General features: G+C 42.5%; 1 protein-coding gene across 1 annotated transcript; it reads left to right on the top strand.

The window, feature by feature from the left end:
• Window positions 1–12,267: 12,267 nt before the first annotated feature.
• On the top strand, window positions 12,268–109,171 carry LOC126163174 (UDP-glucosyltransferase 2-like). Its single transcript, XM_049920125.1, has 7 exons — window positions 12,268–12,402; window positions 47,109–47,287; window positions 57,873–58,045; window positions 74,532–74,991; window positions 84,889–85,111; window positions 96,835–97,054; window positions 107,946–109,171. The coding sequence occupies exons 1-7, from the start codon at window positions 12,396–12,398 to the stop codon at window positions 108,229–108,231; spliced, it is 1,548 nt and encodes a 515-aa protein (XP_049776082.1). The 5' UTR covers window positions 12,268–12,395; the 3' UTR covers window positions 108,232–109,171.
• The last annotated feature ends 35,008 nt before the right edge of the window (window positions 109,172–144,179 follow it).

The raw sequence follows: 144,179 nt of genomic DNA on the forward strand, positions 1-144,179 counted from the left end.
CAACGATCGAACAATAAAATGACCGGGAGAGAAGCGCCCTGTTTAGAAAGAGTAAATGGCAAGGGTGCAGCCTTTTTGCGTTCCCGTTCAAGCTGTACGTCGAAGAAAAGAACGTTTCAGAAGTGAGATTAAGATTCCACGTGAAAGAATATCGATGATAAGATTTAGTGGTGATGACACTGCTATTTTGAGTGTAAGCGATATCGAGTAATCTGTTGAATGGAATGAACAGTCTTAGTAACACAGCCAGTCCATTGCCCTTATCTTTAACTTCAAGTTGTACACGTGGGAAAAGGAGGAGTTACGTTTCACATTCAACATGTTTTCAGAGTGCATGCTGATAAGTATGATTTGCGTGAGTTTGCTTTTCGCCTCAGAACATCTTGAACGATGTAGAAAGTTGAGGGTTCAGACAGAAATAAAGCGTTTGGCAATGTTCGTTGGAGGTTACTCTGTTGACTGTTAGTGATCGTCACATCAGTAAATTTCTCCACTGCATACTGCGCTGAAGGATTCACACTGAACAGATTCCATGGAGAGGAGTTACTGGGAAGTGCTAATAAGTAAAGATGCACATTCTGGTTCAGTGAAATACAGTGCACTAATTTAAATATTTAAAATACTATAATATCTAGGTATAACGATGAATTACATCGTAATCAAATTTATAGTTTTACGAATGTTAGTAAAGTTTTCTTCACTAAAGTAGAAGGTCCTCTGATTCAATCTTAAACGACTGCAATTTTCACAAGACGTTGCACGGCGTCTGTGGACTTATTGAAATGTAGTGTGGCGATATTTTTGTCCATTGTACGTTCAAGATTTTTTTCACATTCTGATAGTAATTAAGATAAACTGCATATGAAACATTGCTCCACACTCAAGAGGTAAGAGTAAGCTAAATACAAAATTGTTAAGGCTTTCGTGGCCACTTGTTGACAAACTGCCTATAGGCTTCTGTCTCGGGTTCTTCGGCCGACGTTCATATAATGATTTTTCTGACGTTTTGCCAGCACGAGTGGCTGACATTGTCAAAGCTTCACCCTCCATTGCCGGTGGTGAACTGGAGGCGAGCTCGCGGGCGCAGACTATATGTACCTGGCACGCCAATGTCCGAGGGCTTCTCCGCGGTCATTTCCGGTGCGGTTCTCCTCTTGCTACCTGCGACGGTCGTTCGCTGCAGTACGGGAAGCCAGGATCCGTTTACCTTAAGGCTTTCCTCTTTCTTGTTCAAACTGTTCGCGTGTTTTTGTATTTCTACAGCTTCTCTGAACAAGCGCGGGTGATAGTGCTTCTCTACAGCCAGAACTTCCGTGTCGGCGAATTTTATTACGTGGTCAGTCTCATTCAGTGCGTGCTCTGCCACGGCCGATTTCTCCACCTGCCCCAACCTGCAATGCCGCTTATGCTCTTTGATCCTGGTGTTGATGGATCGTCCAGTCATTCCGACATAAACTTTTCCGCATGTGCATGGTATACCGTATATTCCCGACATTGCAAGTGGGTCTCTTTTATCCTTCGCCGATCTAAGACACTCTTTGATCTTCCTTGTCGGTTTGAAAATCGTCTTTACGCCATGTTTGCGCAATATACGGCCGATTCTGTCCGTCACTCTGGGACTGTATGGCAGAAAGGCCGTACCCGACATTTCTTTTTCTGGTTCCTTACTTCGCCGAGTGTTTGGCTCTGTTACACTTCTAATATAATTTGTGGAGTACCCATTGCTCCTCAGGACAGTTTCCAGGTGTTGCATTTCTCGTTTGAGGTGTTGCGGCTCACATATTCGTCCTGCTCTCGTTACGAGCGTACTAATCATGCCTCTTTTCTGGCTCGGGTGGTGGTTTGACAGTTTGTGCAGGTATCTGTCCGTGGGTGTCGGTTTTCGATACACGCTGTGTCCCAGGTTTTTGCCGTCCCTTGTGACCAGCACATTTAGAAATGGCAGTTTCTTGTCCTTTTCTACTTCCATGGTAAATGTTATGCTGGCATGGAGGGTGTTCAAGTGTCTTAGGAAGTCAGCGAGCTGTTCTTCACCATGTCTCCACACCACGAAAGTATCATCGACGTACCTGTACCACACCTTAGGTTTGCAAGTCGCCGAGTCCAGTGCCTGTGCTTCGAATTGTTCCATGAAGAAGTTGGCCACCACTGGACTGGGAGGACTACCCATGGCGACGCCTTCCAGTTGTTCGTAGAAATCTCCATTCCACGTGAAATAGCTCGTGGTGAGACATGCATGGAAGAGCTTTCTGATGTCCTGCGGGAAAACTGAACCTATGTGCTCCAGAGCGTCACTGAGTGGCACTTTCGTAAATAACGAAACAACATCAAAGCTGACCAAGATGTCGTTCGGTGCAAGTTTCAGTTTCTTCAGCTTCTCAATGAAATGTCCTGAGTCCTTAATGTATGTGTCGGTCTTCCCCACGTGTGGCTGGAGCAGAGAGGCCAAGTGTTTTGCCAGTTTATATGTCGGTGATCCAGGAGCGCTAACGATCGGTCTCAGTGGAACGTTGTTCTTATGGATCTTGGGTAATCCATACAGCCGAGGTGGTAGGGCTTCTGTGTTACGCTGGCAAAACGTCAGAAAAATCATTATATGAACGTCGGCCGAAGAACCCGAGACAGAAGCCAATAGGCAGTTTGTCAGTAAGCTAAATACTGTAAGAGCGACAACAACATGTCTTGGACCAAACAACTAGTAACCCAACGAAATTAAAGTAACTGCACACTACTGTTTGTATGGTCGTGCATAGTACGTGGTATCAAGTGGTTTACAGTAATAACGATTAAAACAGATGATCTGTCACCCTATAAACTAAAGTTTCGCGCGATTTACGCCAGCTACCATAATGAAGTATCAACATTGATTATGACAAAACTAACGAAGAGGAAAGTAACACGTCAATATCACAACGAGATGAATTCATAGTTCTAACTAATGTAAGACTTTCTGCAAATGAAAGTTCATTCTTGTAGAATCTGTCCAGTGTTTTAATTCTTTGAGCAGTTCGTGATACACTGATACATAGAACGAAGATCACTAATGTGTACAGTGTGTAGTCATAGGACACACAAGGAGTTTAGGCTGTACACAGACGAATGTGATGGGGTCGTGAGGCACTGGAAATAAACTGCGTGGCCGAAAAGTTATGGGACGGTAGGGTGACGCAAGGCGGTCGTCAGCTATTGAAGCCTCTGTGGTACCTGCAACGGTTTGACAATAATTTGGAAACAACAGAAACACAAAACGTAACCAAGCCTAATACGGTGGCGTCTTCAAAACAGCTTCCAGTCACCTGGAAATGCATAAAAAGCAGATCTTGTACTGTTTTTAAGGGAATTGCAGAGCATTATTTCTAAAAAAGTAGTTGCAAGTGCAGATAACGATGTGGATAGGTATCGCGCGCTATCCCCTTCACAAGAGAGCAGAAAATATGAGTAACATCTCGAGATTCTGGTGGCCAGGGGATCTGCGATAATTCATCGTCGTGCTCACAAATGCAGTCCTATATATATGGGCCCTATCGTCTTGGAGCATCAGCTTTGGGGAAGGAACGGTGCACCAATGGATGAATCTGATCAGGCAAATTGGTCACATAATCCTTGAAAGGAACCCACGCTAAAATTCACCGAACCTCCCTACCCCCTCCCCAAAGCTCCTAAGTTTCAGTCTTGGCTGTAAGCAGCTTGCACAGTAGTCTTGGGTCGACGTATGCCAGAATTAAACTCGGCTAGAAGATGTAAGCGGTGTGAAATGAGACTCATCGGACCAAATGAATTCCTTCCATTGCTCCATCGTCGAGGTTTTATGGCTTCAGTTACGGGAGTTTGCATCACTGGTTTGTGTTCCTGGAATTCCAGCTCGCCCGGAAAATTCCCAGCTTATGGAACTCCCTTCGTCTTGTTTTGGTGCTGACATCGTTCGCGAGGGCAACATTCGCTTCCGCAGTGACTTGTGCAACTGTCGCCATTTTATTTTTCGTCACAACCCTCTTGAATGACCATCCGTCACGATCACTCAATACACACTTTTGCTTGTGCTCTGAATCAAGGGGCGATGTTTTTGCGCTTCCCCTGCATGCTGCGTAAGATTTCGGTAGAAAGCCTTTTCAAGCAATAAACATTTCAAACGGTTCAAATGGCTCTGAGCAGTATGGGACTTAACTTCTGAGGTCATCAGTCCCCTAGAACTCAGAACTACCTAAACCTAACTAACATAAGGACATCACACACATCCATCCCCGAGGCAGGATTCGAACCTGCGTCCGTAGCGAACATTTTAGCTAGCTTGTATACGAAAGCCTCATCATACGAGATTGAACAAGTAGAGCACGTTCGAATTCGAATTAGCTCCAACATGATGTGCACAAAACTGCAAAAAACACTGTTGACCACGACTGACCCTTGAAACACATTGAGGTCATTGTAACGGCGCCCCTCGAGTTCAAAAGTCACTGTGCTACCAGCAGGCTTCGCTACCGACTGCATTTAAGTTCAAGCGTGCGTTTCTCGCCCCGCATTCAGAAAGGCGGCGATACGGCTCGTAATAGACCACAGATCGCTCCTGATGGCTCTGTGCAGGCGACACGTCTGTTTGTCAAACAATTGTGGTCACACTCTGCGTAGATTTATGCCTCTGGAAACATGTATCTGGGATACAATTTAGTATTGGAGTGCAGCGTGGAGGGTAAAAATCGTAGAGGGAGACCAAGAGATGAATACACTAAGCAGATTCAGAAGGATGTAGGTTGCGGTAGGTACTGGGAGATGGAGAGGCTTGCACAGGATAGAGTAGGATGGAGAGCTGCATCAAACCAGTCTCACGACTGAAGACCACAACAACAACAATGAATATTAAAACATAAAGTTCTTGTATGCAAGCGAGCCTGTGCACCTACGGTGTCGACAAACTCTCTGTTCTTGCTTTATTTCCTTTGCTTGTGTTTTGTGTGGTCCTTGCTACAAAACTGAAATTTTTACTCCAGAATAGGAATGTTTGATAACGTGAAATGGCTGCAAGCAAGAAAGCATTATCCTGATTTCAAAGGTACATCTCAGTTGTATGATAATTAAAAGATTTCATTAATGTGGTTGAGGAAAGATAACAATAATTTGCCTATCCTTTAGTTGTAACACGGTCGGTAAAGACTCACATGTTGTTGTTGTTGTGGTCTTCAGTCCTGAGACTGGTTTGATGCAGTTCTCCATGCTACTCTATCCTGTGCAAGCTTCTTCATCTCCCATTACCTACTGCAACCTACATCCTTCTGAATCTGCTTAGTGTATTCATCTCTTGGTCTCCCCCTATGATTTTTACCCTCCACGCTGCCCTCCAATACTAAATTGGTGATCCCTTGATGCCTCAGAACATGTCCTACCAACCGATCCCTTCTTCTGGTCAAGTTGTGCCACAAACTTCTGTTCTCCCCAATCCTATTCAATACTTCCTCATTAGTTATGTGATCTACCCATCTAATCTTCAGCATTCTTCTGTAGCACCACATTTCAAAAGCTTCTATTCTCTTCTTGTCCGAACTATTTACCGTCCATGTTTCACTTCCATACATGGCTACACTCCATACAAATACTTTCAGAAATGACTTCCTGACACTTAAATCTATACTCGATGTTAACAAATTTCTCTTCTTCAGAAACGCTTTCCTTGCCATTGCCAGTCTACATTTTATATCCTCTCTACTTCGACCATCATCAGTTATTTTGCTCCCCAAATAGCAAAACTCCTTTACTACTTTAAGTGTCTCATTTCCTAATCTAATACCCTCACCATCACCCGACTTAATTCGACTACATTCCATTATCCGCGTTTTGCTTTTGTTGATGTTCATCTTATATCCTTCCTTCAAGACACCATCCATTCCGTTCAACTGCTCTTCCAAGTCCTTTGCTGTCTCTGACAGAATTACAATGTCATCGGCGAACCTCAAAGTTTTTATTTCTTCTCCATGGATTTTAATACATACTCCAAATTTTTCTTTTGTTTCCTTTACTGCTTGCTCAATATAGAGATTGAATAACATCGGGGAGAGGCTACAACCCTGTCTTACTCCCTTCCCAACCACTGCTTCCCTTTCATGTCCCTCGACTCTTATAACTGCCATCTGGTTTCTGTACAAATTATAAATAGCCATTCGCTCCCTGTATTTTACCCCCACCACCTTTAGAATTTGAAAGAGAGTATTCCAGTAAACGTTGTCAAAAGCTTTCTCTAAGTCTACAAATGCTAGAAACGTAGGTTTGCCTTTCCTTAATCTTTCTTCTAAGATAACTCGTAAGGTCAGTATTGCCTCACGTGTTCCAGTATTTCTACGGAATCCAAACTGATCTTCCCCGAGGTCGGCTTCTACTAGTTTTTCCATTCGTCTGTAAAGAATTCGTGTTAGTACTTTGCAGCTGTGGCTTATTAAACTGATTGTTCGGTAATTTTCACATCTGTCAACAACTGCTTTCTTTGGGATTGGAATTATTATATTCTTCTTGAAGTCTGAGGGTATTTCGCCTGTTTCATACATCTTGCTCACCAGATGGTAGAGTTTTGTCAGCACTGGCTCTCCCAAGGCCGTCAGTAGTTCCAATGGAATGTTGTCTACTCCGGGGGCCTTGTTTCGACTCAGGTCTTTCAGTGCTCTGTCAAACTCTTCACGCAGTATCGTATCTCCCATTTCATCTTCATCTACATCCTCTTCCATTTCCATTTCCATAATATTGTCCTCAAGTGCATCGCTCTTGTATAGACCCTCTATATACTCCTTCCACCCTTCTGCTTTCCCTTCTTTGCTTAGAACTGGGTTTCCATCTGAGCTCTTGATGACTCACATAGCCCAAGAATAATTTCATTTTCCTTCCTGTTTAACAATATACCCTCACGACGAAACTGAAATCACTTCGATGAGACATATCTGATGAAGAATACTTGTTACACTACATGCATTGAACATGGCTGGTGCTGTAGGTTTTGTACTGTCATGTATTTTTTATTTAGTTTTAGTGATATTTATCATTTTACCCACGGTTTAAGAGTTGGACTAACATTCAGAGTGAAAGGATATCAGTAGCAAGGTTAGGGGATGATGACATTTCTGTCCCCAGTAAAAGTGAAGAACAATTATTTGACATGTTGAATGATGTGAACATGTTAATGAGAACAGAAAGAAAGATAGATGAATCTAAGGAAGAGTTGCAGCAATGAAAATATCGATAAATTTATCATAACAATTAAAGGGTCGCATGAAAGCGGACGAGAGACTGATGATAAAAAAGGAAATACAGAAAATGCTAATTCATCAGCCGTAATTTGTAGAGAAACCAGACGGCAGTTATATGAGTCGAGGAGCATAAAAGGAAAGCAGTGGTTGAGAAGTGAATGAGTCAGGGTGGCAACTCATCTCTGATGTTACTCAATCTGTAAATTGAGCAAGCAGTAAAGAAACCAAAGAAAAATTTGTAATAGGAACTAAACTTCAGGGAGAATAAATAAAACTTTGAGGTTGGCCGTTGGTACTGTAATTCTGTCAGAGACAGCTAAGGACTTGGCAGAGTAGTTGAACGGAATGGACAGTGTCTTCATAGGAGGATGCAACATGAACATCAGCGAAAACAAAACAAGGATATTGGAATACGGCCGAATTAAATCAGGTGACTCTGAGGGAATTACATTATGAAAACAGACACTTAATGAGGTTTTTCTTTGGGTAGCAAATTAACTGATGATGGCCGAAGCAGAGAGGATATAAAATGAGGGCTGGCAATGACAATAAAGGCATTTCTAATGAAGAGAAATTTGTTAACATGGGATATAGATTTGAGTGTTAGGAAGCCTTTTTGTGGAAGTATTTGTCGTAAAGTAGCCATGTATGGAAGTCAAACATGGAAGATAAACAGTCAGACAAGAAGAGAATATAAGCTTTTGAGACCTGCTGCAACAAAATACTACTGGAGAAACAAAAAAAAAAAAAATGTGGCACAACCTGACTAGAAGAAGGGATAGTTCGGTAGGACACATTTTGAGGCAACAGTGTATCACCTATTAGTATTAGAGGGAAGTATCGGGGGCAAAAATCGCAGAGGGAGACTATAAGAGGTATACAGTACGCAGATTCACTAGGATGTAGGTTTTAGTAGTTACTCGGTAATGAAGAGGCTTCCTCAGAATAGAGTAGCATCAAACCAGTCTCTGGACTGAAGGCCACAACAACAACAACAACAACAATAATTTGGCTATACACTTTTTCTGTGTAACGTGACACATGCAATGTCGAACACAAAGAATACATGAAATAATAATAATAATAATAATAATAATAAGGTAGCACATGAATGAGATGCTAAAGTCTCGGATATTACAGTGTACAATGGCAAATGGAAACCAAAACTTCTAGAATAAATTTTCAAAGAGTAACGATCTGTACGCTGATTTGAAACTTCCTGGCAGATTCAAGCTGTGTACCAGTCTGGGTCTAGAAACCTCAGTCTTTGCTTTTTACAGGTAAATGATCTCCAATTGAGTTACTCTTGCTTCCTGATTTTTTTTTTCTGGTGCCGCTCCGGTCTCTTTTCCTGTATAGATTTGGACTTTCAGTACATATAAAGATTTTCTGTCACAAGAGTTCACATCTTGATCCCATTTTCTGCTGGATTATACACTCCAGGCCGGCCAGAGTGGCCGAGCGGTTCTAGGCGCTACAATCTGGAACCGCGCGACCGCTACGGTCGCAGTTTCGATTCCTGCCTCGGGCATGGATGTGTGTGATGTCCTTAGGTTAGTTAGGTTTAAGTAGTTCTAAGTTCTAGGGGACTGATGACCTCAGAAGGTAAGTCCCATAGTACTCAGACCCTTTTGAACCATATACGCTCCAGAAAGGACTGGAAAGACTTCTAGACACTTCTCCCAGATACTACGAACTGCCGCAAGTTTATCTGTACGACGTCTCTCTTCCCTTGTGAATTTCTTGAATTTCTTATCAAATCGCAACACACACGAATTTTCACAGAATGTTTCAAGGAACATGTTTGCCTGAAGTATGTTCCTTCCAGTATCCTTATCCCGCAAACTTCTTATAGCTTCCCCATATTATAGACATACCCCTGCAAGGAGTAAGTGTTTTAAGCATACGTAAACAATATTAGAAGAGATAGGGGATCCAGTATTAGAATCGGAATTTAAAAGAGCTTTGGAGGACTTACGGTCAAATAAGGCAGAAGGGATAGATAACATTCCATCAGAATTTCTAAAATCTACATCTACATCTACATCTACATCTACATCTACATCCATACTCCGCAAGCCACCTGACGGTGTGTGACGGAAGGTACCTTGAGTACCTCTATCGGTTCTCCCTTCTATTCCAGTCTCGTGTTGTTCGTGGAAAGAAGGATTGTCGGTATGCCTCTGTGTGGGCTCTAATCTCTCTGATTTTATCCTCATGGTCTCTTCGCGAGATATACGTAGGAGGGAGCAATATACTGCTTGACTCTTTGGTGAAGGTATGTTCTCGAAACTTTGACAAAAGCCCGTACCGAGCTACTGAGCGTCTCTCCTGCAGAGTCTTCCACTGGAGTTTATCTATCATCTCCGTAACGCTTTCGCGATTACTAAATGATCCTGTAACGAAGCACGCTGCTCTCCGTTGGATCTTCTCCATATCTTCTATCAACCCTATCTGATACGGATCCCACACTGCTGAGCAGTATACAAGCAGTGGGCGAACAAGCGTACTGTAACCTACTTCCTTTGTTTTCGGATTGCATTTCCTTAGGATTCTTCCAATGAATCTCAGTCTGGCATCTGCTTTACCGACGATCAACTTTATATGATCATTCCATTTTAAATCACTCCTAATGCGTACTCCCAGATAATTTATGGTATTAACTGCTTCCAGTTGCTGACCTGCTATTTTGTAGCTAAATGATAAACGATCTATCTTTCTGTTTATTCTCAGCACATTACACTTGTCTACATTGAAATTCAATTGCCATTCCCTGCACCTCCCCTGCGGCACACCTGAAATCACTCTTACTTCGGAAGACTTCTCTCCATTGAGAATGACATGCTGCGTCATTGGGGGAAGTGGCAACAAAACGACTATTCACGTTGGTGTGTAGAATATATGAGTCTGGCGATATACCATCTGACTTTCGGAAAAGCATCATCCACACAATTCCGAAGACGGCAAGAGCTGACAAGTGCGAGAATTATCGCACAATCAGCTTAACAGCTAATGCATCGAAGCTGCTTACAAGAATAATACACAGAAGAATGGAAAAGAAAACTGAGAATGCGCTAGGTGACGATCAATTTGGCTTTAGGAAAAGTAAAGGGACGAGAGAGGCAATTCTGACGTTACGGCTAATAATGGAAGCAAGGCTAAAGAAAAATCAAGACACTTTCATAGGATTTGTCGACCTGTAAAAAGCGTTCGACAATATAAAATGGTGCAAGCTGTTCGAGATTATGAAAAAAGTAGGGGTAAGCTATAGGGAGAGACGGGTCATATACAATATGTACAACAACCAAGAAAGAATAATAAGAGTGGACGATCAAGAACGAAGTGCTCGTATTAAGACAAGGCTGTAGCCTTTCGCCCCTACTCGTCAATCTGTACATCGAGAAAGCAATGATGAAAATAAAAGAAAGGTTCAGGAGTGGAATTAAAATACAAGGTGAAAGGATATCAATGATACGATTCGCTGATGACATTGCTGTCCTGAGTGAAAGTGAAGAAGAATTAAATGATCTGCTGAACGGAATGAACAGTCTAATGAGTACACAGTATGGTTTGAGAGTAAATCGGAGAAAGACGAAGGTAATGAGAAGTAGTAGAAATGAGAACAGCGAGAAACTTGAAATCAGGATTTATGGTCACGAAGTCAATGAAGTTAAGGAATTCTGCTACCTAGGCAGTAAAATAACCAATGACGGACGGAGCAAGGACATCAAAAGCAGACTCGCTATGGCAAAAAAGGCATTTCTGGCCAAGAGAAGTCTACTAATATCAAATACCGGCCTTAATTTGAGGAAGAAATTTCTGAGGATGTACGTCTGCAGTACAGCATTGTATGGTAGTGAAACATGGACTGTGGGAAAACCGGAACAGAAGAGAATCGAAGCATTTGAGATGTGGTGCTATAGACGAATGTTGAAAATTAGGTGGACTGATAAGGTAAGGAATGAGCAGGTTCTACGCAGAATCGGAGAGGAAAGGAATATGTGGAAAACACTGATAAGGAGACGGGACAGGATGATAGGACATCTGCTAAGACATGAGGGAATGACTTCCACGGTACTAGAGGGAGCTGTAGAGGGCAAAAACTGTAGAGGAAGACAGAGATTGGAATACGTCAAGCAAATAATTGAGGACGTAGGTTGCAAGTGCTACTCTGAGATGAAGAGGTTAGCACAGGAAAGGAATTCGTGGCGGGCCGCATCAAACCAGTCAGTAGACTGATGACATATATATATATATATATATATATATATATATATATATATATATATATATATATATATATAATCAGTGTTTGTCCATTGTTGACCATAAACCCGTCGTCACTCAATATTTGACATCTCTGTTATTTCACTCCGAAGCGATGTACAAAATACCACTTCAGATGAACTTTTTACATCACTCATTTTGCTGCCTGTATACCTGGTAACTCCCGGGGCACTCTTGATAACGTTCGAAGCATGTTGTTGATTTGTTGGATGTTGAGAGTAAATATGACTAATGAGTGTCATTACTGCTAAAATGTATAACAGGCAGTCAGAAAGTGATTGACGTTAGTGTAATTTTATTAATGTCGCGTCACCATGACCCGAATGTTACTTACTTAACTACCGAAGTTTATGACCAAATGGCGTAAAATATTTTAAAACTTTTTTAAACACGCACTGTCCTTGCATTTCCAGACAAAGTCATCAAATTTCGTTAAGTTATACTGATATTTAAATAATAAGTTACGAATTTATAAGCATTTCGGGTAATATATACCCGAACAGAAAATCAGGGTAAAGACTGTACCACACCATCCCCAGCCAGCGAAGCAGAGGGCGCTAAGCTAGTACCTAATAACAGCGCAATGAAGTTGTCTCACTGTTTTGCTGTCACACGCTCAACGGAATGAAATGAAATATCGCCGAGCTTATCAGTCACGTTGCGTCACGCGATAGTGGCAGCCGTATCAGACACGTAGATAACGGAGACGTATAAAATCCTCTGCCGCTCTGCATCTGGCGCAGTCGCTTGCCTCTGTCGTCACCAAGGACGTGCATCTGACGTCACCTGCAGCAGAAATAGCGTAGCAGTAGGCAGAGTGAGTCAGTGTTGCCCCGCAGCTGACGGGAGAGGTTCAGCGCACTGTAACGGCGATCTTCCGCTACGATGGCCGGTAAGTACCACGTTACGGCACTGCAATGTTTTCCATGTGAGAACAGGACATCGCTGTAGTGTAGCTTTATGTTAAGTAGAACGGAGTGTTTCACGGTTGCGTAGCCTACAAACAACCACGTAGTTTATGAGAAACAGGAACGAAATGCCTTCAAGATATCAGTCCGGGTAACTAAAGATTAATAATGCTCTATAATTCTAATTTGTGTCAAAAAAGCGGACCATATTTTGAAGAGTGGTCATCGTCGTTCAGGTAATTTCATCGAGGGAAGGTTCTATTATTAGCTTGATTGCACCGTGTTTCAGTGGGATAATAGATGTGTTCGTTTATGTGAAGTGCACCGCAAAAGATTGGTGCGACCATTGACCATATAGCCGTGAAATATTTGTTGCTTTCCTCCAAAGGGTATCTAAAAACAGGAGTCGTTTCTTTAGAAGATTTGACAACTTTTAGTGGTCATACTGCACTTGCACAACATAATACGAAGGCCGTCTGTGTACTGGTAACATAGATTTTCATATTGTAATTACTGTTAAATATGGATGCAAAAGCAAAGACTAACGTTGCATGTAAATTGTATTCAGTGATTGGGTTCAATGCAAAAAGAGTGTAATATGGGGAAAATGCACAGTCAAATGTTTGGTATCGGTAATGAATTAATAACTGCTACTATCTTCACTGAAAAGTGAAAGGTGATGATATTACTAACAAGGGAACCTCCGAACCTCCCCATCGCACCCCCCTCAGATTTAGCTATAAGTTGGCACAGTGGATAGGCCTTGCACAAATGAACACAGATCAATTGAGAAAAGAGGAAGAAGTTGTGTGACACTATAAAATAAATAAGCAAAATATACAAACTGAGTAGACCATGCAGAACATATGTAACATCAATGACCAGATGAGCACAGCAACGGCGTGGTCTTGCGGTTAGCGTGGACAGCTCCGGAACAAGAGGTCCTTGGTTCAAATCTTCTCTTCAGTGAAAATTTTAATTTTTTATATAATAAATTTCGCTCTCCAAAATTCCAGGACATGTTCAGATTTGCTAGGACATATGCAGGATTTGACGGTCTACACACGGAAAAATTTGAAAACGTGAAAAACACATGTTTTGGCAGAGCACAGGGAAAACGGCGCGACTGTGAAACTGTTGCATTCATTTATTGCAGTTTATGTGACAAACTCTCATGTTTTCATTACTTTTTGGGAGTGATTATCAAATCCACAAGAAAACCAAGCTAGAGGAATCTTTTTACCCATTCGCCAAGTGTACAAGTTCGGTGTGTCGACAACATATTCCTGTCATGTTAGCACATGCCGTCACCAGTGTCGTATAGAATATATCAGACGTGTTTACTTGTGGAGGAATCGGTTGACCTATGACCTTCCGATCAAATGTTTTCGGTTCCCATTGGAGAGGCACGTCCTTTCGTCTACTAATCGCACGATTTTGCGGTGCGGTCGCAAAACACATTAAACTTATTACAGTGTACAGAGACGTCAAAGAACGAAAAAACAGATCATAACTTTGCGAAAATAAAAAAGTAAACTTTTCACTCGAGGGAAGACTTGAACCAAGGACCTCTTGTTCCGCATCTGCTCACGCTAACCATGGGATCACGGCGTTCCTAAGCTTACATTGTCTTTGATGTTGTATATCTTGCACATGGACTACTCAGCTTGTATATTTTGCTTATTTTTTTCATAGTCGTACACAACTTCTTCCTGTTTTCTCGATTGATCTGCGTTCAGTTTTTCAAGGCCTATCCACTGTGCCAACTTATAACTAAATCTGAGAGGGGTGCGATGGGGAGGTTCCCTTGTAAGCACCATTTTCTCGGGTCTTATCGGTGTGCCCCTGTGTTTCGACCTCGGATGTGTAGTGTCACAGGTTTCAACATAGTCAATCAACCTAGTGGAACAGCATCAACATTTTACTGCGGGCTTGCTCCTGTGCCAATACGAGGAGTTGTGTGTGAAAGCTGACACGAGGGAGGAATGAGACACGCTGTAAATATCCGTCTTCGCTAAGTATATTCAATTATGGCGAAGGCCTTCCCAGTTGGGATCACATAAATGCTCACACGTCTGCGGTATTTTCTCCCACTACTACATACCTTTCTCCATTTTGAATACTGTAGATCAGGGCTTAACAACTGGCCGGTTTTGAGGGCGAGTACTCGCGTCTGCTCAGGCACGTGCTCGCGAGCAGGTGCAAGGTCGTGGAGTTGGGGTGGGAGGGGCGGGAGGGAATGCGCGCGCACGTTTGAATCGGGCCGCAGCGTGCCTATTGAATTCGCGCCGAGTGTTGTAATATTATTGGGATTTCCGTAGTATGAAAGCTGTGAGTACCCTTGGAAAGGCATTCTCCTATCTTTATATCAAATGATCAACTTATGAGATGAGACCTATTCTTTGAAAGACATTTGTTTTATATAATTTACGTAACTGTAAAGATGCGCATCTAGCGCGGACGCTAATACATCGATTGCGTAGTCAAAGAAACATTTTAACAGAAGCTGAACTGACGTTCCGCTTCGATCTAAATAAAAGATGACAGTAAAAAACTTTTGTAGATCTTCAGATTTTAATGTACTTCTGCTTGTAATGTGAAATCGTAAAGAAGGTCGACTTTAAGCTAGAAAAGTGAGCGGTCTTGCCAGCGTGCAGACATTATTAATTAATAAAATTCAAGTAATTTATGTTCGAAACTGTAAATCGGCAAGTTATTGTTATGAAGGTATTGAACAGTGCAAGAATTGTCTTTAACGAAGGAGAAAAGTAATGACTGTAATTTGTGACAAAAACGTAAACCAAGGAGACAGCACAGGGCAGGCTGAAATCTGATCGCACCATACAGTTAGAAAAGTACTTATGTAAGTTATATTGTTTATAAATAAGCCCTAATTTGCTAGTGAGAATTGTTTGAATATATTTAGTGTTTACCAGATTTCTTATTCTGTTCTTTTCCTTTATACTTTTTAAACCTCCATGCTATATTATTTTTATAAATGTCAAACAGCCTTTACTACAGCAGAGAATACTGCGGCATCCTGGTCGTGTACAGAAGGCCGCCCCTTGTCTTCTATAAAACTCACAGCTGCCCCATTTATTAAGGATTTCATTTGCAAATGCAATTTTTTTTACTGTTCATTGTTAAAGGTCCCTTAGGTAATTATAAAATTCATACAGATTACGTAAAGAAATCCGGGTTGTTCTTTTCCAAATAATAGAAGTCTTTGCGTAATCAGAAACTAGCCTCCTTCTGACAACGATCAGGAGCCGACCAGAAGACGGACGCCTTCGACCGCTTTCGTGTCTCCTGTGGTAAAGCTGTGCCAAACTCGGAACACGACATTCTAGTATGAAACACATATTTAAATTGAAAGAATTGAAATGTATTTAACCTAATAATTTTTTTATCATACTGGACTGTGTAACGTTTAAAGTACTACGATCAGCTCTAACAGGCACTTCGCTGGTTAAGAATCATCTCAAATCGCCGTTGTGTAACCCCAACCATGCTTTCGCGATTCAACTCCCATTGGGAGGAATTGTATCTGTTTACAGAAAAAGATGGTGTTGCAAAATGTTTAGTATGTCACAAAACGCTGAATTCTTTTAGGAAATCTTTTTTGCAGCGACATTATATGTCGTACACGCGAAAGACTACGGAAGTAGAAAATGTGATGGACCAGATCGTGCACAGGAAGTTCTTAAACTTAAAAGGAAGCTATCAGAAGATCTGGACGACGAAGAAAAATCAACTGAGGCAGCTCTGAGTGAGTTACAAAATTGCTTTGCTTTTAGCAAAATCCCTGCGCCCCTTCACTGATGGCGATTTAATAAAAGAATGTTTGGTAGTTGCAGCGGAACATTTGTGTCCATCTCAAATTGAACAGTTTCGGATTGTGCCATTATCTAACATGACCATTATGCGTCGCATAAAGGACATGGCAGACGATGTCCAGAGCCAGCTTGCAAATATCTGTAAAGATTTTATGGCGTATTCTCTAGCTCTGGGCGAAAGTGTTGACATCACTGGAACAGCGCAGCTTGCCATATTTATTAGAGGTGTTAGTAGAGATCTTAAGGTGAGGGAGGAGCTCCTCGATGTAGTAGCCGTGAAGAACACTACAACCGGAGGTGATATTTTAAGTAGTGTCGAAGAAAGTGTTAAAAATATAAGATTGTCGTGGAATTCTTTAGTTTGTGTCTACAAACGGTGCACCAGCGATGACGGGGAAAAAAATCAGGTTTCGTTGCGCTGTTGAAGGAGAAAATGCAAAAACTGACCGTGTCGAATGAAATAAGGGACGTTCACTGTGTGATCCACCAGGAAAACTTATGTGCAAAGAGTATCACTCTAAAAAATGTCATGAGTTGTTGTTCGTACAGCCAATTATAGCCGGCCGAAGTGGCCGTGCGGTTCTAGGCGCTGCAGTCTGGAACCGCGAGACCGCTACGGTCGCAGGTTCGAATCCTGCATTTGGCATGGATGTGTGTGATGTCCATCGGTTAGTTAGGTTTAGCTAGTTCTAAGTTCAAGGGGACTAATGACCTCAGAAGTTGAGTCCCATAGTGCTCAGAGCCATTTGAACCAACCAATTATATAAGGAAGCAAGGGCTACAACACAGGCAATTTGAAAGCTTTCTTGACGATGTAGAAAGCCAGTATAGTAGCCTGCCTTATTACAGCGAGGTCCGCTGGCTTAGTCGTGGCGAATTATTAAATCGATTTTTTTGCCTATTAGGTGAGATAAATACGCTCCTGGAAATGGAAAAAAGAACACATTGACACCGGTGTGTCAGACCCACCATACTTGCTCCGGACACTGCGAGAGGGCTGTACAAGCAATGATCACACGCACGGCACAGCGGACACACCAGGAACCGCGGTGTTGGCCGTCGAATGGCGCTAGCTGCGCAGCATTTGTGCACCGCCGCCGTCAGTGTCAGCCAGTTTGCCGTGGCATACGGAGCTCCATCGCAGTCTTTAACACTGGTAGCATGCCGCGACAGCGTGGACGTGAACCGTATGTGCAGTTGACGGACTTTGAGCGAGGGCGTATAGTGGGCATGCGGGAGGCCGGGTGGACGTACCGCCGAATTGCTCGACACGTGGGGCGTGAGGTCTCCACAGTACATCGATGTTGTCGCCAGTGGTCGGCGGAAGGTGCACGTGCCCGTCGACCTGGGACCGGACCGCAGCGACGCACGGATGCACGCCAAGACCGTAGGATCCTACGCAGTGCCGTAGGGGACCGCACCGCCACTTCCCAGCACATTAGGGACACTGTTGCTCCTGGGGTATCGGCGAGGACCATTCGCAACAGTCTCCATGAAGCTGGGCTACGGTCCCGCACACCGTTAGGCCGTCTTCTCCTCACGCCCCAACATCGTGCAGCCCGCCTCCAGTGGTGTCGCGACAGGCGTGAATGGAGGGACGAATGGAGACGTGTCGTCTTCAGCGATGAGAGTCGCTTCTGCCTTTGTGCCAATGATGGTCGTATGCGTGTTTGGCGCCGTGCAGGTGAGCGCCACAATCAGGACTGCATACGACCGAGGCACACAGGGCCAACACCCGGTATCATGGTGTGGGGAGCGATCTCCTACACTGGCCGTACACCACTGGTGATCGTCGAGGGGACACTGAATAGTGCACGGTACATCCAAACCGTCAACGAACCCATCGTTCTACCATTCCTAGACCGGCAAGGGAACTTGCTGTTCCAACAGGACAATGCACGTCCGCATGTATCCCGTGCCACCCAACGTGCTCTAGAAGGTGTAAGTAAACTACCCTGGCCAGCAAGATCTCCGGATCTGTCCCCCATTGAGCATGTTTGGGACTGGATGAAGCGTCGTCTCACGCGGTCTGCACGTCCAGCACGAACGCTGGTCCAACTGAGGCGCCAGGTGGAAATGGCATGGCAAGCCGTTCCACAGGACTACATCCAGCATCTCTACGATCGTCTCCATGGGAGAATAGCAGCCTGCATTGCTGCGAAAGGTGGATATACACTGTACTAGTGCCGACATTGTGCATGCTCTGTTGCCTGTGTCTATGTGCCTGTGGTTCTGTCAGTGTGATCATGTGATGTATCGGACCCCAGGAATGTGTCAATAAAGTTTCCCCTTCCTGGGACAATGAATTCACGGTGTTCTTATTTCAATTTCCAGGAGTGTATGTTCATGGAAATAAATAACGTGTGTTCCTGAATTGAAAGAGCCTTTATGGAAATGTGATCTCGCGTTCTTAGCATATTTAACTAGCCATCTGAATGCTGAACGTTTCACTACAAGGTAAAGATCTGCTAATTACTCATTTCATAGATCGAATACGAGCTTTTAAAATGAAATTGACACTTTGGGTGAGTCAGCTGGAAACAGGTAATCTAGCTCATTTTCCTAAATTATCATCCATTCAAGATGTTCACAAAGACTGAACGTTATTCACATAGTTTAGTTGCCTTTAAGGAAGAATTTGATCAACGCTTTCAAGATCTGACAGCTCTAGACAGTGATTTTGATCTGTTCTCTTCTCCATATTTAGCGAATATTGAAGAGATTCGTCCTGAGCTGCAACTAGAAATTATTGACCTGCAGTGTGACAGAATACAGAGACAAATTTCAGAACAAGAAAAACAGACACTTCCCTCAGGATAGATTTCTTCGTTTGCACAAACTGGCGGCTACAATAATATCAATGTTCGGTTCCACATATGTTTGTGAACAACTGTTCTCTGCAATGAAATGTAACAAGACGCGCCTGAGAAACGCATTGTCTGATCGAAATTTAAACTGCACGCTGCTCCTACAATGCACAAGAACAGTTACTCCGAACATAGACGCAATTGTAAAGGGCAAAAAGTAAAAGATAACTGAGAATCCCACACCTCAGTGACACCTTTTATTGTGTAACAGTTCACAAATTAATACGAATGTAGAGGCATACACTAAGCTAATAAAATTGTGGCACGTGTACATTCTCCTTCATTTGTTTCATTTGTCGCAGTAATAATTCGTGAGTGATATCCCTACATGTGGCCGCGGATTTACATTGACTGGCGGCACTTGTGTGCCCCACGTGACTCTCCCCACTCTCCGCTCTGGTCCGGTAGTGGGGGTAGCGTGCTCGCGCTGCTCCGTGCTCGCGCCTTGCTGCTCACAGCTTGCTCCGCGAGCACGTATGTTGTGAAGCTCTGCTGTAGATCTACGAAAGAAATCTCTCATATTTACCTTCGTGTGGGGAGACAGGAGTCATTTAGTTGTTAGAGCCCACTAGCAGATAGAACGTTTGATATGTGACACTGTTGTTGCTTTAAAATGTTAAACAATGACAGCCTAGAAATTAGGCGAATAGTTCGTTTTCAGTAAGCGTTTAAAGAAATGGTGTTCTGAAAAATAAAGAAATATTCCCTTAAATGTTATTTTAAGATTTTTGTAAAGGCATAAGTCGTTTCGTTTAATTTTTGATGATCACCTTCAGAAAACTTTTTAAACTGGTTTGCTTTCGACGACGACTAACCTAGTGAAGGTAAACTAAAGGCGACTGCTCTTCCAAAAATGTCGATATCGCATGTAATAAGACTGAAGAGTATCGGAATCTGACTTAAAGTAAGACAGATGTATCGAAGGTTGCATTACATTGTATTCTGTTGAGGTATGTTATTTTTGCAGCGTATTCTGCGCATCTTGAGCGAAGATGGCAAATAGGCTGATGTTGAATGGTGTAAGGAAACGTAGCCATGTCGATAATACCTGAATATTTTCATACAATTGTTTGTTTATTCTGAGATTAATCGACACCAGCAACGGCATTTCATCCTCGGAGCACTTCCAGGAAAACCATCACTCATTTCTTTTGTTACGCCGGACACGGTGCGACAAATACTTTACGGTGTCGAAAAGCAGTTAATGCTGAATTGCTCAGAATCAGTTTTCACTCTGCATCGTACTGTGTGAACTTGCTGGAACCGTCCTGAACTTTTCCTTTCGGGAGGAAGTGTTCTGCCAAGTACGTGATCTTCATTTCCGATTCTGCTTCTATATTTTTTTTGTACGTGTGTGTGGGAGGGGAGGGCAAGGGAGGGAATGTCTCCTACCTCCCATTTAGCCCGTTCTTACTCATGCCGCCCCCCCTGCGGGTTCGGGGGTTAGAATAGGCCCGCGGTATTCCTGCCTGTCGTAAGAGGCGACTAAAAGGAGTCTCACATGTTTTGGCCTTATGTGATGGTCCCCTCTCGGGTTTGACCTCCATCTTTCTAAATTATTCCGAAGAGCGAGCCAATTGGGGAAAGGCGCCTTACATGGTGCACTGTATCCGTCGTGCAATTAGACCTTTAGCCGGCTTTCACGTCGTTGCCATGGTGTCCCGCTCGTTTTCGATCTTTAGGGCGGGGATACGTCCCTGGGTGCGATTACCACGCTGCCCTCTGCAGTGTTTCTTTTAACTGCGACGACGACCTTGGACAGTTTTGCACCTAAGATCCAGCACGGTAGCCAGTCCGTTGTGGTGGGGCCGCCATGTACCCTCTTGGTTGTAGCCCCCTGACAACACAGGGATCGCTCTACTGATGCCTGCGCCGTTAACTCCCCACGTATGCCAAGGAGTAGATGCCTATCCTCCTGGGGTATCAGGACTCCCGGCAACGGCCATCCTGCCAGGTGGCCTTTGCTGTGGCTGGGTGGCGCCCGTGGGGAGGGCCCTTGGTCGGAGTAGGTGGCATCAGGGCGGATGACCCGCAATGAAGCGTGGTACATCATCTCTCGCTTGCGGCCAGCCGCCAGCAGTCTCTAAGCGTTCTCGGGCTCAATTTAATGCTCAGAAGTACGATCCGAAAACGTTCCCCTCCCTGGCCACGCCGTGGGAAGAGCGTAAGTCCCAGGATGGAGGTAACAGTTATTCGCCCCGATTCTTAGTTTGCACGAGAGCTGATGGGGAGTCTTTTCTCTCCACAAAGCCTCAGTTCTTCGTCGAGCATTTAGAGGACAAGTTTGGGGAGGTGGAGGGCTTGTCTAAAATGCGCTCTGGCTCAGTACTGATACAAACGGCATCCTCCGCCCAGTCACGCAGGTTACTTGCTTGTGACAAGTTGGGGATGTTAACGTTACTATTACTCCACATAAGAGTTTAAATATGGTCCAGGGTGTTATTTTCCATAGGGACCTCCTTTTGCAGTCTGATGACGAGCTGCGCGCCAACTTAGAACGTAGAGGTGTTCATTTCATCCGGCGCGTTCATCGGGGTCCGAGGGACAATCAGGTTGCTACCGGTGCCTTCATCTTGGCCTTCGAGGGTGATACGTTACCGGAAAAGGTCAAGGTGATGGTCTACCGATGTGACGTCAAGCCCTATATCCCTTCCCCGATGCGGTGCTTCAAGTGCTGGAAGTTCGGCCATATGTCTTCCCGCTGCACTTCCAGCCTCACATGTCGAGATTGCGGACGCCCATCTCATCCCGATACTCCATGTGCCCCTGCGTCAACTGCGGGGAGCACCATTCACCTTGCTCGCCAGACTGCAGAATATTCCAGAAAGAGCGCAAAATCATGGAATATAAGACCCTGGACCGACTGACTTATACTGAGGCCAAACGGAAATACGACCGATTACATCCAGTGCGAATGACAACTTCCTACGCCGCTGCTACAACACCTGTGCTAGCCCCATCAGTTTCGCGCCTTCCGGCCGGATCGACGAGTGGTAAAACTCCTCCTGCCCCCTTGCCTGTGGGGGGCTCTACCCACCGGGTTGCTCCTGTGCCACCTACCTCAGGAGCAACACCATCCCCCCCATCGGGGACGTCGGTCCCCGCTTCTAAGCCGGAGAAGTGTCCAACTTCTTCGGCTTCTCACGCTCGCAAGGGGTCCCTTGGGTCCCTCCCTTCGAAGGTTTCCACCGGCGGGAAGGCTGACGATAGACAGTGGCGTAAGTGCCCACAATCTGCAGGTCGAAGGGCTTCCCGATCCTCCTCAGTCCCGGAGACTGAATCGGTGAAGCCCTCCCAGCCAGTTAAACCCAAGGAGCAGCGTGAGAAATCAAAGGAGAGCAGCTCTAAGCCCAAGGAACGCGCGGTGGTAGCCACCCCATCGCTACCTTCTAGCTTTGCGTCTGAGGACGAGGTGGAGATTCTGGCGTCCGCTGAGGACCTCGATCTCGCCGGTCCCTCAGACGCCGTGAATAGCAATAGCACTAGCACGGGTGCTCAATCGGAGGCAGCAGGTGACCCAGCGGCGTAATCTGCCGTCCCAGTCCCGGCACGTCTTTCTCAGCCATGGACAAAACCATCCTCCAGTGGAACTGCAGCGGTTTCTTCCACCATCTAGCTGAGCTCCGCCAACTTATCAGCCTTCACCCTTTCCTCTGCATTGCTCTGCAGGAAACTTGCGCACCCCCGCCCTCCGTGGCTATCGGGGTTATTATAAGAACCGAGCAGCTTATGAAAGGGTGTCTGGTGGCGTCTGCATCTATGTCCTTAACTCTCTTCACAGCGAGTCTGTCCCTCTACAAACAGCTTTAGAGGCTGTCGCTGTTAGGGTGTGGACGCCGCAGGCTCTTACCGTCTGCAGTCTTTACCTTCCACCGGAGGGTGATGTCGCGCAGCATGTCCTGGCTGCGCTGATAGCCCAATTGCCGCCACCTTTCTTATTACTGGGCGACTTTAACGCCCATAACCCTCTGTGGGGTGGGTCAGTGGCAACAGGTCGAGGCGCCACCGTTGAGCATTTATTGTCGCAGCTCGATCTCTCGATTTTGAATGATGGTGCCTCCACACACTTCAGTGTGGCGCATGGCACCTACTCCGCCATTGACCTTTCAATCTGTAGCCCTAGCCTCTTACCATCTGTCCACTGGAGTGTGCATGACGACCTGTGTGGTAGTGACCACTTTCCGATTTTTCTGTCACTACCACAGCGTCACTCTTCTGGGCGCCCTAGCAGATGGGCTATGAATAAGGCTGACTGGGACTTGTTCTCCTCCACTACCGCTATTGAGCCTCTCTCAACTGATGCCATTGATGCGGTGGTTACATCGGTCACCGCCGGCATCGTCACTGCCGCCGAGTCTGCCATTCCCCGTTCTTCTGGGTCCCCTCGGCGGAGGGCTGTGCCTTGGTGGTCGCCTGAGATCGCTGAAGCGATTAAAGATCGCCGGCGGGCGCTCCAGCGTCACAAGCGACATCCCTCCATGGACCACCTTATCGCCTTCAAACGGCTGCGTGCGCGGGCCCGCCTCCTTATCCACCAAGGCAAGAAGGAGTGCTGGGAGCGGTATGTGTCCACCATTGGACTCCATGTCACTCCATCGCAGGTCTGGGCCAAGATTCGACGGGTCTTTGGCTATCGGACCCCTGCCAGCGTCCCTGCGCTCTCACTGAATGGAGCAGTTTGTACTGACTCCGACGTCATTGCAAACCGCTTAGCAGAGCATTTTGCTATGAGTTCCGCTTGTGCGAATTACCCCCAGGCCTTCCGCTCCATTAAAGAGCGGATGGAACGTCGGAGCCTTTCTTTTCGCACCAACGCTTCTGAACCCTACAACGCTCCATTCAGTGAGTGGGAATTTCAGAGTGCCCTTGCCGCTTGCCCTGATACCGCTCCCGGGCCAGATCGCATCCACTGTCAGATGCTGAAACACCTTTCAGTGGACTGCAAGCGACGCCTCCTCGACCTTTACAACCGTCTCTGGGTCGAGGGTGAGTTTCCGTCGCAATGGCGGGAAAGTATTGTCATCCCCATTTTGAAACCTGGAACGAACCCTCTGGAGGTGGACAGCTACCGTCCCATTAGTCTCACCAACGTTCTTTGCAAGTTGCTTGAACGGATGGTGAGCCGGCGCTTAAATTGGGTGCTGGAGTCTCGGGGCCTTCTGGCTCCGTCTCAGGGTGGGTTCCGTAAAGGCCGCTCCGCCACCGACAATCTGGTGAGCCTTGAGTCGGCCATCCGTACAGCCTTTGCCCGCCGTCAGCTCCTGGTCGCTGTCTTTTTCGACATGCGGAAGGCGTACGATACGACATGGCGTCATCACATACTTTCTACGCTTCATGGATGGGGTCTTCGGGGCCCTCTGCCGATCTTTATCAGAAATTTTCTGTCGTATCGTACCTTCCGCGTGCAAGTCGCGGCCTCGTATAGTTCCTCCCTCGTCCAGGAGAACGGGGTACCCCAGGGCTCTGTCCTCAGTGTCTGCCTGTTTTTAATTGCAATAAACGGTCTCGCTGCGGCAGTAGGAAATTCTGTCTCCGCTTCCCTATATGCTGACGACTTCTGTCTTTACTATAGTTCTATTAGCATTGCAGCAGCTGAACGTCAGCTACAGGGCGCAATCCGCAAGGCGCAGTCTTGGGCTGTAGCGCGTGGTTTTCAGTTTTCGGCTGCCAAGACCCGCGTTATGCATTTCTGCCGGCGCCGAACGGTCCATCCTGAGCCGCGGCTTTATCTTGCCGACGAACTTCTTGCTGTGGTGGAGACCCACAGGTTTTTGGGTGTCCTTTTTGATGCCTGGTTGACTTGGCTGCCTCATATCCGGCAGCTTAAACAAGCGTGTTGGCGGCATCTCAACGCCCTGCGTTGTTTGAGCCACACCCGCTGGGGCGCCGACCGATCTACCCTGTTGCGGCTCTACCAGGCGTTAATCCAGTATCGCCTGGATTATGGGTGCCTAGCTTATGACTCAGCATCCCCATCTGCGTTGCGGGTGCTGGACCCAATTCTCCACAGCGGGATACGCCTTGCCACTGGTGCTTTCCGCACCAGCCCTGTGGACAGCGTCCTAGTGGAGGCAGGTGTACCTCCACTGCGGTTCCGACGCCAACGTTTGCTGGCCGCTTATGCTGCCCATGTTTTTAGCTTGCCCGGGCATCCAAATTATCGTGTCCTGTTCCCGCAGTCAGTCGTCCATCTGCCAGACCGTCGGCCCCGGTCGGGTTGTCCGATCGCCGTACGCATCAAGGAGCTTCTTTGCGGGCTTGGGTTTTTCCCAGTTCCACCTCCTTTCCGGGCGCCTCTGCGTACACCCCCGTGGTGTGTTCCTCGCCCTTGCCTTCGGCTCGACTTGGCACAGGGCTCGAAGGACTCGGTCCCTCCAGAGGCCTTCCGCCGCCGCTTTTATTCCATCCTGGCCACGTATCAGGGCTCTGGAATTGTTTACACCGACGGTTCGATGGTTGCTGGTCGTGTCGGGTATGCGCTAACTCTAGGGGACCATTCTGAACAACGGTCCTTGGCGGCTGGCTGCAGCGTTTACACTGCTGAGCTAGTCGCCATCTTTCGTGCCCTAGAGTATATCCGCTCCTGCTCAGGTGAGTCCTTCGTTATCTGTAGCGATTCCCTGAGTGGTTTACGAGTTCTCGACCAGTGTTTTCCTCGTTCTCGTCTGGTGATGGCTATCCATGAGTCCCTGCATACTCTTGCGCGTTGCGGCCGTTCTGTGGTCTTTGTGTGGACCCCCGGTCATGTCGGTATCCCGGGCAATGAACATGTTGACCGCCTGGCGAAAGAGGCCACGAGTAAACAGTCTCTGGACGTTGGCCTCCCAGAGACTGATTTGCGGGCAGTCCTCCGCCGAAAAGCTTTTGCGCTTTGGGACGCTGAATGGCGCAATCGGATCATGCCCAATAAACTCCGTGCCATCAAGGAGACGACGAGTGTGTGGCGGTCATCCCTGCGAGCCAACCGCAGGGATTCTGTCGTCCTTTGTCGGCTCCGCATTGGCCACTCCCATCTGACACACAGTTATTTACTGCGCCGGGAGGACCCTCCTGTATGTCGCTGCGGGGCGGCTTTGACAGTGGCCCACATTTTGTTGGCCTGCCCCCTTTTAGCTGTGGTCAGGCAGACATTTGCGCTGCCTGATACGCTCCCTGCCCTCTTATGTGATGACCCTGGTATGGCTGACTTAGTTTTCCGTTTTATTCGGGCAGGGTTTTTTTATTATTTACTCTGAGTGTTTGTTCTGTTCTTTTGTGTTGATTCTGGCCATTGGCCTACGATTTTACGCTGGGTTTTTAATGTGTTCTCGGTGGTTGGCTTTTCCTTTTTATCTCTATGGTCGGCCAACCACTGTCACACTCTGTGTGATTTTAATTTGTTTCGTCTGATCTCTGTAGGAGTATTTCTTGTCCTGTGTCGTCTGACGTCTTTCCTGTTGTTCGTTTTTTATTCTCTTTGGGTGGTTTTACTTTTTTTTGGAAAAAGGGACCGATGACCGTCGCAGTCTGGTCCCTTTAATCCCCCCCAAACCAACCAACCAACCAACTCATGCCGAAGGTACTTTCTTGGAGTGGCATTCTTCGCCTTTGTACATGTTACGAACGAAGAAATAAGATATCTATAACTTAGGACCAACTGCTCTACAAAAGTAAGATCAGTTCTTCATTTTGTAACTAAAATCAGTTTAATCAACCAAGTTTTGTGAATACATGGGAACCAAAGCAATCTTTGACCGCAGATTCCTTTTATTCAGTTTAGTAAGCGGAATCGTTGTAAGTATCATCATCAGATTGATTTATCTCCTTAAACAGAGCAAAACCAGCAAATAAAATAGACAGCCGTTGTTGGTATCCACACGTAACATAAAAACAGAATACAGCTGCGTTGAACACTCGTGGACCGCGGCGTAGGCCCCCCCGTCGGCACACTACATATAAGAAATCTGCAATCGAAGAATGCTTCGGTTCCCACGTACTCTCTAACTATGTATCACTTCGTCTTCAAGGTGACTACGTCAACCCTCTTGACGCGTTTTGAGTCGCTCAACCTTAGCTAGCAAAAGTGTTGCCTTTCCTTACGACATGGTTCTCATAGCATTCCTCTTCCTATCTGAAATATTCTTTGTTCTAAGTATTCCCCTTTAAGAAATTATTTTTTACACTCAGAGATTTGCAGTGCAGGACCAAGAGACAATCCAGCTATGAACACCCTCTCTCTTGGATATTGTATGGAAAACGCACATTACTACAGATTGTCGCGGATGGGTTCTGTTAATATGGCTCACTACTGCTGTGTACCGTTTGGTAGGTTTTCTTCACTGTTCCAGATGGTGACCTAAATCGTTTGTCTCCACTGGTTTGTTGTCTAGCGAGTTATTTGGCCACATTTTCGATACTCTACTTGAAACGGCTTCGGTTGCTAAATTGTTTTGTGTGCGCTCGCATTTGGTAATTGCTTGATGCAAGTAATGAATGACAACTACAATATCCAGAATCTAGGAAAATACTTAGCTAACTTCTTGTACCAGAAGAGACTAGCCACAAAATCTGGAAGAATAACATACGGAGTGGTAAATCTGAATACATGCATACATGGAGCTGTAAATGAAATCCTCGCAGGAAAACAGTCCCTGAAAGCTATGGGAAAGACACACCATGCTAGAGTGAAGAGATAGAAAAGATTGTAGATGAGAAGACAGCTGCTTATGAGAAACGGTTATCTACACAGAACACTCAGGTTAGACTAAATTACAATGACAAAAGGAGAAGAGCACAGAAACGACAAAGGTTAGGAATAAGCCGAGATATTAAAACATACACCACAAAAGTAAATAAAGCATGGAAAGTCAAAAAATAAATACTAACACAACGTAAAGTTGTAACAGGAATGAGTCTTGTCTTCATGGCCGAAAACCTTGGGGGCGTGCGTTGCTATCGGTGTTTCGCAATTTTGGGCAGGACTAAAACAGAACCAGTTATTTATTATTAGCGTAACATGAGGTTTTATTTAATCACTATCTCTCCCGGCTAATGGTCCTTATTTTGTTAAAGAAGTCTCCACCTGGCAGCGTGTAGCAATGTTGTCTGTTAAGCAGTGTAAACGGCACTAGGTTCATGCACGAAAGTGATGTTACACAATTTACCGCTCTGTTACTCGAGGTGGCAACACTTTTGTTTAGACACAATGAATAGTTTTTACACGCAATACGACATGCGCACAAAACGAATGTATTCTTTCCTGTCAAAAATATTTACTAAAAGTTCTTATGAAATACTCAGGGTTCGTACATTAGCAGAGAACAATTTTTATCACGTAAGATGCTGTTAGCACCCTATTTAAAGATTATTCACAATGTAAGTGAAATTTATTATCTCTGAGTGGGTTCTGGGCCTCGAATACACAATTATCACAATAACTATCAAGGTTTGTGTCTGTTTAAAAATTCAATTAAAAACTGCCGCTGCAATTTTTCACGAAGATGGCGGATAACATTAGACAATTTCTTACCGAATCTGGTTCAGGCAATGTCTTACTATTAGCAAATATATATATATATATATATATATATATATATATATATATATATATATATATATATATATATATATATGTCTAATGTTACCCGCCATCGTCGTGAAAAATTGCAGCGGCAGTTTTTAATTGAATTTTTAAATACATAAACCTTGATAGTTATTGTGATAATTGTGTATTGTGTATTATATATATATAATCTTTTTTGTACCTTTACTATATGCATTTACATTTAAAAGTATTTCTCAATGTTAATCACTTATTATTCAGCATTTTACCAATAAACCGCGCTGTGGATAAATAGCACTAATGGCTGTGTTCCACTGTAGCTGAACAGAAAACTTAATATTTGTATATGACGAGAATCATATCAAAATAAATATTCAAACACACATACTGATTTCAATGACACACAAACTCAATTTTTCAAATATTACTTAACAACATAATACAGTTTTTACAGACTTAAGTGCTGCAAGACATCAATCACATCCGATCAGTACAACAGTTCGAACAAGGATTATTTTAAAAGGATCATAGGTAGCAAAAGTTGGATATTTTCATTATCTTTTTTCGTAGGTGTTGTCTGATATGTTTTTACAGAATATTAAATTATGTCACTGACAATAGTTATTTATTACTTTAGTAAGAAATAAGTTCTTATTTATTAATATCTCGAGAATGTTCAGATTCCACACACAACGACGTAAATATTTTTCTGAATAAAATATATGCGTGAATATTAAAACCTCCAACGGATAACAGATCAGAATTCAAAGACAATTATGAAAACCATTATGTTAATTCAACATAAACCGAACAATAAGTACTAGTAGATTCAGAAGACGTGAGTAAAGCTTTCCAAGAAATGAGGAACGGAAAGAACTACAGGTTGAGAAACGTACCTGTGGATTCGTAACGGCAGCCCCTATCCACCAAGCAGTTTTATAAATTCTGATGGAAATATCTCACAGATGTTAAAGTGGCGAGGAACCATCAAATGAATGGAAAAGAGCAGGTACTCTAGCCATACATAAAATTGGAAACCAACACGACTGTGCAAATTATAAAGGAATTAGTGAAGTGTAAGGTAATAAAATGTAAAATGGAAGCACAAGTAGTGGAGGTGAGGAGCAAAATGTGATTGCAGCCGAACGCTCATATACCGATGGCATTTCTACACTCAAACATCTCACTGAAAAGAGACTGGAAATGGGAATTACGGTTCTCGATGCCATAGATAGCGAAATATTGACCATGGCCATCTCTACATCATACTCCACAAGCCACCTAATTGCGTATGGTGGAGGGTACTTTCGGTACAACTATCTGATCCCTCCAACACTGTTCCACTTCTGAATAGTGCATGGGACGAATGATTGTCGGTAAGCCTATGTATTGGCTCTAATTTCTCGAATTTTCTCCTAGTGGTCAATCCGCGAGATGTATGTGGGGGTAAGTAATACGTTGTCAGACTCCTCGTGGAAAGTGCTGTCTCGAAATTTCAATAGTAAGTCTCTCCGTGATGCACAATGTGTCTTGTAGCGTCTGCCAGCGGAGTTTGTTTAGCATCCCCGCAATACCCTGTCACCGGCTAAACGATCCCGTGACGAAACGCGCCGCTCTTCTTTGGATCTTCTCTATCTCCTCTATCAGTCCTCCAACGAATGGATGATTACAGACAGTCAAAAATAATCTATGAATGAACACCAGTTGAGCGAAGAAAACATGGCAGACCACCCAGAAAAAGGAATGTTAAGTATTAAAAATGCGATGAATTAAAGGAGCCTTCAGGAAGAAGATTGGACAGATAGGAAACTGGAAGTTGAGAAGGGGACAAGGACGACAGTCATAAAAAGCCAGGTATATACAGTCTGGAAAAAATTTGAGGGGGTTGCACGTTAAATTGTGCTGAGTAATAATTGTTAAAAAAAATTCGATACGCTATGCCGTCTCCGATTTAATATTAGCATCGAAGTTAGCCAATTATGTTATCGTGCACCCAAATCCAAGCGGCATGGCAGAGGTTGTGTTGCGAAAGATGTTCTTAGTTTGGTAAGCTGAAACCGCAAAAAGAAATGGGAAACCAATGGACAGCTGCTAGTTCGAGCCTTGCTACCGCCCATTGTCAAATTTTTGTTTCGCTCGCTTGTTTGGTTTTAGGAAACCAAACAAACAAGCTACTTGAATTTGCACGCTCGACGACGTGATTGGCTAACATTAATGCTAACTAAACTGGAGACGGTGCAACGTATCGAATATTTTTCTTCAGTTATTTCCCAGCACACCCTACCCAACAATACTCTAACAACCTTCGCAGACTTCTCTGACCACGCTGCATATAACAGGAGCTTAACTTCCGTTGTTTATCGTTGTTATGCTCTGTGTACTTTTCCACATCTTTTTACGAGCAGAAGTTGCTTTTAAATAATCGTAAGACCCACGCGTCAAGCATGTGGGCCTGTACATTTGGATCGTAAATCACTAATGCATGAAGAATATCATGTTCGACGCAAGTCTATCCTAACGTTCTACCTTGAAATATTGATAATGCAGCCATTTACCTCGTCGGACTAGAATGGGGCTTTTCGTATACTGATTACTTCTCGTGAATATAGTGTATTACCTACACGTACTGCTGTGAGTTCTAATTCGAATCAAGAAATATCTGCGACTATGATTTCACTACTTAATAATATATATTAGTCTCCGGCTGTTTATTTGATTATGTTAGAGATTTTCACTTCTTGTAGCTTCAAACGTAAAGTGCAACTGAAATGAAATCATATTGTAGACCTAGTGCATCGCCGTCTCTCAAACCTGTCGCAACATGTAACCAAATACCCACATCCGCTACTTTGTATCGGGGTTTCAAACGGAAAAGCAAATTCGAAAGTATTCTCAGCCATAATGGCTGTGTTCGTGAACCGTGACTGTGCGGGATAATTATTGATTTCTAATGTCTACCAGCCAGTTTTTTATTTTGTGTTTAAGCTAACGTAATACAACACGTTTCATCTTCAGGCGTTTGTACATACATACATACATACATACATACATACATACAGTGATGTGTTACTTAAAAATAAACATTGTTAAACTAGATTGATCTAGAACTCTTTGTCCATTGTTTGTTGCTGTAGCGGCTGGTGTGGCATTTGGGGGCGAGGAGGGGGCAGTGGAAGGCTAGAAATCGAAATCAGTGATGTCTGCTGCTGGTTTTCTTCCTTTTGGTTGGTTATGTATATCACAGCCTGATGCAAATTTATCTGCATCCTATACAGGCTGTGATATCATACATAGTCAACCAAGGAAGAAAACCAGCAGAAAACATCACTGATTTCGATTTCTAGCCTTCCACTGCCCCCTCCTCGCCCCCAAATGCCACACCAGCCGCTACAGCAACAAACAATGGACAAAGAGTTACAGATCAATCTAGTTTAACAATGTTTATTTTTAAGTAACACTTCACTGTATGTATGTATGTATGTATGTATGTATGTATGTATGTATGTATGTATAAACGCCTGAAGATGAACAGAAAATTTTCGAAACATAAATGACTGGTAGCAGAAATTAGAAATAAATAAGTTCGAAAGTAATTTTTCCCATTGATGCTTCAAGTCAGAATCAACGAATATACACAGTCTTCTGTTTAGCTCAATCAATGGCCTGTGGTGTTGACAGCAACTGAGGCGAGCGCTGCTGGAAATTCCTGGGAGATCACAACTTGTGCCGGACTGGGACTCGAATATGGTACTTACCTCTCACGAACAGTGTTCTGGCTATCTCGGCACGACACACGACCTCCCCTCACAGCTGTTTTTCCGCCAGTATATTAACTTCTACATTCCAAATATCGCAGAAATTCTCCTTCAAAGGTTGCGTTACTATCACTCGTATAAAGAAGGATGGGACAGAGAAATGGCCTGGCCTCAGCACAGCGAATTGTTTACAGAATTAATTTTCATTCTGCAGTGGAACGTATGCTGACCTCCATCTTCCTGGCACATAAAGTATAGATCGGAACGGGAAACTAATCATAAGGCTTCCTGTGCAATTTGGAAGGTAGGAGGGAAGGTACTACTGGAATGCAAGCTCGGAGGGTGAGTCGTGAATCGTGTATGCTTCGCTCAGTCGGCAAAGCACTTGTCCCCGGAGGGCAATATCCCAGTTTAGAGTCAAGGTCCGGAACACGCTTTCAATCTTCCTGAATATTTTAAGGCAGCCAAACTGTTCTCCTCAGGTCGTCGACGAAGTCATGGAAAGCGACTGGAAACGCCCAATCATCTTGCATCATGACAATTCCAAATGTAAAACAACACGCTGAACAGCGGATTATTTTAACGACAAATGCATACAGTTTATGTCAAATAACTGACGATTTCTTTTTCCACTACTTCAGGCAAGAAATGCTCGAACAAGGATTTTCATCTTCATAAAAAGTTGAACCATTATTAAACGATATTTTTCAGTTACCAAAATCAGAGTGGAAAAAATGTTTCTAGAAGTATTTAAAATGAATGAAAGAGTACATAAATTTTAAAGAAGCGTTATTTCATAATCATCATCATCATCATCATCATGATCATTTAAGACTGATCATGCCTTTCAGCGTTCAATCTGGAGCATAGCCCCCCTTACACAGTTCCTCCATGATCCCCTATTCAGTGCTAACATTGGTGCCTCTTCTGACGTTATACCTTGCTTCTCCCATGCGCGTAACATGACTCCACCATCTAAGCCTGTTCGCCTTGACTGCTACATCTATAGAGTTCATTCCCAGTTTTTCTTTGATTTCCTCATTGTGGACACCCTCCTGCCATTGTTCCCATCTACTAGTACCTGCAATCATCCTAGCTACTTTCATATCCGTAACCTCAACCTTATTGATAAGGTAACCTGAATCCACCCAGCTTTCGCTCCCATACAACAAAGTTGGTCGAATGATTGAACGGTGCACACATAACTTAGTCTTGGTACTGACTTCCTTCTTGCAGAAGAGAGTAGATCGTAGCTGAGCGCTCACTGCATTAGCTTTGCTACACCTCGCTTCCAGTTATTTCACTATTTTGCCATCCTGTGAGAAACGATACGCAAAATTTTTATTTCATTATTATAGGTTGCAGTACTGGGAGATGAAGAAGCTTTCACAGGATAGAGTAGCATGGGGAGTTGCATCTAATCAGTCTCAGGGCTGAAGACCACAACAACATTCTAATAGGTTGGAAGGCAGCCTTTGTAATATGCAGGGTGTACCATAAATAATAGTGAAAAGTGACAGGGGTGAAAATACACGAAAATCGAAACTAAAAGGTTCCATTAGACATGGTTCCATCACGATCCGTTTTCGCGGTAGTTGTGAATTTATGGTTATGAGCCGCTGCTGACTTCAGTGTGAAATATTTTCGTAGTTGGTAGAAACTTTATTCGAATGTTCAACTTCTGATTAAGTCCCCATTTGATTGGGTTCGCATCTTACCCACGATCCACAGTTGGGAAATTTGGAGATGCATCATTTTCTCAAAATAATTCTCATTTAGTTTTTACTCTCAGCTGAACATTTCTCGTAACATGAGACATTTAGAACACTCTGGATCATCTTCAGATCAAACCAGTTTCCCCTGAGAAACTCAGAATACTCTGATGATCAAGAGTGTTCCAAACATGTCGTGTGCAACTGAGACTGAAGAATAAATGATTATTTTGAACCGGTTTTGCGGCCGCTGCATCGCTCTAGAAGCACTGTCTTTTTCGGTTGTACTTCTGACCAAAAAGCGAATCTCTTAGCTGGAGGACAAAGTTTTTGTTAATCATGCAGCGTTTTCATGGTGATATTTCAGTACAAATATTCATCCCCTAACACATATTTCTTTACATTCAATTTTCTTATATTTAGCTTTAAATATTTTTCAATACCCTGACGGAAAAAGGCAACACTACAAATAGTTAATGTAAATAATGAAATTTCTGGAACACAATTGTCTGGATAACATGTTTAAATGATTAATATTTCAGATTCAACGGTTATTGTAATTGCGAGATAAGCCGTTGTAAACGTGAAATGCTTGTACATTAGTAATCGGTGTAAGCGTTAGAACTGTTCGTCAGGATAGAGGTCAGGAGCGAAGGGCGTTGTAAGATGAAAATTAATTTAAGTGTAATGGACCCAGTTTATTCTTGTAATGATGGTACAGTGGTGCCTACGTAGGGCCGAGCAGCCCCAAGAGGGGTTGCCGTCTGCTCATCAGAGAGGCAGAGGCTAGAGGAGCGACTACTCGGGGCCGAGGTCAGAAGCTAAGAGAGCGCGGAGCTGTTTCCAAGCCGCCCTCGCCGCTCCCGGCCGCGTCCCCACGTGATCACACGATTAGTCTCTGATTGGAGGACTGATTCCGCCAACGCGCCTTGCTAGTAGCGTACCCCCGTCAGCGCAACCAACCCGTGGGACTTGTCTGACCGAGGAGCACGTGGCAGGAATGTGCCGACCATGGTCTTCCGGCCAGCACCCTCCGGCCAGCCCAAGCCGGCTACGGCCGAACATTATGCATAAAAAATTTATTTAATAAAATTTTGTCGGCAATGTTCCCTCTTGGGGGTCTCCTCCCTGCACAGAATTTTAAATAGAAGCATGTAAATGTGCATGCATTGTGTTGCACAGGTGCGGGATGCCAGTTTGTCGGATGTAGTTCCATGCCTGTTGCGATTGATCGGTCAGTACAGGAATGGTTAATGCAGTTCGTAGATAACGCTGAAGTGATCGTTCGATGATGACCCCTATATGTGCTCGACTGGATACAGATCTGGTAATATAGCAGTCCAAAGCAACGTGTCGACACCGTCAAGAGCATGTTGGGTTACAACAGCGATATTTGAGCGAGTGTTATCCTGTTGGAAAACCCCTGGAATTCTGTTAACGAATGGCAGTTGGACAGGTCGAATCACCAGACAGAAGCACGGATCTGCAATCAGGGTGAGTGGGGTAACCAGAAGAGTGCTCCTGCTGTCACACGAAATCGCACCCAGTAACCATAAATCCAGGTGCAGATATAGTATATCTGGCACACATACAGGTGGAAGTCCTCATTTGGTCTCCTAACCAACACGCGGCCATCACTGGCATCGACGCAGAACCAACCTTCATCAGAAAACACCTCTCCACCCTCTCATCCAATCAACCCCCGCTTGACACAACTGAAATCGCAAATGGTTTGGGATCAATGGAATGGGCGCTGCAGGACGTCTGTCTCGGAGCTGTCCTCGAGCTGACCGATTAGTAACAGTTCATTGTGGTTGTGGTGCAAACTGCTCTTCAAACTGCTGCTGCTCCAGATGCGGTACGATAAGCCGGAGCCTTACGCTGAACAAGACGGTCTTCCCTATCGGTAATGCAACGTGACCGTCCGGAGACCGGTCTGCTTGCTACAGTATATTGAAAGGTGGCTACACTGAGCCACAGCGCCAGAGATCGCGCCAGAGAGTATTGTTCCGCCGCCTCCACTGGCAGTGATTATTGAGAAGTAGCGGCAGGCAGTTCTTGCCGAGAAGTTGTGGTGGGCACTGCTTGTCGTGAAGTCGGAATGGATATGTGGTAGTAGGGAGTGTTTGTTCCATGTTTTATGCAGTTATTTGATGGGAGAGATAGCAGATGTTATTCTAATGAAGATATTGTAATGATCAGAGTGCATTTCGTCAATATATATATGAAGGTAAAAACCACTATGTTCTTTTATTATTTGTGTGTCTCAAATAATGCAACATTACAGGTTCAGTCAACAAAGAATCTGGCTTGTGTTCTTGTATTAGAGTGCAATTCTGATTTTCTTGCCCAATTATAGTATTTCTAATTTTTTAAATTACTTCAATATAAATGGTACTTGAAATTTCTTGTCTTATTGGAGAAGAACCGTGCTAGATGTGTACGTTGAGTCACACTTCCACATACAGAACAGTTATACATGTGCTTTGTTGGCTTCGTAGATTTTATAGTTGCTGGGGACTTAATTAATTAACTGTGGTAACGAAAATTTTGTTTCATTGTTTGTTGTTATTCTATGCAGTCAGATTGCGTAATAATACTAGTCAGGGCCAGCCGTTTACGACACAGCGTAATCGGATATACAACTGCTAAAAATATTTGCATTAATATTTTAATTAAGCCCCCATGCAATATTCTTGTGGCCACCGATGACAGCAGTCTCTAACAGCGACTACATTCCTGCCAAATTAGAACTATATATTAATATCTTCAGCTGCTGACGGGCGTTGATATCTTTCAACGGTGACGGGTAAAAAATGTGCGCCTCGGCCGGGACTCGAACCCGGGATCTCCTGCTTACGTGGCGGCCGCTCTATCCATCTTAGCCACCGGGGGCACAGAGAATAGTGCGACTGCAGGGAGTATCTCGCGCACGCCTGCCGCGAGACGCACCTTCTCACCTGATACGTCCACAAACTACATTCGTAGTGTCCCTACCCAACACACTCATTACTCGTGGAAGACATTCTTACAAGGGAACCTCCCCATCGCACCCCCCTCAGATTTAGTTATAAGTTGGCACAGTGGCTAGGCCTTGAAAAACTGAACGCAGATCAATCGAGAAAACAGGAAGAAGTTGTGTACGACTACGAAAAAAAAAAAGCAAAATATACAAACTGAGTAGTCCATGTGCAAGATAAGCAACACCAAGGATAATTTTAGCTCAGGAGCGCCGTGGTTCCGTGGTTAGCGTGAGCACCTGCGGAACGAGAGGACGTTTGTTCAAGTCTTCCCTCGAGTAAAAATTTTAATTCTTTTATTTTCGCAAAGTTATGGGCTGTCCGTTCGTTCATTGACGTCCCTGTTCATTGTAATAAGTTTAGTGTCTGTGTTTTGCGACCGCACCGCAAAACCGTGCGATTAGTAGACGGGAAGGACGTACCTCTCCAATGGGAACCGAAAACATTTGATCGCAAGGTCATAGGCCAACCGATTCCTCCACAGGAAAACACGTCTGATATATTCTATACGACACTGGTGACGGCATGTGCGTCACACGACAGGAGTATGTTGTCGACCCTCCTAACTTGTACACTTGGCGAATGGGTAAAAAGATTCTTCTACCTTGCCCGATTTAGTTTTCCTTGTGGATGTGATAATCACTGCCGAAAAAGTGATTGAAACATAAGACTTTGTCACATAAACTGCAACAAATGAATGCAACAGTTTCACAGTCGCACAGTTTTCCCTGTGCTCTGTCAAAACATGTGTTTTTAACGTTTTCAAATTTTTCCTTGTGTAGACAGTCAAATCCTGCATATGTCCAAGCAAATCTGAACATCTTCTGGAATTTTGGAGAGCGAAGTTGATTATGTGTGAGTACCTGAACTTTGATAATTGTCTGAAAACAAAAAATTAAACTTTTCACTCGAGGGTAGAAAATCAACCAAGGACCTCTCGTTCCGCAGGTGGTCACGCTGACCACGGGACCACAGCGCTCCTGAGCTCACGTTATCCTTGATGTTGCCTATGTTGCACATGGACTACTCAGTTTGTATATTTTGCTTATTTTTTTCATAGTTCCAAACAACTTCTTCCTGTTTTTTCGACTGATCGGTGTTCAGTTTTTCAAGGCCTATCCACTGTTCCAACTTATAACTAAATCTGAGGGGGGTGCGATGGGGAGGTTCCCTTGTTAGCAAGTCCCGTGAGAATTCGCGTAATATGTGTGCATCCGCACAGAAGAAGGTTATGGCCGGTATTGCCATAACTATATACTTAAATGGTTCAAATGGCTCTGAGCACTATGGGACTTAACATCTGAGGTCATCAGTCGACTAGAACTAAGAACTACTTAAACCTAACTAACCTAAGGACATCACACACACCCATGCCCGAGGCAGGATTCGAACCTGCTACCGTAGCGGACGCGCGTTTCAAGACTGTAGCGCCTAGAACCGCTCGGCTACCCAGGCCGGCTATACTTACATGGATATGGTGTGTATTCATATAAGTAAATACATTCCTGCCAAGTCTTTCAGCAGTATCGCAGAATGAACATCAAACTTCTCGCAACCTTATTAGACGAACTCGTTCAAACCCAATGAGATATTGATGATGGCATCTTAGAGGCATTCTTGGTTAACATCAACTGCTCACGTCCAGTCTCAAAGGTAACTAACGCTCACGGCCATTACAGCTGATGTTTAACAAACCTGATTTATACAAGGAAAAACCAACCAAAGGTGCAAATTTCATCTTTTTTTGCAACTTTGCTTGGTTTTTCGTTGTATTGATTATCAGAAGTTGCTGACCTATAATTATTCCAGCATGCTGGAAGTTCGTAAACTTGATTTGCATCCTCGTAGTGGCACTTATAGCGCTACTGTTACGTGACTGGCAACAAACTGGATTAGACATTACCTTTCAGACCACTCCTTCTTGGTGTTAAGACTTTTTTATGCCAGTGTATAAGGAAATGTTTTGTTAAGAACTTCCTTCCTGTGTTGCACGCCCTTAGTTCAGTTGAAAAAAAGTTTTCAAACCGAGAAGTCAAACACCAATTTTCATAGATATTGCTTTAAAATGGTCTAGTAGTTTTTTAATAATTTAGTTTTTTGAAAATATCGCCACAGTTTTGTTCCCTTCGGAGTTGAATTTCCAAAAAAGATGAAATTCTTGCTTTTTTAATTTCTGACTGAAAATATCAATTTTCGTAGATCTAGCTACAAAATTGCGTTCATAGCAACAGCTTTTCAAAAATCTTTCCATCCTCTGTTTCACCTGTTTAGAAGCGGAATTTCGAGCAATATCTTCTGTTGTTTTCTGCCCACTCTTCTAATATAGGGTGCCTAGGAAACTTGCTTTCTCGGATCACTAGAAAACAATTAAAGCAAATCACATTAATGAAGTTTCTCACCGTAAGGTAAATGACAAAAGTTTTCGTATTCACAGAGGTGTGTCGCAAGCAAATTGCGACTTGGAAATAGCGTCCTACGGTATACACAATTCCAATGCAGACAAAACAATACAGTTCATAGGTCACTGCTGTAGCGTTCGGAGGACGGCTCGTCTTCAACTCGGGCCCCGGCTACGCTCCGCGGCGCCTGTATTCTCTTCATGTAGAGGCGGCTCCTGTCTGGATGTCGTCCTAGATCAGGGGCGGGCAGGAATCCTGCACGTGTGCGGTGCACATGCACGTGTGCAGTTAACAGGTGTTCTGCGTTCACACAGGGGCAAGCTGTCCACCCGCTTCTCACCCCTCCCCACCATACAGTCTCTCGACTTTTTCCTCTGTAATGCGTTTTGTTTCCTGGCCTGCTTTATTAAATGAAGGAATAAGGTTAGTAGGAGTGCTTGAAAGTAATCATGGTTTGAAAGAGTACCTATTACCTACGATACGTTTTATTTAATTATCACAGGTGGAGTTTACAATACGTTTAATGTCTGGAACAAAATTTCTACATACAGACAAACGCAAACAGTTACGTAAATTTTCATTACTGATGTTTGCTCTTAACCGAGACTTATTAATTTTCATAACAGAAAAAAATCTCTCACAAAAGTATGTCGAGCCCAACATTGACTATCTTCATGGCTTCGCGATGGAGACGAGGAAACTCTTGCTGTGGAAAGTCGTGATAAAAAACTATTATACGTGTTGCCAAAAGGAACTTGTCTCTCAGGCGAGAATTACAATGTAGATCTATTAATTCCATTTGCAAACTGAGATGAATATCTTCTACAGAAACCAGATTCTCTCGAGAACTATTTAAAACCTTGGGATAAGTAAGATATATCCCCAAATCGCTTGAGAAAGTCCTCTTTTATTGCACTAAGAACGGCAACATACTGAAATTTATTATAATGGCGTTCAATATTAAACTTCCGCTCACCAGCGAGAATACTGTCACATATTATACATTTCCAATTTTCACGTTTTCCCACAGAGAAAAAACGATTCTCCCATTCCTTTTTAAAAGATAGCAAATCTCCAATTCTCCGTCTCCTTGATTCACTCTGCATTTTCCGGTTATTGAAATACAACGTTCACTACGTAGCGGTCGCTTCGCATCAACGTCCGCGGCTCTTAGCCTGGCACTACACTGCCGCAACCTGCCGGCTGCCGCCACAGCCCCGGTCGACGCCTGCACGCGAGCAGCACACGTGCAGCGCTGTGCGCTCATGAGCCGCGTGCAGCGTTAGCCCGTCCCTGTCCTAGATGGTCCGTCAGCCTACTACAGTCTGACGCCGCCTCACAGCCGTCTCTGCTCTTCCGTTCTGGATCGTCGTACCGGCGCTTGACGTTACGCCAGAAAATCTTAAACGCTGCCCACAGAATAGGATGAACACCCGCTCCAAATTTCAAGTTTCTATCCTTAGCGGTCTGGCCTCTACGATGATGAGTCACTAAATCAGTCTGGACCTATTTGACCCTTTTAGGGGTTCAATTTCCAAAAACAATGAGAAACTATTTGTAACCGAGCTTTAAAAATAGTTTAGTGGTTATTTAATAATTTGTTTTCAAAAATAACTTTCATGTACTACTTATCTCTCGTAGGTCTTAAATTTCCAAAAATACTGAAAGATATATTTCTTTATTTCTGACAGACACCAGGTACCAGTTTTCATAGATCTTCGAAATTCTCTTAACATAAACACATTAAGAAAACACCTTTCATCCCCTGTTTCACCACCTTAGGGGTGGAATCCCCTCTTAAACGTCGCCTACAGTCAGTCCGAACGTTGCCTTATATATATATATATATATATATATATAGGGTGTCGCAGCTATCTTGTCCACCAAAAATATCTCTGGAACAATAACAGCTATCGGAAAAAGACTTTCACCGGTATCAATGTAGGGCTGGGGCCCATGAATGTACATATTTGGAAACATTCTAAAACGAAAGCATATGTGTTTTTTAACACAAACTTATTTTTTTTTTAAATGGACCTCCTATATTTTTTCTTCAGCAATCCATAGCATGACAAAGCACATACAGAATGGCGTTTATTGCATCGGAATATTCCCATTACATCTCGAGATATTGAGACGCGAAGTTGACGCTTGAAACACCCGACATGCGCTGCTAGCGCACGTCCTGCGGCTCAGGCGTGAACCCCATGCTGCCCGTAATCGCAGCAGGATGGCAGCAGACCGTATTATTCGTTTCGGACCTCTTGATAAGTATGGAAGTGTGATTACGCATGTCAATCACATCGCGATTACGGGCAGTATGGGGTTCACGCCTGAGCCTCAGGACGTGCGCTAGCAGCGCATGTCGGGTGTTTCAAGCGTCAACTTCGCATCTTAATATCTCGGGATGTAATGGGAATATTCCGATGCAATCAACGCCATTCTGTATGTGCTTTATCACGCTATGGATTGATGAAGAAAAAATATAGGTCCATTTAGAAAAAAAAATTAGTTTGTTTTAAAAAACACGTATGCTTTCGGTTTAGAATGTGTCCAAATATGTACATTCATGGGCCCCAGCCCTAAATTGATACCGGTGAAAGTCGTTTTCCATTAGCTGTTATTGTTCCAGAGATATTTTGGGTGGACAAGATAGCTGGGACACTATTTTATATATATACAGGGTATTACAAATGATTGAAGCGATTTCATACATTCACTGTAGCTCCATTCATTGACATATGGTCACGACACACTACAGAAACGTAGAAAAACTCAAAATTTTGTTCGGCTGAAGCCGCACTTCAGGTTTCTGCCGCCAGAGCGCTCGAGAGCGCAGTGAACCAAATTGGCGACAGGAGCCGAGAAAGCGTATGTCGTGCTTGAAATGCACTCACATCAGTCAGTCATAACAGTGCAACGACACTTCAGGACGAAGTTCAACAAAGATCCACCAACTAACTCCATTCAGCGATGGTATGCGCAGTTTAAAGCTTCTGGATGCCTCTGTAAGGGGAAATCAACGGGTCGGCCTGCAGTGAGCGAAGAAACGGTTGAACGCGTGCGGGCAAGTTTCACGCGTAGCCCGTGGAAGCCGACGAATATAGCAAGCAGGGAGCTAAACGTACCACAGCCGACGGTTTGGAAAATCTTACGGAAAAGGCTAAAGCAGAAGCCTTACCGTTTACAATTGCCACAAGCCCTGACACCCGATGACAAAGTCAAACGCTTTGAATTTTCGGCGCGGTTGCAACAGCTCATGGAAGAGGATGCGTTCAGTGCGAAACTTGTTTTCAGTGATGAAGCAACATTTTTTCTTAATGGTGAAGTGAACAGACACAATGTGCGAATCTGGGCGGTAGAGAATCTTCACGCATTCGTGCAGCAAATTCGCAATTTGTAACCTCCCCCTCACTTATCGACCTTAATGACAGTGAAACATTAAACCGCGTGTACCTAATGGAAATTTGGGAAAAGCAATCGTCACCGAAGTTAATTTGTCGGTAAAGAGGGAGGAAAGGGTTACATCTAAATGAAAGGAAAAATGCTAATGAAACAGGTGGAAATTAATTTTGAAAAGGGGTAAAGTTAATAAAGGAAATGTGCAGCTGTTACGTTAACAATTAACTAGCGGTAATTAGATATTTGAGATTTGTGGGAAATTACGGTCGCCAGTCCTAAGGACAATTACTATAGTAACTGAAAAAGAAAGGTTATTACACATATAATTAGCACTAGAAGCGTGGCAACTGAAGGTTGACATGTGTAGTGTGAAAACTGAAAGTCTGTCAGAAGTAATAAATTTCGCTACACTCTGACTTAATTTAGCAAAAGAATTAATAAACCGGATAACTGAAAGTTAATTTTGTGACTGAAATTAATAGTGTGCTTTGTTTCTGAAGCATATCGAAATTCAGTAAAATACGGTTAGTCTTGGACTACCTCAACAATCATTTCAAAAGCTACTTGAATCTACGCAATTTAGAAATAAGAGATTTAACTTTGAACTTGAATTAAATGATTCTGAACAATTAACAGTAGTAATTTAGTACGTACCAAGCTGAGCTGCAGTCGCAGGTAAGCTAAAATACGGTAACAAAACTCGCACTCTTAATTTGTGCTTGTGTAATCTGAATATTGTAGCCAGCTATGAATACCTTAACTGAACTTCGAAACTAAAACAGTGAAATCGAATGATGCTGGCGTTTGAATTTCAACGACACTCGGGTTCATTCCGGAAAAGGAAGGGACCCTGCTTGGTAATGCAAATGGGACAGTGAGCAACAAACGTTCATGCTAAGTTGCTGTAATTTTGTGATTTGAACAGTTTGAAAAGCTGAGGTCTGCCATACAGTTCTAAAACTTTACGTGCTTCCAGTCTTCCTTGTTGGTTGATTGAAGGTTTGAAGCCGTCGATCGAGGAGGTGGCGACAGTCACTCATTATCGGCCGTCGCTGTTGCAGAAGCTGGATGTTGGCGCGCCTTCTTCTCGACACGGTCACCAGGCGAAACGGGCTCTTGACGTGCGCCAGCTAATGCTTCCCGTCCGCGACACCGTGTCAGAAACTATCATAGCAAGTCGAGCGCAATTACATGCTGCCCAACCCCGAAAGCGCGGCAACTCGCGGGAGCGTCACACAACACACCTGCTCCACTGCACTACCCTAGCCAGACCCTCTCTGCTCAGCCCGCGATCCACGTGGCAGAGTTCACACTACCCAAAGATCCTACACACTTTGATTCTTCACACGACCTATCGATGTAATCGTTCGATAGCAGTTTTCCCTACGCAAGACCCAGCGTAAAAATACAAATAATATTTACGAAACAAACCAATTATACATCGACATAAATGCATAAATATATATATACAAATAGTAAAACAATTACAATATGTAAAGAGACAGAAATGTCATATCTTGAGGTAACAAAACAAGGAAAAAAATTATAGTAAAATAGATGGAAATAGGAGGATATGCATTTCCGGCGTTACAAATTCACCAAAAGTTAACGAGTTTTGTGCAATCTCACGGTTTAAAGTTTACAGCCCCTTTTTCTTCTGCGAAAAAAACGTTACAGGACACGTGTATCTGGACATGCTGGAAAATTGGCTCATGCCACAACTGGAGACCGACAGCGCCGCCTTCATCTTCCAACAGGATGGTGCTCCACCGCACTTCCATCATGATGTTCGGCATTTCTTAAACAGGAGATTGGAAAACCGATGACTCGGTCGTGGTGGAGATCATGATCAGCAATTCATGTCATGGCCTCCACGCTCTCCCGACTTAACCCCATGCGATTTCTTTCAGTGGGATTATGTGAAAGATTCAGAGTTTAAACCTCCTCTACCAAGAAACGTGCCAGAACTGCGAGCTCGCATCAACGATGCTTTCCAACTCATTGATGGGGACATCGTCTTGATGTCTGCCGAATCACTAAAGGGGCACATATCGAACGTTTGTGACTGCCTAAAAAAACTTTTTGAGTTTTTGTATGAATGTTGACTATCCATAATTTTCAGTTGATCTGAGGCATCTACTGCACCAGTCCAAGATGGATAGGTCCCAGATCACCGATTCTCAGTCCTCTGCATTTTGCTGTCAGGGGTAATCTCAAAAGTGAAAAGTACTGCATTTCCGCTGATACGGCTGAAGCACTGGAGGAAGTAACTGTCGTGATTTGAAACGTCCTGGCAGATTAAAACTGTGTGCCCGACCGAGACTCGAACTCGGGACCTTTGCCTGGTAGAGCGCTTGCCCGCGAAAGGCAAAGGTCCCGAGTTCGAGTCTCGGTCGGGCACACAGTTTAAACGTGCCAGGAAGTTTCATATCAGCGCACACTCCGCTGCAGAGCGAAAATCTCATTCTGTCGTGATTTACTAGGTGATCCAGAGCTGCTAGAATGAATCTGTAGTTCACTGCAGAGACAAGTGGAGATTTGCATCCAAATGCACGGACGACACATGATACTCCTGGTCTCACATCGGTATCGACAAGTAGCTACAGGAATCTACTGCCTGATCATGGGCATCTACTTTTCTTTCCTGCAGTATCTCGCAGGACGCCTGCCGGTAGAAAATCAATGAATCAACCAAATCGCTCTCGACATGTCTGAATACACCGACAAATTCATCACAGAATTGAGTGAGTGCAGAGTAAGCCGTCCATCGTAATTATCAGGAATCAAAATGTGTTTCATTTATTGGTAGAAGTCGGCAGGCGCAGCGTCTGCGTCTGCATACTTTCTTGAAGGCTCATCGTGTATGAAATGTCTGTCCTACAATAAATGTCAATTACCTCTAACATCGAAATAGAAGTTTCAAACTTAATTATTTGAGACCACGTAAATATCAAACTTGACACCTACACCTGAACACTGTGGGACGCTAGTTATCGCGTCGAAGCCGTGGAGCAGGCATATCGCATCATTCTTCAAAGAAGACAAAGCATCTTAGCTATACATGAGCACCTAAACTGGCACTTACCACGTAGATGGACTCTTAGTGCCACCAGAAAACCGTTCTCCCCGTTCATAAAAGTTTTCAATACGCTGTATTTTTCTGTGTAGTGTTGTCTGGTGTAAATTTTGTGTGTTTTTAATTCTGGCAGAACTGGAATGGAATGTTGTTGGAGACTTGAAAACTACCACATAAAACTCGCTATATGTGCTGTGCATGAATGAAATTACCACTTGGACACCAGCCAAACAACATAAATGCCGTTAGTCTAAGATCGGTATAAACTTAGAAAATTCATGATATAACGAAAACGTATGTGCCAACCGTGTATTAGAAAAAAGTAATGGAACGGTTAATAATCTGTAATCTACATGTTTGCCATTCCTGCTTTCACAAATTAGTCCGGTTCTAGGCGCTTCAGTCCGGAACCGCGCTGCTGCTACAGTCGCAGGTTCGATTCCTTAGCTCTGATTCCATAAGCTCGGATTTTCTTGTACATAAAAAATTCCATCTACTGCTTTTGTTAAAATAATGCAAAAGAAGCGCAAAGAGATTTGAACCTACAGTAACACAGTTTGCCTTCGTCGGCATGCGACACAATTCTCAAAGTATGCCAAAACAGTATCTTTACAACTTAAAGTAAAATGTTTAAATGTACCGCGTAAATAAATGAAAATAAAATTTTAAAAGTAAGAGTGACTGGTAAAAATACAAGTGTACACAATGGCTCCCTTCAGAACGTTCGTATATTTTATTCGAGAACCTTATCTCTTCAAGCCGGTGATGCTCTGATGTCAAGTGCAGCAAAAAATCTTATTTACTTTTTCCTTCTGTTATCAATACGTAAAAAACTGCCTGTAACTAACGCTACAGGTTTTGGAGGAATGCATAAAACTTCAACCTTGGTTTTCTTGAAAACTAGGGGCTATCACACGAAAAGTCATATTCATGACACGTCCCTTTACAACATACCTAAGACTCATCAATATCCGTGGTTAATAGGTCTGTTGGTTCCCTTGACAGTTTTAGTCCATTGCTGTCTCTGTCTTCAAAACACTATCGAATAAGTCTGTAACCATGTTGATTTTCTCTCGTTACAGGAAGCTTCTTCCGAGTAGTTACTCTGCTGTTGGTGTTGGCACTAGAAACCTTTGCCTCAAAGATACTGGTGGTGGTCCCAACGCCATCTCACAGTCACCAGACGCAGTTCCGCATATTAACGAATGCTTTACTTGCAAGGGGCCACGAGGTCACTTTATTTACTGCAAGACCTCTCAAGGTAAGTTTATAAACGGATTGCTTCTAGTTATAAAGTACGAAACTTGCGGTAGGGCAGTAGACGGGATTCTCGTAATGTTACCAAGATCACTTACTTGATATAAATCTTCAGCTGAAGTGCTGTACGAAAGTGAGAGAGCTGTTTGAAGTTGTTGAACATAGTAGTGTTGTTAGAGTATTGAGTTCTATACTAGGTCTGGGGCAGTGTTGACTTGAGTACGCTGCAGCCAGTGCCAATGCTAGTCCTCCCGTCTCGGTTAGTGTCTATTACGCAGCTCCATTAAGCGGGAACTTATAGTCCTTACCCTTTCGTAAGTGGTGAAAAAGTATAAACAGCAATGGGCGACCAATAGCTCCAGAAATTAAGAAATGGGTTGTTACCTACACGAAACTAACAAGCGATGAAGTACACAATATGCCACTTAACAATGACAAGTTGTTATACTATTACTTAATTTGCTGCAACTTAGTGTATGAGCGAATAATGCGTGAGTTTCTTGGCAACTGTAAGTTAAATTAGCAACATACTCAGTCTCTAAGTTTGCTGTTAATCCAGTCGAAGCCTACTTGACAAATGTGCGACTCTCTAACATACTATGGAAATTCCATACAAAGTAATAAAACTCAAATTGCTGACTAGTATCAGTGTTTGTGCAGTCCGGAACGAGGTATGGGCAAATTTTTATCTATTTCCCGCCCAAAACGGAATAAGACCTCGTCCAGAATGAATACTGATGGCTGTCAAGCATATGTTGCACACATGGAGCAATTACCAGCTTGCTTCATATGAAATGAAACAGATCGCGTTAAACAGGACTATTCCGGATGAAAATTCAGTCTTGAACACCACCTTACTACACAATAACCTTTAATTTCGGAGTTCCTAGCAGGAATAAGTGCCGAATTGGTAGCAAACGGTGCCGTATAAGTTGAAAGTAATTCATTTGGTATGAATGACACCGAACGTGTAAACAGTGAGCCTGCACACAAGTTATATTACAGATGTTTGAAACGGACGTTCGTTTCTTCTTTAGGAGTTAGAGTTAGAACGACTAAGGAGCGCCAAATACTTATCCATTACCTCACAGTGAAGCCTAGGCTACGAGTAAAGTTGAAGATTATAGATCAGCTGGCATTAATGAAAAAAGATAACAAACGGAAAACACCCAGACCTGCAAAGAACATTGCAGTTGTGATTGAACTGTTTTTAACAAAAAGCTCAGAAACATCCGCGATAGGGGTCATTTAGGACGACACGATTGACGATGCCCTGGAACTCCAGCTGAACCAATTGCAGATTCACAATTCGAAACACGAGGAGACTCACAGCTGGGCAAAACTGAGTGTACTCGTATAGAAATGCAAAGTTTCGACTGAAGCGTCTAGGAAGAAAATTTGTGCCGAGTAGTAAAGAAGAGGTGCAAAACAATATAAACAAATAGCTCTCAACAACTTCCAATACTGACCTGTGGGAAAGCGAGAGAGAATGTATAAATGCCTCACTTTGAAGCTGATTCAGTTATCTGCGGAAAATCGTATGGGAGGAAAGGTAGTGAATAATCTGGGGATTGTAGGGTCAAATACAACCAAGCGGGAATATAAAGAGAAGCGAATTATTCTCAGTCCGAATTCTGGACACATTAAAAGATCAGGAACAACATGGGAACATCCTACATGCTCCTTTCACGACACTGTAATCCGTTCAGTTGCCCTTTAAGTCATTTCTGTCACAGCACTATAGCGTAATCGGATAATCTCAAAGTTTTATTTATTATCCCTGTCTTTAATTCATAATACAAGTTTTTGTTTGGTTTCCTTTATCGCTAGTTCAATGTACAGAATAAATAACATCGGGGATAGGGTACAAACCCGTCTAACTCCCTTCTCAACTATTGCTTCACTTTCATGCCCCTAGAGTTAGAACTACCATCTGGTTTCTGTACAAGTTGTAAATGTCCTTTTACTCCCTGCATTTTGTCTCTTCTTTCAGAATTTCAAAGAGAGAATTCCAGTCAGCATTGTTAAAATAATTTTCCAAGGCTACAAATTCTATAAAAATAGGTTTGCCTTTCCTTAACCTGTCTTCTAAGATAAGTCAGTCATTACTCCCTCGTGTGTTGCTACATTTCGCTGCAATCCAAACTGATCTTTTCCTGGGCCGGATAGTACCAGTTTTCCCATAATTCAATAGAAAATTCGACTTAGTCTTTTGCAGCCGTGAGTTATTAAAGTGATAGTTCCGTAATTTTCGCACTCGTCAGCAACAGCTTTCTTTGGAATTGGAATTATTTACATTCTTCTTAAAGTCTGGTGGTATTTCGCCTGCCTCATACATCTTGTACGTCGGATGGAAGAGTTTTCTCATGGTTGGCTCTTCAAAGGCTATCAATAGTTCCGAAGGAATGACGTCTACGCCCAAGGCCTTGTTTCGACTTAACTCATTCAGTGCTGTGTCGAATTCTTCTCACAGTATATCTCTCATCTTCATCTACGTCCTCTTCAATTTCTGTAATACTGGCTTAAAGTTCATCTCCCTTACATAGACCCTCTATAGACTCCTTCCACCTTTCAGCTTTCCCTTCTTTTCTTTGCAGTGATTTTCCATCTGAGCACTTGATATTCATACAGTTGTTTGTCTTTTATCCCATGGCGTCTTTAATTTTCCGCAGGCTGTATCTATCTTTCCCCTAGTGTTGTTGTTGTTGTTGTTGTTGTTGTTGTGGTCTTCAGTCCTGAGACTGGTTTGGTGCAACCCCAGTGATATATGCTCCAAAATCCTTATACTTGTCCTCTAGCCATTCCTAATTAGCCGTTTCGCACTTCCTGTCAGTCTCATTCTTCAGACGTTTGTATTAACTTTCAATTGCTTCATTTTCTGGATTTTTGTCATTTTCTCCTTTCATCGGTTAAATCGAATATCTCCGTGTTATCCTAGGATTTCTACTTGTCCTTGTATTTTTATCTATTTTATTCTCTGCTGTCTTCACTATTTCATGTCTCCAAGGTTCCCATTCGGAATTCCAGCACGCTCGAATGGGTCAGCAATTTCTTTTAATCAGTACAACGAAAAACCAAACGAAGTTGAAAAATTAACTTTATATTCAGTCGGTGAGTAGTTGCTGGCCAGGGCTCATTTTAAAATCGTAGTAACATAGTCAAAAATGGTATTTTCGAAAATGCAAAACCGATGTCAGAAATGTACCTACGAACAGTACAGGGCTTACAGATGCGCTGTAACGTTCGTTTGCACATTTTTGACATGGTTTTTGCGTTTTAGGAAATATCATTTTTGACTGTTACGATGATTTGAAAATGGGTCCCGGCTCGAAACTACTTCGACTGTATTCTTTCCACTTTTTCTGGTGAACCGTTGCCTCATGCTCCCTCTGAAACTCTCAACAATCTCCGGTTCTTTCAGCTGAAGAGGTCCATTTCTTTAAGTTCCTTCCTTCTTGCAATGTCTTCAGTTTCAATCTAAGTTTCTAACAGATAAATTATGGCCTGGGTCCACTTCTGCCCCTGGAAATCCTTTAAAATTTAAAATCTGGTTCAGAAATCACCTTCTTAGCATTATACAACAATTTGAAACCTCCCAGTGTCTCCCGGTCTCTTCCAGGAATACAACTTTATTTCACGATTCTTATAAAAAGTGTTAGCAATGATTAAACTATGCTCTCCGCAACATTCTACCAGTTGGATTCCTCTCTCATACCTTTCCCCCAAGTCCATATTCACATATAGTTTCTGCTTCTCTTCCTTCTTCTACTGTCGAATTCCAGTCCCCTATCGCAATTAAATTTTCGTCTTCCGTTTCATACGTGGCTGAAATCGACATAGTATTTACATTCTGCATCTGTTGACTGAATTGAGCCACTGTAAATCGCATGGAAAAGGCTACGTCCCACGGTACGAGTTCTTAAGCTTTCTTCCCATTCCGTTCACGTTTGGAGCGCTGGAGGAATGATTGTTCGAGTCCGTCTGTGCATACTATATTTAAGGGAAACTTGTCGTTAAGGATCCTTATGGGAACCGTACGATGGTGGTTGTTGTGTGTTCCTAGTCACGATTTAAATACGGTCCTTGAACCTTTCTTAGTAGACTTCGTCAGAATAGTTTCCGTCTCCTGAAGAGAGTCTGCCAGTTAAGTTCTTTCAACGTCTCTGTGACACCCTCCTGTGGGTCAACAAACCTGTTAACATTCGTGCTGCCCTTCTCTGTATATGCTCATGTCACCTCCTAGTCCTATTTGATATGGGTTTCACACACTTAAGCGGTCGTACGGGTGATTTGTAAGCAATCCTTTTTAGACTGATTCCATTTCCGTAGTATTATACCAAAAAACTGAACTCTGCTACATGATTTATGTACGACTGAGCCTATGTGCTCATTCCATTTCATGTCTCGAATACCTGTACACCCAGATATTCAGATGAGTTAACCGATTCCAACTGTAACACACTGATATTACAGTCATATGAAACTACTTTTCTTCGTTTCGTGAAGTGCACCACTTAAATCAACTTGCAAGTCTCAGCGCAGAGATTTGGAAATTATCAAAGCCTGAATATTTGTGCAGCTTTGTTCAGACTGTAGTTTATTGTAGACAACTGTATCATCTGTAAGTCTCAGATAACTATAATGTTGTCCACTGGGTCGTTAACATACAGTATGAACTGAAAGGGACCCAATGCATTTCTGTGGGCGACACGAAAAGTTTAGTTTCTTCATCTGCTGACGACTCTCCATCCAAGATAACATACCGCGTCGTCCCTGTCAAAAACTCCTCAGTCCAATCACAAATTTCACTTGATAACCCATAGGATCGTCCTTTTGATAATAAGCACATACGTGGTACTCTTTTAAATTCTTTTTCCAAACAGAGAAACAGTGCATCTATATGATAGCCCTGATCCATGCTTTTCAATATGTCGTGTGAGGAAAGTGTTCGTTTGGATTTCACGTGATCGATCTCTTCGAAATCCTTGATGGTTGGCAGGGAGAAGGTCATTCTGTTGGAGGTACCTCCTTACGTTTCAGCTCAAAATATGTTCTAAGAGTTTACAGCAAATGGATGTCAAGGATATTGGATAGTAGTTTTGTGGATTACTTCTGTTAGCCTTCTTGTAGACAGGCGTGACCTGCGCTTTCTTCCAACTACTGGACACGGTTTCATGTTCGAGGCATCTACGGTAGATCATACGAGGATGTAACTCAGCCAAAAGTTGGGTATCGAATACCGTAGGGATTCCATCGGGTGCTTGGGATTAGTTTAGTTTTTAAAATTCCAGCGGTTTCTCAATGCCGGTGACAGTAACATCTAATTCACTTACCTATTCGGTGGTACGAGGGTTAAATTTGGGCAATAATCCTGGGGTTTCCATTGTAGAGGAAAGCCCCTCTGGTTCTGCTTTGCTACTCTGTTTCACTTCCTATCTTGTCTGAGTGACTAGACAGTAACTTTCTTGTCAGTTAGAGTTTACATACGGCCGCAATTTCTTTGGATTTTGTGAAAGATCTTTCGGGAGTAATCTAGTTTGGTAATCGTCGAAGGCTTTACACATTGCTCTCTTGGCAACAAAATTCGTTTCCTTCGTGTCATTATATATATACAGCGCAATTCTTTGTCTTAAACCAGTTAAATAGAAGTGCGTTATTGTAGGAAGTTGAAACTAACAATGCACGACACGATGTAAGTTTCAACAGCTCTGAAATTGCAGGTACAGTCAGGTTTGCAAAAGACGGTATTCAACGGGAAAAAACAGACTTTTGAGAGATAGAGGAAGATCAGCGCAAATAAGTTATATACTTCGTAAACTGGCAGAAGCAGTTAACAATTCTCTCACTCGCGTTGATATACTAAGCCAAGAGCTAATTAACAGATTAAATGACGCATAGTATGTCCAACAGCTCCTTCCTAGCTTTCACGAGGGCTGATCGTAATGGAACCAAAGAAATACCCGTCAACAAACATCGAATACTACAGGCCTATGAGGTTGATGAATACAAACAAGCTCGAACGTAAATGCAGGCTTAAGAGACGTAATGAAAAACACGGAAGGAAATTCCCAAACATGCGCGGTCCCTGGTCGGAGTTTAATCGACTCCCTGACTATTATGACATAACAGCAATTAAGAGTACCGTTAAAAGATAGGCTCTGTAAGATCTATAGATTTTTTTTAAAGCTTTCGATCAGTTCGCTCACAGTTTTCTACTACAAGAAACGCAGAAATTAAGAATCTTGTCAGTGTAATTTGGCAAGGAACCCAGTCCAAAATCATGATCAGTGGCCAGTTAACTGGGCCATTCGACGTCCAATGGTCATTCCGTCATGGTTGCTGTCTATAGACGGACCTCTCTTCAGGCAAACTAACAGCTCGTTGTTCCAGGCTCGATCTTATTAAGAAAGAATATCGTGAGTACTCACAGATGATCTGACCACATGTGTGTCAGCTCAAGACGAGATAACGTTCGGCCTAAGACATTTACTATGAAGCAACAGCGGCCACGTTTTTATGCAGCCGAGCGGTCTCGGGCACTGCAGTCATGGACTGTGCGGCTGGTCCCGGCGGAGGTTAGAGTCCTCCCTCGGGCATGGGTGTGTGTGTTTGTGCTTAGGATAATTTAGGTTAAGTAGTGTTTAAACTTAGGGACTGACGACCTTAGCAGTTGAGTCCCATAAGATTTCACACACATTAACTGCAGCAAATCCAAGGTGATGAACTTAGAGAACCGCTTAGAGCCAGAACAACAAAAATACGAAGTCTATGGCCTTGATCTGGTGTCACACCCACAAAAGGAGCAGATTAAAACTGGCGGTCAATGTTGAACGAAATAAGGTCGAGGATACAACTACAGCCGAAGACGAGCGTCAGTATGATCCAGGATGTAAAACTATTGGACCAGTTCATCTTATCTAAAGTGTATGATATAGTGGTAATTTCGCTTGCACCAACGCCATTGGCCAAAATTCAACTGTGAGCTATTGGGTATTTATGCCGTTACAATATCCAAAGTATGGCACAGCACAGTAACATTACCCTTTGAACGAGGTGGAATTAACGGAGAGTGATGCTGAATGCAAAGCATTACTAGTACATAAAGTCCTTAACAGATCAAAATTCAGCTCTCCCAACCTGAGGAAACTACGAATAAAAGCAGTTCAGACTGAAAGCCAAGTACCAACTATTACTGTTAGCAAAATAAATTGAAAGCTCACTTGCCTCAGCACAGCCATAGTGGAGAACAACTACCGGCAGCGAGGAATAAGGTACAGGCGAAAGAAGTAATAGCACCTTGGTAATAAAGGTCCAGTCCTAACAGAATGGAAGCTGAATACCCTTATATAATTTGCCTGTCATGTGGGAGAACATTCACAACAACCAGTTTATACAAGATGTCAAGAAAAACTGTTATAAAGTCGTGAATGAAACGGTTCTAGTGTGCACAGAGCTATATTTTATGGCCAGGTACCGCAAGTTGTAACCTCCCCCTCACTTATCGACCTTAATGACAGTGAAAAATTAAACCGCGTGTACCTAATGGAAATTTGGGAAAAGCAATCGTCATCGAAGTTAATTTGTCGGTAAAGAGCGAGGAAAGGGTTACATCTAAATGAAAGGAAAATTGCTAATGAAACAGGTGGAAATTAATTTTTAAAAGGGGTAAAGTTAGTAAAGAAAGTAAATGTGCGGCCATTACATTATCAACTAGCGGTAATTAGATATTTGAGATGTGGGGGAAATTACGGTCGCCAGTCCTAAGGACAATTACTATAGTAACTGAAAAAGAAAGATTATTACACATACAAATAGCACTAGAAGTGTGGCAATTGAAGGTTGACACGTGTAGTGTGAAAACTGAAAGTTTGTCAGAAGTAATAAATTTCGCTACACTCGGACGTAATTCAGCAAAAGAATTAATAAAGCCGGAAAATCGAAAGTTAATTTAGTGACTTAAGTTAATAGTGAGCCTTCTTTCTGAAGCACATCGAAATTCAGTAAAATACGGTTAGTCTTGGACTACCTCAACAATCATTTCAAAAGCTACTTGAATCTACGCAATTTAGAAATAAGAGATTTAACTTGGAACTTGAATTAAATGATTCTGAACAATTAGCAATAGTAAAATTTAGTACGTACCAAGCTGAGCTGCAGTCACAGGTAAGCTAAAATACGGTAACAAAACTCGCACTCTTAATTCGTGCTTGTGTAATCTAAATATTGTAGCCAGCTATGAATGCCTTAACTGAACTTTGAAATTAAAGCAGTGAAATCGAATTATATTACTTTAATGCTGGCGTTTGAATTTCAACGACACTCGGGTTCATTTCGGAAAAGGAAGGGACCCTGCTTGGCAATGCAGTTGGGACAATGAGCAACAAAGGTTCATGCTAAGTTGCTGTAATTTGATGATGCAACAATTTTAAAAGTTTGAAAAGCTGAGGTCTGCCATACAGTTCTAAAACTTTACGTGCTTCCAGTCTTCCTTGTTGGCTGATTGAAGGTTTGAAGCCGTCGATCGAGGAGGTGGCGACAGTCACTCATTGTCGGCCGTCGCTGTTGCAGAAGCTGGATGTTGGCGCGCCTTCTTCTCGACACGGTTACCAGACGAAACGGGCTCTTGATGTGCGCCAGCTAATGCTTCCCGTCCGCGACACCGTGACAGAAACTATCATCGCAAGTCGAGCGCAATTACATTCTGCCAAACCCCGAAAGCGCGGCAACTCGTGGGAGCTTCACACAACACACCTGCTCCACTGCACCACCCCAGCCAGACTCTCTCTGCTCAGCCCGCGCTCCACGCGGCAGAGTTACCACTACCAAAGATCCTACACACTTTGATTCTTCACACGACCTATAGAAAACAATTACAATATATAGACACAGAAATGTCATATCTTGAGGTAAAAAAACAAGGAAAAAGAATTGTAGTACAATAGATGAAAATAGGAGGATATGCATTTCCGGCGTTACAAAGTCTCTAGAGGAACGGAAGGTTCCAAATGATTGGAGAAGAGCACAGGTAGTTCGGTTTCAAGAAGGTTCGTCGAGCAGATGCGCAAAACTATAGGCCTATATCTCTTACAACGATTTGTTGTAGAATCTTAAAACATGTTTTTTGATCTAGTATCATGTCATTTCTGGAAACCCAGAATCTATTATGTAGGAATCAACATGGATTCCGGAAACAGCGATTGTGTAAGACCCAACTCGCTTTATTTGTTCATGAGACCCACAAAATATATATACAGGCTCCCAGGTAGATATCGTTTTCCTTGACTTACGGTAGGCGTTCGATACAGTTCCGCACTGTCACCTGATAAAGTAAGAGCCTACGGAATATCAGACCAGCTGTGTGGCTGGATTGAAGAGTTTTTAGCAAACAGAACACAGCATGTTGTTCACAATGGAGAGACGTCTACAGACGTTAAAGTAACCTCTGGCGTGCCACATGGGAGTGCTATGGGACTATTGCTTATCACAGGATATATAAATGGCAGGGTAGATAGTGTCGGAAGTTCCATGCGGCTCTTCGCGGATGATGCTGTAGTATACAGAGAAGTTGAAGCATTAGAAAATTGTAGCGAAATGCAGGAAGATCTGCAGCGGATAGGCACTTGGTGCAGGGAGTGGCAACTGACCCTTAACATAGACAAATGTAATGTATTGCGATTACATAGAAAGAAGGATCCTTTATTGTATGATCATATGATAGCGGAACAAACACTGGTAGCAGTTACTTATGTAAAATATCTGGGAGTATGCGTGCGGAACGATATGAAGTGTAATGATCATATAAAATTGTTGGTAAGGTCGGTGCCAGATTGAGATTCATTGAGAGAGTCCTTAGAAAATGTAGTCCATCAACAAAGGTGGCTTACAAAACACTCATTCGACCTATACTTGAGTATTGCTTATCAGTGTGGGATCCGTACCAGGTCGGGTTGACGGAGGAGATAGAGAAGATCCAAAGAAGAGCGGCGCGTTTCGTCACAGGGTATTTGGTAAGCGTGATAGCCGTTACGGAAATGTTTAGCAAACTCAAGTGGCAGACTCTGCAAGAGAGGGACTCTGCATCGCGGTGTAGCTTGCTGTGCAGGTTTCGAGAGGGTGCGTTTCTGGATGAGGTATCGAATATATTGCTTCCATTACTTATAGCACCCGAGGAGATCACGAATGTAAAATTAGAGAGATTAGAGCGCGCACGGAGGCTTTCCGGCAGTCGTTCTTCCCGCGAACCATACGCGACTGGAACAGGAAAGGAAGGTAATGACAGTGGCACGTAAAGTGCCCTCCGCCACACGCCGTTGGGTGGCTTGCGGAGTATAAATGTAGATGCAGATCTGGCTGCAGCAAGTCATTATTCCCTGTTTTCCCCCGGACAGCAGGTCAGGTATTTCAGTTGGTCTTGATTTTTGTCATCATTTCGTCTGGTTTGATGATACTGTTTCCTATGTTTTGTGTTTGTATTTTCGTCTCTGGATAACTGTTAAACGTAACGTTGTCAGCTGCCTATTGGACATTATAATCTGTGTATGACTGTTCAGATCTCTCAACTATTGTTTCATCATAATTTTCTTTCACAGACTTCCCAGGAAAACCTAACAGAGGTTGACATATCTCAAACCACCAAACTGAAAAACGACTTTGTTGGTTTGGCTGACAAGTCACCCGAGGAAACTCTTCCAGATCTCCGAGATGTGGGATATGCGAGGGCTCACTTTCAACTCAATGAACCAGCTGTACGGGATTTCATCAGGTGAGCATCTTTCTGAGGCGAAAGAATGTTTTTGGTATCTTTTTCCATGTTTTGTTTATAGGAAGTGGTATAACAAATCTTTACGTCAAATAAACTGAAATAACTTAACGAACTAATTTTTTACTCCTGTTGCTATTTAACCAGGACCCCAATTGACGTTTATCTCCTCTAAATTATTTGTTACACATGTGCCAATACTGCAAGTCTTCCTAAAGTAAATGACTTCCAGAAGCACGACTCCATCCTCCGAAAGGACTTCCGGTAATTACCATGAGCAATTAGAAAATCAAATCGCGAATGGACCTTTAGGTCTGTTGGTTAGGTAAGGCAAGGGAGCAAAGCCGTCTGTTACAGACTGACTGCAGGAGGCATATATTCTGTCTGAAAGGAAACAGTCTGGTGACTTCCAGGGCAATGAACGTCAAACATTCACCTACCAGAACGAAATACGCAGTATCAGGGAGTATAAGTCAAATATATTGGGCAGTTAACTTCAGAAACATGTAAGCTGAGCAAGATTATAGGGAATGGGAAAGAGTCCACGTCGCTCAATACCAGTATCCAAAACTTGCTTCAAAAGCAATCACAGATTGCTCAGTGTGTAACGTGCAGTGTGTTTTAGTTACATATTATTCATATGTACACTCAGTTCTTAGCTATGGCATTCTTTTTTGGGAACAAACGCACAAAATATAAACACAATTTTCAAAATCCAGGAAAGAGCCAAAAGAATAGTAACCAAAAATACTAGTCAAGCTCAGTATAAAGATCTGTTCAAAACACTGGGGATTTTAGCTGCTCCATGTGAGTACATTTACCAGTCAGTTGTACACATCAAAAATAACATTGGTAATTACTGCACAAACAGCTCTGTCCATGACCATGCAACAAGAGCTAGACTCAACTTACATTTACCAAGGAAAAAGAAATATAAAACTCAGAACAGCATTTTCTACCAAGGAATAAAACTATCCAATAAATTACCGGAAGAGATTAAATAAATTGCAAAAATACACTTATTTAATTAAGGCAGCTATAAAGTACCTGTTCCGAATACATTTTAGACATTGAAGGCTTACTTAGATAAAACAGAGTAGGGGTTTGATAAAAAAGGTACACAAATAAATAGTTATTATTATAAAACATCCAACATTCCATATAATAACTTCACACTATGTTTTTCCTTTTTTCTATCTAGAAATACTTACACCCAAGCTAAGCATAGCACAATAATAACACCTCTTCCTGTTTCTGAGCTCCACATCTCACTCATGGGGGGGGGGGGGGGGGAGGGGAGATGCTTACTCAGCTTGTGGCACAGAAAAAGGCAGAGATATCATTGTGTGTGTGTGTGTGTGTGTGTGTGTGTGTGTGTGTGTGTAGTGAGTGAAGTGTTATGAAACAAGGTGTGTGTATAGTGTGTGCAGTGACTGATAGTGAGATATGAGTGAACAGTGTGGCATTACATTATTTAATAAGTTACTTGTAAAAAAAGTATTGTATACCAGGAGTAAATCTGATGATTGCCTCTAATTAGAAGTCTGTAAATGTATGTGTGTACGAATTAACTGATTTTAAATTGGCCTAAACTTGTAAACACTTTGATATGTCCTACATCCTTGTAAAGAGAGATCTAAGGATGAATAAAACTGCTGCTGCTGCTGCTGCTGCTGCTACTACTACTACTACTTCTAATAAATAAAATAGAATAACTCGAATGGTCAGTTTCCTTGAGCTGTCGTTACACATAACATGTAAGGCGTTACATTTTGTAAACAAAGATGGTATCTGAAACTACAAGGTGCAAAAGGGCATACAACAAAAGAGAAAGAACAAAGAATATGTACCAAAACACCATTATTGTTTCGGAATAAATTTTAAAGGTTTTTAGAGATCTTCGTTCGGGTTGCTGAATACATGCGTTGGAATAAATATTTCAGGTGATCCGAACCAGTGAAGTTTATATAGCTTAAATTTCATACTCGTTTATATAATCTGGTGACATGTTGCAAACGTTAAGTACAATATGTTGCCAACAATGGCAAAATTATGCATAAATAACAATATCGGCTGAGATTCAGAGATAGGGATGAAAGGGTGGAGGCGGAGGAAGAGAAAGAAAGAATGAAAGAAAGAAAGGAAGAGAGAGAGAGACACAAATTGTACCACTGAAATCTATTCTTACCCACGTCGGTACTCAAACAAATAAATAACTAATTTGAACCTAAAGTAAAAACCATTTAACTGCAACCTGTGATACAAAGAGCAAATTACTGGACAGAAGTAGTTGAACAGGGTGCAATAAACAATAAAACCTTTTCAAGTATTTCGGAACTAATAAACTCCAAGGAAACAAACCAGCTGCATCTCAATGGGGAGTGAAGCCAGAGAAACAACACTAAGCTGTATGTCAAAACTGGCTGTGTGGCAGAAGTGCACAGCAGGCAACAATGTTCTGAAACGTGCTCACCAGATTCATTTCTTTTTGGTTAACCAGTAGCTGTCCCAAGTGGCAGCCGGTACACCAATCTACCTTTGGCTCCGTCAACTTGTCAATTCCTTCACCTGATATACGGCTGCCTACTTCACCTCTGTCAGCTTGCTCTTGTAGGCCACGTCAGCGACGTCGTACCTCCCCCCCTCCCCCCTCCCCACCACCCCTTCCCGGCCATGTGCAGCTCTGAAGGGGCCCATGCAGACAATCCGTTAGAAGTGGAGTCGGCGCACTTGGTTCCAGCTGGGAACTCTCTTCTTGACCCCCAGGCAGAGACACCACGCCACACCGGTACAGCTGTAAATGTCTTAGAAATCGCTACACACATCCTCTTGGTCACAGTGCAAGAACCCATCGCAGGGTAACAGTCAAAGAGCTCAACATTGTGCAGTATCGATAAGAGCTGACTCGACGCAAACTCGTTTCTACTCACAAGTCAGGCCCTCTTATATCACTTCTTAATATCTTTCAACAAGAACCCGTCGTCTAAGGCTAGCACCTTTGAATGATAAAACGTCCTGGGTCCTTGACTAGAACTTCGCCATCAATGGCGCCTGTAGGTTTCTGGCATAAGACGTCATCCTCGTTCTGCCAATGCCGTTGTCAAAAGAGCGAAGGAGTGGTTAAAAGTTCAGGGCACTTCCCTTGAGGTGGGGAACTGCTCTTGAAACGTTGAAGAATCAACGCCATGAGAATGCAGAAGGCACTGGAAACCACTGCATTAAAGACCAGTAATGTTTTTTCACGGGACATGTGGCCTGTATGGTAAGTGTCGTGATGATTTCTCCATTGGCAAAAGATACCGGATTAGTCCCCTGTTCTGATCTCTAGGAGGGGACTGCCAAAGAAGAGGTGACCATGAGAAGAAAACGGTGTAATCAACGACGGGATTACATTTTACGAGTCAGTGTGTGGAATGTCAAATGTTTGAGCATAGCTGGGAAGCCAGAAAATCTGAAAAGAGAAATGCAAAGGCTCATTCTCATGTGTGTGGGGGGGGGGGGGGGGGGGGGGAGGAGGAGGAGGAGGAGGAGGTTGGTAAAGTGAAATGAATAGAAGACAATGATTTGTGTTCGGAGCAACATAGGGCAAAATCAACGGCAGGAGAAAATGGTATAAATGGAGTAGGATTAGTTATGAAAAGTAAATTTGGGCAGACACTGAGCTGCTGTGAACAGTTCCCTCGACTGTGTTTTCATTAATTTCGACCGCGAAGGAACCCCAACAGTGATAGTTCAGGTATACATGGTAACGTTGCACGAAGCAGATGCAGAGATTAAGTATGAGTATATGACGATATTGAACAGTTAATTCAGTGTATAAAGTCACTGGGGATAGGAAATCGGTTGTATGGGAAGAGATGGAAGACAGGTTTAAGGCAGAACACGGGCTTGCGTGTAGGAATGGGAGAGCAGAAAGACTAATAGAGTTCTGCAATAAATTTCAGATGATAATAGAGTACTTTGTTCAGGAATCTCGAGGAAAGTAAGCTTACTTGAAAAAGACAGACATGGGAAGGTCCCAGGTGGAGTAAATCATAGTCAGAGGTTTGGAAATCATTTCATGGTTTGTAAGGCTTATCCCGGTGCAGACATGGACTCGACCACAATTTAGTTATGATGAAGAATAGACAGAAAATTAAGAGAATCATCTGAAAGAGCCAGTGTGGAAGGAAGTGGAATACTGAAGTGAAGTGCAGAGGAATTACGAGAAGCACTTTAATGACACTAAGGATAAATATACTGCGATAAGGAATACCACTGAAGGTAGCTCAGTTCGACAGGAGAGCACAACTCTAAACAGGGTGATTACGTATGTCAGAAAGACATAGGTACCGGGAAGGATAACAGATAAAATCAATTGATCGACGAAAGAGGGAAAAATGAAAATGTTCAGAGGAGGACATGAATACAGCAATATAAATCCCTTACAAAACAATAGAAAGTGAAGGACAACCAGGGATAAATAGCTGCAGGAAAGATGTGATGAAATGGGAAAGAAAGTCTTCTGGAGCAATGGCTCAACATATAGAAAAGTAAAAACATATCCATTTCCATCTCTCCTCCGACGTCTCTATTCCTGTTTCTGTCTCTGTTAGTCTTCAGCAAGGCCTATCAGAGAAACTCAATTTCGCAGGCTTGTAAACTAAACTCCGTCCGAACAGGCCTTGGAAGGCCGAACGGTACCAACCGTCCGCCGAGTCATCCTCAGCCCAAAGGCGTCACTGGATGCGGATATGGAGGGGCATGTGGTCAGCACACCGCTCTCCTGGCCGTACGTCAGTTTACGAGACTGGAGCCGCTACTCCTCAGTCAAGTAGCTCCTTGGTTTGCCTCATAAAGGCTGAGTGCACCCCGCTTGCCAACAGATCTCTGCAGGCCGGATGGTCCCCCATCCAAGTGCTAGCTAAGACCGATAGTGCTTAACTTGAGTGATCAGACGGGAACCAGTGCGGCAAGGCCGTTGGCTCACAGACTTGTAACTTGCTGAAATCTACCTTGATAATCACACGATACTTTAAGCTGTATGCCATAATCGGCAGGAGATACCCTTAAATACGGACTGTTTGGCTCTCAAAGGAACTCCATTCTCCCACACAAGGCTCCGCACGCTATGAATCAATTTATAACCGTCGCTTACTCTTTGGCAGCTCCATTTCTTCATATTGTACTTCTGAGTTAACTTACAGCTTCCACAGATTCAAATTTTCTCCCCATCGAGCGCCAGGTTGCCTTCGGCAGATGCTTATTATAATCATTGCTACAGTTCTGCTCTTACTGTCGGCTGGTAGTATTTAAACTTGGAGTACCACGCATCTAATCTTCCCTGTAGCTGTACATCTGTTCCTTAGCAAAGACTAAAGCAATGAGATCACCACTTCCTATCTCCTTGATATCCTTTATGACAAGTGTAACAAAAAGTAATGGAGAACGTGCACGACACTGCTGCACTCCTCTCTCTCTCTCTCTCTCTCTCTCTCTCTCTCTCTCTCTCTCTCTCTCTCTCCTCTCTCTCCCCCTCTCTCCCCCTCCCTCCCCTCTTCCACCAATCTCTCTCCTGAATCAAGCAGTCTGATCTGCCATTACCCACTTGTAAACAACTTTTCCAACCTTCATATTGTATTTGCAGCTTCCCTATTAGGGATCCTGAAACCAGGTCCAAGATCTTGCACCTTGGCATACTACCAAAGCTTTTTCCAAAATCAGGAACATTATCATGAGGTCTTTACATTTTTCCCAATACTTTTTCCAGCAACTGTCTTTGTGCACATACGAAGTCTGTTGTTCTCTGATGCTTCTGAATCCATGTTGTAACACTTCAGACTGGTTTTCTAACAATTATCTGAATCTTTTCTGAGTAAACATTTCCAGTGGCTGATTACAGAGTGGTAACATAATCAGAATACTTTCTCCTACTCCATCCTTCCTTGAATAGTAATGTAGTACTCCTCTTCTTCCAGCCATCTGGCACTTTGTTTTCAGAGGAGCGGATTATCGTCTTCACTCAGTAACATTATACTACGGTGAGTCGTTTCAACTTCACATAACTGCTGAATTGACGGATGTTGAAATAAGTGATGCGACAACAGAAGACTAATTGAAATCAGTCAGAAGAGAGTAAGAGACGGCATTTTATGCTACAAGGGTACGATTCTGTATGGGGTACGCGACAGACCTGTATCAGCATACAGTAGCAGTTCATTGCAAGTCGCTGTAGCAACAAGGAGTTGCAAGCGAGCACAGGAAAAGTGCAGGGTCACTCCTAAGAAGGAGAATCGGTTGACAGTTGCGTATAGGTATAGAACAAACCAGCAGAAAAATGTTGACGCGAACCACAGTGCTTCCCCAACAGTGTGCCTTAGAACCCTTACTCGTGCCTTGATATGGGCGTCATCTATAGCCCCTTCAAAATCCTCTAGCGCTACATGTAATGGTTCAACGTTAAGTCAGCGGAAGCAACCAAAAACAAAAAAAGAAGAAAAAAAACAGAAAACTGGAACTGAATTCTATTAATATAGAGATGAATATCAGATCAAGTGAGCTAGAGTCAAAAGAAATATTTAAAACGTCACAGCGAATTTTAACTTAGTGAACACGTTCCTACGGTAACATGCTCTGATACCTTACGACAGAGTAAACAGCAAAATGACACCATCGGAAAAATGTTGATACTGGAGCACTAAAAGGTGAAAGTGCCTCTGTTTAACACTGACTAAAACATATGGTACTAGGTGCCTCATTAAGCATTTCTCAGCACCTTTAAAGTTTTCCCCAAAATTTTGGCCTCCCATTCTTACAAGTTCAACTAATTGTAACTCCCTCACATCCACTAGTCCAGCGCTGTAAGCTGCTCATACCCATCCATTCCCACGCACACATTCTCACTCACTCATTCAGCACAATTCATCCACATTATCTCCTTGCATCTCTCTAACGTCACTATTTCCTTCCTTACACAGTCTCCTTCGTTTTGTCCTACTACTACTACTACTACTACTACTGCTGCTACTACTACTACTGTCTCATCTGTCTCCCTACTGATTCATTCATTCATTCATTCATTCATTCATTCATTCATTCATTCATTCATTCATTCATTCATTCATTCATTCATTCATTCATTCATTCATTCATTCATTCATTCATCACCATCCCTGTCTTTCCCATAGACTCTTTTTCTCATTATCACATGCTTTCACCAACTTCCACTTCCTCCTCCTCTTCATTCCTGTTCAACTGGTAATGTCTCCGTCACTCTTTCCACAGCACTGTCCTATCTCTGTCAACTACCGTCCACTACCATCGTATCTTTCGTTCTTTCTACATCACAACCACTGTCTACTGTCTTCCAGAATTTATAATGTTTCTCTTTATTTCCCACCGGCGCTATATCCTTCTCTCTCAGAATAGAAAAAAAAACGCGAATATGTTCGCATGCTAAAACTTTTAAAGGTGCTGAGGAAGGTAGAATGAGGCAGCTGGTACCCCACTGTTAAGTCAGTCTTCTACACTGGGGGCTATTCACTTTTGTTTGTGCTCTGACTGGAGATATTTTCTGCTGGTTCACTTCTTTTGCATGCTACAGCAGGGAATGTCACTCATGTGAAAATAACTTTAAGGGCAGAGACAATTCTGATGGTTTACTTAGGTGGCATTTCCATAACCCTTCTAAGGGAGACATATTGCTGCATATGTATTCGTGCAACGTCACCTTATAAACCATGTTTCCGCCTCACACCGGAATTCATGTGCGTGCTTTACGTGTACAAGTAGGTAATTTTGAGCCTCTGTATCTTGGAAACGTATAAAGATATCAAGAACATTTTCAAGCTTATTAGAGATCTGGATCTTAGGAATATATTGTAAGAATTCAAGCAATTTTCCGTGCAGAGCTGTCTTGGAATCCGCGGTTTTGGATCTCAGAGACAATGTTTTCTGGGTGTTTCTTGATAATGGAAAAGGTTTTTCTTTTTAAATGGGAAGATGTCACTTCTACAGAAATGCCTAGAGAAGATACCGTTAAAGTTTGAACAATTTATTGATTTTAGTTATTTAGATATGCACTGCTGAGGGCTAAACCAATTGGTGAACAAGCTTTTCTTTTGTTTTCTCAGGAATCACTTATGAACAAACCAGTGGCTTCATAAGCACCTTAAGGTGCACCGTGGATCATATCTAGTGCACAAAGAATCAACCGATTGCCTCCATTTGCCTAACCTAGAGGAAGTGTGCAATATTGAAACTTTTATCCAGTACTGTATTAAGATAATGATTCTGTTGGTTATACAAATGGCCCCTAGCCCAAAGGATATCAAGAACAGTTGACTCTATCTACATCTGAATCTACATCGACACTCCGCAGTCCACCTTACGGCACTTGGTGGAGGGTACCCCGTACTACTACTACTAGTCATTCCCTTTCCTGCTCCACCTGCTAATAGGACGAGGGAAAAAAGTCAGTCTGTGTATCTCCATATGAGCGCTAATTTCCTGTACCTTACATTCGTGGTCCTTACGAGCAATGTATGTTGGAGGCAACAGTTTCTCTATCACGAACAGAACTCGAAGTATGAGCCCCAGAAAAATGCCTTTAAAAAAATGTGCGCCGTTTTTGACATACTTGTAATGCATACTGTCTCTTAAGTACCTAAAATATTTTGTTAGTTTAAAGTTCATCATGTGTTATTTACCTGTATCAACATGGATAATGTTGATGGAGGTATGTTTCGTCTTCGCAACTAATGGATCTGTTAACTCACATCCTGGTTGCCAGGTTATAGTGTAGGACTGTACTGAACGCCTTCAGCAAATCAGCTAACACATTATTAATAGTCATTTTTTTCGTTTTACGTCGTTCCTTAGTTGATTCAAAATTCATGGGGGTATATTCCGAATTTGCAACTAAGTGACAGAATAACGTCTAAATCTCCTTGATGCTGATCATGAATGAAATAGCCCGGCGATTCTTTGTTCAACCGATAATGTTTTTATATACAGGGTGATTCAAAAAAGTACCACAACTTTAGGAACTTAAAACTCTGCAACGACAAAAGGCAGAGCTAAGCACTATCTGTCGGCGAATTAAGGGAGCTATAAAGTTTCATTTGGCACTTATCTGTCCGTAACTACCTGAACGTCAACTACCCGAGGCGATGGATCGTCCGCCAGGCAGCCCGTGACAGAGCACTTCATCACTGGCCTCCAAGAAGCCCTGATCTTACCCCCTGCGATTTTTTCTTATGGGGGTATGTTAAGGATATGGTGTTTCGGCCACCTCTCCCAGCCACCATTGATGATTTGAAACGAGAAATAACAGCAGCTATCCAAACTGTTACGCCTGATATGCTACAGAGAGTGTGGAACGAGTTGGAGTATCGGGTTGATATTGCTCGAGTGTCTGGAGGGGGCCATATTGAACATCTCTGAATTTATTTTTGAGTGAAAAAAAACCTTTTTAAATACTCTTTGTAATGATGTATAACAGAAGGTTATATTATGTTTCTTTCATTAAATACACATTTTTAAAGTTGTGGTATTCTTTTTGAATCACCCTGTATAATAAATAAGTGTATTATAAGCCACTGAAGATAGTTTATAAGTAAAAGAAGCGAAACGCATAGCATAAGAAACAAACTGCCTGTCACTAAGTTGCAAAGACGGAATATACCACCACGAATTTTGAAGCAACTCAGGATCGACGTAAAACGAAAAAATGACGATTGACAATGTGTCAGTTGATTTGCGGAAGGCGTTCAGTACAGTCCTACACTGTCACCTGGCAACCAGGACATGAAGTAAGAGAATATCGAATTAGATATATGTTGGAATTGGAGACTTTCCGTTCAACATGTCGTTCTTAATGGTGACACATAGAAGTAGCTTTCCTGATACGTGTACTGAATGATGCACTGTTTAGAAGTCATTTAAACGTTTTGATGGATAACATCTAAATCTCCTTAAAGCTCATCACGAAGGATATAGCCAACTGAATCTTTGTTCAACCAATATTGCTGCAGCTGTCTGAAAAAAAAATACAGAAATTCCGTCCACAGGCCCTAGCGTACCAATTTGTACTGACTGGCCGCAGTTTCGTCCTTTGCCGGTGGCGTCACAGGATGCGGTATAGAGGAGCGTGGGTCAGCACGCCGCTCGCCGGCCATTATCGGTTTTCGTGACCTGGAGCCGCTACAGCTTCGTCAAGTAGATCCTCAGCTGGCATCGCGATGGTGGCTGCACCGCCTTCCAGTTCTCGCAGTGAGGAAAAATGCCTGGCAGTAGCGGGAATCTAACCTGGGCCCTCCGCGAGACAGTTAGCCGCTCTGACAACGTGGTATCCATTACCAGGCTGAATTAATCGAAGAGGCAGAGAAGGTCCATAGAATAACCCTGCATTATGTCACCCGTTACCTTAACAAAACGGAGAGTCACAGATATGCTAGTCAGCTCCAGTCTCAGACACCACAAAATATTAGGGAGGTTGTAACTAAACCGCTCGTCGCAAGCTGCGCTAAGAGCAAAGCGAACTTTTAACTGAAGGGTAAAGTGCGACACACTGTGTCTTTCGTAGTGCAGTAATTAAAGTTTAACTACGATAAACAGCAACTTCAGCACCTGTGTGCCTATTGCCACGTTCATTGACAGGATTGTACTAACAAGGGAACCTCCCCATTGCACCCCCCTCAGATTTGGTTATAAGTTGGCACAGTGGATAGGCCTTGAAAAACTGAACACAAATCAATCGAGAAAACAGGAAGAAGTTGTATTGAACTATGAAAAGAAAGCAAAATATACAAACTGAGTTGTCTATGCACAAGATATGCAACATCGAGGATAATCTGAGTTCAAGAGCGCAGTGGTCCCGTGGTTAGCGTGAGCAGCTACGGATCGAAAAGTCAACGGTTAAAGTCCGCCCACGAGTTAAAATTTTAATTTCTTATTTTCGCAAAGTTATGATCTGTCCGTTCGTTCATTGACGTCTCTGTTCACTGTAATAAGTTTAGTGTCTGTATTTTGCGATCTCACCGCAAAACCGTGCGATTAGTAGACGAAAGGACGTGCCTCTCCAATGGGAACCGAAAACATTTGATCGCAAGGTCTTACGTCAACCGATTCCTCCACAGGAAAACACGTCTGATATATTCTATACGACACTGGTGACGGCATGTGCGTCACATGACAGGAATATGTTGTCGACCCACCTAACATGCCCACTTGGCAAATGGGTAAAAAGATTCTTCTACCTTGCCCGATTTAAGTTTTCTTGTGGATGTGATAATCATCCCAAAAAAGTGATGAAAACATTAGTTTGACACACAAACTGAAAATAAAATATTAAACTTTTCACTGGAGGCAGGACTTGAACCAAGGACTTCTCGTTCCGCGGCTGCTCACGCTAACCACGGAACCACGGCGCTCTTGAACTCAGATTATCCTAGATGTTGCATATCTTGTGCATAGACAACTCAGTTTGTATATTTTGCTTTTTTTTCATAGTTCCGTACAACTTCTTCCTGTTTTCTCGATTGATCTGGGTTCAGTTTTTCAAGGCCTATCCACTGTGCCAACTTATAACTGAAACTGAGAGGGGTGCAATGGGGAGGTTCCCTTGCAAGTGCAGAATATTTACTAGGGAGGATCGTTAAGTTAGGAACAGTAATTTTTTTTTTTGCTCCCCTGGTATTGCAGCTGGAATGCTAAAATTTCGCGACGATATGGTTTGAAGTTAGTGATATAGAGGTATTTTGTTTCCACTTACAACTCTACCGAAAGAAGCCTGAACTACGAAAAAAGTACGTCACACATCTTACTGTCGTCAACTTGTGAAGACCAGCGTAGTTCGATATTTGTAGGCCAAAGGTCATAAACCGTGTGAATTAAGGGTACAACACAAATGGCGTTTAGTGGAAGACAGATGGTGTGCATCCTTCCAAGAGGGCCGTGTGAACCTTAGTATTTCGCCACGATATGAGCAGCTCGTAACAGCTGCTACCCCTGGTAAGTGCGTGGTGTGTTACTGGTGTACTTTGCCGAATACGGGACCACTGTGAGTGCTGCAGCCTACATTGACACTTTACGCTGCGTCGTGCTCTTCGTGACAGAGGCCACAACATTAATGCGAGGGTGTCAAACTTCCCCATGACAATGCTCGCCACGTGTTGCTTCCCCTGTTCGTGGGATAATCACCAAATGTGGGTGGGAGGTGCTCAAGCATCAAACATACAATCCTGATCTTTCACCGTCGGACTTTTGATCTGAACAGCAGTGCTGCTGACACGATGATTCTTGCATATGCCGTTATTTATATATACACTCCTGGAAATTGACATAAGAACACCGTGAATTCATTGTCCCAGGAAGGGGAAACTTTATTGACACATTCCTGGGGTCAGATACATCACATGATCACACTGACAGAACCACAGGCACATAGACACAGGCAACAGAGCATGCACAATGTCGGCACTAGTACAGTGTATATCCACCTTTCGCAGCAATGAAGGCTGCTATTCTCCCATGGAGACGATCGTAGAGATGCTGGATGTAGTCCTGTGGAACGGCTTGCCATGCCATTTCTACCTGGCGCCTCAGTTCGTGCTGGACGCGCAGACCGCGTGAGACGACGCTTCATTCAGTCCCAAACATGCTCAATGGGGGACAGATCCGGAGATATTGCTGGCCAGGGTAGTTGGCTTACACCTTCTAGAGCACGTTGGGTGGCACGGGATACATGCGGACGTGCATTGTCCTGTTGGAACAGCAAGTTCCCTTGCCGGTCTAGGAATGGTAGAACGATGGGTTCGATGACGGTTTGGATGTACCGTGCACTATTCAGTGTCCCCTCGACGATCACCAGTGGTGTACGGCCAGTGTAGGAGATCGCTCCCCACACCATGATGCCGGGTGTTGGCCCTGTGTGCCTCGGTCGTATGCAGTCCTGATTGTGGCGCTCACCTGCACGGCGCCAAACACGCATACGACCATCATTGGCACCAAGGCAGAAGTGACTCTCATCGCTGAAGACGACACGTCTCCATTCGTCCCTCCATTCACGCCTGTCGCGACACCACTGGAGGCGGGCTGCACGATGTTGGGGCGTGAGCGGAAGACGGCCTAACGGTGTGCGGGACCGTAGCCCAGCTTCATGGAGACGGTTGCGAATGGTCCTCGCCGATACCCCAGGAGCAACAGTGTCCCTAATTTGCTGGGAAGTGGCGGTGCGGTCCCCTACGGCACTGCGTAGGATCCTACGGTCTTGGCGTGCATCCGTGCGTCGCTGCGGTCCGGTCCCAGGTCGACGGGCACGTGCACCTTCCGCCGACCACTGGCGACAACATCGATGTACTGTGGAGACCTCACGCCCCACGTGTTGAGCAATTCGGCGGTACGTCCACCCGGCCTCCCGCATGCCCACTATACGCCCTCGCTCAAAGTCCGTCAACTGCACATACGGTTCACGTCCACGCTGTCGCGGCATGCTACCAGTGTTAAAGACTGCGATGGAGCTCCGTATGCCACGGCAAACTGGCTGACACTGACGGCGGCGGTGCACAAATGCTGCGCAGCTAGCGCCATTCGACGGCCAACACCGCGGTTCCTGGTGTGTCAGCTGTGCCGTGCGTGTGATCATTGCTTGTACAGCCCTCTCGCAGTGTCCGGAGCAAGTATGGTGGGTCTGACACACCGGTGTCAATGTGTTCTTTTTTCCATTTCCAGGAATGTATTTGACGGTGCTGGCGCTGATGTCTTTAACATTTGGCGATGCCACTATGGTACCAGTATATTAGGGCATGTTTTTATAAAAGAGATCCGAAGACGGTCATTATAGACCGAAACCGGTAGTCTGATGACAAAAAATTGGTGACCATAGAAGTAAAGGAAATTTATTCTATATTCGGGTCACTGTTTTATTGGCGACCATGTCGCAGCTTGTGGGACTTTCTTCTGTCTGGTCCTTCCCGACCATCGCTTTGTGACAGATGCAGAAGTGAAATTAGCAGTCCGTAGATGGGTTATATTTCAGCCAAACGGACTTCTACGAACAGGGCATGTAGAAATTGGTGCCACGATGTGAGAAATGTTTTGAGAACGTTGGTGAGTATTTACTAAACTAGGTAAAAGACGTAAGTTCATCTGTGTATTTTTTGTTACCTAATAAACTTTTTAGTCATAAAATCACTGTGCGTTACTTTCCAATCTCCACTCATACCTGTCTAGGAGCAAGGTAACAGAACCTGCGGCCATGTGCTGCAGACATGGGTGGTGCATCTCGCTGTTTTTGCTGAGGAGGCTGGCTACGTGACCATTAGTCAAAAAAATGGCTGCCTGCCCTGCTTTTTGCATGTCACCCGAATTCTTAAGTTTACTCATTTTCAGCCGCGAAGGGCGATATGTGACAGTAGGTTAGAGAAGATAAACTTTTTTTGTCAAGGTCGGTAATACGAGGGTTGTCCAGAAAGTAATTTCCGATCGGTCGCAAAATGGACACTACAGTGAACAGCCGATGAATCTTTGCACAGATGTGTAGGGTAGTGTCTCTAGTGTGACTGTCGATCGCATCAAGACGCTCTTTTTAATTGTGAGCGAACTGTGAGGGAGTAAAGGTGCCTAGAACAACGATGTCTCCCGCCAAGCAGGAGGGACTGCAGAGAGGCTTCGCCTTAATGAATGCAGCCTGCCTAACACAACTGCCACGCACTTCCTTCTTCATGGCAGTTCTCAGCCGCACTCTGCAGGGGCGGTGAAGACGCTCCTGCAGCCTTTTCGATGGCAAGTGTTCGATCACCCACAACACAGCCCTAATTGGCTCGTCCTGAGTATCATCTCTGTTCACACGAAACACTGGATACGAAGACCACACTTGGGTGCAAGCTACGCTCTATAGACCAGCGTAGAGAATTATCGGAAAGCACAAGCGGCTGCCTCCTATGTTGGAAATTTGGTATAACGCTCCGACAAATGTCTAAGTCGGAGCGGCGACTATGAAGACTTCTCTGGAAAATGTAGCTAACTCTTGCAAATAAAATGTTTCTGATTTTCGCTGTGGTTTCCACTTAGCGACCGATCGGAACTTACTTTCTGGACAACCCTCGTAATAACCTTATTTTCGAAAACCTGTTTCGGTAGTCAGTGTTACCAACTTCAGATCTCGACAGACAGGTTAACCTAAGAAATATGGAATAATCTGTCTGTCGAAATCTGAACCTGGTATCATTTATTACCGAGACCGGTTATCGAGAATGTAATTATTATCGATCTTGGTAAACAAGTTACTGGTCAGAACCCACATAACTAGTGTGCGCACTTAAGTTCTTTAGTGTGTGCTACCACAGGAACTGTACAAGTACCAGTGTGGGAACTTATCCAAATACAATATCTCGTAAACGACTCTCACTAGAATCCTGCAACAAACTCTACTGGAATTCTAATTTAACCTTATTTTAATTTGTGAATAGGCAATATTCCCTTTAAAAAACTGTGTTTGTAAAAAGGTACACTTTCTAAGTATTATTGCAATCTGTTTACTGGCTAACAATACGGGCCTCTGACTAATACTTTCTGTGAAAACCGCCTTTTAATAGCACTTCGCATTTCCGCAATATCTGCTGGTTAAGTTTCATGTGATTCACCCTGTATACCCTGGCACACTACCACTTAGTCTGTAATCGGCGGAAGTCGGCTGTCTACGTGCCGATCCGGAATGTTTACGGTCGTTGCCAACCTTAGCTACGTAACACTACTGTGCCCCCCAACAATAAGTAGCATTTGTGAATATAGTGTCGATCCGTGTGAATTTTGCGCAGTAATTGTTAAAATTACTTACAAAAGTGAGCGACTGACCATAAACTTTGGTGCCATTTTAGGGCCGCATTAATACATTACACGTTCGTTTCTTTTATACACTGTAAGCTGGCTGCTTTCAGCAGCCAATGTGCTACGTGCAGCTCGCAAGCTTCCGTTCTCGGCAATCTCCGCTCAGTAGCCAAGTAAACCAATAGGACTGAGTGGGATCAGTGCGTATATGTAAATGTTGAAACTTGTAACAACAACATTAACACACTCAGCAAACATCCCTGATCAACATAGGAAAGCTGATCACAAGAGTCCTGTCTCATCTTTAAAAAGCTTCCACCATGTAGATGTAACCTCTTCATAGCTCAGCAGTGACTTTATAATACAAACAATTCCGTAGATTTTGTCTATAAAGCACTACTTCTTGAAAATTAAATCCTTGAACTGCTGGATAAGAGTAGAAATCCTGGCTCAATATGTGCTCACTTTCATTCTGGAATAGTTGTTGGAACTCGTTTCTCCTATGCTATGTGTGACAATTCCCTCAAAGTCCTGTTAGCCATTCAAAGGTTTCTTACAATACGCAGTGCATCTTTAAATTATCCTCGACAATTTTCTGGAAACTTTTACCCACTAGTGTTATTTTAACGTTTTTATCCAGTTGCCTGTGTCATGTAACATAAGTTTTGTACCATTTCTGCAGGAGAAACCACACGTTCGACCTGGTGATCTTCGAGCGGATGCCCTACCAAGCCTACTACGGACTGTTCCACAGGGTCGGATCACCTCCTCTGGTCGGCTTTGTCACATTCTCTGCTCTTGCACCCACGTACTATACCTTGGGAAATGCCATGAACCCGGCTTACTTGCCCGAGGTCTGGGTTGGCCTCTCTGATCACATGACCTTCTGGCAGCGCTTGTACAACACCTACTTCTACCTGAGGTTATACCACACGTGGTTCTACCAAGTGCTCCCGGAACAGGAGTCTCTCATGAGAGAAGTCTTCGGAACTGAACCACCTTCGATTTACGAAACTGAGCGCAACTACAGTTTGCTCATAGTCGGCAACCATTTCTCCCTGGAGTACCCCCGACCGCAGCTGCCGAACGTTGTAGAGATTACTGGCATCCACGTATCGACCAAGATCGAGAAGTTACCGAAAGTGAGTCAAAAATAGTTTTGTAAGTTGATCACACGAACTGCACACAATGGCATTGTTTTGTTGATTTGTACGTGAGCATCGTAATTCATTGAAATTCTCGATAATATTGGTAACCCAGTCATTTGTGAGTGCAAATTTCCATGACACTAGGACTAGCTGAAAACTAGAACGTGATCGGTCTTCCTCCATGTATGGCAGGGTGACTAGAATATTTAACGTAGATGGTGAATGAAGTGGAATTCTGTGACAGGACTTAGATGCTGACACACGGTTCCACAGTCTTTTCGAATACATTCCTCGGATGTAGCATGGCCAACAACATACCACTGCTTCACTCTACAAAACACTGCTGTGAAGTTAGAGACCTGAAGCCGATAAAAGGCGGAAAGTCTACTTATCGTCGGTTTTACGGCACTACTTTCAGTGTGCATTCTAGTGATGAAACAGTGCTTCAGCAGCAGTACTCGAAATCGTAAACTCATTGTCAGATTTCGAATTTTTTCTTAGAACAGTTGCTCTGGTTACGTAACTTGAGTATGTAGGTTTGTGGGCTTTCCTAGGTTAATGCAACAGAATTTTATTTGGCCTGACTTCATGATCACTGGAAATTCAAGTGAACTGAATTGTCGCGTTTCAAGAGAAACCTGTTCCAGTGATGCCTCATTGAGCGAAAGCCATGAATCGATTCCCCCGTAAACTAGATTTTTCACCAATCACATCGTTAAAGTTTACAACTGTTGATCATACGTAGACCGTATGTTTTCACCTTTTATGACGTAAAATATTCACTCTTGCTCATAAATGAAGGATAGTGTTGATACTTGGTGAAACAACGCTGTGGTGGGCTGTTTGCGGGTTTAAATCACCTCGGGGTATGGCCATGCTGTGCATTTGACCTGCGGTCGTCGCACGGTGGCGCTGGCAGCAGTCCACATATGCAGAGGTGTGTTGGTGCATATCAGAGTACGGTGCAGCGAGTAAGTGTTCAGACGTTTTAAGACGTGCTAATGGTGACTGTGTGTTGAAAATGGCTCAAAGAACGCATATTGACGACGTTATGAGGGATAGAATACTAGGGCGACTGGAGGCTGGTCAAACACAGCAGGTCGTCGCACATGCCCCCCGTGTGCCACAAAGTGTGATCTCAAGATTATGGCAACGATTCCAGTAGACAGGAAGCGTGTCCAGGCGCTACAGTACGGGACGTCCACAGTGTACACCACCACAAGGAGACCGATATCTCACCATCAGTACCCACAGACGGCCACGAGGTACTGAGGGTAGCCTTGCTCGGGACCTTACTGCAGCCACTGGAACAGTTGTCTACAGATGACTGGACAGTAATGGTGTATACGTCCGGAGCCCTGCAAGATGCATTCCACTGACCCCTGGTCACAGAAGAGCCCGTAAAGTCTGGTGTCAAGAACACAGTACACGGTCATTGGAACAGTGGTCCCAAGTTATGTCCACGTATGTGTCCAGGTATAGTCTGAACAGTGACTCTCGCCGGGTTTTCTTCTGGCGTGAACCAGGAACCAGTTACCAACCCCTTAATGTCCTTGAAAGGGACCTGTACGGAGGTGTTCGTTTGATGGTGCGGGGTGGGATTATGATTGGTGCACGTACACCCCTGCATATCTTTGACAGAGGGACTGTAACAGGTCAGGTGTATCGGGATGTCACTTTGTACCAATATGTCCGCCTTTCCAGCGGTGCAGTGGCTCCCATCTCCCTCCTGATGGATGATAACGCACGGCCCCACTGAGCTGCCATCGTGAAGGAGTACCTTGAAACAGAAGATACCAGGCGAATGGAGTGGCCTGCCTGTTCTCCAGATCTAAACTCCATCGAGCACGTCTGGGATGCTCTCGGTCGACTTATGGCTGCACGTCTTGAGACCCGTACGACACTTCAAGAGCTCTGACAGGCACTGGTGCAAGAATGGGAGGCTATACCCCAGCAGCTGCTCGACCACCTGATCCAGAGTATGCCAACCCGTTGTGTGGCCTGTGTACGTGTGCATTGTGATCATATCCCATTTTGACGTTGGGGTACATGCGCAGGAAACAGTGGCGTTTTGTAGCACATGTGTTTGGGGACGCTTTTCTCAGCTTACCACCAATACCGAGGACTTACAGGCCTGAGTCGTGTATGTTCCCTATGTGCCAATGCTATTAGCGCCAGTTTTGCGTAGTGCCACGTTGTGTGGCAACACATTCTGCAATTATCCTTAATTTATGAGCATGAGTGTGTCTTAAATTTGGGACCTGCAGTCCTCCAGTTTGCAAAGCTTCATGTCCGAAATTCTGTGGACCATATAAGAAAGTTACATTTAGTTTTGAAAAGACCCCCGCTAAAGCCTCTGATTCTGTGGAAATGTTGGCAGTGATGAAAACGCTTACGAATGCCGACACAATAGGAAATTTATAAGTAGTCTAAATCATATTTTGAACAGGTGACGATTATAGTCAGCTATATTATGTATCAAGACCTAACAGTTAACTGCAAGTAGCCAAGGAGTTCTCTGGGGTGGGGTGGGGTGGAGGCAGGGGGGGCAGCACCTCGTGATTGGAATTTAAATTCAAAAGCCCCTTCTGGGAAAGGAGAGAGCTCAGAATCGAGGGATTGTTCCTGAATCACTTCAGACTGGCTGACAATATTGTCGTACACTTGACGGAAATAACAATTATGGTTTAAGAACTGTAACAACCAGTTGGTTTGAAGATCAGTTTACAGAAACATACGTCATCCCACACTAATGCCTTTGCGCAGTGAGAGTGGCGCTTTGTCAGAAAAGAGACAGTTCTGCTACACACTGTGTGCTGCTGAAATTGTGTGGCAACCGGAAGCATACTGCAAAATTGAATTCGCGGGACGGTACGATTCGTGTGGGTCTACGTCTACGTGATTACTCTGCTATTCACAATAAAGTGCCTGGCAGGGGGTTCAATGAACCACCTTCATACTGTCAAGTCTGAACTCCACACTCTTAAGCTAAGAAATTCCGGTGTTACGTGGTCTAAATACAATGTTGCGTCCAGCAGTAGTGAAATGGAGTCAACGATTTGAAAAATGCCTCACAGGCGCTGGTGACACTGTTCGGGAATTTCAAATCTTGCACCATGAAAATTCCATCTTTTCACCAAGCTAAAAGAACATCAGGAGGAAAGATATCACACATCTATGTGAACAAGGAGCGAATTCATATCGTTGAGGAGTTGACTGGTAGAACGTTCAAAATACTCCCGGGAATACAGCTAGATGACATCTCCGGCAGCCGCCGATATCACACACACACACACACACACACACACACACACACACACACACACACACACACACGGGTGGGGACAGAGACAGAGAGAGAGAGACAGAGAGAGAGAGAGAGAGAGAGAGAGACTATACACACTAGCAAGACGTGTGTATCACATATCTAAAGATGACAGACGTCAGAATTTATCGATGGTGACAATTAATAACCAACGGGTGAAGTAGCAATAGCTATGTCCTCCTGTTTCTTTGAAAAGGGAGAGGGCAAGATTTCACGCAGAATTCACGCAAAAACCTCCACTCCATTTATAAGGTAACTCGCTAATTTAATTACTACTGCTTCCTTAATACCACTATCCCAATAACTGGAAGTGCATGCCAGAAACTCCAGGTTGTTATATTCTGTGGGATGACCAGTGTCAAAAAAAGGAAAAAAAGGTCTGCAATAAAGATAAGCTTGGTTGTTGTACGCGTGCGTGACACTAGTACACCTTTCCTCCACGCTCCTGATGGTCTGACCGCTATACGACACGCCACAACTGCAAGGAATATGACACACCTGCCTTACCCAAACCAAGAACACCCTTTACGGATCCTAGGACTCAGGATCTAGCTGTTGGGATAGTGTTATTAGAGGAAGCATTTGAAATTAAACTAGCGATCGACCTTGTACTCAGAGATAGAGGTTTTTGTTTAAATTCAGCGTTGAATTCCGCTCTCTCCCTTGACAAAAATGGACACATTTATTACTACCTTATTGCATAACGTTGGTCCTCTTTGCTTGAGCGCTGAACGTGTATTATATATTTCGTTTGCGCGCGCGCGCTCGTGTGTGTGTGTGTGTGTGTGTGTGTGTGTGTGTGTGTGTGTGTGTGTGTGTGTGTGTGTGTGTACACAATCTAACTTCTGCACCATTTCAGTGCAGTAATGTGTTCATTGTAAATAAGTATTATAGTACTTGTATTACATATTTATTACCTTATAAATAAAGCTTTTTTATTTTAAATTCAGTGCATTAGTATTTCTAAAATGGCTTTCATATAGTGGTCATTAAAAAATGACAATCATTCCAGTTGGTACCTGTGGAATGGTACATTAGCTTATTTGTTTTAGTTGTAAATATTTGTCATGTATTGTTGTTTTTCTGACATGTTCCACATCCTGGAGGACCTCCTCACTACGGATCAATTGGAATGAAAGTAAATCTAATCTAAAAAATCTAATCTATGTCCACTTTGTACAAAGATGTAATTTGTTCTTCTTTACGTGCATTAAAGTCGATACAAGAGCAAACATTTAATGAGACTGGCGATTACAGAACAGCACAAAATAAAATAAATAAGTAAATTACTACAAGAACAAACTTCAGATGATCTGATACCTTATTTCTATTTGTATATTACGTATAATGCAGATAGTTTATAGCATTTTTTATTTTTTAATCATGATTGGCATTAACATGAATACCCAGGAATTAATGATACATAGTTACTGTACCTGCTGTGAGATGCAGTTCTCTGTATTACTAGGACCTTTATATTTACATTTAAATTAATAACAAATCTTCAGATGACCTATTGACTTACTTCTGTTATGTTAACATGATCTGGGGTATTAGCAAGAGTAGATTCCATTTATTTTAACTAAAGGTATATGTATAAAAGTTACAGTGATTGTAATGGACTAATGCTGTTTGTATGGCTGTAAACTTTATGTTTAAAAACAAAAGTTCAACTATTGACTTACTTTTATTCTTACATAAAAGTGATCTGGAATATTGGGACAGGCAGCAACTGTTTGTTCCAGCTAGAAGTAATATGTATGAAAGTACTGATTTATGTTAGCAGTAGGCAGCTTTAACATTTAGCAATATAGTACCGGTTTTATTCTGTGGCAGGGCATTACATTGATATCAGAGTAGGTAAGATAGGTGGGGGGGGGGGGGGCAGGGAGGCGGTGTAGGGTTGTTTGAGTGGTTACTTGTTTTGAACTAGTAGATCTTCAAAGATCTGAAGGAAGTATTTGTTTCTCAGTGCTGTAATTGTGTAGATAAATATTTCACTTTCTTCAAGGAGGTCCAGTATTGTGCCTTTATTGGCAAAATGGAGCATTTGGAGCTTCTGTTGTGAAGCTTCTACCAGTTTGTCCAATGTAGAAGCTTGGATATGAGTGCAAATGAGCTTCTACACACCCAACTTTTGACACTGTTGTATAGTGGCTTTGGAGCTGTGTATGATTTTATTCTGTTGTTGGTGAAGAAACTTATTTTTATGCTGTATGTGTTGAAGAGGTTGGCAATTTAGTGAGAAATCTTCAGTAGGAAAGGTAGACTCATCAATGTGGTCTTCTTGTTTGTGGGTGGTTGTTAAGCAGTTGCGTGATTTAATTTTGCTATGTGGATTATTTTATCTATTATTGCAGAGTTGTACCCATTGCTGCAGGCAATTGATTTAATAATTTGTTTCTTTTTGTCTTTCACTTGTGTCCATTGGGATTTTAAGCATCTAATTAACCATTGTTCTGAAGAATACGTTCTTATGTTGGTCTGGATTGCAAGAGGATTTGTGTATGGTAACAATAGCGGTTCTTGGCTTTCTGAAAATTTGAAATTTATGCTTTTGATCTTTATTTCAGATAGTTAGATCAAGATAGTTAATGCCTTCTAGTGTTTCATGTTCTTTTGTGAATTGAATTTTATTGTGTATTTTATAAAGTTCTTTGGCTAGATCTACATGCGTAATGTACCTAATAGGTATTTGCCCATGGATGGGTAGATTACATATGTAGATTATGGATGGGTTGGCAATGTGAGTCTCACAGGAAGTGTGGAAGGGATAAGTATGTGCAGTCGCGCTATTCATCTGTGTCCTCGGTGGCTCAGATGGATAGAGCATCTGCCATGTAATCAGGAGTTCCTGGGTTCGAATCCAGGTCAGAGCACACGTTCTCAGCTGTCCCCATCAAGGTATAGCAACAACACCTGTCGGCAGTTGAGGTTTTCAATTAATTATCATTTATTCTATAGAAGCTGCACGGTCATCAATGGCATCTGTTCTTTCGAGAGCAATTACTATCTTCATATATATTTGTTCATGGTTTTTCAAATATAAAGTGTACAGCCATACAAACTGCTTTAGTCCATTAGTCACTAGAACTTTTATACATATACCTTTAGCTAAAATAAACTGTCTACTCTTGTTAATGCCCCAGATCATGTTAACATAACAGAAATAAGTCAACAGTATATCTGAAGGTCTTTTATTAATTTAAACTTAAATATAAAGATCCTAGTCATACAAAAAGCTGAATCTCACTGCATATACAATAACTCTGTATCATTGATTCCTGGGTATCCATGTTAATGCCAATCACGATTAAAATCGCTATGCCACTTAAAGCTATACAGCAGTGAAGTTTGTATCCTAGCAGAAGACCTGAGAAATTTACCTAACAATATCACATACACTGATGAATATAAACCAAAGTTAACATCAACTTCCTAGATCTTGAAATATCACTTTGACATCTCCTACATAAAGAACCACAGATGTTACCACTAGGAACACATCCTGCCATTTAAATCAGTATGAGATGCCTACCTTTAGGTCAATGCCTCATTGCACACATCATATCCCCCTCAGACCTGCTGAACAGCAGAAGGATATCAGCATAATTAAATCAATTGTCGCAATAGTTGATATGATGCTTCAATAATAGATGAGCTGTCCAAACAGGAAGAATTACCGAACTGAATATCAACACTCAACATCTGCAGCAACTGTGAAGGACATATAATCAATAAATTAATCAGTCATACTACATATGGGTAAAAATTTGTACCTATTCAAAAAGAAGAGTGTCAAACTCAGCCTTTCCACCAATAATAAGCTTCAACAGATAGTTGTACACACATTTCCCAACATTAGCACCCACAAAGAGATCAGTCATCTATAAACTGAACTGTAGTAACTGTCCCAATTTCTGCACTGGCCAACAAGTAGAACGTTTGAAACAGAATTCAAAAAACACTTGAATCCCTACGACTGAGTGACTTCAGCAACTCAGCCTTTGTCACCAATCTTTGTAGAAAATAATGAACAATAGACACTACAGAAATCACCCTTCAGATCTTACGCTTTACAGCTAAGGTTGTCAAAATGAATCTTATAGATGAGATTCGTAAGCATAAGAACACTTATCTTTCTGAATGACGAAGAACCAGCCAACACTTCTTTCCTAAGGAGGTTTTTTTCATTGCTTAAACCAATGTAATATTTCCGTAGTCCATGAGAGCTGTAGTACTTTAAAAGTTGTTTCATAAATATATTTCTTGTATGTATGCAGTATGCACTACTTATACCTTTATTGTATAATTCACACATAAATTATATTCGTAGTCTGGCGTATTAAAACTTTACTATGTATAATGCAAAATGCAATTATAGGTTCAGTGTTCCGACTAGGTTATTCACTCTAACAGAAAACGTATGGTACACTGCTTATGTATTGTGCACAGTGCTTCGTATCGATTATACACAATCTTTGCTTGTGTAATCCTAAATATTCAGCATATTAGGAACTATCGAAAATAATTTTACTTGTCTTTACGTATAAGCTACGCCCATACGCTATCACAGCAGCTATCACAGCATCCGCAACCTAAAATCTTTACCACTGCAATATTTTTGAAATAGTTTATTTTTTTGACGCTTTGTAAATGCTTATCGTGTTTGTTGGCACTAAACAGAGAATAGTGTTACGTAAAAAGTTTTCCAGTGAACGGAGCAGCACGAACATAGTACACAAATGTGTTGGTTTTAACATTCCTAACAGAAGCTCAGCGCATTTGGTCGCACAGAATCAGACAGCAAGATGGTTTTCACCACATTTCACTTTTAACTAATTTTAAAACTTTTCGTAAATTACACTACTGGCCATTAAAATTGCTACACCACGAAGATGACATACCACAGACGCGAAATTTAACCGACAGGAAGAAGATGCTGTGATATGCAAATGATGAGTTTCTCAGAGCATTCACACAAGGTTGGCGCCAGTGACAACACCTACAACGTGCTGACATGAGGAAAGTTTCCAACCGATTTCTCATACACAAGCAGCAGTTGACCGGCGTTGCCTGGTGAAACGTTGTTTTGATGCATGGTGGAAGGAGGAGAAATGCGTACCATCACGCTTCCGACTTTGATAAAGGTCGGATTGTAGCCTGTCGCTATTGCGGTTTATAGTATCGCGACATTGCTGCTCGCCTTGGTCGAGATCCAATGATTGCTGGCAGAATATGGAATCGGTGGGTTCAGGAGGGTAATACGGAACGCCGCGCTGGATCCCGACGGCCTCGTATCACTAGCAGTCGAGATGAGAGGCAACTTATCCGCATGGCTGTAACGGATCGTGCAGCCACGTCTCGATCCCTGGGTCAACAGGTGGGGGCGAATGCAAGACAACAACCATCTGCACGAACAGTTCGACGACGTTTGCAGCAGCATGGACAATCACCTCGGAGATCATGGCTGCGGTTACCCTTGACACTGCATCACAGACAGGAGCGCCTGCGATGGTGTACTCAACGACGAACCTGGGTGCACGAATGGCAAAATGTGTTTTTTTTCGGATAAATCCAGGTTCTGTTTACAGCATCATGATGGTCGCATCCGTGTTTGTCGACATCGCGGTGAACGCACATTGGAAGCGTGTATTCTTCGTCGCCGTACTGGCGTATCACCCGGAGTGGTGGTATGGGATGCCATTGGTTACGTCTCGGCAATATCTTAATCTCACCCAGCCAGTCTATTGTTTTAAACATATGATCCATAAATAATATGAACAACAGTGGAGAGATACTACTCTGAACCATGAACTCAATTTACCGTCAACTCTAACTGCTGCCTGACTATCCATGTAGAGACCTTTAATTGCTTGCAAAAGTTTGCCTCTATTCCATAATCTCGTAGAACAGACAAGAACTTCCCCTAGGAACCCGGTCATATGCCTTTTCTAGGTCTATAAAGCATAGATACAATTTCCTGTTCCACTCGTAACATTTCTTCATTATTAGCCGTAAGCTAAAGATCTGATCCTGACAACCTCTAAGAGGCCTAAACCCACACTGATTTTCATCCAATTGGTCCTCAACTAATACTCGCATTTTCCTTTCAACAATACCTGAGAAGATTTTACCCACAACGCTGATTAAAGAGATACCTCTGTAGTTGTTACAATCTTTTCTGTTTCCATGTTTAAAGATTGGTGTGATTACTGCTTTTGTCCAGTCTGATGGAACCTGTCTCGACTCCCAGGCCATTTCAATTATTCTGTGTAACCATTTAAGACCTGACATTCCACTGTATTTGATGAGTTCCGACTTAATTTGATCCACCCCAGCTGCTTTATTGCACTGCAATCTGCTGACCATTTTCTCCACTTCCTCAAACGTGATCCTATTTCCATCATTCCTGTCCCATTATACCTCGAAATCTGAAACATTACTGATCGTATTTTCACCTACATTCAGCAACTCTTCAAAATATTCCCTCCATCTGCCGAAGTATGTAAGTAATTTAAGAAATTTGTAACCACATTCAGTGGTGTGATTTACAATCGTTTCAGAATATCCAAGATATCTTAGACGGAGCGGAGCATGGCGTCGTTTACTGCAGCCTTGGTTCCAACGTAAGAAGCAAGGATCTTCCGTTGGAGAAGATTCAGGCCCTCGTGGAGGCGTTCAGAGAACTACCGCAGCGCGTCGTCTGGAAGTGGGAGAACGACTCCCTGCCTTCACAGCCGGAGAACGTGATGGTCAGCAAGTGGCTGCCGCAGCAGTCCATACTGGGTGAGCTGTTCTTTAAGTAAAATTTGGGGTACACTTTACCAGGGTGTAATTGGTACACAGCTACTGCGTGTGGTTGTCTAGGAGGGGAGGGACTACGCCCAAGTAAAGGTTGGACATCGCCGACCTTTGTGACCGAGCGGTTCTAGGCGCTTCAGTCCGGAACCGCACGACCGCTACGGTCGCAGGTTCGAATCCTGCCTCGGGCATGGATGTGTGTGATGTCCTTAGGTTAGTTAGGTTTAAGTAGTTCTAAGTTCTAGGAGACTGATGACCTCAGATGTTAAGTTCCATAGTTTATTGAACAACAATTGCTTAAAAATTCAGTCGAACTACTTACGAATATTTTATTTGTAATCTTCCAACAATTAATTAAAAACACGTTAAGAACGGCAAAAGGAGATCGAATTTCATAAATCTGCACATGCCCGAACGTGTACTGCTGTGTTTACATTTATGCATACACTGTGACACTGAGCCACATTGTACTGTTAAGACTAGGACACCGAAAATGGGGTATACAGGTACGGAAATCTCATGTTAAAGGACGACAAATGAGCTTTGGACTAAACTAACACAATTATGGAAGCAAATACTTTCAGCAACCTACATACAGAGGCAAAGAAATATGTTACAGTTCCTTGAGAATTAATCATTTATCACTAAGTTTCATCTCCTATAATGAGATGCTATGTGACTACTAGGACACAGAAAATCATTCAGTACAACCTCATGTGACAGATGAACGATGCAAAATTTTAATACAGTATCTGTGCCTGCAATGACAGCTACAAGAAGAAGAATGTGACTCAAAAAATTTAGCAAATCACGTTAAGTATTTTCTAACGGTCTATTTACTGATTTTCAATTTCTTGGTATCAAAGAATGTTCCATAACATTACTGACCAAAGGAATGAAAACTTATTAAAGCAATAACCTTAAAGTTTACGTTCAGATCCCCCCCCCCCCAAAAACACACACACACACACACACACACACACACACACACACACACACATTTTAAAAATGTCCATCAATCCTAATGTTAAGTTTCTTGTTATCATTTCTACTACTTCTCATTAATTTCGTCTTTCTTCGATTTACTCTCAGTCCATACTCTGTACTCATTAGACTGTCATGGAGCACACTATACACGCTCGAAACATCGTCTGAATATCCCGAGCCACACTCTTCCATGTGTGCTCTTTCCGGATTTTGACACTAGTTTTAAACTCCCTTCCCCACTTCTCCCCAAACGTCCTTCCTTCGGAGAACATGGGCCTTACTTCTGTGAACACCATTACCCTAGGGCTACTACGCCCGTAGGTTTGCTGTACAAGAATCCTTTCCTTATCTAACATCACCTGAGCGCTTTCCCTCTTCATTCTTCTGTTTAGTTTCCCACAATGAATCATCGTTATCCTGATTCTTAACAATCTCGTCAAACAGCGCTATAAAATAACCCAAAACAAAATTTATTTCCCACTCAATAACATCTTAGTTCAATAAATTTACAATCATGTTCTCAGCAACACTGTCAATTCCCTTCTCATATCTAAGTTCAAAGTGAATACTGAATTGCGCACCGCCCATCTGGCGATACGCTCAGTATGTCTCCGTGTCCGCAGCTCGTGGTCGTGCGGTAGCGTTCTCGCTTCCCACTCTCGGGTTCCCGGGTTCGATTCCCGGCAGGGTCAGGGATTTTCTCTACCTCGTGATGACTGGGTGTCGTGTGATGTCCTTAGGTTAGTTATGTTTAAGTAGTTATAAGTTTTAGGGGACTGATGACCGTAGATGTTAGGTCCCAATAGTCCTCAGAGCCATTTGAACCATTTATGTCTCCGCCGCGCCAGCTACCAGGTTGAAGCTTGTTCGCCGTTCTCTAACAAGAAGGATCAATGTTGAAGATGAATCTGAAATTCTCCAGGGCGCACATAATCAATAATGCTTACAGTTCATACACGGAATATTTCTTTTCCAAAGGCGTCAGCCGCGTAGAGGCATACGATACTGGCCCTGTTTATTTAGGGTTTTCCTGAGGCAGAACCATTGCCACGCCACCCATTGAAGGATCCATTTGTGCAATGAACTGCTTATCGAGTGCAGGTACAGCGAACAAACTTGTGCCGCCATATCCTCCAAAGTGATTTACTGAGTTTCGCCACCCTGAAACTGGCAACACTTCTTGAGGAACTCGTTCAATGGGTTGGTTAGTTGAGCACAATTTGCCACGTATTTTCTAAGGAAATGCCGAAGAACCTAGCTATTTCCTAATCATTCCGAGAGAGTGGACACTCTGTGGTACTTTCGGCACACTCTGGGTCAACTCTAACCTACCACTCATATACTGTATGTCCAAGGAATCACTTATCCGTGAATCCGATCCTTGACTTGTCGGCTTCAACTTTTAAACCCGAATTCCTAAGGAGTTAACACACCTCCCTTAAATACTCCACATATTCCTATCAATCTCTGCTAAAAGTCATTATATCGTCCGTATTATGGTGTACAAATTTAAACTTAACCTAAGAAAATAATATATCCAACGGCTGAGACAAAACCACCTGTGCTGGTAGCCAGCTGGAATGGCACCCTGTTAAACGCACAGAAATTCTAATCCATAGTTATTACCGCAATACACTTCTTCGTGTAGCGTGATTTGATAATATGCCTGATTCAAATCCGAGGTGGTAAGTTTCAGGGACCCCGGAAACCAGCCAAGAAAAGTACGTAAATCAAGCAATAGAACAGGGGACGACCTTCTTTTTAAATTCCCTATAATCAGCTACTACTCTTCTGACGTTACATGATCTGACACACAGAATGTTAACTAATCTTCTTTATTAAGTCTTTCTCTAGTGGATACTTCCCCTTGACATGCCCATCTTCATCAAGAATTTTAAGAATCTACCTGTACGGACAGAGGACGTGGACAAGTACTAGGCAGTTGCAGGTCGACAACCACTTACACTCTCTCTGATTTCGGACGGCCTACTATCGGGCGGAAGACCAGCACAGTAGTGCTCAATGAGCAGCAGTGTAGCCTGCCTGCAGGCGCCTGGTACTCTCATCATGTGTTGTATCTGTACAGGTAGACTTTTAAAGCTCCTAATAAAGATCCATTGATGGCGCCTAGGGGTTTACCGATCTCCATGAAAGGACCCTTTGTTTCGTTAACGCGTCAGTGTTTCATCCTTCCATGGTTAAGCCACTGGAGGACACAAAACAGTACTGAAAAAGCATAAGCTCTTAGCTTCCTTGGGTCACGTTCAAATTGTTTTGAAAGGTCTCAAGTGGTTCCAGCACGTACTTGAGAGCAAAAACTGGTTGCGCTGCGCTCCGAATGGGTGCAATCAGAACCGATCGGGATGCCTCTCCATGATGTCCTTAGAGAATGCTTGAAACAAGCAAGGGTGTCAGCATTGTCAGAGGTTGTTCGTTTTACTCACTGCACTGCTGACTGTCGTTTTCGAACGCGAAATATGTGTGAACTTACACCCAAGGGAAAGGGGTGCATTCATTGATGCCGTTTATGCCACACCCTGCTGCCTTTTTGTGCCAATTCTTAGCGGCGGTATGTCTGGTATTGTTGTTTCATTCATTTCTGGCTTCCATTGCAGTGGCTTCAAAATGAGGCGTGAAATGTGGTAAGAGGGTTTGTGACGTCCTCCAGATCGCGTGACATACCCACGGCGGCATTGGGCAGAGAGATGGTGAAATTTGGTGGCAATGTGACACTATTAACCCGAGCTTGCACGTCACATGAATTTCTGAGCTGCGATCTTTCTTCCGTATGTGTCGACACTTTGCTATTTGAAGGGTCATCGAGCTCAAGGGTGACATGACAGGGCACCATGCTTTTGCACCTTTAAGCGAAATTTCAACCTTAAGTGTCGCAGTGGGTGGGAATTAAAAGATTTCGAAAGAGCGATCCTTTAATTCTGTTTGTACAGCGCACTTAGATTACAGACAGCTGTGTGAAGTAACGATGAAAAATACGTTGTCACGTGTCTGTGACACCGTAGGCGACTGCCGGAAAAAGCAAAGAATTTCTGAGCTATGAACCTGTAAGCAGTCTACTGGCAAATCAGTCGTCAAAGATGACTCATAAATATTGCCTTCATGGCTCCTGGAAGCCTTCGTGAGTTCAGAATGATCCCTTTTGTCTGTTTGGTGCTCCAGCCACCTTAGAAAGTGTGATGGTCAACCTGATTGGGCAACTTAAATAGACGACATGTCTTTCCGATCTGGACAAAACTTTTTGTTCTTGAAGACATTTGAAGAAAAACCTTGTTGAAGAGCGTTCAGACTGTATGCCACTGCCCCAAACCGAGAAAGCACTTCTTCATCGCTCAATAAATAAAGATCTTTGGGAACCAAATGAATGGCGGTAGTCTGTCCCAATCGACAAGGCAATAAGAACGGTCACAAAATTTCCGACTCCTCGGAACATTCGTGATGAGGATGTTATCTCTAAAGGTGGTCGTCTTACCGGCATTCATAAAGGATTTAAATATCAAGGCATGTAGAATGCAAGAACTACTGCACGGGACTCCAAATTTTCCTGGAACGAAACGCAAGAGGGATATTTTCTTGTTATTAAGGAGGCACTAACATCTTCCACAATTCTAGAATTTTGTCACGAGGAGATAAAACTTCGCATCTATACTTCTGGTTTTATAATAGTGGCAGTTCTAGCACAAATATGGTAATTCCCAGAAATGCGATAGTGTATGCTTCTAGAGTATATTCCAAAGGTGTACCATCAACAGGTTCCGACCTTACTTATTTGGCAGATGATTCATAGCTGTGATAGACCACCATCCTCTCTGCTAGCTTTGAAATATGAATAGGGACACCTGGTGAGATTGAAACTAATGCTTCTGGAGTACAACGTCACAATAAAAGTAGCCAAAACACAAGGACACCTTTCAAGGAATCCTTTGGCAGAAAGCAGCTCGGATGAACTCTGTCACTGGTGTGTTAAATGACATTGCTGCTAAGAGAGGGAAGGTCCAGGAGTACTGAAAACTTTTCAAGCCTTGAAGGAGGAGAAACAGAGGACGATTGCAGTTAAATAAGAGTATTGTGTAAGAAGAACTATGATACAGTTTGGCAGAAATGGCTGCTCCCTCTCTCAATTCATCTATGATCAGCTGTGCGAAGTATTTCCACGATGCTTCAACATCTGCTCATTCGGGTCTCGTGAAATGTCAAGACAAAATCAGGTGCAGGTATCAATGGTCATGTCTCTACCGATCCGTTAGACATTATTTAAGCCACTGTTAGGAATGACAACGACAGAAGCAGGCTCTGCAGTTACCTCTGGGGTGTCTGGTACCAATCGTGCCTACAGAAGCAGCATTCTGTCCGCCGCTCGTGGTCTCGTGGTAGCGTTCTCGCTTCCCGAGCCCGGGGTCCCGGGTTCGATTCCCGGCGGGGTCAGGGATTTTCACCTGCCCCGAGATGACTGGGTGTTTGTGTTGTCCTCATCATTTCATCATCATCCAGGAAATTGGCGAAATTGGACTGAGCAAAGGTTGGGAAATTGTATGGGCGCTGATAACCACGCAGTTGAGCGCCCCACAAACAAAACATCATCATCATCATCAGAAGCAGCATTCTACCGAACTGGATTCGCAGTCATTTGGAGGTTTCCATTGTCGATAAACGGGAACTGACTGACCGTGGTCTGCACTGACTACCTGACCCTCTATATCGTCACCGAAGCTGTGCCGACTGCCAGAACACCAGAAATTTCGAATTTACTTGTAGAATACATCGTTTCTAAAATTTGGAAATCTGTGGTAGCTAAGGACGCCACACACCGATGCCCGAGGGATGACTCGAACCCCCGACGGGGGGAGCCGCGCAGACTGTGACATGACACCTCTGACCGCGCGGCTACCCAGAGCGGCACCATCATTTTGAAGCATAGAGGATTCCAGGTGGTGGTCTCTGATCGTGGAAAAGCTTTCTAGTCGAGACTAGCATCAGAGGTAACTTTCACGTTGCGATGTCATTCGCCGGAAGACAGTCCTAACATCCACAGATGAGTGGTCTCACAGAACCCTTTAATAAGACATTGATAGTCTTGTTTTCGATGCATGTTTGTCGAATAGACAGACCGGGACACAATACTGGTCATCGTGACATTCGCATACAACAAAGCGAAGCAAAACACTACAGTCTCCAAACCATTCTTTTTGTTTCAAGGTGGCGAGGCCGAAACAATGGGTACATTGTTATCGTTTCATTCATCTTCAGGATGAGTGTATGAAACACCTCATCACTGCAACCAAAGAAGCAGGGCAGTTGGCTCGCTTATGGATCCTGATTGTCCAGCAGAAACACCGAGCTTTGGCCAAAGACATACACCAAAAGTGACTTGATATGGACTTAAATACATCGACGGAAAGTGGGGCTATCGAAAATTTAATAAAGCGTTAGTTTGTGGTATTCCGTCCTTCAGCGCTTATCGGACGTCACATATGGTGGCGATGGTTATGACCCCCCATCAGGAAGACAAAAATGGGGAGATGTCGTCCATTTCCTGTGTATGAAGCCCTAGGCAGTCCTGAGGCGCAGATCGATGATGGGATGTCCAAGACCCACTTGACAGTCACGATGCTCATGATAGTGAAGAGGATGATACAATTACATTAGAATAGGAGGATCTGTAAGTGTTGTCATTCGGAAGACCATTGCTAAGATGAAGATACAGGGTCCAATGGTCGACTCCAGTGCGAATTTCTAAAAAAGCACATCACTGTTTCTCCAGGAAAGGTACAGGGTCGCTATTTGTGGTGCACTCACTGTGGTGTAGTGCTTAGCGTTTGTGGCTGGCGTGCCGCATGTCGTCAGTTCAAATCAGACCACCAGCACTTGTCAATTGTTCTTTCGTATTTATCATTCCTGAAAGTGATGAAATATGTTTCTATATGTTGGAATATTAATCGTCTTTAAATACCAGCATTGTGGGATGTTAGAATTTTGTACAAACAGCTCTACTCTTTCTTGCAGAAGGTCAGTTCTGCTCCGGCTGTGAGTGATATGTGTTGTTTCATTGATGACCTTTTCCGATTTGGACTCGATTCGGGTTATGACGCTACAATATTTTCATATTGTTTTGGCAATTGGACCAAATAAGATTTCTGGGTATATTCTATAACATTTTATTCTTTTCTTCGGAGAAAATCATTAACTAGAGAAATTTTGATGTTTCGTTTACTGGAATGAATTTTTAATATATTTTCGACTTGCTGATTGGTTGTGATGTATCTGCTGGTGGGGCTAGCATTTCCAAACTACTTAAATTTTCAACATTGCCAAAATAAATGGCGTAATTTTGGAAGAGGCGAGGTATGTTAAATATACTAAAAATATGATACTGATCTATTTCATTAACACTGGCATAGAAAATATGTTTCGGAATTTAATGAGTGTCTACCTCGTATTGGAGATAAGAAAATGACAGCAAAGTACTGTTGAAATCGGTCCTCAATTCACAGTAAATACACTGATGTCCAAAATTGCAGCAACAAACCGCTATTTCCCCGTCCAGTGTCTAATTCACGATATAACCGTACTGATTCTCAGCAGATGTCCGTACGATCTTGTTCGGTACGGTTGGTTGTGTTTGGGGAAGGAGACCAGACAGCGTGGTCATCGGTCTCATCGGATTAGGGAATGATGCGGAAGGAAGTCGGCCGTGCCCTTTCAGAGGAACCATCCCGGCATTTGCCTGGAGTGATTTAGTGAAATCACGGAAAACCTAAATCAGGATGGCCGGATGCGGGATTGAACCGTCGTCCTCCCGAATGCGAGTCCAGTGTCTAACCACTGCGCCACCTCGCTCGGTGTGTTCGGTACGGGAGATGCCATTTCGGTCAGTGGAAAACCAGACCGACGATGTCAGGGCATCTACGATACGGATTCACATCATTCACACTGTGTACGCAGTCACAGACGGTGGAATATGGTACAGAGAAGTAGCCTACCAGACTCTCTGGTTGGGAGGGCCATGGGAAGAATGGAAACAGGACAACAGCAAACTGATGTGGCCCGATGGCTTAATCTGAATAGTTCTGTTGTTTCTCGGATGTGGCGACATCCCGAATACCAGGGTAGGACCACAAGCGAGGTGGCGCAGTGGTTAGACACTGGACTCGCATTCGGGAGGACGACGATTCAATCCCGCGTCCGGCCATCCTCATTTAGGTTTTCCGTGATTTCCCTAAATCACTCCAGGCAAATGCCGCGATGGTTCCTCTGAAAGGGCACGGCCGACTTCCTTCCCCAACCTTCCCTAATTCGATGAGACCGATGACCACGCTGTCTGGTCTCCTTCCCCAAACAACCAACCAACCAGGGTAGGACCGACCACGTGTGACGACAGAAAGAGAGGGCCGTTATTTGGCTGTAAGTGCACGACGGTACCGTCTTACAACTGCACGGCAACTGGCATCTGACCTCGCAGCATTCACCAGGCGTGTTGTAACGAGGCAAAAGGCGTACAGAAGGCTTCCTCAGAGTGGTCTTCATTGTCAGAGACCTGCTGTATGTGTGTGTCTCTGACGCGTCTTCACAAGTCCGCCGCTTGTGGTCTCGCGGTAGCGTTCTCGCTTCCCGAGCACGATGTCCCGGGTTCGATTCCCGGCGGGGTCAGGGATTTTCACCTGCCTCGAGATGACTGGGTGTTTGTGTTGTCCTCATCATTTCATCATCATCCAGGAAAGTGGCGAAATTGGACTGAGCAAAGGTTGGGAAATTGTACGGGCGCTGATAACCGCGCTGTTGAGCGCCCCACAAACCAATCATCATCATCATCATCATCTCGTCTTCACAAATGGGAACGTCTAGAGTGGAGTAGTCAACATACCACCCAGACGTTCGAGCGGTAGACCAATGTTCATTTCACAGATGAGTCTCGATTTTGTTGGGGGAACGTGGAACACGCTTTCGAGACCCAAACACTGTGGAAAGAGACCGTAATCGAGCAGTATCCTTAATGGTGTGGGCAGGGATTGTGTTGACCGCACGAACTTTGAATGAAATTGTGGAGGTGAATTGGCAGTTTTTAATTGGTGTCAGGTACCGAGACGATATCTTCAGACTTCATGTGCGGCTGTTGCGAGATGCTGTGGGCCGAGACTTCGTGTTGATGGACGATAATGCTCGATCTCATACAGCACGGGTGGTTGATATTTTCTTGGAAACGGAAGGTACTGTACGCATGGCGTGGCCTTCTCGCTCTCCCGCTTTTAATCCCATAGAGCAGGTCTGGGATTCTCTGGGGACACGGGTTGCATCACGTCACCATGCGCCAACCACTTTCCAACACTCCCGACCAGCTCTGCGGGAAGAATGTACTTCATTGCGTCAACATGAGATTGATGACATCATTCACACAGTGCACGATCGTTGTCAGCCGTGTGTTGCTGCCACACGTGGTCATACCCCATTGTGAACTCATTAACTAGCTGTCGGAATGTGTGTGCAAATCCGTTAAATTGGAAAAAAACGAAGAACATTTTTGTCTACTGCTATGCATGTTGCAGTTGTTTTCATTCTATACTTTTTACATTGTTCCTACTTTACTATCCACTGTTTACATTGTTTTGTGGCAAAATAAACACTACCTAGCTAAATTTCAATTTGTTGCTTTAATTTAGGACACCAGTGTGTTTCAAAGTGATTTTAGCTCTGAAGTATTTCCTGAAACATTACAATCTGCAGATTGCCCCCCTGTAACACCTACAGCGCCTCTCGCTGTTGAAAAAACAAAAATAGCTCCCAAATTAGCTCCCATGTCTTTAAAATATCAATTCACAAACTGACCCAAGTCCCTCAACAACTAGTAATTACGAAAAATAAAAAATGGCAAATAGAGGGAAATATCTAGCATAGAAAGCAACAGAAAATAAGAGGAACATTTAGTTATAAATTTTAGAACATGGGAAGGGGAAAAACAGTAGAAAATATTAAAATATTAGTTTCGTAAGAAAATAAATATTATAGTCATAGAACGTAGGTCTGGGACACCGAAGATAGTGTTTATTAAAGTATAAATAGCCATACGTTGTAATTACGAAACTCCAGTCTCTAGTCTGTTCTAGTTCGGAAGTTATTTAGGACGTGCAGCTTTAGAGAACAACAATTGGGACTTTATTAAAGGCGGACCAAGAACAGATCGTGACGAGATTGTTTTTGAGGATTGTCAATTCAAGACTTTAATTTGGACATTTATCAGATTAGATAAACGGGAAGGTGAACAGTAATCTCTTTGGCTTTGATGTCAATTCGTGTGAATATTTAAACGTTTTACTGAATTGAGAATTTTAACCGGATTCAGACTTCGAATTGTGATAGTGAGAATCTTTAACTTCACGCCACTAGTGATCATAGTTAGTGACAGTTTGCGGATATTAAATAGGAACTTATTTACCGAAAGTGACAGGATATTATCTAACATCTCTGATGCTAGCGGGAATCCTACTTAGGCATCTAATTAAAGAATTTCTTTGAATGAGATCGTGTGAGTGAACCTATTTATTAATAATTCTTGTCAATAAACTGATGTTGTTAGTATGAAACATAATGTCTTGAACATTAATTTAACATTAATAAACTTTAAGGTTACGTGATCTATGCCAAGAAGAAACTTGCGATTCGTAACTAAAACAATTGAACGAAAGGTTAAAGTATCGTCGTCTGTAAACACTGGTAGTAAAGCTGCTGAAGATTTTTTCTCTCAGAATTGGGAAGACTATACGTGTAGTGACCCACATTTAACATTTGGTTTTAAAAGTAATGAAACTGATACTTAGCCGGGACAATATTAAATAAAAGTAAAACCCTTCAATGACAATCAATGTGTAAAAAAATAAAATCGAACTTTCACCTATTAGAAGAAAAAGCGAAAACAGAGAAAGGGCTGCTACACCCCTCATCAGACTGTCTCTAATATATAGTATTTTTTGTCGATAAAACAACCGTTTTTGCTCCGCAACGTGTCAGGAATTCTCTCTCTCTCTCTCTCTCTCTCTCTCTCTCTCTCTCTCTCTCTCTCTCTCACACACACACACACACACACACACACACACACACACACACACACACAGGTTAGATTCTTTCTTTTTTGCCTTTGTCTCTGGTACAAATGGGAGATTCTGTTATGGTATGAGGTTGTCTATTTAAGACTTCCTTGTGAATTAAAACTGGTTGCCGGACCGAAACTCGAACCTGGAATCTTTCCTGTTCGCTAGTAAATCTGTACAAGTACAACTCACTGTCTTCCCCGACAATTTGCTTCCGCCAATACCTCCTCCTACCTTCAGAACTTTACGAAAGCAGTAGAAAACAGTAGAAGAAGAGGTATCGGTGGAAGTAAGGGTGTGGAGGCGTGTAATGAATTGACCTTTGATAGCTTACTCGGGAAAGGCAAATGTTGCAGGATGGCGTCCTGCTCTCACACACAATTTTAATTCGACAGGAATTTTCAAATCAGCGCAGTTCCACTGCAGAGTGAAAATTCATTATGGATTCATTTATGTACGTCACCCACCTGCAAGGGAACATTTCATTTACATTCTATTTCAACTTTTAAAATAATTCTTTCACACACTGCAGCTTGTCAAGCAGACACCACGACAATCACCACCAAAGAACAACAATTAACATTTGTACTGTACGTCCACTTCTGTCACGTGGTGCTTTGTTTACAGATCACCCGAAAGTTCGCCTCTTCATATCGCAGGGAGGTCTCCAGAGTATGAATGAGGCGACGTACCATGCGGTCCCGCTGCTGGTCATTCCCTTTTTCGGTGATCAGCCACACACCGCGGCCAAGGTCGCCCAGGCGGAGATAGGAGTCAGATTGCAGTTCAGGGACCTCACCAAGGACTCCCTGATACGTTCTGTACGTACCGTCCTGGGGAATACAAAGTAAGTCTCTGATGTATCTTAAAAAGTCTCTCGCGATAGTTTCTCTGTTTCATTCCTCATTGTGGATCAAATTTTAATAGCAAATAGCGGTAGTTTAAAACTTGCTAAATCTAGAACGAATGGTCTAGATTTCATATCTTGACTTCACACACATCATGGACGTAGGTAGCAAAAGTCCGCCGGGGAGTTCCCCCCCCCCCCCCCCCTTACGTCGGTGCAGTGTGCTTTGCCGCAGTGGCAACACCTGTTAATGTCAGGTCACCGAAGTTAAGCGCTGTCGGACTTGGCTAGCACCTGGATGGGTCACCGTCATTGTCTGCCGGGTGCTGTTGGCAAGTGGGGTGCACTCAGCCTATAACACTTCTGTCTGTTACTGCTATACCATAACCTTAAATTTAGAGGCAGGTCGTGAAATAAAATAATGTTGTTAAAGAAATTATGGTATAAAGCAACAGAGCAGTGTTACCCTCTGAGAGGAATTTTGTTGTGTTGACCGTGTTGTACCTAACAGGGTGGCTTATCGGAAATGAGTCAGAATTACGTAAATATTTGAACAGTAACAAACAAAATTTTTGTTTATCTGCGCTATTTAACGGATAAAGAAAACGGTCGCCATCCTAATTAGGCAAGAGATTGATTAACATTCTTGTTCAAGAAAATAGTTCTTAGTAACTTTAACGGATAAACACAACCTATACTTCGTCACACGTGAGTGCAATTAACTCTGACACATACATATGTTTGTAAGATTGAAGCCAACAGCTAGAGCAGCACAAACTATTTGCAAAAATATAAGATACCAAAACACACTATTACTTTCAGGGCTTGTTCAAACTGAATGGTCTTTATAACATTACTATTAACATTCACTGCAGGATCATAAATTGGACATAGGTTAAGTCTCTCTCAGTTAAATACTTTACTATTTAAAACGAGAGTTAATTGGAATCTACTAACAGGTTGCTTCTCACTATCTTTTGAATACAGAAATTGTGGTTTTCATAAATAGTGGTCTTCCCGTTACTTGTTACTTAGCATTAGCACAATAGACAAACTATGGATCCTGTTATACTATTAATATGCACTTCCAATACATAAGAGAGACAACCACTTAGCAATCATGAACGTATAATTTTCTACTATTGCAGTTTTCCACTTTTACTACAGTGAAACACAATGTTGACAAAATTGCAAGAAACTGACTCGCCTTTTAGAATTTATTACAGGTAGCGCCACGATCGTTAACTAAGCAAAACTTTCTTATAAGCCTCAGTTTTAAGAGCTTTTAATCTTTAAAAGAAACTGAAAATTGTCTTTAGTACCACAATCTTCTACTTGCAAGTAAATGATTAAATAGGTGACTTTGAAACTCCACAAAACTTTAGACTGTTTCCATCCCTGGAAGGCTTTCACAAGACTACATTTACTACCTCCCACAATTTCATTAAATCCACGGTAAATCTGAATACTCCCTTCTTATCAAAGATCAAACAACATTATTTAATGTTCTGAGGCTTTCATTTTTTCCACAAAGTAGGGCACTCGGTAATCAAAGTTTAAATGGAGAGGAACCTGAAAGGTGTTGTGATAGGGAAAAATCAAGGTAGGTACATGAATTCAATAATAAGTTACCTTATATTTGAGCACATTAACACATCCAAGAAGCTGATCCTTCACTGTACATTATTATAGCCTTCCGTTACAGTGATTGCACAATGTGGTGGCAACCGCATGTTGGTAGGTGGATTTGCAGGCAGAATTGCTGGACACTGTCCCTTCTTGGTGGCGATGATGGATACCAATTCCATAAACGTTCCAGCTATTTATCCATCCATCCGAGGCACTGGAAAGTGGCAGAAAAAGCCTCTCTCGGCACCAGCACAATATACAACTTCAACATGGCAGTGCACAGTTTGGTAGCTCGTCCCCGACTGACTCTTGTTCTACCTTTTCTACCTAGGCCAACCACAATTTGCGCACACTAGACAGTCCCGTTCCCGAGGGGAACTACACTACCTCTTACACACAGAATAACTAAGAACCCTAAGCGAGGTTCAGCAGTTTACATAACAGTAAACAAACATTTTAAATAAAACAGAACATTTGCACAAATGGGTACTTCTACAAAAAATTGACACAGAAATTACAATTATATATAGCAAGTTTTGTTCCCGCCAAATGGGACTAAGAATTTAAATGACAGATATACCACATTGCATAGAATTAAACCAAGAAATCAAAATTTTAACAAAGAAAGGAGTATAAAATTTTATGTTATCGATTCAAACACACTACAGATACTCAATGTTATAACATTAAACCAAAGGAAAAAAGCAAAATAAATCTGTACAGCATTAGAGCTATGGTGTTACAAGCCCTTGTGAGGCCAATGTTGGAGCTACTTAAAAGAGAAGTGGCGGCACCAGTCACGAAAAACTGACAACGGCCAGGAGAGTCGTGTGCTGATCACATGCTCCCCCGCATCCGCATCTGGTGACGCCTAAGGGCTGAGGATAAGGTGGCAGATCTGTACCGATGGGCCTTCAATGCCTGTTCGGAGGGTGATTTGTTTCTTTAGTTGCAGTGTAATGAAATAGGATATACGAGGTGCATTCAAGTTCTAAGGCCTCCGATTTTTTTTCTAATTAACTACTCACCCGAAATCGATGAAACGGGCGTTACTTCTCGACGTAATCGCCCTGCAGACGTACACATTTTTCACAAAGCTGACGCCATGATTCCATGGCAGCAGCGAAGGCTTCTTTAGGAGTCTGTTTTGACCACTGAAAAATCGCTGAGGCAATAGCAGCACAGCTGGTGAATGTGCGGCCACGGAGAGTGTCTTTCATTGTTGGAAAAAGCCAAAAGTCACTAGGAGCCAGGTCAGGTGAGTAGGGAGCATGAGGAATCACTTCAAAGTTATCACGAAGAAACTGTTGCGTAACGTTAGCTCGATGTGCGGGTGCGTTGTCTTGGTGAAACAGCACACGCGCAGCCCTTCCTGGACGTTTTTGTTGCAGTGCAGGAAGGAATTTGTTCTTAAAAACATTTTCGTAGGATGCACCTGTTACCGTAGTGCCCTTTGGAACGCAATGGGTAAGGATTACGGCCTCGCTGTCCCAGAACATGGACACCATTTTTTCAGTATTGGCGGTTACCCGAAATTTTTTTGGTGGCGGTGAATCTGTGTGCTTCAATTGAGCTGACTGGCGCTTTGTTTCTGGATTGAAAAATGGCATCCACGTCTCATCCATTGTCACAACCGACGAAAAGAAAGTCCCACTCATGCAGTCGTTGCGCGACAACATTGCATGGCAACAAGCCACACGGGCAGCCGTGTGGTCATCCGTCAGCATTCGTGGCACCCACCTGGATGACATCATCATCATCAGCATCATCATTTAAGACTGATTATGCCTTTCAGCGTTCAGTCTGGAGCATAGCCCCCCTTATACAGTTCCTCCATGATCCCCTATTCAGTGCTAACATTGATGCCTCTTCTGATGTTAAACCTATTACTTCAAAATCATTCTTAACCGAATCCAGGTACCTTCTCCTCGGTCTGCCCCGACTCCTCCTACCCTCTACTGCTGAATCCATGAGTCTCTTGGGTAACCTTGCTTCTCCCATGCGTGTAACATGACCCCACCATCTAAGCCTGTTCGCCCTGACTGCTACATCTATAGAGTTCATTCCCAGTTTTTCTTTGATTTCCTCATTGTGGACACCCTCCTGCCATTGTTCCCATCTACTAGTACCTGCAATCATCCTAGCTACTTTCATATCCGTAACCTCAACCTTGTTGATAAGGTAACCTGAATCCACCCAGCTTTCGCTCCCATACAACAAAGTTGGTCGAAAGATTGAACGGTGCACAGATAACTTAGTCTTGGTACTGACTTCCTTCTTGCAGAAGAGAGTAGATCGTAGCTGAGCGCTCACTACATTAGCTTTGCTACACCTCGCTTCCAGTTCTTTCACTATGTTGCCATCCTGTGAGAATATGCATCCTAAGTACTTGAAACCGTCCACCTGTTCTAACTTTGTTCCTCCTATTTGGCACTCAATCCGTTTATATTTCTTTCCCACTGACATTACTTTCGTTTTGGAGATGCTAATCTTCATACCATAGTCCTTACATTTCTGATCTAGCTCTGAAATATTACTTTGCGAACTTTCAATCGAATCTGCCATCACAACTAAGTCATCCGCATATGCAAGACTGCTTATTTTGTGTTCACATATCTTAATCTCACCCAGCCAGTCTATTGTTTTCAACATATGATCCATAAATAATATGAACAACAGTGGAGACAGGTTGCAGCCTTGTCTTACCCCTGAAACTACTCTGAACCATGAACTCAATTTACCGTGAACTCTAACTGCTGCCTGACTATCCATGTAAAGACCTTTAATTGCTTGCAAAAGTTTGCCTCGTATTCCATAATCTTGTAGAACAGACAATAACTTCCTCCTAGGAACCCGGTCATATGCCTTTTCTAGATCTATAAAGCATAGATACAATTCCCTGTTCCACTCATAACACTTCTCCATTATTTGCCGCAAGCTAAAGATCTGGTCCTGACAACCTCTAAGAGGCCTAAACCCACACTGATTTTCATCCAATTGGTCCTCAACTAATACTCGCACTTTCGTTTCAACAATACGTGCGAAGATTTTACCCACAACGCTGATTAAAGAGATACCTCTGTAGTTGTTACAATCTTTTCTGTTTCCATGTTTAAAGATTGGTGTGATTACTGCTTTTGTCCAGTCTGATGGAACCTGTCCCGACTCCCAGGCCATTTCAATTATCCTGTGTAGCCATTTAAGACCTGACATTCCTCTGTATTTGATGAGTTCCGACTTAATTTCATCCACCCCAGCTGCTTTATTGCACTGCAATCTATTGACCATTTTTTCCACTTCCTCAAATGTGATCCTATTTCCATCATCATTCCTGTCCCATTATACCTCGAAATCTGAAACATTACTGATCGTATTTTCAGCTACATTGAGCAACTCTTCAAAATATTCCCTCCATCTTCCCAAGGCATCCACAGGATTAACCAGCAGTTTTTCTGACCTGTCCAAAATACTTGTCATTTTCTTCTTACCTCCCTTTCGAAGACTGCTAATTACACTCAAGAATGGTTTTCCAGCAGCTTGACCCATAGTCTCCAACCTGTTTCCAAAGTCTTCCCACGATTTCTTCTTGGATGCTGCAATTATCTGTTTGGCTTTGTTTCTTTCTTCAACATAACTTTCTCTGTCTACCTGGGTTCTGGTATGTAGCCATTTTTGATACGCCTTCTTTTTCCTTTTACAGGCTGCCTTGACTGTATCATTCCACCAAGCTGTTTGCTTCTTCCTACTTTTACACACTACTGTTCCAAGACATTGTTTAGCCACTTCTAGTACAGTGTCCCTGTACCTTGTCCATTCCTTTTCCAATGACTGTAATTGGCTACATTCAACTAACTGGTACCTTTCTGAGATCGCTGTTATGTACTTGTGCCTGATTTCCTTATCCAGAAGTTTCTCCACTCTTATCCTCCTACATATGGACCTTACCTCCTGCACTTTCGGCCTCACAATCCCAATTTCACTGCAGATTAAATAATGATCAGTGTCATCAAAGAATCCCCTGAATACACGTGTGTCCCTCACAGCCTTCCTGAATTCCTGATCTGTTACTATATAGTCAATGACAGATCTGGTTCCCCTGCCTTCCCAAGTATACCGGTGAATGTTCTTATGTTTAAAAAAGGAGTTTGTGATTACTAAGCCCATACTGGCACAGAAATCGAAGAGTTGTTTCCCATTCCTGTTGGCCTCCATATCCTCTCCAAATTTACCCATAACCCTTTCATACCCTTCTGTTCGATTTCAAATCCTGGCATTAAAATCACCCATGCAGAACACTGTCCTTGTCCTTTACTCTAACAACTACATCACTGAGTGCCTCGTAAAAACTATCCATCTTACCTTGATCTGTCCCTTCACAATGCGAATATACTGACACAATCCTAATTTTCTTGCTAGACACTGTCAAACCTATCCACATCAGTCGTTCGTTTACATACCTTATTTCAACTACGCTGGGTTCCATTTCTTTCCTGATGTAAAGCCCTAAACCCCATTGTGCTATTCCTGCTTTGACTCCTGACAGGTAGACCTTGTATTCTCCCACTTCCTCTTCTTTCTCACCCCTTACCCGAATGTCACTAACAGCTAAAACGTCCAGCCCCATCTTACTTGCAGCCTCTGCCAGCTCTACCTTCTTCCCAGAGTACCCCCCATTGATATTAATAGCTCCCCATCTCATTACCATTTGTTTGCCAAGTCGTATCTTAGGAGTCCCCGGTTTGTCAGTTAGAGGTGGGACTCCGTCACCTCTAAAGGTCCGAGGCATTTTGCTCTGATTGTTGCCAGCATCATATTTAAAGTACCAGGGAAGCAGGTTGCTAGCCTTACTTGCCCCGAGTCCCATTGGGTTTTACCCCTAACGGCTGAGGGACTAACCGGTGGATTTGGTAGTCTTTGCCGTATGAGCACAAAGGTGACCACGACTCAGAATATGTCAGAGATGCCCAGCCTTATTCCGAAGTAACCGGTATCTCGACTGTCAGGACCACTTACTTGGCCACTCATACGTTGCCCATGGTTCATGAACTAGGACATGACTACAGGAACCCACACCATGAACCACTGGATGACACTTCTCGCATTTTCAGGTCGTCATGCAGGATTGTGTGCACAGAACCCACAGAAATGCCAACTCTGGAGGCGATCTGTTCAACAGTCATTCGGCGATCCTCCAAAACAGTTCTCTCCACTTTCTCGTTCATGTCGTCAGACCGGCTTGTGCGAGCCCGAGGTTGTTTTGGTTTGTTGTCACACAATGTTCTGCCTTCATTAAACTGTCGTACCTGCGAACGCACTTTAGACACATCCATAACTCCATCACCACATGTCTCCTTCAACTGTCGATGAATTTAAATTGGTTTCACACCACGCAAATTCAGAAAACGAATGATTGCACACTGTTCAAGTAAGGAAAACGTCGCCATTTTAAGTATTTAAAAAAGTTCTCATTCTCGCCGTTGGCGGTAAAATTCCATCTGCCGTACGGTGCTGCCATCTCTGGGACGTATTGACAATGAACGCGGCCTCATTTTAAAACAATGCTCATGTTTCTATCTCTTTCCAGTCCGGAGAAAAAAAATGGAGGCCTTAGAACTTGAATGCACCTCGTAAGGAGTAATCAAAAAGTTTCCGTTTGAGAGCGCTCCTGCAGCGTATACGAAACGTAGCGCGACTCCGATGCTCGTATAGAAGCACAGATATGTCGGCAAGAGATTAGTCTCGCATTCGTGCCTTTTCAATGAGTGCGGTAAATGGCGATGTTATTACCAAATGCGTCCAAACACGACCAAGGTGGTGTTAGTCTTTTCTTGGCTGCTGAAAGGCAGATACGCTACTGGTAATCCAACGGAGAATGAGTAATGTGTATGGGGAAGCATGTCTCTCGAAAAGCAGCGTCGTGGAATGGTGCGCCCAGGGGTGCTGCTGCTCAATGATGACGCACATTCCCATGTCGCAACGCACAACTTACGCCAACTCAAGCGGGAAACTACAGTTCTAATATTCTCCCTTCGTGATTATCAAGCCTTCGTTCCCTTAAGAGGCATTGAACGGTCGACGAGGATGTGCGGAAAGCAGTTACGGACTTGTTCACACAAATGGGTATCTTCAGTCTGGTGCATCGCTGTCTCAATGCCCTCCAGGGTGATTTTGCCTGTGTGGCACACCGATTCTGGACTGTACGGCTTTAGAACGGAAACTTTTTGATCAACGCTTAAATTTTGATTTCCAGCCACACAGTGAAGAAGGGATACGCATTATCGATAGGCAAACAGTCCATCGATAGATTTAATAGATTTAAACTACCGATATATCGAGATACGAGGTTTGACTGAAAAGTAATGCCTCCACCTTCATAATGTCTGCCCCGGTAGCTGAGTGGTCAGCGCGACAGAATGTCAATCCTAAGGGCCCGGGTTCGATTCCCGGTTGGGTAGGAGACTTTCTCCGCTGAGGGGCTGGGTGTTGTGTCGTCCTAATCATCATCATTTCATCCCCATCGACGTGCAAGAAGTCGCAGTGGCGTCAATTCGAAAGACTTGGACCCGGCGAACCGTCTACCTGCCGGGAGGCCATAGTCACACGACGTTTGTTATTTACCTTCATAATTCAACAGTTGGCAGCATTGGTATGCGGCAGGTACTGGCTTGTTCCGTAGCCTCTTCTCTACAGCTCCAGTTGACGGGAAGCCTTAGAATTGAACTGTTGTGTTATTACAGTGTAAAGTATGGAACCCTGCGCAGACGAGATAATGAAAGCAGTTTATGTGGGTACTGTGCGTCGTTGGGCTAGTAAGTTTAAAGATGTTGAGACGGGAACATCTGAACTTCGTGACAGAGTTGGGAGCACTGTGACAGCAACCACCGAGTTTCAAAAGCAAAACGTTGGCAGATTGATTCAGGACGATCGTCGTATCATTCAGAGAGAAACTATAAGCACAATCGGCATTTCACGAGAACGTGTGGGGTCACATTATTGCTTTGCTTGGCTATCGGAAGATCTGTAGACGATGGGTACCCCGGATGCTGACTTCAGAGATTGAACCTCACCACCGTACAGCATCCTCCGTACAGTCCAGATTTAGCACTCTCTGACTTCCATCTGTTCCCGATAGTGAAAGATAATGTTCGGGGACATCATTATGCTTCTAATGAAGACGTTGAGAGAACTGTGAGACTGGTTGCAGAAACAGAGCGTCAACTTCTTCCGTGACGGCTTCAGAACATTTTTTCATTGTTGGCAGAAATGTGTCCAATTGACTGGTGATTAAGTGGAAAACGGAATATTGGTAATTAAAGATCGCATTCTAAGGATTATTTCTGCGTTTGATTTATTAAAATATTCCCATCAACACTCAATTAACGAAGGTGGAGGCATTACTTTGCATTCAACCCTTGTATGTCGACGGCACCAACGGCGTCCCCTATGCCTACGGTAGCAATTACCGACTGTTGTACGTCGTTGGCCCTAATTGAGTTCAGTTTTCTTTTGTTTATCAGTTCACTTCTTATATGCAGTTTTACATAATGTGAGTGCTGTAGTCTATTATTTTTGTGCTGTGTGCTGTGCCGCTAGTTCGTAATTACGGGTAATTTTGTTCTAACATAACCACAGCATTTATGGGAAGACTATGTAACATCAGTATGACCTGATAGTAAGATAATTTTTGTAATGCTTTTGGCCTGAAGATGAGGTATTCCCTCGAAACATGTTCCTAAATAAATAAGTAATACAATAGTTAACAAAGTTTGTGACTGGTAGCGCTAATTTAGTAAAACCTTTACATGTCACTTAAGACTTCTTTCAACGCTACAACTTAACAAAAATACCAAAAGATCCAACAACCAGAATTAAAGAAAGATTAAACGCATCTCAGATAACATAAACTTATTGCTGACCATTCGGCAAGCTATATTGTAGCTATGCCCCAACAAGCAACCCCAATCAGGCGTATTGTGAATTGCAGGGGCAGCATAAGTTACATGCTCAATAAAAATCTCTTCAAACATACACTTTCAATAATAGAACAAACATAAAAGTTTCTGATGGAGCCACACTTGCATTATTTGAAATACAAAATCTTTATTGTTCCAAATCAGTAGAGCCTACACTACAGATAACTAATGCCATCCTACAAAAACAGAGAGAAAATGTCCACGCCCATTACTGAACTAATGGACCTGTTGGAATTCACACTTTCAGATAGCTGTTTCTTTTGCTATTCCAGATTGATCATTCACAAATTTAGTATTGACAAACTGTTGTGCGATTTCACTTAAGTTTTATTCTTCATTAAAGTGGTTTTCAGAAAATTTAAATGTATTGTTATAATTAACGAGGATTATTAAATTTATGGGATATCACATGTAGGATTTTGGTAATTTCTAGTGTATGTAGTATTTCCACAATATGTTTGCTGAAATACAGCTGGAAAATTAATTACATAGCAGAAGTAGAATATTAGTAACTGGCAGAATTCCAGTTTACTTTGTTTGATAAGGGCAGTCGAATGAAATGAATTTCTACTGATTAGGAAATCGGGCCGTAGCACTGGTAGATACGTTTTGCTATTTGGGAAGTAAAATGTTAACTGCAGTTTTTCAGCAGCAAGAAAAAGAGGACTTTGTTATCATGTAATATAAATTTAAGTGTTAGAAAGCGATTTCTGAAAGTATTTGGAATGTCGCCATGAATGGAAGTGAGAAGAACGATAAACTGAACAGACTAAAAGTGAATTCGAAATGTGTTGTTTCGAATGGAGCGAAAATCAGATGAGTGCATAGGATAAGTAATGACGACATAGTGAATCGAATCGGCGGAAAGACGGTTTATAGCACAACTAGGCTGAAGGAAGGGATTGTCTGACGGGACAGTACTTGAGACTTCAAACAATTGATAACGTGCGGAGGAATATAGTTGTGGGGGGGGGGGGGGGGGTGAGAAATGTAAAATTCGTAGAGCGAGCCCAAGGTGTTGATATAGAAAACAAATTAAACTGGACGCTATTTGTGATAGCTATACAGAGCTGAAGAGACTTGCTCAGGATATACTAATGTGGTGACCTTAATCAAACAAGGCTGGAGCTACTAAACTGAATTTGGTTTTGTTGTCAGTCTGTTTACTTCACGTATGTTCATCTCGTAAATCTCTGCTCTGTGTTAACCTATCACTTCAGGATGGTATACTTCGAATAAGGTTACTCCAGTTTGTAGCCCTAGGCGCGTGATGTTGTTTTCTTATGCAGATACGCAGACAACATGAAGAGGCTGTCGGCCGTGTTCCGCGAGCACAGGGCGGACTCCCTGGAGCGGGCGGTGTGGTGGGTGGAGTACGTGATCCGCCACAGGGGGGCCCCACACCTGCGCAGCGCCGCCCTCAGCCTGCACTGGTGGCAGCTGCTGCTGCTCGACGTGGTCGCCTTCCTGCTGGTGGTCGTCGCCCTCACACTCTGCCTCGTCTACTTCGTAACGCGGCGGGCAGTCTGCTTCTTCAAAGGCAGCAGACAGAAGCAGAAGCAGAAGAAGCAGTGACGTACTCATGAACAATTCTAGACTCTTTTCCACCAACACTATACGTTGAGAAACATTTACAGATTAGCGTCTCTCTGAAAAGTTTCTCTGTGAAGTAACATCAGAGTTCATATCACATTATGTGCAGAGTGAATCTGATCAAATGTCGTACGTTCTTCGAGGATATCTTCCCAGTAGTTTGATACTGGAGATCCTGGTATCAGTGACTCGTTACAGAGTAGCTGCACTCCGTACGATATATAACCCCATTTTTCATTGTATATGAATTGCACTGAAAATATCTGCACACATTGCAGTTGTCGACAGTATACACTGCTCGTCCTGTTAGGAAGTAAACTAGGTTCCATTCACTTGCTCCTGACAGCAGTAACGCCCACTTTACTCTGTGTCCTCAAGCTTGCATTCAGTACTGCTCAGTTCGGTCTCTGGTTTGTTTCTCTGGCAGCACTAGTTCTACGTTTTAGTACACAGCAGTGTGGATAGGTTTATAGCGACGAGTTGGTCGATCTACATAGCGTGCCCGGATTCTCTGAATGCAGTGCAACACCGCCATGACGACTCTATGCTGAGCTGTCCCCGCAGGGACAGCACCTGCGGTACTTTCGCATCTGTACACAGGCAACTTAAAGTGGGTAGTTCTGTATTAAAATAGACGATATTTAAGTATTTTCCACTACTGTGACTTTGTTTTCACAAAAAAGGCAACTGGCATAACAAACCGAATATTGTATTATATTATACTGTATTATTATATGTATTATAATTAGATTTTCAAGTTGAAACAGAACCACCAGAGTAGGACAAAAACTGGTCGCAGCATTATGATTTGAAATCTCGAGTTAAATTGTACAGTCTCTAATACTAAATTTGTATTGTAGCTTTGGATGAATTTGCTGGAGTTACTTAGATTTTACGTGCTAAATAAATACGTAGTAAGAAGATGGAGGTGGTCAGTCCGCTAGAACTTAGAACAACTTAAACCTAACTAACCTAAGGACATCAGACACATCCATGTCGGAGACTGGAGTCGAACCTGAGACCGTAGCTCTCGCGCGGTTCCAGACTGTAGCGCCTAGAACCGCTCGGCCACCCTGGCCGGCATACTGGTATACTGACCATTCGTTATTTGACTAAATATGAACTACAATCTAATTCGCATGTATATGGCATGGGTTAGCTCCAGCACGAAGGTATGACTAAGGATTGGATTCCGTTGGAGTCCCGTTATTTTGATGGCAAGACTAATGTTCGCAAATCACCTCTGTTGCCTCAAAAAACAATTGCATCTTAAATATCGAAGGACTGACGTCCATACTGTCACAGCGCGTTGAAATACAGCAACGACGGCAGATGAAAATTTGTGACCGACTGAGCTTCGAACCTACACCTGCTGCTTACTAGACAGACGTTCTGACCACTGCACTATTACTTTTTTTTTAAGTTTGAGAAATATTTCAGCACAAGGTAGGCGGAGGCAAAGAGGGCAGGGGTCGAAAATCCGAGGCCTGGCCATAGTGCCTCCCCAATACCTGTCACTGAGCAGCTGCATTATTCACATGTATTCCATGTTTGCACCCATATATTCCTTCAAATTGTTGATCAAAATTGAAGTAGTAATTAAGGTAAAATAAATTACAGATTGTCGCCTCCAATGGCGTGCGTTCCTTGTGGATCATAACTTATAACAGTGAACAGGGTGACGGAAAAATAAATAACAAACATTCATTCAGAAATATATTCACAATTTCAGTTATTATGCACTGGATGCATATGAAGTCTGTAAGGAAGCCATATATTTTTCAACAAATGGAAGAAGTTTCGGAGCTGGAGGGGGTTTGCCAAATTAAAACAGTTGTGATTTAAGAACCGACGTAAAAGAATATTCTAGGAATAAAAAAAGTGAAAGAATAGTATTCTGCTTCTAATCAATAAAACTGTCCATCTCTTTGTAGCCCACATAAAGCAATAGATATAAAAATTTTTAAAACATTCCTTATACACTCCTGGAAATTGAAATAAGAACACCGTGAATTCATTGTCCCAGGAAGGGGAAACTTTATTGACACATTCCTGGGGTCAGATACATCACATGATCACACTGACAGAACCACAGGCACATAGACACAGGCAACAGAGCATGCACAATGTCGGCACTAGTACAGTGTATAGCCACCTTTCGCAGCAATGCGGGCTGCTATTCTCCCATGGAGACGATCGTAGAGATGCTGGATGTAGTCCCGTGGAACGGCTTGCCATGCCATTTCCACCTGGCGCCTCAGTTGGACCAGCGTTCGTGCTGGACGTGCAGACCGCGTGAGACGACGCTTCATCCAGTCCCAAACATGCTCAATGGGGGACAGATCCGGAGATCTTGCTGGCCAGGGTAGTGGAATTACACCTTCTAGAGCACGTTGGGTGGCACGGGATACATGCGGACGTGCATTGTCCTGTTGGAACAGCAAGTTCCCTTGCCGGTCTAGGAATGGTAGAACGATGGGTTCGATGACGGTTTGGATGTACCGTGCACTATTGAGTGTCCCCTCGACGATCACCAGTGGTGTACGGCCAGTGTAGGAGATCGCTCCCCACACCATGATGCCGGGTGTTGGCCCTGCGTGCCTCGGTCGTATGCAGTCCTGATTGTGGCGCTCACCTGCACGGCGCAAAACACGCATACGACCATCATTGGCACCAAGGCAGAAGCGACTCTCATCGCTGAAGACGACACGTCTCCATTCGTCCCTCCATTCACGCCTGTCGCGACACCACTGGAGGCGGGCTGCACGATGTTGGGGCGTGAGCGGAAGACGGCCTAACGGTGTGCGGGACCGTAGCCCAGCTTCATGGAGACGGTTGCGAATGGTCCTCGCTGATACCCCAGGAGCAACAGTGTCCCTAATTTGCTGGGAAGTGGGGGTGCGGTCCCCTACGGCACTGCGTAGGATCCTACGGTCTTGGCGTGCATCCGTGCGTCGCTGCGGTCCGGTCCCAGGTCGACGGGCACGTGCACCTTCCGCCGACCACTGGCGACAACATCGATGTACTGTGGAGACCTCACACCCCACGTGTTGAGCAATTCGGCGGTACGTCCACCCGGCCTCCCGCATGCCCACTATACGCCCTCGCTCAAAGTCCGTCAACTGCACATACGGTTCACGTCCACGCTGTCGTGGCATGCTACCAGTGTTAAAGACTGCGATGGAGCTCCGTATGCCACGGCAAACTGGCTGACACTGACGGCGGCGGTGCACAAATGCTGCGTAGCTAGCGCCATTCGACGGCCAACACCGCGGTTCCTGGTGTGTCCGCTGTGCCGTGCGTGTGATCATTGCTTGTACAGCCCTCTCGCAGTGTCCGGAGCAAGTATGGTGGGTCTGACACACCGGTGTCAATGTGTTCTTTTTTCCATTTCCAGGAGTGTGTAAACAAATACTGGCCGCCATGTGGGCGCCGTCATTCCGCCACCATCCTGGAAGGTTAGTCAAAGGGTTCACCAGCCACCTGATGGGCAGAGGGTCGAACTGAGGCGCTCCTGGCCGCCGAGCCGCAGGGGCGCTCGCCAGAGCTACGCGCCACTACTCGCCTTCCTATTGGGTTTTCGCTCCCTAGACGTTCGCGCCAGTTAGCTGCCACGGCCGGGTTGGACCAAAGCCTTCTAGATACAAGGCCTACGCACAGCGGCCATATTGGGGCGTGACGTCACAAACTGTTGGCCATCTTATCTTCAGTCGGCAGTCCTGTTGGCGTGTATATTGTGTTGAAAGTGTGCGACACATGAAAGTGATATGTATTTCATACAGTATTCGCCTACAGTTCTGCGAAGTATGGGATACAAGTGCTGCCTTTCCTTTCGCCAGGGAAATTATAAATCCCAAAAAGGCATGAAAGTGCACGTTACAATTTCCCAAATGTGTGAAGTTGAGAAATCGCTGGATCAGCGCTATTCCCAGACAGGAATTTGTGTCTATGCATCATTCAAGGGTAACTAAATAAAAATTGTAGCATGTTACTTGTTTCCATTGCACCACATTTACCAATTGTTTTTAAAAGCAGTTACCTGGTATGTATCATGTACCAGTATCATTTGTTTCTTAATTCTGGACCATTGCTGCGAGGTTAATACGAAGCTGGTTGTGAAATGTCTCTCATATGTGCAACTATTGTCACACAGAATAGTTATATTAATCAGTGTGTCTCGAAAATGTTTAGTATTGCTTATCATTCCTACCAGATTGAGTTTCCAGTAATTTTATTTGGAAGAGCTACTGAATGAGTTTGTTCAGTTTTACATATACAGCTATTCGGAAATAATTTCAATTTGAGTAAACTACCTTAGAAAATTGCTTCAATGAATTCAGTGTTAGACAGATTAAGCAGTATAGAAAGCAGAATTTCGAGATAAGTGCATTATAATTAAATTAACCGCGCTCTGTGACACGAATTTCAATCAAGGATATAGGAGAAACAATTTTTTCATGTTTAAGATTCTAAAGCTGTACAATATTTAAGGGAAAGCGTGTCAGGTGCAGAAGTGAGTAATATTAACGAGACAAAAAGCTGCAGCCACGTTGTAAAAAATAGTGTTTGTAATAATGGTAAAGGAGAAATCGAAAAGTTAAATGAACGATTAAAATCTTCAGATAGTTGCTGAAATACTGAGACGAGATATCACTAAACTTGAGAACGAAAACCGTGAGTTAAAAACATTGGTTGCGAGCAGTAAACGCCAAAAGAGCATAAACAACTTAAACACGCATTCCAGTGAAAGTAATGGTCAAAATTGCGTAAATAGGCCGAACTCAAATACCAGTGAAAGTAACTGTCTAAACTGCGTAAATAGACCTAACTCAAATGCCCTTCAAAGTGAAAACAGTGGCCTAAAGTGTGTAAACAATTCAAAAACTATTTCTCGTGTAATGCCAAACAAAGTGACTAAAGTGCCTTGATCACAACGAAATACATGGAGTAAACCTAATCTCGTGTGCACAAATAAGTTAAGTGTGTTATCAGAAAGCAGCAGCAACTCCATAAACATTGAAAGTGAACGAGCCACCAAACGTGAAGATAAAAACATTGTACGGAGCTGCAAAAACTTCGCCAACAGCCAGAAACAGCGAACAAAGAAACACTATGTGCTTTCCCTAGCGGACAGCCATGGAAGAAAGATAGCAAATATTCTACAGGATGTGAATACGGATCTTCGTGCAACTGGCATCGTAAAACCTGGTGCGAGGACAGAAAATATTGTTGAAGGCATCTCAGAACACAAGAATACAACAAGGGACAGTGACTTTGTTGTTTGTGTGACTTGTGCAAATGATGTAGCACATAATGAAGCCAAAAAGTGTATAACAGGTTTGAAAAATTTTTTAGATGTAAGGAAGGTGGAAAACACTATTGTTGTGACGATACCTCATAGACATGACTTGATCTATAATTCATGTGTTAACAAAGAGATTCGTAAAACAAATATTAAAATCAAACAACTATGTTCCATTTATTGCTAAATGCAATGTAGTGGATATTAGCAGACTTGAAAGAAATTTGCACACTGAACATGGTGAGCATCTAAATTACCATGGGAAAACATTTTTGTGGCAGGAGATAAACAAAGTTGTAAATGAAATACGAGCACGCAGCAGCCTTGTCTTACGACAGTCCCACAGAGCATGATTGTACACCTTTTTTTTTAGAGAAAACGACATTGAAGACGGAGGAAAGCTAGAAACCACATTAAGTGGAAACTGCAGATGTCTAATTCATTCAGATAATTGTGCAACCCTATATCATGTAGCGAAAATAAATGAATACAGAAAGTTCTGTGAAAGTAGAATACCATTATGTAGCAGTGACAGTTTCCTCCTCCTTCACATAAATGTACAATCTCTAAGGTGTAAAATCAATGAATTACAACACTGGCTCGATAAAATCAACTGCAGTGTTCTATGCATCAATGAACACTGGATGAAAGACACTGAAATAGACTTATGTGTTCCTCTCGGATATTCGTTAGTTACAAGCTACTGCAGAAAAAGTATTACACATGGTGGGGTTCCAATATATGTCAAAAGTAACCTTGAATTGCATTACTTAGTTATAGACCTTAGTAGAATATGCCTTGAAGCTACAATAGAAGTAGCTGGTGTGGTAATGCATGGACAGAAAACTGTAATTGTCTCAATCTATCGAATCCCAGGCTCTGATGAGATAGTATTTATAGAAAAAATTAATACTTTAATATTGTTGTCAAAATATAAACAGCATAGAATTGTAATTGCAGGTGATATTAACATAGATAAAAGGGCAAAGAGAAAAAATGTAAATCATATGATTAACACTCGGAAGTCATTAAACTATTACTGTCTCAATGAAAAACCCACTAGACTGAACGCATGCCTTGATAACATAATTAGCAATGTACAAAGAGACTCCATACAATGTGATGTAATAGAATTAGGTAGATCAGATCATGCAGGGCTATCGCTTAAAATAGAAAAGTCAGCCTTCAGTTCTACACAAAGAGAAGTGACATATAGAATTCTAGGTGAATCCAATGTAAACAAAATGATAAACCAGTTAAAAGAAATGGATTGGACTCATGTAATGGATAACAAGAAAACGATTAATAAATGTTTTCCCATTTCCCTGACAGAGATCAAGCATATAGTAGAAATGACATGCCCCTTGATAACCAAAAGGTACCAGAGTAATATTACTCATAAGCAACAAAATAAAAAGTGGTACACCCCACAACTTAACGAACTCAGAATACTACTAATGATTATGAAAGAAAAATCTCATAACAGTGACAGGGACAAGGAAAATTACACTAAAATGAGAAATCTTTACAGATTAGAAATAAAAAAATGCTAAGTGCTGTGCAAATGATAAATATATTTTAAATTCTAAAAATAAATGTAAAGCTGTCTGAACTGTCGTTAAAAGGGAAATTAATAATACCAATAAAGAAAGGAGTATCACTATTGACTGAAATATTCTCAATGAATATTTTATAAATAGCATCACAACCCCACCCATCAATTCTGCCCCTGTTGCAGAAGCATTGCTCACTTGTGCAAAAAGACAAGAAGTGAGAAGTTCACTTGGACCTGAATCACATTAAATGATATTCATAAGTCAATAAACAAATTAAGTGATTCCAAAACAGAAGATTATGGACTCAGTAATCTCATCATTAAAAGTATAGCAAAAGAAATTGAAATGTCACTTCTCTCACTATCAGAGTACTTGATGAAGGAATATTCCCCAAGTGTCTTAAGCTCACAGTTACATTGCCTGTGTATAAAAAGGGCGAAAGAAACCTCCCAAATAACTACAGACCCATTTCAATAGTACCATCATATCCAAGTTAGTAGAAAATTGCGTGCATAAGCAGATATACAGGTATTTTGAAACCAACAAAATTTTAAATGAACAACAGTTTGGCTTCAAGTCACACCTGTCAACTGTAAAAGCAGTAGCTTTGGTAAGCAATGTTTATGAAGGGTGCATGGGGGCTTAATTAAAATAAATATGAATGCAAATATTTTTAGTAGCTGTATGTCCGATTACGCAAGTCTCGTAAACGGCTGGCCCTGACTAGTTTTAGTACGCAATCTGACTGCTTAGAATGACAACAAAGAATGTAGGAAAATTTTCGTTAACACAGTTAATTAATTAAGTCCCCAGCAACTATAAAACCTACGAAACCAACAAAGCACAAGTGTAGCTGTTCTGTATGTGGTAGTATGACTCAACGCACATCTGGCACGGTTCTTCTTCAACAAGACAAGAATTTTTAAATAGCAATTATACTGACGTGATAAAAGAAAATTACAAATACCATAATTGTGCAAGAAAACCAAAATTACACTCTAATACAAGAACAAAAGCCAGATGCTTTGTTGACTGAACCTGTACTGAAGCATTATTCAGGACACACAAATAATAAGAAAATAAAGAACAGTAGTTAGTTACCTTAATTTATATTGACGAAAAGCACTCAGATCATTACAATATCTCCATTGGAACAACATCTGCTATCTCTCCCATCAAATAACTGCATAAACATGGAACAACACTCTCCACTACCGCATCTCACTCTGACTTCAGCTACAAGCAGTGTCCACCACAACTTCTCGGCAAGAACTGCTTGCCGCTACGTCTCAATAATCACTGCCAGTGGAGGCGGCGGAACAATACTCTCTGGCGCGATTTCTGGCGCTGTGGCTCAGTGTAGCCACCTTTCATATGCCTCTCCTCCACGGGCTAGAATTTGATGGTATTTTTGCCAGCATTGGTGGTGAAAATACCACCAAATTCGTCAAAAAAAAATACAGACAAAAATAAAAGATAATATTAATACGTAAATATCATATAACTAGATAAAATTTTGGCTTTGCACTGACCTTTCAATAGCCTAATATACAAAATACACTAAGCAATACAAATTCTTTCATACATGTGACTTTACATAATAGTTTACACAAGTATTATGTGGTTAAACAGTTCAATCAATAGCGTCAGCAATGACGAATATGTACAGGTAAGAGTCTCATAACTTTTCACAAACAGTAATACACAAAAAATCTGTTTATACAAATATTCACATAAAATATTTACACAAGTGGTTGACAGCTCCAGCAGTAGCACCCAGCAATGTTGAGTAGGTGCAGACTCCAACAGGTGACATCATTTCAGTAGAAGCAGTTCATCAGTGGCACCCAGTAATGTTGAGTAGGTGCAGACTCCAACAGGTGACATCATTTCAGTAGCAGTTCCATCAGTGGCACCCAGCAATGTTGAACAGGTGCTACAGCAACAAGTGACACCATTTCAGTAGAAGCAGTTCCATCAGTGGCACCCAGCAATGTTGAACAGGTGCAGACACCAACAAGTGACATCATCTCAGTAGAAACAGTTCATCAGTGGCACCCAACAATGTTGAACAGGTGCTACAGCAAAAAGTGACATTATTTCAATAGATGCAGTCATCAGTGGCACCCAGCAATGTTGAACAGGTGCTACAGCAACAAGTGACACCATTTCAGTAGAAGCAGTTCCATCAGTGGCACCCAGCAATGTTGAGCAGGTGCAGACATCAGTCCATAATATTCACTATCACTGATCAGACAGTTCAAGCATGAACAATAGTTTGAATACACATACAAATGCTTTTACAATGCTCTTACACTAAACATACAAATCATAACAAACACACAAATGATGTCAGATAATTGTCATATTAACTATTACAAATACACAAACATCAGTAAACCTATAATATTTATGGGTGTCAGTGCAAGCCACTACAAACAAATAAAATAATATTTAGGAGATAGGTGGGTAGGATTAGGAAAGGAAAACACACAAAACACACTCACTTACCTTTCATCCACATTAAGTACTACTGTGTAATTGAATTGTGTTAACTGTGTGAATCCACTTCTGTCAAAATTTCATGTTCATCATGTGTATCAAGTAGTAGTGACAGCAATGTATAACAGTCAATAATAGTTAAGTCAACGTCATAGTCATCATGTCAAGACCAATGTTTGCGAAGCCAGATCAAAATGTACGGTTGCTGAACAACTGTCAGTGTGCCAAGATATGCAACTTCCTCTCTCCAAAAAAAAAAAGTACATACTGCTTAGTGATTTAACAAAGTGTGTGTAGACAATCTTCCTTCCATTTTAGTGTTCTAGTCTATCTTCATCCTCCTTGTTCCATATAGACCAACAAAAAAAAAAAAAAAAAAAAAAAATGCACCTCACTTATTTTACCTCTTATACACCATAACTCCAATCAACTTCATATAATCTCAATACCTCCATAATACCTCTTCAATACGTCGATACATATAAACCTTATTGCCAGTATCATTTCACTTCCATAACAACTTTCCTCTAGTCAGTCTCCTCGAATAAGTACAGATAAAATCCTAATGCAAACCTCATCATCCCATACAATCCGAAGACACACTGTCAACACACAACCTCTGTGTAATCCATCTGACCAAAATCTTTTACTCATTATGAATTATAAACAAAGAATGCATACATGACCTCTAACAGACTTAGTTCGAATAACTCTCAGTAATTAAGTACGATTACGGAGTGTGAATGATCATAATATTTCAGTGTGTACACCACTTCAAGAATTATGGCAAACAGAAGCAAACATGTGGAGTATTTCTTGTGTCAAGTGTCACTTCCTATTGCAATTGCTCACGAAAAATGCAGTGTAATAACTGTGTTGGTATGTCATGTCGTTAGCTTCCTTTCTATTAGCACAAATTTATACAGATTCCATAAAACCTCCAGCTCATGTGAATTCTATGACGTTTCTTGTACTAAAGTCGCTCGTCGAATTACTGCAGTTCCTTTTCTTATGTTAAAATATAAAGCACTGAGCGTAAGCAAAACAAGCAATAGCGAGTAAATATACCAGTAGTGAACAGAATGTCAACAAGTGGATGCAGCACAATTCTTACGAGGCTCTGCCAAGCGAACAATCTGTAACTAGTACCATAGTGTAACCTAAACTCTATGTTTGTACACTGTACATCAGCATTGCTATATACCAAATTAAAGTATAGTTATGACAACAAGCAGAAATGTGTAAATGTGCAATCCATACGCATAGCAGTAAACATATATCTTACGTTCTAAACAGGTCATAAGCATCGTATCTTAATAAGTAAACATGAAGGCGCAAGCAGATAAATCACAAAGTATAACTTACATACCTAACCACATCAGCACAATTAATCAGGTGACAATTATAATTTAAATAAATAGGCACAGCAGGCACATAATTAAAAATATGACATCAGTGAAAAAGCAGTGCAGCCAAGCGATGCATAATATACACAAGTAACAATCCAGTACATTAATAATCATTGTCAAAATCAGTTAAAGTACGCAAGCACGTCGCTTCACAAGTAATTTCATTGAACATGTAATTAGCACAAAGTATGAATCACGTAATCGCGAGCAGCAAATTACGTCTAAAGTACGTACCTAAGTGGAAATATGTTACCTGAAAAATAAACTCAATTAATAGTTACCTTTTTTTAGTTTATTAGTTTCTTCTTGGAAATTACATTCTTCCGGAAAATTTCTCGATAGCAAGTCGTCTTAACGTCGGAGACACACAGAATTTACCTGAAGTTCTTAAATATCTTATAGAACCGTATCCTGAAAAATACTGAACGTTAGTAACATAATTTATCAAGTCATTATAGCTTTATACTGATTTTATTCGGAGAAAAACTGTGTATTTGTTTACGGCTGTCAGTGCATTCGCACTGAGCGCTCGATCAGCTGTAGGCACGAGACGTAGGAAGTGATTGTTTGCGGTCAACGACTGCCTTGTGCGGCGCGCAGACTTGACTGTTGCTTTGAGTATGTGCCGCCGCCAAAACACAGCGCGGTGTCCTTGTACTCTCCGCATGTTTACATGTAGCTGTCAGTTTCTCACAAGTATGTCATTCTACAAAAATTTTTCAAAAGTATATCATTCCACAAAAATTTTAACGTTAGATATATGATGTATTCCCTTAGAGCGTCGTGATTTAAGAGTTTCTAATTCGACAGTGTTATCATGAATAATTTTGCGAATTCTATATGGACCGTTATAAAGCAGAAAAAATTTCCGACACAAGCCTTTTCCTTTGTGAGACAAACGATGAGACTTAATTAACACCTTCTGACCAACTGACAAGATTTTTGAACGACCAGGACGCTTAGCTGATTTCTCTCTTCTAGCAGCCGCAGATGCAATATTTTGTAGAGCCAGGTTGACAACTTCAGAATGCCGCAGTTTCCGTGTAGGCGGAAAAGGAACGATTTCAGAAATGCGATTTGTCGGTGCTTTGTTTTTTAATATCAGTATAGGTGGTAAAGAAGTTGAGTCGTTAGGAAGTTCATTCAGAATGTTTTGAAAAATATGAAGATACTGATCCCAAGTTCTGTGATTCTGATGACAATAAAGACGACACAATTTATTGATTTCCTTCATCCATCTCTCTGAAGCGTTAGATTGAGGGTGAAAAAGTGAAATGAAAATTGGTTTAATTTTACGACGCTGTAGAGTACGAAGCCAAATTTTAGAACGAAACTGTGATCCATTATCTGATATAACCTTATCAACATGACCCACTTCTTTAAGAAAATGTTTGATGAAAGCGTTAGACACTGAACGAGCTGTTGCTCTGCGTAACGGTGCAAAACACACATATTTTGATGTCAACTCCACTGTTACGAAAATGTACGCAAAACCATTAGTAGATCGAACCACTGGACCGAACAAATCAACTGCAGCCATGTCCTTTAATTTTGCTGGAATGATAGGAAACAACGGTGCTCTGTGAGATACTGTTGGCGGCTTAGCCTTTTGACATAATTTGCATTTGGCAAGAACAAATCGAATATGTTTTTCCATATTATTGAAGTAGCAATTTTCTCGTAATTTATGAAAGCATTTTCGGGGACCAAAGTGTGCATAACTGAAATGCGTATACCAAATCAGCTTATTAACCCACTCATCAGGAATACAAACTAACCAAACAGAGTTGTCGACCGATTTTCGTTTAAAAAGAACTTTCCAGATAGTTCGCAAAAACGAGGTGTGACCAAATTGTCCAATCTAACAAAGCGTCTAAGAAAATTATAGACACCAAGGAAACTACGAACATCACGTTTTGTGGTAGGAACAGCATAATTACGAATAGCGTCTAATTTTTCTGGATCAGGAAGAATACCTTCTGTAGAAATAATGTGACCGAGAAACTTCACCTGAGAACGACCAAATTCAGATTTTTCTAAGTTCACTGTAATGCCAACTCTTGCAAAAATACGTAATAATGAATCCAAAATTTTGTTGTGCTCACTCCAAGAATTTTTAGCAATAAGAATGTCGTCGACATAAGAAGTAATATTGTCACGAAGATAAACAGGTAAAATTTCATTTAAACTACGAATGAATGCTGCTGAAAATACAGTAAGTCCAAACGGTAATTTCCAAAGTCACTTATGGGTAAAATAGTCATATCCGGTTATTTTTTAGCGTCTCTCTAGATAGATTGATAGTCGAAGAGTTGTTTTGATAGATGCAAAGAATAGTAAAAGAGTAGGCAGCGGTACAGAAAACTAAAAGAGAAATAGCACCACTACAGCTCGGGGCCCTATGCTCGCTATGGCACATATTCACTTAGAGTAGTGAATCCCCTGAGGACTTTAATAGCTGCACATAAATTTCAGTTTGTGACTTAGTGGCAAATTTAGCGGAAGTGCGTACAGAAATTGAGCTAACCATGAACATGGATGTATGTCATTCTTAGAATTGCGGAAGATCTTAAATTTCCGAACAGTCAAAAAATGTTTATAGTCAAAGTTTTCGCTCGTGGCGACAAAGACCTACCGCGTCTGTCCCAGTCCCAATGCCGATTATTGTCAAGTTCACGCGCCTGGCGCTCTCTTGTTGCATCCCGTAAATGAAACAAATTATTTTCTTCAAACCCTTCTGGTATCTGTGATTCTAAATTTCTTTTGCCGTCTTTTCCTACGATTTCGCCTTCAATTTGTTTGACTTGCTTTTTTAATGCCTCAAATTCCCTTTTCACGCGTTCATTAAATTTTCCGTAATTTTCAACATGCTTATTTATGTTCTGATATTCTTCGGTTTCTGAAAATGGCAATGGTGCTGTATCATCTGAATCTCTGTCCCCATTTAAACTAAGACTTGTCAATTTATCTGAAATCTCCTCAACTCTTTCCGATAAATCACCTATTTGTTCTTTCTGTTTATTTACGTCTTCCGTAAGTGTCGCGACTCGGGTTTCAGTATCAACACATTTAGTAGTTAACTGTTCATACTGTTGTGTTAGGTTATTTAATCTGTCATTTGGTACGGATTCCTCGATTCTCTCAAGTATTTCTTCCTTATCGTGTGCACATTGTAAATTTAACTCTGAAAATTTCTGTACTATCACGCGATCTTTTTCTTCCTGTTCTCTATCCTGTTCCCTTTGTCTAATCTCTACTGCAACTAATCTATTATTGTGAGCATTCAAAATCGGTTGTACCTCTTCTCTGATTTCTTTCTTTAATTCATCTTTCATATTTTTGAAACATGTCCCTATTCGTGAATCTAACCGTGTTTCCATTGTCCCTATCTGCGTTTTTAATTCAGATGTAAACTGCAATCCCAGTGAGTCTAACCGTGTTTCCATTGTTCCCATATCAGTTTTAATTGTTCCTATCTCAGTTTTAATTTTTCCTATATCTGTTTTTAATTCAGATCGTAATTGTGATCCCACATTTAATATAGCGCTCATCAACTGCTCCATAGTAACTGTTTCAAAATTCTTTTCACCCCTCACATTTCCCACAAAACCAGCTTCCTTCTGCATAGCCATAAGGCCATCTGTGTTCGATACTATTCCAGAATCTTCTGTCGTTAATCTCGGATTCTGTGAATTTTCTGATTGAGAAAAATTTTGAAATGGTTCCGGACTATTTTCCCGACTTATTACATCGTTTTCCACTTCATTATTCATCACACTGTTCTCCTGTGTTGGCGAGTTCGCCATGTTAACAATTTCGTCATTCTCACTATCCATCATTTTTGCCTTTTTTATCGACCGCGTAATCATTTACAAAATGTACAAAATTCGTCACTATATGAAATTTATACACAATGACACTTTATCACCAACAATATCAATCACACGAAATGCTTCCTTCAAACACGATTAACGAACAATAGAAGAATGACAGTCACCAAATCTACACATGCAATAAAAACTACAATTACTAAACTACAAATTACTACAACAATACTCCTGTCTACTATTTTTCCAATCAGAAGAATTCCAAGGAACGATCCGAAGCAGCGGTCGCCACGTGCATGGGGGCTTAATTAAAATAAATATGAATGCAAATATTTTTAGTAGCTGTATGTCCGATTACGCAAGTCTCGTAAACGGCTGGCCCTGACTAGTTTTAGTACGCAATCTGACTGCTTAGAATGACAACAAAGAATGTAGGAAAATTTTCGTTAACACAGTTAATTAATTAAGTCCCCAGCAACTATAAAACCTACGAAACCAACAAAGCACAAGTGTAGCTGTTCTGTATGTGGTAGTATGACTCAACGCACATCTGGCACGGTTCTTCTTCAACAAGACAAGAATTTTTAAATAGCAATTATACTGACGTGATAAAAGAAAATTACAAATACCATAATTGTGCAAGAAAACCAAAATTACACTCTAATACAAGAACAAAAGCCAGATGCTTTGTTGACTGAACCTGTACTGAAGCATTATTCAGGACACACAAATAATAAGAAAATAAAGAACAGTAGTTAGTTACCTTAATTTATATTGACGAAAAGCACTCAGATCATTACAATATCTCCATTGGAACAACATCTGCTATCTCTCCCATCAAATAACTGCATAAATATGGAACAACACTCTCCACTACCGCATCTCACTCTGACTTCAGCTACAAGCAGTGTCCACCACAACTTCTCGGCAAGAACTGCTTGCCGCTACGTCTCAATAATCACTGCCAGTGGAGGCGGCGGTACAATACTCTCTGGCGCGATTTCTGGCGCTGTGGCTCAGTGTAGCCACCTTTCAAGGGTATGAATAAAGGGTATCAATGTCTGGAACACTTATTGACCTAAGTAAAGCATTTGACTCGGTGTCACATGACATACTCATCAAAAAGTTAAAATACTATGGCATTGAAGATGACATACTGACTATTCAGATCTTATCCAAGCAATAGGTTACAACTTGTATATGCAAATAAGCAGAGGTTAGAAATACTCCCTATAGAAAGAGGAATACCCCAAGGCGCTGTTCTTGGACGTTTTCTGTTCATTGTCTATGTTAATGACTTCTCAAATTACATACCATGTAAGAACATACTATATGCTGACGATATGACATTAGTAAGTACAGGAGAGAACTTAGTGTACTGGTCAAAAATAGAGAAATGATGCAAATGGCTAATTACTGGTGTCAGGCTAACCAACTGTGCATAAATCAAACAAAAACAGAAGAAATAATATTTAATCTCAAAGTAACTAAAAATGAAAACAAAACAGTGAAATTACTTGGACTAATCGTAGACCAAAAGCTATCATGGGAAGGCCACACCAATTATTATCTATGTAGTAAACTAGTACGAGTACTTTTCTTATTGTATAAATTAAGAAAGTGTGAGCAAGCAATTTATACTCCACTCATACTATGCTTTTTTTCATTCTCAACTGCAATATGAAATATTGCTTTGGGGTAACTCCCCAGGGGCTGAATATATTTTCAGATGGCAGAAGAAAGCGATGAGGTGCATGGAGGGGTTAGCACACAGTCTTGCGGAAATTATTTTAAATCTCTTGGCGTAATGACAGTGCCAAGCATGTACATATATAACTAATATATGCCAGAGAAAATCTGAAAAAATTGAACATGAGATGAGATGTGATGTGCATGCACACAGTACAAGATGCAATCACCTGCTAGACTTGCCTTCCACAAGACTTGCTGTAGTCCCTAATAACTATAAGTACTTAAGCATAAAATTTTTCAATAAGTTACCATGCTAAGCTTGTACAGTACCACTAAATAAATATAAGAATACATTGCTAACCTGGCTAAAAAACAACGAATTCTATACAACTGAAGAATTCTTAGAAACTAATCATCAAAATATGTTATAGCCAAGTTCTGAAGGAAATGTTTTGATATTATATAAGCTAGTTATTTACTGTGATCTTTTCTTATGTGTATATTTAATTACTGTATAAAACATTGTTTTACATAATGCTGAAGAAAAGGTCTTTAGTTCCTTTTCTCCCCTTTCTCTAACTATTCGAATATCGTACTGAAAATAAAATCCTATGTAAACTTTGACGAAGCCAATTGTATGAAAGACACTGAAAGGCAAATAAAAAAAATTAAGAAAATTCTAAAGTTCTGGAGAAACTGGGAAATAAAATATTTTTTCGGGTTTTTTGATTTGTTAAACATTGTCAGGAGGTGCTCCATTTCGTCGAATGATTTGAGTTTCGTGTGAGGTCAGCAAATTTTGAAGTGGAGAGAAATATTTACGAAAATAACCAGGGAAACAAATTCTTAAATTCTGTAGGAGCTCCAGCTGCTTTATTTAAAACCGAACACGTCTGCCTGTTGTAGCGTATTGCCGATTTTTTACTGCAAGAAAGCGTAGTTCCTGAGGTAAAAGACAGAATTTAAAATTACAAGTTTGTATTCAAGCCTAGAAACGCGCATTTAAGGCAAATCGTCAAAATTATTTTACATCTTGAAATAACATAGGGCGGTTTTGTTCAGTTACTTTCGCAATGATATAAATTTCCATACTTTCGTTACAGGGACATGTAGAAGAGGAAATCACGAGAATACCTTTGCGGTCTCAGCTCTAAAACTCGTAAAGTTCTTATAGCTGCAGAGTGCTTAACAGGAGCGTTCCCATACAGACCTGACCATCAGCATGTGACGTCACAAGTGTGCACGCAGGCCTGTAGTCTAGGTGGTGTTGGTTGGACACAGCGACGTCTAACCAAAGAGTTCACGAGATAGCGCCACACCTGGACCGCGCTAGCAACGGGACCATACGAATCTCCCTCCAGCGATATGATTCACACTGACAAGTTTTGAACGACATGAATAACAAGGAGCCCCTTGAATGCGAGACCGCAACTTCAGTTTTTAGTAAGGTTTATTTGAACAACAATTATGACAGGAAAAATATTAGCTCCTAATGACTCGCCACGTGCATCAGGAGGGAGGCGCAGAGGTCAACCTTCAATGGCATGCATGACTTACATCGTGAACAGTGAGTGAACAACAACGCACCACAGTGACAACAAAAGTTCGCACCATCAAGACCGAAGGCGAACTCCTTGGGAGTTACAGACCTTGCAGGACGTTCAGCTAGGTATTCGCTCTTCAAGAATGCATATAGAACGGTGTGACGGGTTGATGAGAATTGATGAATGTGATGGCGTGTAGCCGAATACAAAATAGTCTGTCGTGGAGCATATCGTGAAACTGGCTGTCCTAGAGATCGTGCGTTAATATGTTTTATACGCCCGGAAGAAATATCGAGAGACTGAATTTGTCCAGTGGTTGTAGGTGGTCTGAATTACAATATCACAAACTTTTCAGGACGAATACTTTGCTCTAAAGGAGTACGATTTTTATACGCAGACCAGGAATCGAGCAAAAGCAAGTTTTCTGACCATTATTGGCCAAAAGCAGTGTTCGTACCATAGTTATAATTGTCTTACGCCTGTTTTCCCACTCTTGCTTGCTGTGGCATAAATATTCCTACTGCCCTTGCAAGATAACGCACATGAGAAAGAATCTTAGGGGCGGAGTGCACCTCCAGCTTTTTGCAGCACAATAAATAACTTTCCAGCCAGCTTACCATCCAGATTAACAGCCGACATAACCGTATACGAATGCGTTAAGGCATTGATATTTGGTTTATCTTGATACAGCTCCTTCATTGTACGCCTCAAGTGCATTGTCCGCACAGTCGAGCTTTTACGACACAATGCGATCCACCGACTCATCATGCACAAACGCTGATATCTCATCTGCCACTTCTTTCTCACTCTGCGAAATTCCTTGGGTTTCTTTCTGGCGAAATATCAAATTCGGCAACTGTTGCTGTAGACTTATTATACTGTTTGCTCTGTTTATCGTTGCCAGTGTTCTGCTTTGTGTCAACACGAATAGCAGTGTAACGCAGTTAAGTTATTAGTCGAGTTCAACTACGCTCTGTAGCCTCATGCTGTGCTCACCATTGCATACCTCCAACCCCGCCCCCTGTTGCCATTAGCAGGGACGATATTGTGGCTGCATGGAAGACAATGTTTGGGGCGTCGAATGCCGTAAACATTGTTGGCCTTTTGCGATTAACACTCGTTGCTCCTTGTAAGAATGCAACATATAGGAACAGGAAGACGTAACTCTCAAACGTTATCGAGAAAATAGAGTTCGATAATTTTAGGCCTGCTGATGTACTTTGTGTTATATCTGTTAATTAAGGATTCGGCGGCTGAGCTGTTAGTTCCGTAAGCGCGATACATCTGGATCGAATCTCACTGTTGCTTCATTTCTGTCTATCATTACCAGATAATTCCAACAGATTTATTTTGACTGTGGAAATTATTTAATATTTTCATAATCTTGGAAAACGAGAAGTTTTCTTTCTTAGGATATTCTGGGATATAAGAACAACGCAAAAGAACTTTCAGCCAAATCAGTCTACCATTTTATTTGCATTACTGTATTTACATTTGTAAAAAGTAGAATGTGTAACGAATACAGTAGTCACAACTCAGACTGATATTGGTTATAGAAACATCGACAACGGCGATTGTTACGACATACAGCACGTGTAAGGAAAGCCGAATTTTAACACGTGTATGGTTTTTTCAGTGTGCTTATTCCAAAGCAAACTTGGTTTACATTCATAAACGGTTCTCCGTCATCATACATTTCCGTCAACTACCCAGCATATCTGTTGTCAGAATTACGAGGAATGAAGAAGGGAAAAAAAATTCGATCTAGAGACCTCGCTGTTATGAAACTGAGCGCTTAATTACTCGCTGCGGATTCCTGAATGTTACTGATCATACAAAGTATGTTGTTGTAGTTGTCTTCAGTCCTGAGACTGGTTTGATGCAGGTCTCCTTGCTACTCTATCCTGTGCAAGCTTCATCTCCCAGTACCTACTACAACCTACATCCTTCTGAATCTGTTTAGTGTATTCATCTCTTGGTCTCCCTCTAAGATTTTTACCCTGCACGCTGCCATCAAATACTAAATTGGTGATCCCTTGATGCCTCAGAATATGTCCTACCAACCGATCCCTTCTTCTAGTGAAGTTGCGCCACAAATTTCTCTTCTCTCCAATTCTGTTCAGTACCTCGTCATTAGTTATGTGATCTACCCATCTAATCTTCAGCATTCTTCTGTAGCACCACATTTCGAAAGCTTATATTCTCTTCTTGTCTAAACCATTTATTGTCCACGTTTCACTTCCATGCATGGCTACACCCCATACAAATAGTTTCAGAATAGACTTCCTGACACTTAAATCTATATTCGATGTTACGTTTTATATCCTCTCTACTACGACCATCATGAGTTATTTTGCTCCCCAAATAGCAAAACTCATTTACTACTTTACGTTCGAAGTATGTAAGTATGACTAAATTCTCAAAACCTATACTCTCGAAATCGGTTGGGAGTTGGTTCTCCCTGTTCACGTACGTTGAAGTCATAGTCGCGCCTTACACACCTCATCAGTATGAATCAAAACGGGAACTTCGTACGGTCGATTTGTAAGCTCTGCAACGGCCAGAATCCCACTACAAAGCTTTGCTGTCCCGGTCCATAGGTCGAGGCCCGTCTTCTGATGTTGGTCTGAGCTGTTTTACGAACTACTGGGCCTAATAAACGGACTATAGAGCTCCCGAGCGGCTTCAGACTCACCCCGACCCACCATCTTCCACCAGAGCATACCCTGAACACCACTAGTATCAAGCATTAGCCAAAACTGAGGAATACATTTCTGAGAAAATGTTTGAAGCGCCAGTGCTGAATGCAAGTAAGTCGTGGACTGCGGGGAAAAGAATAGTAAGAGTTGAATACGTTGTGCTATAGGAAGTATTGAAAGTTAGGTGGGCTGTAAAAAGGAGAGGGTTATCGGCAAAACCACCTAGGAAACAAATATGTGTAAACATTTACAGGAAGAAGGGACAGAATGTTAGGACACGTTGAAAACCAGGGGATAACGTCCATGGTATTTCAAGGAGCTGAAGAAGGTAAGAACAGTCTTTGGAATATCTCCCACAAATAACGCAGCAAGATGCATGCAAATGCCATTCTTACATGAAGCGATTGGCAAAGGAGAGAAACTTAAAGTAGGCTGTATCAAACCCTGCCGATGTAAAAATAAATAATTAATGTAGTGCTTGTAATCCACCAGACGTTTATTGTTCCTTGTGTGCTGGAGCCCCGAATAATAGCGTATCTGCGTGGTATTGTAACCTCCCCCTCACTTATCGACCTTAATGGCGGTGAAAAATTAAACCGCGTGTACCTAATGGAAATTTTGGGAAAAGCAATCGTCACCGAAGTTAATTTGTCGGGAAAGAGGTAGGAAAGTGTTACATCTAAATGAAAGGAAAAATGCAAATGAAACTTATGGAAATTAATTTTGAAAAGGGGTAAAGTTAATAAAGAAAGTAAATGTGCGGAAGTTACGTTAACAATTAACTAGCGGTAATTAGATATTTGAGATTTGGGGGAAATTGCGGTCGCCAGTCCTAAGGACAATTACTATAGTAACTGAAAAAGAAAGGTTATTACACATATAATTAGCACTAGAAGCGTGGCAACTGAAGGTTGACACATGTAGTGTGAAAACTGGAAGTTTGTCAGAAGTAATAAATTTCGCTACACTCTGACTTAATGTAGCAAAAGAATTAATAAAACCGGAAAATCGAAAGTTAATTTAGTGACTGAAGTTAATAGTGAGCTTTCTTTCTGAAGCACATCCAAATTCAGTAAAATACGGTTAGTCTTGGACTACCTCAACAATCATTTCAAAAGTTACTTGAATCTACGCAATTTAGAAATAAGAGATTTAACTTTGAACTTGAATTAAATGATTCTGAACAATTAACGATAGTAAAATTTAGTACGTACCAAGCTGAGCTGCAGTCACAGGTAAGCTGAAATATGGTAGCAAAACTCGCACTCATGATTTGTGCTTATGTAATCTAAATATTGTAGCCAGCTATGAATACTTTAACTGAACTTTGAAATTAAAGCAGTGAAATAGAATAATATTGCTTTAATGCTGGCGTTTGAATTTCAACGACACTCGGGTTCATTCCGGAAAAGGAAGGGACGCTGCTTGGTAATGCAATTGGGACAATGAGCAACAAACGTTCACGCTAAGTTGCTGTAATTTTGTGATGCAACAATTTTAAAAGCTGAGGTCTGCCATGCAGTTCTAAAACTTTACGTGCTTCCAGTCTTCCTTGTTGGTTGATTGAAGGTTTGAAGCCGTCGCTTGAGGAGGTGGCGACAGTCACTCATTGTCGGTCGTCGGTGTTGCAGAAGCTGGATGTTGGCGCGCCTTCTTCTCGACACGGTCACCAGACGAAACGGGCTCTTGATGTGCGCCAGCTAATGCTTCCCGCCCGCGACACCATGTCAGAAACTATCATCGCAAGTCGAGCACAATTACATGCTGCCCAACCCCGAAAGCGCGGCAACTCGCGGGAGCTTCACACAACACACCTGCTCCACTGCCCTACCCCAGCCAGACTCAGCGTATAAATACAAATAATATTCACAAAACAAACCAATTATACATCGACATAAATGCATATGTATACAAATAGTAAAACAATTACAATATATAAAGACACAGAAACGTCATATCTTCAGGTAACAAAATAAAGGAAAGGAAATTATAGTGCAATAGATGTAAACAGGAGGATATGCATTTCCGGCGTTAAAGTATGTCACACATTATATCACGTTTGCGTACAAAATAGTATTCTAAGAGAATATGCTGCTCAGTTGGTCATGTGGGATATACTACAACATAACGTTTGAAAGTCAGTTCGCCCTCTTCGTCAAATATCCTCTTTATTTATCTCATAGTGAAGTGTTGGCAGAAGAGCCAACACTGTGTTGCTAGAGGAGGCCGAAATACACGCGTTTAAGCTCACGCTGACTTGCGTCAGGTCTGGAACAGTTAAGGAAACTAATAGTAGCAAATAAAGTACGTAGTTGATATGATACTTAACTTTAATCCACAATTGGTGTACATCGCTCTTGACGGTACATGTTACAATCTCAATATCATATGCTACGGCGCCTTGCTAGGTCGTAGCAAATGACGTAGCTGAAGGCTATGCTAACAATCGTCTCGGCAAATGAGAGCGTAGTTGTCAGTGATCCATCTCTGGCTAAGTCGACTGTACAACTGGGGCGAGTGCTAGTACGTCTCTCTAGACCTGCCGTGTGGCGGCGCTCGGTCTGCCATCACTGACAGTGGCGACACGCGGGTCTGTCGTATACTAGCGGACCGCGGCCGATTTAAAGGCTGCCACCTAGCAAGTGCGGTGTCTGGCGGTGACACTACACATAGTCTCCTGTGACGCACGTAATTACCCATTTCGCTCTGTTAAGTGCAGAGCGAATAAGTGCAAAGAGTGGATTGACGGCCTCTACGAAGGATGAAGAATCATCTGTTGAGACAGATGAAATGAACGTCGGTTTAGACGACGTATGGGATGCATATTACAGTTTGAAAGAGCTTTGGAAACGTTACTTTACAGCAAAAAGATGTAAGAATTAAGTAAGTTTCCTTCAGAATTTCTAAAAAGGTAGAAGTGAGTGACAACAGAACGATTACTGAAGTTAGCCTGCCGAATGTAAGAGAGATGAGATTCTGAAAAATTTCAGCCAAACAAACTCGAACATATTAACACCTAGGTAAATTCGAGAACTGGCTCACAATAAACAATTTTCTGACAAGAATGACATCCAAAAAAATTGAAAAAGTAGGAATCGGCTAGATGACGATCGGTATGGCTTTAGGGAAAGGTAAAGGCACCCAGATAGGCAATTCTACCTAATGGTGGCAAGACTAAGAAATTTTCAAATATGTCGAACCTGAAAAAGTGTTTGACAATGTACAATAGCGCAATAAATTTGAAATATTCAGAAAGGAAAGTGTAACCTTTTGGGAAATAGGCGTAATGTAGATCATGTAGAAGAAACATTAGTGAGCAATAAGAATGATAAAGCGAGAGAGAAGGGCTCGGATTACAAAGGGTGAATGGCAAAGGTGCATGCTCTTCGCTGCTGTTAATCTGTGCGTCGAAGAATCTATGCTGGATGTAAATGAAGATTCAGGAGTGGGTTTAAAATTGTGAGGGCAAAGATATCAGTGACAAGATTTGAGCGTGATATCATTGCTGTTTTCAATGTAAGTGAGGGAGAATTACCTGTTGAATGGAATTAAGAGTCTCACTAACACGTGATACGCAGTGGCTTGATCTTTAGCTATCAGAAGTGCATGTAAGAAAAGAGTGAGTCGGGTTTCGCATGAATTTTTCGGAGTGCATTCTGTATGGCATGATTTGTGTTAGTTTTCTTTTAGTCGTGAAACTTCAGTTGAATGTAGAAAATTGAAGGTTCGAGCAAAATGAACGTTTTCTGAACATCACTAATAAGAAGTGATTTAACTGTAGGCAACAGTCACACCAATAAATTTCTCTACATGACATTCAGCAATCACATTTTACAGATTCCACAGACAGGTGTCAATGAGAAGTGGAAATAAGTCGAATGAAATGTGTTAATGAAAGATAACGAATAATTCATAGTCACTAAATACTGCAATATCTACGTCCAATTATAAATTACGCTGTAACCGGAACCATATTTTTGTGAATGACATTAAAATTTTCTACAATGAAGTCGAAGGTTTATTATTCAATCTGAAACGACTGCTTTTCTCCCAAGATACTAGGCACGCTCTGTTTACGTGTTGAAGAATTGTGGCGATGCACTTGAGGACAATATTATGGAAATGGAAGAGGATGTAGATGAAGATGAAATGGGAGATACGATACTGCGTGAAGAGTTTGACAGAGCACTGAAAGACCTGAGTCGAAACAAGGCCCCCGGAGTAGACAACATTCCATTGGAACTACTGACGGCCTTGGGAGAGCCAGTCCTGACAAAACTCTACCATCTGGTGAGCAAGATGTATGAAACAGGCGAAATACCCTCAGACTTCAAGAAGAATATAATAATTCCAATCCCAAAGAAAGCAGGTGTTGACAGATGTGAAAATTACCGAACAATCAGTTTAATAAGCCACAGCTGCAAAGTACTAACACGAATTCTTTACAGACGAATGGAAAAACTAGTAGAAGCCGACCTCGGGGAAGATCAGTTTGGATTCCGTAGAAATACTGGAACACGTGAGGCAATACTGACCTTACGACTTATCTTAGAAGAAAGATTAAGGAAAGGCAAACCTACGTTTCTAGCATTTGTAGACTTAGAGAAAGCTTTTGACAATGTTGACTGGAATACTCTCTTTCAAATTCTAAAGGTGGCAGGGGTAAAATACAGGGAGCGAAAGGCTATTTACAATTTGTACAGAAACCAGATGGCAGTTATAAGAGTTGAGGGACATGAAAGGGAAGCAGTGGTTGGGAAGGGAGTAAGACAGGGTTGTAGCCTGTCCCCGATGTTATTCAATCTGTATATTGAGCAAGCAGTAAAGGAAACAAAAGAAAAATTCGGAGTAGGTATTAAAATCCATGGAGAAGAAATAAAAACTTTGAGGTTCGCCGATGCCATTGTAATTCTGTCAGGGACACCAAAGGACTTGGAAGAGCAGTTGAACGGAATGGATGGTGTCTTGAAAGGAGGATATAAGATGAACATCAACAAAAGCAAAACGAGGGTAATGGAATGTAGTCGAATTAAGTCGGGTGATGCTGAGGGTATTAGATTAGGAAATGAGACACTTAAAGTAGTAAAAGAGTTTTGCTATTTGGGGAGCAAAATAACTGATGATGGTCGAAGTAGAGAGGATATAAAATGTAGACTGGCAATGGCAAGGAAAGCGTTTCTGAAGAAGAGAAATTTGTTAACATCCAGTATAGATTTAAGTGTCAGGAAGTCGTTTCTGAAAGTATTTGTATGGAGTGTAGCCATGTATGGAAGTGAAACATGGACGGTAAATAGTTTGGACAAGAAGAGAATAGAAGCTTTCGAAATGTGGTGCTACAGAAGAATGCTGAAGATTAGATGGGTAGATCACATAACTAATGAGGAAGTATTGAATAAGACTGGGGAGAAGAGACGTTTGTGGCACAACTTGACCAGAAGAAGGGATCGGTTGGTAGGACATGTTCTGAGGCATCAAGGGATCACCAATTTAGTATTGGAGGGCAGCGTGGAGGGTAAAAATCATAGGGGGAGACCAAGAGATGAATATACCAAGCAGATTCAGAAGGATGTAGGTTACAGTAGGTACTGGGAGATGAAGAAGCTTGCACAGGATAGAGTAGCATGGGGAGCTGCATCAAACCAGTCTCAGGACTGAAGACCACAACAACAACAACAGAATTGTGTTGCGATATATTTGTCCGCTGCACGTTAAAGAACATTATCACGTGCTGGTAGAAATTAAAATAAACTGTAATTGAAAGATATCTCCTCACTCCAGTGTTGAGATTAAATTAAATGTTACCACAGTGTTGGAACAAACAATTAATAACGCGAAAAACTTCACTAATTTACACTGCTGTTCACAAACTCGTCCGTAACAATTTTGAGATGACCCATCACTAACTTGGTCATAGACTTGTGAGAATAAGGAATACAAACTACCCGTACTTTTTATGAAATGTATTAATTACACGACCAGTTTCAACACTGTACTGGAGTCATCTTTAGGCCCCTATCCAAAATGAATGGTAATATCCAACCATCTGTACGAATCTGGTCACGTAACTAACACATTTAACAAAAATTACGGCTGTTGGTGTTTCTTATTTGTGCAAGACCATAATAATCGATGTTACAAGGACCTTGACAGACTTTCTGTTACTTCATAAATTAAAGTCGAAAGATTTTCGATAGATACCATAGTGAGTTGTCGTGTTTTACTAACATACATTACGGTGACACTACTGAAGGCAAAATGTTGCGTTATGATTAGGCACTAACAGCCAGATGAATTCGGTAGTTACAGAGCATCTAAAGCATATTACATGAATCAAAGTGGCTCATATAGCATATTTGTAATGGCTTCTGACTGCTTTGAACACTTAATGATTTGCAGAATGAACATCGTTTCTGCAGACAGTGACACAGTTTCTGCAGACAGAGTGTAATCAGAAGACTTGCAAGTAACTTCGTCTGTATGTGGGGGAGTTTCACGTTTGTGGTCTATGAAACCATAAACTGGGTGGGGGAAAGCCGAGGGAAGGCAGGGTGACGCGAAGCGGTCGTCGGCTGTTGAGTCTGTGCGCTACGTATTTATCTGCACAGTCTTGTTAGGTTCAAATGGTTCAAATGGCTCTGAGCACTATGGGACTTAACTGCTGAGGTCATCAGTCCCCTAGATTTACAACTACTTAAACCTAACTAGCCTAAGGACATCAAACACATCCATGCCCGAGGCAGGATTCGAACCTGCGACCGTAGCGGTCGCGCGGTTGCAAGTTTTGTTAGGAATGGGCTTTAATGCCCCATATTCGGATCAGTGGCAGCTGTTCGTCAGACACATGTGGTCGTTCTGTGAGGCAGTTTACGAGTGTGGAAACTTTGTCTCTGTGCTACTGAAGATGCACAATAGAAACCGTGACTTTTGAAACCTGAATTCTTGTGTATCCTCTGATACATCCCAAACAATGCGTCTTCTACTCATTATCATCCCATGTTCCATAGTTTTATTGGCACCATGCTGCTCTGTTTATGTAACACCTTCTTGTAACAGAATGTACAGATGTTTCTTCTACAGTCGCACCATATCTACACTAGTGGCCATTAAAATTGCTACACCGAGAAGAAATGCAGATGATAAACGGGTATTCATTGGACGAATATATTATACTAGAACTGACATGTGATTACATTTTCACGCAATTTGGGTGAATAGATCCTCAGAAATCAGTACCCAGAACAACCACCTCTGGCCGTAATAACGGCCTTGATACGCCCAGGCATTGAGTCAAACAGACCTTGGATGGCGTGTACAGGCACAGCTGCCTATGCAGCTTCAACACGATACCACAGTTCATCAACAGTAGTGACTGGCGTATTGTGACGAGCCAGTTGCTCGGACACCATTGACCAGACGTTTTCAGTTGAAGAGAGATCCGGAGAATGTGCTGGCCAGGGCAGCAGTCGAACATTTTCTGTATCCAGAAAGGCCCGTACAGGACCTGGAACATGCGGTCGTGCATTATCCTGCTGAAATGTAGGGTTTCGCAGGGATCGAATGAAGGGTAGAGCCACGGGTCGTAACACATCTGAAATGTAACGTCCACGGTTCAGAGTGCCGACAATGCGAACAAGAGGTGACCGAGACGTGTAACCAAAAGCACCCCATGCCATCACGCCAGGTGATACGCCAGTATGGCAATGACGAATACACGCTTCCAATGTGCGTTAACCACGATGTCGCCAAACACGGATGCGACAATCATGATGCTGTAAACAGAACCTCGATTCATCCGAAAAAATGACGTTTTGCCATTCGTGCACCCAGGTTCGTCGTTGAGTGCCCCATCGCAGGCGATCCTGTCTGTGATGCAGTGTCAAGGGTAACCGCAGCCATGGTATCCGAGGTGATAGTCCATGCTGCTGCAAACGTCGTCGAACTGTTCGTGCAGATGGTTGTCGTCTTGAAAATGTCCCCATCTGTTGACTCAGGGATCGAGACGTGGCTGCACGATCCGTTACAGCCATGCGGATAAGATGCCTGTCATCTCGACAGCTAGTGATACGAGGCCGTTGGGATCCAGCACGGCGTTACATATTACCCTCCTGAACCCACCGATTCCGTATTCTGCAAACAGTCATTGGATCTCGACCAACGCGAGCAGGAATGTCGCGATACGATAAACCGCAATCGCGATAGGCTGCGATCCGATCTTTATCAAAGTCGGAAACGTGATGGTACGCATTTCTCCTCCTTCCACGAGGCATCACAACAACGTTTCACCAGGCAACGCCGGTCAACTGCTGTTTGTGTATGAGAAATCGGTTGGAAACTTTCCTCATGTCAGCACGTTGTAGGTGTCGCCCCCAGCGCCAACCTTGTGTGAATGCTTTGAAAAGCTAATCATTTGGATATCACAGGATCTTCTTCCTGTCGGTTAAATTTCGTGTCTGTAGCACGTCATCTTCGTGGTTCAGCAATTTTAATGACCAGTAGTGTAACATATAGTTGCAACATATGGGCGTCACACACAGTACAACTCCAAATGGGACAATCCGACCTGTGACATTCGACCACTCAGGTTAGTGTCCTTACGGTGTGTTTCAGCAACTCACTGCAAAAGTGCAAAGATGGATTCTTAGATGAATACATGAAAGAGTTCCATCACCAACAGGATAGACTTTTTGGGAAGCTGAAAACTGTATGAGAGGGAAACTCCCTACAAATTACTTGCATGGATAATACTGGAGTCCTCATACGTAAGTTGGATGCAGTTTTAGTTGGCCAACAGGGACAGCAAGGCTATGAAAATTGGTTCACCCACCTAATAGTTCTCACAGATTAATCAGCGAACATTATTCAGGCCGGTAAATGTCGTTGAAACCATGGTCTAAGGGTAGCATCTTTGATAAGTAATCAAAACATCCTCGGTCACGAGTCCGAACTCCACCACAGCTTAGATTTTGAATCAAAATCATCAGCATTTGCGGCTGAAGACTTCGTGCGTTAGAAGTCATCCTCATTCTGCCAACGGCCTTCTCAGTCGTGGTGGAGGAGTGGACAGAGATGGAAGGGTACTCTCTTGCCCTTGGGGTGGGAAACCGCCCCTAAAACAGAGGAATCAGCAGTGATCAACGATTAGGATGCAGAAGACAATGGGAACCACTGTGCTGAAGACACGTAACGTGTATCCACAGGACATGTGACCTGCTATTCAAAAAGTGTCATGATCATCTCTCCACTGGCAAAAGATTGCGGAAAATGTCCTTTGTTCGGATGTCAGGAAGGGGACTACCAAATGGCAGCTGATCATGAGAAAAAGACTGAATAACTAACAAAAACGTCATGTCCCACTAGTCAGGGTGCTGAATGACAGAAGTCTGAAAGTGGTAGGGAAGCTAGTAAATCTGAAAATGGAAATGCGAAGGCTCAATCTAGATACATTGGGGGTCAGTGAAGTGAAATGGAAAAAGGCAATGACTTCTAGTCAGACGAGTGTAGCAGTGCATCAACAGCAGCAGAAAATGCAATAACGGGAGTAAAATTCATTCTGAACAGGAAGATACAAGTCAGAATTAATTACTGTGAACGGTTCATTGAAACCCTTGTTTTCGCCAGAGTCGGCAGCAAACCAAACCCGACGACGATAGTTGTACATGCCGACGTCGCATGCAGTAGTGGAAGAAACAGAAAAAGTTTATGGAGATACTGAACTGGTAATTCAGTACGTAAAGGGAGATGAAAACCTAAGTCATCGAGAACAGGAATGCGATTGTAGGGGAAGGTCTAAAAGAAAGGGTTACAGGAGAATATGGGCTTGGTAGTTGAAATAAGAGACGAGAGAGACTACTTATGTAACAAATTTCAGATGGTAATACCGAATGCTCTGTTCAAGAATCAGAAGAGGAGAAGACACATTTGTAAAAGACCAGGGATACAGGAAGAGTTCAGGTAGGTTACATCATGGTCAGGCATAGATTCTGACTCATATCACAATTTGGTAGTGGCGATGGGTAGGTTGAAGTTTAAGAAACTAATAAGGAAAAATCAACGTGCAAAGAAGTGGGATATGAAAGTACTTGAATGGGCATATCCAAAAAAGGGCAAGAAGTTGGGTAGAAAAATGTAGGTAGACGTAAGGTAACCGCGAGGAAACCATGGGTAACAGATGAGGTACTTCAGTTGATCAACGTAAGAAGGAAGTACAAAAACGTTCACGGAAATTCAGGAATACAGAAATACAAATCACTTAGGAATGTAGTAAATAGGAAGTGCAGGGAAGCTAAGGTGAAATGCGTACGTGAAAACTGTGAACAGTTTGAAAAAGATATTATTTTCGAAAGGAATGACTCAGCATATAGGAAAGTGAAACAACCTTCGGTGAAATTGAAAGCCAGGGCGGTAACATTAAGGCAGCAATGGGAGTTCCACTTTTAAAAGTGGAGGACAGAGTGGATAGTTGGAAAGGCCTCTATGAGGGGAATGATTAGTAAGTAGAATGTTTGGTTTAGCTAGTCAGATGATTTGTTTGATACTTAAAAGTTGTCTGGCCTCATTACCACGAAACAAACGAAACTTATCTGAATCTGGGGAAAAAATTAATATTTGGGTCTACATTTGTAAAACTCTAATTCCCCTCTCTCAGACCCCACGCTAGGGGGAGAGAGGGAGAGTCTTAGTTTTGGCGAATGAAAATTTACGAAGTAATATGTATTTTTTATTTATCCGTAACCATTTTCAACGCAAAATTGAGAACATGGATTTTCTTGAATTACAGCGCCAACTACCAAGAATCATAACAAATGTTTAACACAAAACGTACGTAGTTTTTATGTGGAATCTGATTGTGCAATAAAAAGTAGGGGTTCCAATTTTAAATTTAAAATTTGCCTCCCGTCCCACCCCGAGGTGGCTGGGGTGGCGGGCAACATCAGATGTCCCCCTCGAAAATAATCTTTAGATTCTACACATTTTTTCGTGTGAGGCTTATTTTTCGAGTTATTCTGGCTTGTCAACTTAAAATTTACGCCCTGTACATCCTGATAATACTTTCAGGAAAGTTATATTGCCATCGGTTACGCTCATCATAAAGCCACTACATGTGGCATATAGCCAACTGTCCATTGAAAACATGAAGGTAAACCCACAGAAAAGACTGTAACGCCGGAAATGCATTCCTCCTATTTCCATCTATTGTACTATAAAATTTTCCACGTTTTGTTACCTGAAGATATGACGTTTCTGTGTCTTTATATATTGTAATTATTTTACAATTTGTGTATATATATTTATGCATTTATGTCGATGTATAATTGGTTTGTTTTGTAAATATTATTGTATTTTTACGCTGGGTCTCTCCTAGGGAAAACTATGCTATCGAACGATTACATCGATAGGTCGTGTGGAGAACCAAAGTGTTTAGGATCTTGGGTAGTGTTAATTGCGCCACGTGGAGCGCTGGCAGAGCAGAGTCTGGCTGGAGTAGTGCGGTGGAGAGGTGTGTTGAGTGACGCTCCCGCGATTTGCCGCGCTTTTAATTCAAGTTCAAAGTTAAATATCTTATTTCTAAATTGCGTAGATTCAAGTTGCCTTTGATATGATTGTTGAGGTAGCCCAAGACTAACCTTATTTTATATAATTTCGTAGTGCTTCAGAAACAAAGTTCACTATTCATTTCAGTCACTAAATTAACTTTCAGTTTTCCGGTTTTATTAATTCTTTTTCTAAATTAAGTCAGAGTGTAGCGAAATTTATTACTTCTGACAAACATCCAGTTTTCGTACAACACGTGTCAACCTTCAGTTGCCACGCTTTTAGTGCTAATTATATGTGCCATAACCTTTCTTTTTCAGTTATTATAGTAGCTGTCCGTAGGACTGGCGACCGTAATTTTCCCCAAATCTCAAATATATAATTAACGCCAGTTAATTGTAAACGTAACGACCGCACATTTACTTTCTTTATTAACTTTACCCTTCTTCAAAATTAATTTCCAGCAATGTCATTTGCATTTTTCCTTTCATTTAGATGTAATTTTTCCTCCCTCTTTACCGACAGATTAACTTTGGTGATGATTGTTTTTCCCAAATTTCCATTAGGTACACGCGGTTTAATTTTTCACTGTCATTAAGTTCGATAAGTGAGGGGGAGGTTACACGGGGCGACCTGGTGCCAGGACAATCTTCGGATTTGAGGTTGTTCTGGACACGAATTTTGCATTGTGCAAATCTCATAACAAAGTACTGGATACGAACAGGTCGTTACGTCAGCGAAAATAAGTAGTGGGAGGAATCCTAATTAGATTTGAGATTTGGCATTTATATTGAAAATTAGTAAAATGAGTGAAGGCAACAATTACCAAAATTTGGTTGACTTCGGTACGGAACAATCGGTCGAACAGTGGGAAACGCACACCGTGGAACCCATTGTTCAGGGGCAGGCGGCTAGCATGAAAGACGCGACCGCAGAACGCAACAAGGAGCAGAAATGGAATTCCAAAATCTAGAAAATGTTTCGGAGTTGGAAGCGAAAATCAAATCTGAACCCCTTGATGACGAATACAGGGAGACAATTGAAGAGGAAACCGCTACGGAAGTAAAACCGGTAGCTTCCGGGCATTTAAGTGATTTATTGAATGTTTTGATTAACAAAATCAAGACTCAGTCTAGCAATATTGAGGTCAGTCTAGCAAGATAGAAACTCAATCTGCAGAAATTAAAGCTCAGTCTGAAAAAATTAACAGGAAGATAGACAATCAGAAAAAAGATATTAATGTTGTTAACAACAATGTTGGAGTTGTTGACACAAAAATTGATAAAATCAAAGAAGATATTGTTGTGATTACTACCGAAATCGGTGATCTTAAACAGGGAATGATAGGCGTTCAGGCGGAAATTGCGAGCATAAATACTCGTTTTGACTCCGAAATTAGCAGAATCGAGAAAAGTGTACGGGAAGCAGTTGCTCCGATCATCGAGAATAAGACGACGGAACAAATTCAATTAGTGAAAAAAGAGGATCAACAGAAGGTGGAAACTTTAAAGGCTTTAGTATCCGAGGCAGATACTAAAGTGAGGAAGCAGGCTAATACCTTGCGAAGAGAAAAAGAGGGAAGTGGAAACACTTGCGACAGCGACTTGCCAAGTAATTACGAGAGTGTCGGAATTAGAAAAGAAACTTGACAAAAAAACAGAGCTATGTGCCAATCTGTTCACATAGTTCGAAATTGTTGACGAAAGAGGAGCGGTTCGACCCCTTGAAAAAAGGCGGTATACACGCGACCGATTTTATTAAAAATTGTGAAAGAATTTTACCCAGATCATGGACTAATGAGAGAAAAATCAATGCGGATATTGACATGTTGGCTGGTGATGCCAAGCGTTGGGGCTTAAACCTCAACATCACGAACCTCACTTTCGACGAGTTTAAAAATTTGTTTCTGGCTGAATTCTGCAAAAACAACAATGTGTCTGCGTGAATTTGTCGTATCGAGGCCTTTCGATGCGAATTCGCGCGGCTTCATGAAGGAGTTTTGTGAGGGCTGGATCCGCAAGTTGGAATATTTGCGTGATCGCCGCAGGGAATCCGAAATACTCTGGGAACTGTACAAGAAGCTTCCAGATGATACAAAACGCTACGTAGGAAGCAATTACACGACAATCAATGATTTCCTGGAAAGAGTTGAGGATGAGAACAATTGGCGCAATAATTTGCGACAATGGTAGAGGCCGTGGTAACAATGGGTACCACAACAACAATAACCATGGGAATAATGCATACCACTACCATGGCAGCAATAACAGCAATGATTCGGACCGTAATGACAATCGGTACAAAGCCAATAATAACAGGAATGACGGAAACCAGTATCATACTAACGTGATACGGGCTTCGCAGAATAGTAATAACGCCAAAGGGTGTGATAAGCCGCCTCAGCAGCATCTGGGGGGCGGATCTGCCGGGACGAGACAGGGAAACCATTAGCCGCGACTGGCGTGGACAAATTTTGGCGGCCCAATAACATGAGAAAACCGAGGTGTCGTCGTTACGAAAATTCCGTATGGAATAATCAACGGCGGGAGAGTGTGCCAGTGTAGGAGAAAGGAGTGCGCCCACAAGTAGTAGATCAGCTGTAGACACGGCAGTAGAAAATACCTTCACTGTCAGTGAGAACAATTTAGGTAGTGTTCCGGAAAACGATTATAAAGTGGCAGCTGTAACACCCACAGCAGAACCGGAGATTGAGTTTAAGAATGTCTCGCAAGTGTTGAGAGAAGATCAGATGTCGGATAAAACGTCCGTCATCGAGCGAGGGGATGCAGAGAGGGATGAGGTCTGGTTAAGGCAGTTCGGTCGCTTAAACGTCGAACTAAGAGATTATAGGGGCCTGTATGGGAGAAGTGTTTATGGGGAGCGCGCGCAGGATTTTCCGCGTCTCGACCCGCAGGAAGATAGTGTTTGTGAAGTGATAGAAATTTCTGGCCCTTACCGGCAGATTTCACCAGAAACAGCTGATGTTAATGGGGCGCACGAGCAAGATTCGTCGTGTTTCGTGTTGCAGGAGTTGGATGTTGAAGTAGTAACATAAAGTTCTGGCCCTAACCGGCAGACTTTACTGAAAGTTACAGTGGTAGAAGTAGCCGACCCATCCGACGCACGTTGATTACAGCGTGTATGAGGTTAGAGCTGACGTTATACGCTCGGACGGTAGCAGTGTGGGTTGCGTAGATCCAGAGGAAATAATTGCAGATACTACTGGGCACATTCTTCCAGGTAGATTGGCAGCTGAGATCAGTATGGCCAAAGAGGAATCAACGAAGGTGACAATTAGTGAAGTGACAGCAAAGCAACACTCACTAGTTGACGAGTTACAGGAAAAGGTTTCGGTATTGGAGACGAAGCTACAGACTAAGCCTCAGGACAAACGTGTTGAAATTAAAACTGTATGTGAACAGAGGCTGAAAAACTCTATAACGATATGTTTACGTAATGTGTATACATAAACATACGGTTATAAATTGCATGGGGGCTTAATAAAATGTAATGCAAATACTTTTGGTAGCTGTATGTCCGATTACGCAAGTCTCGTAAACGGCTGGCCCTGACAACTAATTGTTACGCTATCTGACTGCATAGAATGACAACAAGAATGAAATGAAAATTTTCGTTAACACAATTAATTAATTGTGTACACCACTTCAAGAATTATGGCAAACAGAAGCAAACATGTGGAGTATATCTTGTGTCAAGTGTCACTTCCTATTTCAATTGCTCACGAAAAATGCAGTGTAATAACTGTGTTGGTATGTCATGTCGTTAGCTTCCTTCCTATTGACATACATTTATACAGCTTTCATAAAACCTCCAGCTCATGTGACTTCTATGAAGTTTCTTGTACTA

This window comes from Schistocerca cancellata, chromosome 2, assembly GCF_023864275.1.
Source record: "Schistocerca cancellata isolate TAMUIC-IGC-003103 chromosome 2, iqSchCanc2.1, whole genome shotgun sequence".
Classification (NCBI taxonomy): domain Eukaryota; kingdom Metazoa; phylum Arthropoda; class Insecta; order Orthoptera; family Acrididae; genus Schistocerca; species Schistocerca cancellata.

Bases quoted from the DNA above. Each gene is read 5' to 3' on its own strand.
- LOC126163174 (XM_049920125.1), top strand. The intron at 58,046-74,531 runs GTGAGCATCTTT...CCATTTCTGCAG, and splicing joins GCTGTACGGGATTTCATCAG to GAGAAACCACACGTTCGACC. The intron at 85,112-96,834 runs GTGAGCTGTTCT...CTTTGTTTACAG, and splicing joins GCCGCAGCAGTCCATACTGG to ATCACCCGAAAGTTCGCCTC.